Below are 143,398 nucleotides of genomic sequence, written 5' to 3'. Positions count from 1 at the left end.
AATAGGGTAAGGGGAGGTAGGATAGTAGGCTGGCCTCTAATGTCAGGTTAAGAACAACTTCCGTGGAAGACATCTGAATTATGAATTGCCCACCGTGAGACTCGATCCCTCGACCACAAGGATTATGAGCCTTGTGCTCTACCAACTGAGCTGGACAGGCAACTAAGTAACTGATCATTCATTTAAATAATTATTAGCTGACCCTTATTCCCATATGTAATGAGGTAAGGGGAGGTAGGATAGTAGGCTGCCCCCAACGCCAGGTTGAGTGTAGCTTCCGTGGGAGACCTTCGAATTATGAATTGCCACCGTAGGACTCGATCCCACGACCCCAAAGTTAAGAGTCTTGTGCTCTACCAACTGAGCTGGACATACAATTCAATAATAAAATTGAAAAATAAAATTAAAAGAAGAAAAATAAAGTTATACTTATATTCGATCACCTTTTCCTTTCCTTTTCTGTTATCAAGAACAATAAAAATCTGGGTATGACTCTCATGGTGATCTCAACCGACTTTGTAATCCAAGTTCATCGTGTTTCCTCGAAGGACCAGATGCTGGAATGGGGAAACGTCTAGGCAAGCATCCCAACAAGTGGCCTTTGTACCGAGATTTTGTTTTCACTTTGAAAACCTCGGTGGTTAATCTCGAACCATTGCAATGGCATACAATGGAAGAAGTATAACCAGTTGCCTTGTACATCGAACCATCATGCACAGGAGGAAAATGGGAAGGATGAGCTAAAGTAAGAAACAAACGGGCAAACTCAATGCAAGAGGTGTGGTTAGATTGAACCAGGCACTGGGTTTATGCTTTACAAGTTGAAGAAACAACAAAGTTGGAAAAGGTTGAAAAGATTTGAAGGAATAAAGACTTGCAGAGAATAGGATCATGTGAATATATAAAAAAACAAAAAAAACAAAAGTTTAGCTCTTTGACAAATGGTGAGGAAGAAAAGGTGAAATGTTTTGGTCCCACTTCATATTAATGGCCGACTGCAAGGGCAATTGCTACTGTTGTTTTAGACCCCATTTTTGCAGGCTTTTCATTTCAAGTTTAACACACATATATATGTATACTTACTAATACGTACAATAAAAATATACGATGAATTGCCCTAATTCAAGGGACAAGGACAACACAGCTCTATCCATGTGCAATAGCAGTAAATAAACAAATACTTCAGTGTACCCTATAGTACTCAGCGTAACATTGATATTTGACAGCTACCATTCCCCCTTTGAAAAACATTACTATATCTCACAAGAATCCACCAGGCATTCATCTTCTTGCTGCCCATTTGCTCATTAGAACCGGAAGTTACGCGGTATGGTTTAATGTTAAAAAACTACGAAAATAGATGCAATCGAAAATGTAACATTTGAAATTAGACGTAACTTAAAATATTACATTTTCTCAAACATTTTTAGTTGAATCCAGGGCCGGTCCAATGAGTTTTAATGCCTTTGGCGAGATAATAATTTTATGCTCCTATACTTGTGCCATATAATAGACAAAACATAAATAATTTTTTAAAACAAAAATGTAATAGAAATTATAGTCAAACAATATCAATACTAATAAAAACCAAAACATATATAATAAATATTTAAGGTAAAACATATTAAATAATAAATATAATTATATAACTATAATCAAAAAATAAAATTGGGGCTTAAAAAATTATAACAAATTATGTCATTTGGTTTAATTTTTTATAAAAACAATCTCACATGGCTAAGAAACATAGAAGAGCATCCCAAAAGTTTAAAGAGTAAAAATATGAGAACAAAACAATCACACATGGCTAAGAAACATAGAAGAGCATCCCAACTTACTTCAATAAATAATAGAGGTTGTAACATCCCAAACTATGGGTTAGTGACTTAATTGTAAAGTTTCAGAATTTGGTGATTAAAGTAGAAGAATGGATTAGTTCAATGATTTATCTAGAAGCAAATCCTAAAAGTTGTTAGTAATAATTAAAGGAATTAAAGGGCAAAATGGTCTTTTATCTAAAAGATAATTATCTTATCTCTTTATTAAGAGATAAGCATGTAGGGAGATATTTCTCCAGAACTTCTTCTCCTTCTTCTTCATCTCCTCCCGTATCTCCAAGCTCAAAGGTGAGTCTTCTACTTAGTTAATTATTTGTTAAGTTTAAGATTGGGTTTTGATCATTAGATGATAACTAAGCTTAAGGAAAGCTTAAGTTATCTTAAGATCAAAAGATAAAGGAGATAGAGAAGATTAAAGATTAGAGGTTCTTGAATGAAATATTGGAATAGAGCTCATAACAAGATATGAAAGTTGGATTTGACTTGTTATCAATCTAAGTAAGAGATATGAAGTAATAGAATTGGATTTGAAACATGTTGCAAAATTGATGTAATTATTAAATTACATATGGAAGATAGGATTTTGAGGTTTAAGATGAAATAAATGAATATAGATTGGTTTAAGTATGTGTACTAGAGTTAAGAATGAAAAAAGGGGATGAAACATGAAGGATTTAATCCAAAATGAATGATTTTCGGGTTCAAAAAGAGGATTATGGGCAGAGTGCATCGATGCATATTCATTGTGCATCGATGCATCAAGGTTAAAACCCATAAATCGTTTGAAGGTGTATCGATGCACAGGAAGTGCATCGATGCACTCTTTTAAAATAAAAACATCGAATGCAATTCATGCATCGATGCACTCTTTTAAAATAAAAACATCGAATGCAATTCATGCATCGATGCATAAGTAGTGCATCGATGCATCCCATTAATAATGAAACATCGAATGCAATTGGTGCATCGATGCATAAGGAATGCATCGATGCATCTCAGCAATAATACAACATCGAATACATTTTATGCACCGATGCATCAGTAGTGCATCGATGCATACCTTCATTAAAAGATGAAATTGACTTTTCTCTTGGTCTAAAGAGTGAACCATTAGAGTATATTAGTTATGATACTGATATAGATCCATGTATGATTATGTAGATATAGAACGTGATCCCGTTCCGAATCAACTGAAGGATTAGAATCGAATCAAAGCAAAGCTAAGGTGAGTGCAATTTAATTTGTACTTATATTATTGAATAAACATTTGGCTTGCAATGAGCCAGTGATGGAGTTACTATGGTAAGAAGTAACTCCTAAAATGTTGTTTGATTGGTGATCAATGTTATGATTTGTGTGATTATGAGATATATAAGTTATATGGAAAGTATATGTGAAATAAGATATGAGCTTATATGAATATGTGATATGAATAAAGCTATAAGAAATGATTTATGTGAATACATGCATTTGTGATGCGTGTTATATGATATTAGATATATGTTTACACATACATGCAATACTCGAATTTGACTTGGCTCGTTGAACAAACGACGTCGTTTGGTTTAATTTTTTTTTAAAGAAAAAAAGTGAACCGGCGGTTCAAACCGGTTTTGCCAATTTTTAGCTGGTTCATCCCGGTTTTATCGATTTTCAGCCGGTTCTACCAGTTTTCAGCCGGTTCATTGCCAGACCGATTTTGTGAGGTAACCGGACATACCACCAGTTCACGGTTCAACCGGTTGAACCGGCCGGTTCGGTCCGGTTTTGATAACCATGATATATACACACTATAAGCACTAGAAAACTGATGCCCCCTCAAACATGTTGTCCTGGACTAAGACACATCTGGCACATGTACTGGGCCAGGACTAGTTGAACCTAAAATGTTACAAAAAAAATAACATTTTCAGTTGTCAATAAAAAATGTTACGAAGAACGTAACATTTTAGATTAAACCAAAAATATAAGGAAAAATGTAACATTTTAAGTTGTTTCCAACCTAAAATGTTATATTTTTTATCACATTTTTAGTTGCGTCTATTTCCACCGTTTTTAACTTTAAATTAAGTTGTCGTTCCTTAGCCTTTCTCCATTAGAACCCTGTGTTTATGAATATATGAGTGAAGTCGTGTAATCAGATTGTCCCCCATTGATTTCAAAGAATGTTTGGACCCCATTTGTTTTGATTTATTTAGTTTTGACTTTTGAGGGTTTACGGAAGAAATTGAGTTTTTAAATTGAAAGGGATGAGTGAGAGGTTATTATGGATCTCGCAAGACTATATGAATGCTAGGGAAAAATATATTATTTAGAAATTAATGAAAATATATGTTAATTTAAAAAATATATTTAGGTTAAAATGTCTAAAATAGGCTTCCACAGATCAAAGGTCCACCGATTTCCTCACCTTTGAAATGATGCAATCAAGACCGACCGACCGAACCACTCCAAGTGGATCCCGCACCCCATTCTCATTATACTCATATATTCTCCTCAGTCTAATCGTAGCCGTTCATTTTTCATTGACGTCATTTATGACTTTTATCCTACGGTTCATACTTTAAACTTCAAATTGGAACCACACGCCCGTAAAGATGCCCTTTGACCAGCAACTAAGAGAGTGCGAGAAACCAAATAAATAAAAAGGAAGAAAATTTTATAAAAGGGGTTAATTCTACCAATGGGTCCTCAAACGTTAACCATATTTTATATTGACCTTAAATGTTTTAAAAAAAGTAACCAATTGATTTTCAATTTTAACCTTTTACATCTTTGTACCCTTTATATAGGATTATGAGAACATAAATAAATGACCTTAACAACTCAAATATAAATGAATACCCACAATAGTTGAGAAGACAAGATATTTGGATGTAACAAAACACAAGACCTTAACAACTCAGGAGAAAAAAATTAATATTTTGTAATATCTCTTAAGATTGATGAATGATCTCGATTATTAATTATTCAAATATGTGTTATTGTATTGTTATCTTTAAAAAAATATCATCGCTTATTATATGACATTTTTGGTGAAAACAATGAAACTTATATGATTTCATTTCTTTTCATTTTTTTTATAAATAATTAATAAAATTAAGTAATATTATAAGACGATTAATTCACTATGATACTTGTAATTAATGATCATATTATTATATTTTAAAATTTAAGAGACTAGAATGATAGATATAAAGCTTGGGGACTAATTGTGTATGTAATACTGAAAAGTAACTAATGACGTCAGTTTTCCTTTGACTATTTCTATCTCTTTCTTTAAATCAGCATCCCACTCTTTCTTCTGCTGTGAGACCAACTAATATGCGATTAAAAATGGTGTAAATAATTAAATAGGTGATCGATTAAAAACGTTATCGGTATAAGTTTTCATCGGTTAAATGAGGACCTAAATTAATATTTTGGATCATTATTTCATGCACAACATAAAAAAATATTCTACCAGCACTTATATTTGAATATAATTTAATATATTTAAATGTCTATAAATCTTTTTTTACAAAAATAAAAGCATCTAATTTTATTAAGAAAGACAAAATATTCAAAATTACAAAAGATGTTTACAATTAGAATAGTAAATTATACACATAATCAGGATATTCTCATATAACCTATGGCAAATCCACCCTTAACTTATGTGGGCACGTGTTCACCTTGAATTTCAAATTTTCTTCGATCAGGTACTTATTTTGTTTATTGTGCCCCTTGAAATTTTATTTGTGCTCATCTCATATAAAAATTTCATGTTATTAATGTATGTGTGTCCACCCTAAAAAAATTTCTAGATCCACCACTGCGTATAATCATTAACAAAAGAAAGATACCACTTAATATCATATAAGGGGCATATAAGGGAAATTTGAAAAAATCACCCAAAAAAGTTTGAAAAATAGATATATGAACAGATCTAATTGTTACGACGGACAAACCATAACAAGAGATTAATCTACTAAAAGATCACCAATAAACACAAATCAATGTCAAACATCGTGAGAAAACTATCTACAAACGTAAGTTGTGTACCTAAATATAATTCGATTAAGAAAAGATCAACGTGATAACAAATGAGCGTTATATTGATCAATTGTGTTAATGTTAAATCTAATCATGAAAAAATAAACGTCAAAAACAATAAAACGACTGAAAAAAAAATAAAAGAAATACTAAAAGATAAAAAAAAGCGTACCATAAAGATAAAAAAAATTACGTCATAAAGAAAGAGTTATTGAGAGAAATAAGATACAAGATATAAAAAAATACATAAAAAACATAAAAGTGGACACATAACAATCTATTTGAATCTTGAAACAAATTATCTTCAAATTTTAAACGTAAACAAACCGATTCCCCCCCCCCCTTTTGTTAACATGGAACTTACCTTTGTTATCAATGAATCTGTTTGCCGATCGGTTTTCGAGCACGAAACGCTGAGTATAACACCATATAAGTTGCTGGTTGTATGAGTGCATTAACCTCTTCGGCGATATACCCAGCGTTTCGGGCTCAAAATGCGATGGTAGTCTCGGCGAGATCGGTGCAGCCGGCATGCTTCGAGACTCGGAAGGGCGAGTAATGTTGGAGCTTTGAGGAGATCGGTTTCTTGATGGAAGCTACAAGTTACGACTCTAAACCATTACTCTCTACATATTCTTTTTATAAATACATTAGTTTGTGCCGGCCATCTTATATGGACGCCATACGTATTTAACTCAGTTTTGCACGGAGCTTCAGACATGGATTCTTTTTAAATTATAACATTATTATTCATATATAATAATAAATTTATTAACTTAGATAAATATTAGAGTAAACTACATTTTTAGTATTTTAACTATCAATTTTTTCTGTTTTAGTTATCGTTTTTGGTCATCCAACTATTATTTTTTTTCAAAATCATGTTTAACATTATACTTTGGTTTCATTTTGGTCATTCGTTTAAAAAAATAGTTGAAATATTGATGTGACATTTTTTTAATTTCTTTTAATTATGACATAATATTATATTATGATGACACGTCATCATCATTATTAAATTTTAATGGTGGAAGACAAAAATAAAATCAAAACTTAACATTAAGTATAATTTTGAGAAAAAAAAATAGTTTGGTGACCAGATTGAGATACAAAACGTATAGCTTACCCTAAATAATTAATATTTATCTAAATATTAATATTATTTAAGTCTAAGTTTAATTTATTGAAATTCAGTTAATCATATATATAATATTATTATTTAAATTTATTGACTATATTTTTATTTTTCTAGTTTTCATATTCAACTTTTTTTAAATTAAATTCATATTCAACTCTCAATATATGAGATAGAATCCTTGTATATAATATAAAACTCTTTTAGTTTTACATAGATTTAATACTATTGGACGAGTGAAAATAAATAAAATTTTAATTTAATTTTAATTTTTATATAAATATTAATTTAACCTCTAAACTTTAAATAAAAGATTTAGACACTTAAAATAAACAAAAACACATAATTTAAAATTAAGTTAAAATAATAATAAAAATAGACGGTTAACCAACTTTAAAGTGGGCACTGGTCCTTGAGAGTCACAATCTTTAGACAATGCTAACCCTCCCCACTCCTTCCATTACATTGCTTAACTTCAAATACAATATACACATACGTTTCACCCATGAATGACAATGCAACATTCAATTACGGACCATTCAAAGCACCGTCGTGTCCACAATTCAAAGATTAAAATTCAATAACACATTCCGTAGTTAAAGAGAATGTTATTCTCCTTTGTGATCTTGAGTTCGAGTAGTTATATCTATATGGTGTGTATATATTGTTAATGGTTAAAAAATATTATAAACAGATAGTACCTTGTAATCATCTCATATTATTAAAATAAAGTTCTAACATTCAAAGTATTTATTCTTGTGGGTGCAAGGCCTCCATCATATATACAAGGAACTCCCACCCATTTAATAAAGCTTTTGGCTTTTGTTAAATGACGAAATTAATCATAATTTTGAAAAGTTCGTTTGGTGAAATAGTTGTTGAAAGTAGCTTAAACCCTATATGTTTCCCCTTCTTTCTTGACTCTTAATCCAAATTCCCTCTTCAACATTAAGCAACCAAACTTGTCTTTTTTATAAACTAAATCAGTAAACTACTCTTGAAACATGATATATGTTTCTTTTTATAAATATTCTACTTTTGAATCCTATCATTGATCCATCAGAAAGCTTTTTATTGGGGTTTTAGTGATTCATATACATGATGGTTTTCTTTCTGGGTTACCAGATGTTTGCACTTTGCATGCATGAACTTTGCTGCTAACTAACAGAAAGATGAGAGGAATCATGTGGGGAAATTCGTCTGGTTCTGTCGACCCCAGACATCGGTTATCTGCTTCAATGTGAGTTACTTTCTTTCATTCTTCATCTTTCTATTGTTTTGATTGCTTAAAATTTCCAGTTTCAGGATTGTTTCATCACTGGAAAACCCTTTTTGTTACAGTCCTAGATATGATTTGAATGAATTGATTAAGCAAAGAGCCTTTTGAGTTCGATATAATACCAACAATCTTAATTAGCATTCTCCTCAGGTTTTCCTTGAATCTTTCTTTTGATCCCAAAAAATCAATCTTCCTATAATTATTTGTTCCGACTCTTTCGATAGAAGTCTATGAAGTGTCATATACCGGAATCCGAACACTGCTCAGCTCATGATTGATTAGTTCGATAAGCACCCCTAATCCGGAAAACGTTGCTTAATTGTTTGACAACAAACTGTTCGATCAACAAACGTCAAAATCACTGCTTGTTAAGATATTGACAAGTGAAGTTAGATCTTTGCTTCAGTTGAAAGGATTCTTTCCAGTTACGTACCAGCTATTGTTATTGTTATTATTATTATTATGATGACGATGATGGTTACAGGTTGCTTAATTGTTAGTATTCATTCATCTATCTTTTTTCAATTACAATTAATTGCAGTGAGGCCTTATACAAAAGAAGATTAAATAAGAACAGAGTAAAAGGTTATGGGAAGTCTTTTCAAGATCGAAACTTATGCTGCAAGTATCCTCTTCTCAAACTTGTTTTGATCGTCATTGTTTCCGGCACTTTTGTATCACTTTTGTGCTCTCCCGATGCCTACAAAACTGATCACCTATCGGCCGCGAAATCCCGGTACGTGTTCCGCAATGCTTTCCTGTACTTTATTTCTTGTTGACATTGATGTCTGAGACAGTTTGTACAATTGTTTGATTCAAAAGCCTGATATGATGATTTGATGAAAGGTATATAGAGAGGTGGATATGGGGAGGAGTAGATTCTCAATATGTATCGGATGTCGATACCAACTGGGATGATGTTATGAAAGTTATCGAGACGATGGACGAACAGAATGATTACCAGGGAATAGGACTTTTGAACTTCAATACTACTGAAGTCAGTCATTGGAAGCACCTAATACCTGATGCAAGCCACATTGTGCTGCATCTGGACTATGCTGACATGAATGTAACTTGGGATTTGTTATATCCGGAATGGATCGATGAGGAACAAGAAGAAAAGGTTCCCATTTGCCCGTCTTTACCGAAGATTGAGGTCCCTGGACGACGTCTTGATCTGATTGCTGTTAAGTTGCCTTGTATAAATGAGGGGAATTGGTCAAGGGATGTTGCTAGGCTGCATTTACAGCTAGCAGCAGCTAGTCTTGCAACCTCGGCCAAGGGCTTGTATCCGGTGCACATGCTTTTTGTTTCGAGGTGCTTTCCGATTCCGAACATGTTCACTCGCAAAGAACTCGTTGCACGCGAAAACGATGTCTGGTTATACAAGCCAGACTTGAATGTGTTGAGAGAAAAGCTTCAGTTTCCTGCAGGATCTTGTGAACTTGCACTTCCTTTTAATGTCAAAGGTCAGTTCCCATATCATTCTTCATACAAAATGCCTCATCCTGCTTAGAAGCTAATATGTTCTGTTAAATTACAGAGCCAATATATTCGGGGAATGCATCTCGACAAGCATATGCGACGATTCTCCATTCGGCTCACGTATATGTATGCGGAGCTATCGCCGTTTCTCAAAGCATCCGCTTGTCCGGCTCAACCCGAGACCTTGTGATACTTGTAGATGAGATAATCAGTGCTTACCACAGGAGTGGACTTGAGGCAGCAGGATGGAAAGTGAGAACAATTCAAAGGATCAGGAATCCGAAAGCCGAAAAAGACGCATACAACGAATGGAACTACAGCAAGTTCCGGTTATGGCAACTGACCGATTACGACAAGATCATATTCATCGATGCCGATATGCTTATCCTTCGAAACATCGATTTCTTATTCGCAATGCCAGAGATATCAGCCACGGGAAACAACGGCACCCTCTTTAACTCCGGTGTCATGGTCATCGAGCCTTCGAATTGCACATTCCAGCTTCTGATGGAACACATCGACGTGTTCGAGTCGTACAACGGCGGGGATCAAGGATACTTAAACGAGATTTTCACATGGTGGCACCGGATTCCACGGCACATGAACTTCCTCAAGCATTTCTGGATAGGCGATGAGGAAGAAGTGAAGCGAAAGAAAACTCGGCTTTTCGGATCCGAGCCGCCTATTCTTTACGTACTTCACTACCTAGGTACAAAGCCATGGATGTGCTTCAAGGACTACGACTGCAACTGGAATGTGGACATAATGCAGGAGTTCGCTAGTGATGTCGCGCACCGAAAGTGGTGGAACGTCCACGATTCGATGCCGGAGATACTGCGACAATTCTGCTTGTTACCGTCGATGCAAAAGGCGCAACTCATGTTCGATCGACAGCAAGCCGAGAAAGCGAACTTCAGTGATGGACATTGGAGGATCAAAGTAGAAGATGAGCGTCTAGACAAGTGCATTGACAACAGATGTAAATGGAAGGGTATGTTGAAAGTTTGGGGTAGACGCCGCAATAGATGAAGCTTTTGTTCCAACACCTCCTGCATTAATCAATACCAAACTCCCACGATTCTGAGTTTTTTGTTTTGTTAATTCTGTTCAATTATACTGATTGAATTTCATTGATATTGTTGTAACTCTACCATTTTGAAAATTATGACTTCATTGGAGAAAATGTTTGGCAGGGGATGATATAATTGGCTCTTAATCCCTTCAAAATTTATAAATTTTTAAATTAATATAATGGTAAAACTGCACTTGGGCCCAAAAGTTTATAGTCCAATTCCAATCCCTCCTAGAAAGTTTCTAGATTCGTCCTTGATGGTCAGGACTCTTAGTGAGGCCTAATGATGTTTATTTATAGGATAAATACGCATTTTGGTAGCTGGATTTAATTTCAATGTTCAATTTAATACTTTTTTTTGTTCAATTAGGCATTTGAGTTTGATTTTATAGTTCAAATAAGATATTTATTGTAAGTGCCGATTTAAACTAAAAAATAAATTTATATATTAATTTAACCTTAAATTTAAAAACTAAAATACATCTTTACCCTTATTTAATCAAATCTTGACAACACATTTTTTGGTCAAATTATTTTTTGGATCCTCTTGGTTTTGAAGCTAAACAAGTTAGACCCCAACTTACTTTTTTTAATTTAAATACTTTTTGGGTACCTATTAATTTTAAAATTAAACAAATTAAACTTCCATTCTTTGATGACTTTATTTTAATAAACCGCCCCACCAGAACGCAACGCCCAATATAATATGAAATATGAAAAATTAATAAATTTGAAAAATGGGATTGACAAAGGGACATGGCACAATGAGAATGACTTCAACAAGTCACTCTCTTATTTATGCTATTTATTTAGTTATTAGATCACATAGAATATAGAGCAAAGCTAACAAAACCAGAGAATCCTACAAAATCCAAACAAATTAAAGTATAATATTTTTATTGCAGGCAAAACAAGCTCTTAGATTTCACTGGTGGAGAAGCATGATGAGTCTAAATCTCACTCAACAAACATTGTCATTAAACAATAGCCTGCCTAATCTTATCCTATTGAATGCCACTTCTGGGTTCTACACCTTATTTATATCCAAGTAGCTAATGTTTTAGCATAGGGTTGTTGAGCACATGAAGACCATATTCGTGCAGGACTGTAGGAACGGAAACTGACCCTTTTTTCCATCATGTGACAGATAGGCCAGTTGATGTTTCCTGTTGTTTGGATCCATGGTGTCATGTACTTCATGTGAACTTGAGAATCATAATCATGCATATAATAATATTATTATTATCTTCCCCGTGAGCATTTTTTTTCTTCTATCTAATGCATCAGCTGAATCATCCTGTTTCTCTTATGTTCATACAGACCTCATAAGTTGATGACTGAATTTTCACTACATACCGAATGAGAAACACTTGAAAGGTAAGCCAAGGAACAAGATAAAAGCGTAAAGAAATGGCCAACCCCATATAATCATGCCATAAGGAATCAGAAAATGTGCAACTTGGTTTGCTTTTCGTGTCAGCATTACACCTTTGCCCTATAAGTCAAGAAAACCAGTTGGCCACAGGCCAATCCCAATATGTAAGTGAGTCTCAGTCATACTCCCATTCATGGAATTCGACATATTATCTTGTCTAATAGGAATACTAGCACAGCTAAAGCCTATGTTACTCAGTTTGAAGGCCAATGAGTAATGGATATAGATATTGAGCAAGATAAATACTTGATTTGTTTTTGAAGCTTTTCCATATATTTGGAAATTCATTTTGTTTTGCATATCCCAATATTCAAGAAGATGAAAGGGAAAAATAACATAGGCTAAAAAACTAACCCTTCGTCCTCCAATGAAGATTTTGTAACAAATGAACATGATCATGACTTGATAAACTATCCTTGGCTTTACTTACAATCTTGGAATTCTTGATGTGGGGGAAACAATCAAGATGATGTTGGAATCCATTGATCTCCTTGAATGAAATTTTGGACGGAATATGATTGTATATGTTGAGATGGAATTTGAGTACTCCACGGAACTCTATTCGACAGAATGGATCCTGGACCAGTATTCCCAAATTCTCCGTAGAAAAGTGTTTTCAATGCAAAGTCACCCTTCCATGGCATCCATCCATTCGGATTAATAAGTGCTTCCATAACACAATTTATAAAAACTGTCCTTGAAAATTCCTTCCATGGCCTTCCCAAAAAGTTCTTGTGCACTTTAGGCTTGCTATAGTAGTATTTCATGTACTCCTCAGTTCCATTGATCAAGCAGTTCTGGAAAACCAGACCAGTTGATTGGGCAGGATCTGTTCTACCATGAGCTGTGACAGCATTGTTCTCACCTTTTTCGGGTTTTAATTGACGCGGAGCGACCAAAATTTCACAATCTTGGAACACTGAGGCAGAATTACCAAAGATGAAGTCCACATTCCCCTGGATCCGACACTTCTTGTAGAACTGGCGGAGCGAGTGAACATAGAGAGTATCTTGGTTGCCTAGGAATTCACAGTTCTCAATGATAGAAAGATCACTATCTGATCTGAAGGCTACAGCTTGGTGGGCACCAGGGCCTGCTGTGTTCCTGAATGTGATGCCACTCGCCATAAATCCATCACCAAGAACTCCTGCAACATCGAAATCCCATTATTAAAAACTCTTCGGCTCACTGATTTCCGTTGCTCAATATACATGTGCAGTAATCATGTACGCACCCTAAACAAGAAAGGATAAGCTTAGGGAAACCATGAATGTCTAGAAGCACAATCTCATCAAAACTTTATAAAGCAAATGAAATTGAATGCATATGCAATTCTATACCAGTTGCTGCTTTTATATGTATAAAAACATTTTTTTCCATTTTGAGAAATAATCAAAACAAGTTCAATATATTCGAGAGTGATTCTTATTAAAGAAAGCAGAATTAGTGCATGGATTATATACAACTTGTCAATGGTATAGTTAATATTGCTTCGAGTTAAGCTCAAATAGTAAAAAGCTCGAACTTTAAAGCTCAGAACTCAAAAATCAAACTTGGACTCACTGGATTAAGCTTTCAAGCTTCAAATTCAATTAGATTCATGAACAAAGTTAAATGTTTGACAAAAAGAGAGTAGATGGTAGTATTACTCACCGACAGTAGCAGACTAGCAGTATCATAAGTGGTAATTCCAGGCATCCCAGCATTTAAAGCACCCGTAAGAATGGTTTTATCCATTCCGTCCCCCAAAAACACCACATTTTTCTTCTCCAACAGCACCCTCACCGTTTCTTCGTACACGCCTTCCTTTATTTTTATCACGAAACGGCGTGTATTCTCTTCATTGTCTGGTGAGGCGTTCACAGCCTCTTGCACAGTCTTGTAACACCCTCCGTTCCCATCTTTACACACCGTTACATCCGCCTTCAAGTTCGACGGTAAACCCACGTTAAACCCAAACTCCTTCCCACCAGACCCGTTCTCGTAAAAACCGTCCCGTTCCGTCTTGGGAGGGACCCACGCGGCTATGTCCTCCCCGTAATTAACGTAAGCGACCATCATGCTCAACGCGTTGCTGCTGTGTCGCATTAAAGAGTCCAAGAACGCCATCGTTTCGTCGACCAGTTTGGTGTCGTTAACGTACTTGAGCGCGCTCCAACAATCGTACTGGTAGCAGAGGGCGGCGCTCATCCACGAACGGGCGTCTTTGGTTTTTCCACGTGTCAGCGCGTCATCGGCTGATCTAATGCGGAAATCCGAGTTAGAAAGGATGTTCACACAGATGGTGGCGGCACCGGAGCGGTTGAGGTTGCCTCTGGAGGAATCTAGGATGGATTTCACCATGGATTGTCCGGTTTTAAGGTTATTGGAAGAGACGGTAAGGGCTGATCGGACGAAATCGAGGGAGGCCGGATTAGGAGGGAGAAGGGAGGATTGAGAAAGGTAGGCCTCGCAGGATTGTGGGAAACGAGTGGATTTGCATGCAAGGCGGATTTGGGAGGAGTCAGAGGTGTAAACAGGGGAATTATGAGGAAATGAAGGTGGGTTCCGATGGTAGTGACGAGTAGAAGAAGAGGAATAGAAGAAAAGGGTGAGGAAAAGAAGGGAAAGGAAGAGAAAAGCAGACATGGATAGTAAAACAAGGAAAGAAGGTGTTGTCCAGGGAGGTTTTCTATGGGAATGGTGCGAGGGAGGTGGTGAAGACGAAGGCATGGTGTTAAGGGTGTATATATAACGCAACAAGATAAGTGGGGAAGTGGGAAAATATATGGAATTTTGTTTGTTGGATTGGAAAGTGAATTCACGAGAAGAGAAGAGTGGAAATGGCAGTCAGCAGGATGTTCGATTTTGGAAGTTTGCCAAAGGAAGTGATGTTGAAGAAGTGGAAAGGGAAGGCGTGGCCATTTACTGTCAGTCACGAGCTCAGATCTGTATGTTGATACATAAATCCAAAACAAACGGAGTGAATATGCGGTGAAGGGTAAAGGAAACCGGACCAAATCTGTGGGCAGTGCCAGTGTGAGAGAAAATGGCGGCTACGACGGTTTTATATTCCATTCTTTTCACTGGGTGGGTTCTCCGATTCCAGTATAATTGGATCCATAAGTTATTCTATTAGCCCTGTTAGACCTGTTGAATTTAAGGACGAATAAAATTTCACTTCGCACAAAAATTGAATTTTCTTATTTGATTCTTCGTTTAATTTATAATTCTATAAATTTAATTTAAAAATTATATAAAATTTGAACTATAAAATAATTTAAAATTTTTAAAAATTAATATATTAATTTTTAAATTTGACATAAATATCTTAATTTTATATAAAAATTATTTAAAGTAAAATTAATTAATAACATAACATTATAAGTATTTATAATTAAATTTAATTATAAATTTAAATAAATCAACTCATATTTATTATTAAATTTAACTATAAATTCAACAACTCAACTCAAAGTTATTTAATAGTATCCCTAATTGAACTAAAATTTTAAAATAGAAATGGTTATCAAATTAAAATCGATATTTTGAATGACTATTCTAGTAATTATCCCACAATGTATGCTCCCAGGCCCAAACAAAAGTACAAACTTGTTTTGTATCTGGCTTTCATCTACAAATCCATCGTTGCCATAGGTATTTGATATTTTCTTGTTTTCGATCTGTTTTTACTTTTGTTCGAAACTTGATGTTAGCACAAGATAGTGATGATTTGCGAGACGATAAATGGAATTGTACTAGTTTCATGCAAACAAAAGCAATACAAGCATGGCAACATACAAGAGCATTAAGGGGTAAAAACAAAGCTATAATTTGCTGGTAAAACACAAACGCAGTGTTCTTCAAGCATCCATGCCAATGATGCACCCAATACCCTTCCCACCGACCATGTTCTCCAATGCCTTGTTTATCTCTCAGAAACTCACTTCGTGTCTTATAAATTTCTCCAGCTCGGTACATCTCCAAGTTTAGATCCTTTCAATGGCTGGTTTCATGCCAATTCCGTGTTAAAATTGCTTACTTTGTTCATGTACTTCTCCACAACCCAAGGAAGGTCCGACCGGGGATTGAAGTTGCCGAAGAAGGTGCCTTTCAGAGTCCTCTCGTTCAAAAAGTTCATGGGGTGTGTCTTAAAACGCATCGTCTTTGTTCGGAACGCTGACGAGTACTGTACGGCCACATCCCATCCCTCCACAAAACATGGAATAGCATCTCTGTTCTTTGCTTCATTCTACTTCCTAGTTGAATAGGCAAATGCATGAAGAACGAAGCGCATTGAAGGGAGTTTTACATCGTGAACACATTCGAATGCAGAGATCATCGCGTTGATGTTTCCCGTACACTCGACGCTTCGATCGACTCCCTCGTTCGTCATTTCGGCAATCACCTACAAATATGGAAGTAAGATTTGTGAATGAAGTGTTGTATATATTTAATTATACCTTGAAACCAAAAGGTATGGACTTGAACAGGCTTGCCATGGTCTTTCGGGTTCACGAATTCGTTCCAACAGAATTTCGGCAATTCTAGCCCCTTCAGCAGCCTAATTATAAAGGGCACAGCAAGTTATCAGCAGCGGGATTAATGGGGAAAATTATGTTAATCAAATTCTTCGCGAATGGAATCAGAATAACATGGTATGGAAGTAGGGATACTCACAGCAAGACCTACTGCTCCCAGCTGAACCCTTGGTGGACTTTGCAACATTCAATGTGGCACCAAGAACTGCAAAATCATTAAACCTCCATTAAACTAACGAACTGAACCAAACCAACCAAATTAGATACTCTTTTTCTTTAAACACCTGTAGAGATTCCACAGCTGAGAACACAAACTTGGTCACCGGATTGATCTTGGCAACACAACCAACATGCACAACAGTGTATTCACTGAAAGTAGATGTTCCAACAAAACGGTAGATGGGTTTCCCATTAATGGAGAACCTCGTTTTGCCATCGTTGAGCTCGGTGTTGATCCTTAGCAGATCACCCATGCTGCTTTCCTCAGACTTGCCGGTGAAAACAGGCAGGCACATGGCCGCGGGGTTTAAGGTCCCTCACCCACATGCAAACAAAACAGTCAACAGATGGAGATCATAAAATGAACCCACATCTATTAACATTGAAACAAAACCGTTTGTGTTTGCCTTGTACCAAGTTCTTCGTGGTCCCTCCCAACAGCTCACAACATCGGAGGTATGGTTTGGATCTTACCCAAATCGTGATTCATTTTCTTTTTGTATTTTCTCACAGTGTCGTTTACTTGTTACGATAAAACATTCTTTTTCTATGTAGTTTTCGCCAAAAAAAAATACGAGCATTTTCTTCTTTCATAAATTTCAAATAATTATGGACAAAAAGTGAGTTCCAATTGCAATCCATAATGTTATACGTACCTTGTTTACTCATGTTTGTTTTTATCGAACTAAGTTTCCCATGCGATGGATATGTCATATGAACCGTTTCATTTATCCAGTTTAATTAGTCGTCTTCAAACCAAGCGCTCAACATTGCACTTGCACTTTCGCTAAACATGATCAATGCGGCAATGTCCTCCACTTTGTCTCCACATAACAAACAATACGATAAATTATATGCATTGTAATTTAATTATTAATATCGAATGTTTGAGAGTACTTGAATATATAGTATTTTATACTCACCTCATATTAATAAAAAAAATTGATAATTTAAATATGGAGAGATTATAATTTGGTCATCGATCTTTTAATTTTATTAATCAGACCACTTAATTATTTAAATGATATTAATCAAATCATTTACCGTTAACGCTTGACGAAGAAATTACTAGCATGATAATTACTAAATTTAATATAATTACATATTTGATTCCCAATACTTATGTATTCTATTAGAATTATTGACTTAAAATATATTGAAAATAAAAAATATTTTGATTGATTTAAAATTTATCCTATTTTATTAACATAAAATATCTATTTTTCAAAAAATAAAATAAATTAGAATTAAAAAATATGACAAAGAGAAAGAGAGAAAATATCATATCATTTAATTACTTTAAATTAATGATATAAAGATTAAAAAATAATTCAAAAGATTTAATACTATAATTATTTTTTACAATTCAATGATACAAATAAAATGTAGGGTAAAGTATAGTAATAGTCATTGAACTTTTCTAAAGCTTTCATTTAGGTCCCCTAACTTTTAAAACTTGCAATACAATCCCCCAACATTTAGTCCATTTGCAATATGGTCTCCAACGTTTAGTCTGTTTGCAATATGGTCCCCGACCGTTTGACGCCGTTACACTGTCGTTAGTCCGTTTGCAATATGGTCACTGAACTTTTCAGGTGCTTGCATTTAGGTCCCCAACTTTTAAAACTTTCAACACAGTCTTAAATTTCATTATAAACCCTAAATTCCTTTTTGATCTCAAATTTCATTTTTCGCTTCTCTCTTCTCATTTCCATCGTAACTTTTCAGTCGGGGATGCATGGGAAATTCTAATCTAACTTTGAATTATGTGGAGGTGTTGACTTGAATAAGGGTCCATTGAGAGAAGACCCGATCAAGGGACTATCGGGACCATCAACGATTCAATGTATAATGTTAGATACATGTCATCTCAGGTAAAACATAAATGTTCAATGAAATGCTTGTGAGAAAAAACGAGGTTAGAAATAAAGAGTTGACAAATACTACTAAGATGAACTAAGTATCATTGTTGAAAGTCACCAACAAAGCTGGAATTATTTTGTATAAATGACATATAATAATTTCTTCGTTTAATCCTTGTGCTTAAAGATTTTCCAACAGATGATCAAATATAATGAAATCCCAAACAGCGCATTCACCTCTCAGTCTCTTTCGCAACTCGAAAGGGCATCATGACAGGGTCAAGTAGCTGCTCCAAATAAACTACCCTGTCAAGATGTCTTTCGAGTTGCGTGCATGCAGAATTGTCTTCTAAAGCTATAATTCAATACAATTCAACTGAAAAATTTCCAAAACATGCAAAAAAAATTAATTCGTTCACGATATATCAATCCCATAATCAACATGAACTTATTAAAAAGAATACAAGCTCATAGGACGCCGAAAGCCACAGGTCAGATCAAAACAAATCCCAGTAAACTAGTACCAGCAGTCTCTCGGATTGAGCCTGACGATTTCACTATGTCGATACTCATAACCAATTCCCTGATTTAAAGAAAAACCAAACAAGAAGATCAAAAAAATTTAGCATATGACCCTATTTCACTTCTATTCTGATGGACTGAATATCTTTCATAAGAAGTACTAAAAGTTTTGATTAAGAAGAAAGAAAGAAAATTAGATGGTTTTGGTTCAAAACTAACACTGAATATCATGATCATTGACATGCAATTCCATAAACATAGAAATTTCAACAAAAAAACACAAAATGCGAGCTAAAAATGGGAAAGTGCGAAAAAAGAAAAGCTTACTTCCGGATAGCCCAAAAGAGAAAATAAATACCTTCTTGCAAGTGAGGGGAAATGCTAAGAAATAAACACAATCAGTGTTGCGTTCCAGCAATTCTTCCTCCATTTTTTTGTTGTAAATAAAAAGCTGAAAGACAAAGCACTGCTTGTGTTTACAATTTTACATGGCGGAAAATTGAAGAACAAAAACCAAACGAGAGGTGAATGTGTTGTTTGGGATTTCATTATATTTGATCACATGTTGGAAAATCTTTAAGCACAAGGATTAAACGAAGAAATTATTATATGCTATTTATACAAAATAATTCTAGCTTTGTCGGAGACTTTCAACAATGATACTTAGTTCATCTTAGTAGTATTTGTCAACTCTGCATTTCTAATCCCATTTTTTTCTCACAAGCATTTCATCGAACATCTATGCTTCACCTGAGATGACATGTATCTAACATTACCCCTTGAATCGTTGATGGTTCCGATAGTCCCTTGGTCGGGTATTCTCTCAATGGACCCTTATTCAAGTCAACACCTCCACATAATTCAAAGTTAGATTATAATTTACCATGCATCCCCGACTGAAAAGTTACGCTAGAAATGAGAATATAGAAGCGAAAAATGAATTCGATATCGAAAAGGAATTTGGGGTTTATAATGAAAATTAGGACTGTGTTGCAAGTTTTAAAAGTTGGTGACCTAAATGCAAACGTCTGAAAAGTTCAGTGACCATATTGCAAATGTACTAACGACATTGTAACGGTGTCAAACGATCGGGGACCATATTGCAAACAGACTAAATGTTGGGGGACCATATTGCAAACGGACTAAATGTTGGGGGACCATATTACAAACGGACAAAATGTTAAGAGACTGTATTGCAAGTTTTAAAAGTTAGAAGACCTTAAGGAAATCTTTAGATAAGTTCAATGACCATTACTATACTTTACCCTAAAATGTAGTAGTAAAATAATTGCATTTATAAATTTATAAAAACGTAGCGCAAGGGCGAAGGTTAGCGTACTCTTTTACTTATCGCTTCTCTCAGCTCGTTGACGCGGTCTCCCTCGGTGCTCTCTCTCGCGGCTTCCTTCCCTACGGGTAAAATTCTAGGGTTTCACTTCTAAGTTTCGACTTTTAGTTTATTGTTTGCTTCAAATAATCATCGATTAAAGGTCTTTACTCTGATCTGTTGCTTCTTTTATTTCCATCTTCCTTGATTTTTAGGCTTAGGGTTTCCTTATTTTGAATGAACTGATTGATGAACTTGTGATGAGTTTTAATTAATGAACTTTTAATTGATATGGGGGTCTTGATATTGAAAGCAGGGTTCATATTTTACAGCAAATGTCTTTTGAGCTCAGTTGGGAACAGCCGATTCTTTATTCTGATTTTCGGTTTATGAACTGTGGGAGACTGAGGTATTTTTCTCAAAAGATTTCTTTTAGGCATTGGACCTGGCCTATATTCTACGCGTCAGGTTTTATTTGACCCCTTTTCTCGTTTGGATTCTTTAATTTGGCTCTGCTGATTTATTCTGAGTGGAGTCGCAGTTTCTGTAATTCACTTTCTGTTGAGTATTTTGGACTTTTCTGATGGGTAAAAACACATTGGCTCCGGGGTTTCGATTTCACCCCACTGATGTGGAATTGATTATGTATTATCTGAAGCGGAAAATATTGGGCAAGAAGCTTTCTGTTAATCCAATTGCTGAAGTTGATATTTACAAGTATGCACCATGGGATTTGCCTGATATGTCGTGTTTAAAGACTGGTGACCTTAAATGGCATTTCTATTGCCCGATCTCAAAGAAATACAATAGAGGGGATAGGGTGAGTCGAGCTACTGTATATGGCTACTGGAAAGCCACAGGAAAGGATAGGTCTGTGAAGCACAATGACGAAGTTGTTGGGATGATAAAAACCTTGGTTTTTCATCAAGGTAAAGCCCCACATGGTGAGCGAACGGATTGGGTGATGCACGAGTACAGGCTTGAAGAAAAAAAACTGGCTGACAAAGGGATTGTTCAAGATTCATACATGCTTTATGTTCTCTTCAAGAAAGATGGTGTGGGCCCAAGAAATGGTGCTCAATATGGAGCACCATTTAAGGAAGAGGACTGGAATGACGATGATGATGATGAGGCAAATTTGCCCGGCACTGGTTCCCTTTGCAGTACGTCCATAGTAGCTGTTGCTAGTGGCTCAAGTGTCCCAGAGAGCCTATGTGTTGTACCAACTGTTGATTCAAGTGCGGTTTATACACTGCCATTGGTTGGTCATACTAAAGACGATGTTAATTGTACCACTGATGCTGATGCTTATACTTCCCCTACATGTGTGGATACTCCTGAAGCTCCCATGGTTGTCGTCGCTGGCTCTGTTCCTGCACCGTTGGAGGCTCCTCAACTTGCTCTAGTTCCTCAAGATCAAGAACCCAACGATAACAACATTATATCTATGCTAGAGGTCTTCACTGAAGATGATGATCAAATGACTGGTAATTTTACCAATTCATTTGTCGAGGCTCCTAAAGTATCCGAGGAGGATGATATTCTATCAATGTTGGCAGCTTTCACTGAAGTTGACGATTCAAATAATTGGCGCCTTTGATTAAAGACGTTACAAAACTCCTTTTTGTTGAATTTTGTAAGACTTTGTACATTTTTAGGAATAAATGTTGACTTCTTGGTTTATCAGTTTTCTTGGCTTGGTTTGAAATAGAAGTTTGTAGACTTAAATTTGGGATACTTTGTTCCTGTTTGGTTTATATCATCTTATGTTTTTCCTGTAATGGAATTTTGAGTTTAAACATGCAGTGTTTGGTTGTCTGTAACTGATACATCATCGCTTGAATATTAGTTGTGAAATTGATAATTCCAGCACATGTATGTTCTTGGCTGTTGGTCCTTTTAGTTAGAGTTGGACTGAATCATTAGATGGCAAGTACAAGCAACACTAAAGTTGCTGTTGTCCTGGTAATCTCAGACCATATCTGTTGCTCTTTGTCCTCTTCATTCTATTGTCCTACTTAGGCTTGTAAAAGCCAAGTCGAACTCGAGTGTTATTGAGTTAGACTAGATTTATAAAGTTCAAAGCAGAACCTGACATAACTTAAAAGTTTGCGAGCTTAAAATCATTAAAACTTGACTCGAATTCAAAATAAAAAAAATTGAAGCTCGAATTGAGCTTGAAAAAACTTGAACATGTAACATTCATCGTCTTAGATCAGTCGAAGCTCGAACTCGAGTTCTTCGAGCTTTGTCCAAGCTTAAGCTCAAATTTGAACCTTAAATATATGAAAATTTTATATGTATTTTTAAAAACAACATATAAATATTACTATTATTAATAATTTATTTTTTTAAAAAAAGAAAATTTTAGTATAATATTTTTTTAAGTTGTTTGTAACTTGGATATTAAGTAGTTTATTTATACTCGTTAAGAATACGAGTTAAGTTTGAGTTCGAGTCGATTCTATTTAAATTGAGTATTAGTCAGATTTTGATTAAATTAAATTTAAATAATTTACAATTTGTTTCATCTCATTTACGGTATTAGTCCTATTTGAATTATTATATCCCACAAATCAAGGCATAGACACAGATTTGGTCCTCTATGGATAGAATCATCATTTTACAATTATCCATTGTACAAATTTTGAATTCTCCTGTACAAACATACGACTGACCATTCCGTGATAGAGAATGGAGGACATAATAAAAGAAGCTTGGTTTATTTAAATTTTTTTGAAACAATGAGATTAATATAGTAAAGGGTAAAGTATACAAATGGTCCCTCCACTATATGATATTACTTTGTTGAGTCTCTCGACTATTAAAAGTTATAAAATAATCTTTCAATTATAAAAAGTTATTTTGTTGATTATTTTGACTATTAAAAGTTCACTTGATTATTCATTATGATTCAAACTCGTCTTTTTTTATTAATAAAACAATATTCTATAGTCATGAGATCATTTATGTATTTTATCCTATAGTAAAATAATTAAAGATGAATTAAAAAAATTAATAAAACATTAAAGACTGGTCTTGTTATATTAGATAGTATTAAGCAGATGAAGATTTTTCCTAAAAAAATTTATCCCGTGTCATTTTCTACCTGTCATTGACCCACTAATTTAGGTCAATTTTTTTTATTGAAATCATATGTATAACGTTAAAAAATCGATATCATTCTCTATATAATAATCAGACAGGTAATCCAAGTCTTTTAACCTTTAAACGTGAAAATTTAAGCTTTCCTAAAATTGTAAACATACGTAATATATGGCATATACATTCGTTATCATTTTCTTTATTTTATGTTGCTCATTTCTTCCAAATTTACAATACAAAAGACAACGTCCTCAAAAGATTTGGTGAAATAATTTTTTAAGTGTTGTATTTTGCATTGCGAGCACAAAGAGCAATGGAATCTACGGAATGAACGTATAATTTTATATTTGGATATAAATTTTTAGGAAATTATTTTTTAAAGTTTAGGGCGTATAAAATTATAAAATTAGATTATTAGTAATAATATTTAAATTATATAAAAAAGTAAAACTTTTAAATAATGACATATCTTAATATTTTTTTCTGATCTCTGAGTTTTAGCCTTTACGCATCGTTTTGTCTATCGAGTATGATTGGGTAAAGTAAAGCTCCGGTGATATTTAAGCAGTGAGAAATTGTGATGTTGAAAAAGCAATGCAATGCGTGCATCTCTTGTGGTGAGCAGTGCTGTGAAAAAGGTATACATATAGAGTTAATGCTTAGCTTTTCGTTTTAATATCTGTATATAAAGTTTCTTTAAAATTAATAAAATATTAAGAATACACGTCCCGACAGTTGTTTTGGAATAAATAAATTATTTACATTTCAATTAAATACACATTGCAATGAATCAAAGTGGTTTGTGAATAAATAAATTTTCATCTTCAGCAATTTAAATAATATATATATATATAAATAAATATATGTTAAAAGATAATAATTATGTTATTATACTAAAAAATTATGTTATAAGATAATTATTTAATATACTGAGAGTCAAATTTTTGTTAATAACTTTAATTTATTATTATATATTTTTAATTAATCATTTAAATATTTAGTTAATAATATATATTAATGAATTATTAATTTAAGAAATATAGTATTAAAGTATCAACTAATTATGAGAGTAAAATCGTCATTGGTTTTAGTAGTAGGCAATGATAGATTGATGAGGTGTTGAGTGCATTCACACCCGTATAAAATTTATATCTTCATATAATTTAAGTAAAATAAAGTATATTTCTCCTTAAATGTTATAAATTTAAATATCTATATTTATAGAATATATACACATTATCAATAAATTAAGAGAATTTAAATAAATATCATTTATAATCACTCTATTATTTAAAAAAAATTACGTCCTTAAAATTTTATATTTTCGTGTTATTTAAAATTTTTAATAAAACTTTTTAAACTTCCACCGTACTATAAAATTATGTGTTGTGATGAAAATAGACGTAGGAGGAGCAGTGGGGTGGACGGTGGGCGGTGCGTTATGAGAAGGCGACGGCGACGGTGTTTATCTGGCAAAAGACATTAATGTCCACTAATTCTTTAGGAAAAGAATCGGGTAAGCGGTTCAACCACTTTGCAATTTATTATTTATCTACAAAACTTCACTTTCTGCTCTGCGCCTGTTGAAATTTTCATGGCTACCATCGCTTCCGTATGCCCTTTTTTTATTTAATAATAAATACACAATTCCACTCTTTATATTCAATAATCGACAAATTTTCACTTTCCATCACATGAAAAATCTTTCTTTAAAGTATCGAAAGTTTCAACAGTTAATTAATTATATTTCGTTCCGAATTAATAATCTGGGCGACTCAGCCGTGGCAAGACGTGGACTGCCAACGGTTCCAGCTCCGGTGGAATTTCCACGGCCCAGAATCTTGGTAAAGCTGCCACCACATCAATGACTATAATCTCCCCATCACCGCAAATAACGCATAATCTTCCGCAAGCGGCGGTCATTTGGCGTGCTCCTCTCAGATTTTCTGTCTCCATTATCACCTCCCAATTATCGCTTTCTTGGTTATACCTTGCGAGTACTCCTTTGCTTTCGTCTACGCCATATAGAACTTCCTCGTCCATGGCGGCGACGGGTCCTCTCCAACCGGCCACCATCCCTTCCGGCATCTCTTCCCATATGTCATTATCGACGTCGTACATAGTCCCTTGTTTAGCCACGTTCACTATACAAAGCTTCCGCCGCCAACCCACGGCGTCGATGGCGTCTCTGCTGAATCTCCCATCTTTCAGCTGTCTCATCTTCTTCCATTTGAAATCACCCATTTCGTCATCCTGCTCCAAGTCCCACTTCTCCAAAGACTTCGCCACGGCGCTGGAGAAGTTAGACCCAATCCCACTGGCAACGTAAATGGCTGGACCCGACGCTCCCGACACACACCAACGGCGGGGCGTCTCCATAGGAGGACCCAAACTCCACGAACGAGATAGCGGCGAGAATACGAGCGGCCGGGAAAGGGCTGGGATAAAATTAGGGGCGGTGGCGGCCAAAAGAACGAGATAACCGGCGACTGAAATGGATTGAACGGGGAGGTTCCGGGATATGAAAGAAGGGTGATGAACAAGGAAATTGAGAGGGTAAGTAGCCGGAGGGATTGACTCCCACTTGGACGAAATGGGATCGAAGCTCAATAACTGGATTTCCTCATTCGATGATGAGAAGATGAGAGTGTAGAGAGAACGGAAAGGAGGGAACAAAGGGGAGTAGATTAAGCGACGCCACGAACGGCAAACGGAGTAAAGCAAAGAAGGGTGAACACGAGAGAGGCAGAGCTCCGCCACGTGCTCCGACAGGCCTGGTATTAGAGACTGTTCTTGGGGGCCGTGGTCGTAGTGGGGTGCCGGTTTTTGACGTTTCCTGGGGTTAAGGGTGAGGGATTTGCTGCCCATTAACGAAGGTTAGGTTGGGAAAGGAGAAGAAGTAGGTTGAAGACAGATTTGGGAGCTTAAAAAGGATTTTGTTTCATTTCTAAGGGTAAATTTCATCAAAGGTCATTGAACTATGCTCTAATAGTCCGTTTTGGTCATTACATTTCAAAATTTATAAATAATTTTTAAATTTATCAAACTATTTTAAAATAGTCACCATGAAATTATAATAATTGTATCATTTAATGATAATTCTATAACTATTCGATAAATTTAATGATCATTTTATAACTTTATAAAATTTAATGATAAGAACAATCATCTAAGCACAGTTCAGTAAACTCTAATGTACTTTATTCATTTTCTAAAGGAAGAAACATTAAGATAACAATTGTTCGATTGGGATTGGTGGTGAAGAAGGAGATTTGTCAATTTAATAATTATTTTGTAATAATTTAATAAATTTGATAACTATTTTATAATAATTTGATAAAATTTAATGATCATTTTGTAGTCGTTTAATAAATCGATGTTCATCTTATAACTTTCAAAAGTTCAGTACCCAAAACACTCATTTGAGAATAGTTCAAGGAGTTCTAGTATACTTTACACATTTACTAAAGGGAGAAACATTAAGATAACAGTTGAGATTGGTGGTGTAGGAGATTTGCCAATTTGTCGTTTTATTAATGTTCATTCATGCACCTTTCATAAATTGCAAAAGTTGGAGTTTGGACCTTTTCAATTTTAATATTTTATAATAATGGGTAAGTTATGTGTTTTAATATCTAAATTGTTACTTTTAGTTTCATTTAAATACTTAAATTTTATTTTTTTAAATAATACCTCACGTTTATTTTAAATTTTATTTAAGAACCCACTGTTAAAAAATTAACGGAGATGTTGACGTGTCATCATAAGATAATGTCACATCATCATTGAAAAAAATAAAAATGTCACATCAACAGTTCTGTTAATTTTTTTAACAGTAATTTATCAAATTAAAACCTAAACTAAATATTAAATATGGTTTTAAAAAATAAAATAAAATTTAAGTACCAAAATAAAATAAAAAAATAGTTTATATACTAAATATATATAGTTTACCAGTAACTAATTAAAGGATTAATATTTTCATCTTTCATTAAACTACAAATGCAACTTATGATATCTTGAGTTTATTTTCACGACACTTTAACACTTACAACATGCGTAATATAATTAGTCTTTTTTTATATTATACTTTATAATAACATTATACATTATTTATATGTACCCACAATTACGGATATTAGTCCAATAATTCTTACCTGCATTAAAAGTTATTTAAAAAAGGTCAAGTGATAAAGATTTAATATGATCTATAATTTTTTATATTTAAGAGTTATTATTAGATACATTGATAGTAGAAAAAATATTCCATAAATATACTTATTTAAGAATCATCTAGAATGTTTGAAAGTATAAACTCTCTCTCAAAAAATATAAACTTTTAACTCTAAGTCACAAATACTGAATTATAAATCTTAATATAAAAATAAAGATAAAAAACAAATTAACAATTATTTTACAAACAATTTCACGTACGTCAACAAAAGATTATAAAAGAGGATCTAAATAATCAATGATATATATTATAGAAAATTGAGTAAGCAAGTCTTAGAAGGGGGTTTGGCCATCTATTTAAATGTCAACTTTTAAGCTTTGGAAACTTGACAACATCAATTACATCGACAGGACAAGGGAAAAAGAAAAGGTTTCAACTTTTCTTATTCACGAATCGAATTAAGTTCGCGTAACTAATCAAATTGATGTTAATTAATTATAAAATAATTAAGATAATTTTATTTTAAAAACATAATTAATAACTAAATGATATTAATTGAGAAATTTATAATCTTTTATCACTCCATCAATTAGTTTAGCACGATAAAGTATCAAATCTTTTAAAATAAAATTATATATTTAAAATTTTAATATTATGAATAAAATTAATTAAATTATAAAAATTGTATTTATAATTGTCAATAATCATTTTTTAAACAATTAATTAGTATTTTAAAAAAACAATTATGACTTTTATTTGAAAAAAATGGGATTTTGAATTAATTTGAATTAAATTGAATGAGAGTCGTCATCGACTTTTAAACTAGTTAGGTCGAATATCTAAAAACGTCTTTTAAAACAATTTTAAGGAAAAATCATTTTTTAAGACAAAAATTGATATTTGTTTACCAAAAATCCAATTTAATGAGTATGGGAGTCGATTACGTGTGATGAATAATTAACACCCCCACAACACCCAAAATTGGTACTTAGTCGCTTATATATTGTCGTAAATGGTGGAAATTATAAATCGAATATAAAGTTAAAATATGATCCATTTATTAAAGTTTAATTAATTTGTTTCAAATTAGATATTAGGAAAAATCCTTTATTTCGGAAAGAAATGTCGAGATTTGCTCATCCTCCGACAGGAAAACTATTTCTTATATTTCTTGCCTAAAAATAATATTCCCTTCTCGATTTATCAAAAAACGTAAATCAAATATAAATTGAATATCCACATTTTGCATAAAATAAATTACTATATAAAAACGCATTGCATCATTTGAATAAAATGATTTAATTAGTAAAATAAATTAGATTTATTTCAAGTTCTTATTTCGTTCGAATGCCGTATTGGATCGTACTACTTCGATCAAGCAGTGCATTCCACGCTCATTCTAAAAATTGATGTTCTTGAAAATATTCGAATAGCATATTAAAATATATTTTTAAATTAAATCAAACTGTAATATACATATAAGGTTGCGCATATATGTACAGACTTGCATATATGTGTAAAGGAAAGCCATATAATCATTGGAAACTAGGACATAACAAAAGGAATTAAGAACACTTGGGAATAAAAGGATCAAAATAACATAATCAATAACTATGGGTTAAACAGTTATACAAACAATAATAAGTCTAACAATAAAAAATGTTAAACAACAAAACCTTAGAAATGCAAATTCTATGAATATTACTCGGGATTAAAATAAAAAGTGCCAAAGTTAAGTACCGAAATTTGAACTATCCTAAAATACGAAACAAAGAAACATCATGACCAAAATGACTAAAATACGAATCAATAACCTAAAACAGATATTAAACCAAAATATATTAAGATAATAGATCAGGACTGAAATGCATTAAACTAGGAACTAACAAACACAACCAGAATTTACCCAAAAATAAATGACAAACGTATGGTGGCCAAAACATAAGCACAAAATGATTCAAAGCTCAAAATCAAATATATAAATTCTATTTAAGCACTAAAAAAGGATATTACAAAATACAAAGGGCCCGAATGAGATTACCCCAAACCCCAAAAGCGCGCGCTTACCCCTTTGGAACGGTGTTGTTTCACACGTGCCATATAAGCTTGAAACCATGCCAAAATCGACCCTCAGTCTTCATTTGTTCACCTCCCTTAGTTTGAAAAGAGAGAGAGACAGAGAGCTCTTGAGCTTCAACCGAAGCAAGGAAATCCCATAATCCGTTGGGATCTTCGCCAAGTCGGTCGTCGTTGATCGACGACGACCGTCGTCTGCCGGTGTCGGGGAAGAGAGAAAAAAACTCAATTCGACTTTACTCTTCGCTGTGGTTATGAATTCAGGCTTCTTTTAACATAAAGGGGTTCCTAGAATCGTAGATCTAGGGAAATTTATTCAGTTTCTTTGACTCCGGTGACCATCGAAATGATCGGCGAATGTCGAGATAGGTAAGCCCTCTTTCTTCCTCTCGGTTTTCCCCTTTTTCGTTATTTTCCGATGGAATTTTTTTGTTCGATTTTTATCTCCCCTTTTCTTTTTCTTTTTTCAATGTTTCTCTGTGATTTTTGTTCTCTCTGTTTCTCCTCTCTCTTTCCCCGAAAAACCCTCTCCTTTATTTCTGTCTGTTATCTCTCTTTTTAATCTGATAACATGTTGGATGTCTTTTTCCCCTCGAGAGAATAGGGCATGAGTGCCCTATATTTTCGGATCGACAGCCTTGGAATTGTTAAGATTTCATGGGAATTTTGTATTTATTTTTTAATTGATTTATCCCCCATTTTCACTGTTCATGGTGATATATTGTCACTGTTGATTGAAAACAGCAACATTGAAATGTGATAGCGAAGGCGGGGAACTCCGGTGGTGACTCACGCGGGGGGGGGGGAACGAAAGGCTAGTGCTTGCATCACACGTGTCGGGCGGACAATTCAGATTTCCTTGTCGACGGCGACTGTATGATACTTAGGATTAAAAACCCTAATCTTTATTTAGGTCTGCTAACTTTGGACCGGTTCGGGTCGGACCGGGTCGGATCGACTGTAACTGGGTCCTGAATATCTGTTGTTGTGCTGATAGCTAGATATTGTTGGGCTTCGGGTTGCATCTGAGTTGGGTTGTAATTTGGGTTTCATTTGGATCCTGTAAAATGTAATGTATTGTTAAAATAATAATAATATATTAATAAGCGTAATTAAAACATAAACAAAAACGGGTGTCTATAATAATAAATTTTTGTAATATCCAAACATAGTCGTGGGCCTGATATGGAGTGGATCCAGCCTCAAATGCTGCATCCAGCAGTCCAGGTAATACACAAAACATCGAAAAGAAGAGAGAAGTAAAGATTGAGAAAACATTCTAGTGTGCTCTTGCAATTTCAAACTACAGGGAAACCCTTTCACAGTAGGTAACTACATTTTTATCATTTATATATAAAATATGGCACGATCCCGTGACTTTAGTAGTAAATGATTTTTTTCCCTTGAGGTCCTGGGTTCGAATATTGACAATGCAAGGGGTACGAGCAGTCAATGCCAAATGGTTGAGAGTTATCATATATATATATATAATACGAGTTGATTGCACCATACATCTCAAACTATGACATTTATTTTAAATTAATCCCCAAACTTTTTAACATTCCTATAACATCACCTAAATCATTCATAACTTCAAAGTTGAAACTAGAATATGTAAAAAAAAACAAATCAGAAACTAGAATATATAAAAGTTTGGGGATCAATATAAAATGAGATTATAATTTGGGGATGAATTTGATATGTTCAAAAGTTTAGGACCCTATTTGAAGTGAGGATAATAGTTTCGGGATATATGGTTCAATTAACTCATAAAATATACATGATTAAAATACATACAAAATGCTTGTTTGTTCACTCGTTTTAGAGAGATCCCATTGTTTGTGAGCCACATTTTTTTTATTATGAGGGTTTTTATGCTTTTATTTTATTTTATTTGCTGAGGCAATGGTTTGGGACAGCCTCCATTCTCCGGACAAAGGGCTCTATGGGCTTCGCTGGATTGGATTCAATATTTATTTTTTAGGGTTTAAATTTGTCAACGCTTCTTCTATTATTTTTAAATTTAAATTTTAGTTTTATATTTTATTTCATAAAATTGAATTCCAATATTATTTTTCATTTGAAAATTTTAATTTTTAAATTTATGTTTAAGTTTACTGTTAATTGTTGATCTAACAAAAATCGTGAGTGTTTTTATGTGATCACCAAAATGATGGCAAATGTATGTAAAAATCATATCAAAAGTCATGAGAAACGTGGCACAGAAGCATAGAAAAACTTGCCATAAGGACAGAGAAAAATATATCATAATAACATATATTCTTATTCAATATTGAAAAAAAACTCAAGAAAAAAAGAAAACCAAAGGACATAGTATGAAAAAAAGAAAAAAAATCAAAGACAGTTGATAATCAACATTAGAATTGGTGCTGCCATCGGTTAAACATATTTTTAAAAAAGAGAGGAGAATGACACAAAATATTAGGAAAAAAACTTAAATTAGGGATAAAAGCTTCAGAATGAGAAGTTAAACCAATTAAATTTATATGAATTACATACACAATTTTTTTTATAGAAGTCGCTAATTTTATTAAAAATAAAAAATATCCAAATTACAATTAATGTTTACAACCACAACCGTAAATTAAACATATAATAAAAATATTTTCTGGAACATAAAAAAACTAGCCACTTAAGATCACACAAGATATTACAATGACAAACTTAAAAATCTAACCAGATAAACTCAAACAAAAAGTAGATACGAACAAATATAACTGCATCAACAAACAAACCACAAAAGGGGTGAAATTATTGAAAGACCACTAACAAATCGTAAAGCAACGTGAAAATACTATCCACAAACGAAAATCACATATTTAAATCCAATTCGATAGTCTAAAGCAAGGAAGATCACCATGAAAACAAATAAGCGCTATCTTAATCAGTCGTGACAATGTCAAATGCAACTCTTAAAAAAAGATAAACAAAAACAACGACCAAATGACAAAAAACTTACCATAAAAACAGAGAAAAACATTCTATAAAGGCAAAAGAAGACGTGTCATAAAGATATAATTATTAAAAATAAAAAATAAAGAAAAAATATATACTATATGAAGTGAATGAAAAACAACGAATATCGACAGTCGATGATTAGCACCAAGGTTGAAGCCATTGTCGATTATAAATTTATAAAGATAAAGAAAAAAAGATTAATGCCAGCTAAGGAAAAAGAGAAGAAAAAAAAGTAGGGTAAACCCTAATTAAGTTACAATCTTAGCCTAGACTACCTCGTGTTAATAACACTTACTAACATTATGAATAGAACTAACTTAGCATTTTAAATAAATGATGTGGAGTTTTTTTGTTTAGAAACTTATATCGAAGTTTAAATGGCGTAACATATATATTTTCCAAGGAGACACTATCGACTCATCCTCGCTGCTCAACCTTAGCATCTCCTGGGCTAAACACTACCTCGACGCTGCTGTTTCTCCCACCGATTTCCAGCCTTATAATGCTGAGTTAAGCCGGTGGTAACCCCCAAGGCATAGCTGGATCTGTCTCAACACCGACGGTGCCGTCTCTGTGTCATCCAATCTAGGCTCTGCTGGTGGCGTCTTCCGAGATAACAGGGGTACGTTTCTCCTGGGTTATAGTCGAGGCCTGGAACGTTCCTCGGTGATTCATAAAGAATTTTGGGGTGTTTACGAGGGCCTGAATCTGGCTTGGTCCAAGGGTTTTCGCCACATCCTGTTGCAAACCGACAACACAACCGTCCTTGATCTTCTCTCCCCCGTCCTCGGAGAGTCCTTTCGCTCTGGTGCGTAACATTGCTGGTCTGTGCTCAAGATCCTAGAGTGTCGAATTTGTTGCAATCCGAAGAGAAGCAAACTTTGCTGCCGATCACCTAACCAAGCTATCGAAACCTCAAGATCACCTTCTTACTCTGTATGATGCTCCTCCGACTACACTCTTAGATATCCTGCACCGGGATATCCATGCCCCCCACATGTTCGTATGAACACTTGACTCCTCGGCCTTGGCCTCATCTCCATTTAAAAAAATAAATTATATCATTATTTAATCGTCATTTTGTTAATGATAATTTGATCCAATTCGATCTTTTAAGGTATGTCAAAGTTTTTGACTCAAATTTATCAACGAGGGTTGATTCAATTGGTAAACAACTTAATATTGTTTAAGCATGTCTCGAGTTTGAAGTTTTATGTATGCAGAAAATTTCCATTGAAATACTTATCTACTAAAACAAGATATACGACGTATGTAGATCCGGATTAATCAAACTTGAAACCAAGAAAGAAACAAAAACAAAAATTTGTAACTTAAATGTAACACCCCAATTTAGGGGCTAAATTTAAGAAATTATAAAATGGTGAATTTAATTGGTATTTGGAAGAAATTTGGGGATTAAATTGTAATATTTCAAAGTTAGCAGACCGTTTTAAGAAATTCATGAAGTTCAGTGGCTAAAATCATGATTTGACCATTTTTATTTTTGGGAAAAAATAAACCCTCGTGCGCAGCGCAGGTTCAGCAGATTGTTTTCCAGATTTTCCTCACCAACAACCCTCCTTTCAACTCCGATCTACTCGTCGTCCGACCTCCAAACGACGAGCCGAAACCACCATCGTGTTCGTTGTCAATCGAGGAACAAAACCCCTCAAACCTTTCGTCGTGAATCATTGCCGTTCGTCGTGAATTTCAGTCGGAAGTATCGTCGGTAATAACTCGGTTTTAGTTGGTTTTTCATCGATTCACGATCGGGTCATCCGTTTACGACACCTCCTGCACCATCGCATTCGTTGCATCGTTCCGAGTTTGCCGGTGTCATCCTTGGTCTCCGTCGACGGAGGCGCGTGAGGAGGTGAAGCTGTCAAAGTTTCCGAATTGTTAAAATCGAGCTCTCAGCCGTTCAAAATCGTGAACCGAGCATTGAAAGTATCTCGAAATCGCTCAAAATAATTTTTAGAAATTTTTTTCGGGATTTTATCACTATTCACCCGCAACCACTGCGCGCGTGGGGAAGAAAAAAATGATCGGTTTGACCGGTTTTGGTGCACAGTTGACCGGTTTGACCGGTCACAACCCGACCCGACCCGTTGACCCGACCCGACATGTTGACCCGACCCGTTGACCCGTTGACCCGTTGACCGTTGAACGACGTTGACCACTGTTGACCAAAACTTTGACCGGCTTTGACCGGGCATTAAACGACCTTTGACTTCGACCGAGTATACCTATCCTGACATTTTTCGACGTTCCAAATCCGATTCCGCAGTCCGTTTCTCGAAATTCGGACCCGAAGGTCTTGAAATTACCGGTCAAACCCGTTGACTTTGATTTTGACCGAAAATTCCGAATTTTCGAAAAGTCATATTTTATGCTTTCGACGTCCTGAATCCGAATCCGAAGTCCGTTTTGCCAAATTCGAACCCGGTAAGCCGTCTTTCACTGATTTATCACCCAATTCGATCCGTTTATCGTAATTATGCTCCGTTTCTGATATAATTTATGTTGATATGTATCTGAGGAATTATTGGAAGTTGAATTGAAGATCAAAGGCGTTCGAATGGAATTTTTATGGTCGATCAGTATTGCACGGAAATCGAGGTAATACTTTACTACCTCTTTATGCTTTATGGAACATGTTGATATTGGTAAATGCATGAATAAGATAATGTTGGTCACTTTTGTGGAGTTGAATAATTTATTCACTCGATATGAATGTGGTAGAAATTCTGTAATTGAATACGGATCGAATGACTAATATAAGAGATTCAGGAATTGTTAGAATTAAATTACAAGTTTGTGATAAGTGATAAAGAAATCAGCCCTGGATTTGTAACGTATATTTTATATCATCAAAGGTTAAATGTTAAAGGTACTTATATGGGAAATTATGAGAATATTTCGATTAGGTAAAATTACAAAATTACACTTATGTTGGAAAATGACAAGAATTGTCTCTGGAAGTGGATTAGTGAATCTGAAAATACATATTGATCTGATAAATTTATTGATGTGCATAAGAAATGTTAGTTTTACTTGGAAATTATGGATAATCGGTTTTTAACCTCAATAGGGATTATGCAAGATACTAGAAGTTTGTTAAGGAATTATTTCAAGATCAGAGAATGTTCGAGGAAACAACTAACCATAGGATCTTTAAACTATATTATTTTCGTTAAGAGCTAATATCGAACTTATCTGGTTAAGAAATTACGAAAATGCCCTTAAGAGGTAGAATAGTCTGAGATGACTCTGAATGAGAAAATACTTAGAGGATTCGTACTTAACTTGATTAAGTACGAATTTAATTGTTAAGATCCCGACTTAGTGCAGGAAAATTCCTGATATTCTGTTTGTAAAGTCTGAGAAGACACTTGACCTGAAAATATTCGAATAATGAGTAAATACTTGAAGAGTAATTTATCGGGGGTATTCTGCTGTCAGAATTGTTCGAAAGGACTGAAGTAAATGATAAGATTGAATTAAATAATAAGATCGGATGGAAGGAAAAGATTGAAATACCGTAGATCTATAAAATGACCAAAATACCCCTGTAATGGAAATGACCCAAGAATATCACCAAGCTCAGAAATGATTGGATATCATCGAGCTCTGAAATAAATGGAATAAAACTGAATACCAAAATTTACAAAATAACCTTATGGTCTAAACTAAGTAAATGTCTTGGATTAATTAAGAAATCCAAGTAAGCATAGGTATTGGACTACCTTTAAAGGTAATGGAAAATAATTTAAGTGAGTAGATCAACCCTAAAACTATGTCAATACCTGAATGGCATAGATATTACTGGAACATGTGTTCGTCTTCTCAAGGTTGGCTCGATGATAAATTTTAGAAGTATTCAGCTCAGCTCAGCTCTAGATTGTATTCAGTACTAAGAATTGGACGTTTGATCGACAATCAACCACGAAGACCAAATTGAATGGAATGGAAGTACAACAAGTATCTGAAATTCAGGAACGTTTGAATTACTCTGGAAAATCCTGAAGTAACTGGAATGGAGATGACTACTAAATGAAATAGGTAACCTCAATGACTGAGGATTTAGTAAGTGATTTGGATAAGTTTGGAAACTCTGATGAGTTTACGTAGTGTACAATTACAATGGGTTATGAACAAATTAATCAAGTACGTCAGCATTTCATGATATTGTGGAAGTGTGGAAATGAAATAAAGACATTGGAAGATCTATTCAACGATGATTTCGAAAATGGTCTATGGACAAGAATTGTGGTATTAAAGAGTAAATACCCTGGAAGAACAATGAATTGACCAATCGACAGACATTAGTTCTGGAAACTATTCATCTAAGAGTTGTCCGATAATTCGATCAATCGACATATAATATAAATGTCCTGAACCTTCATTTCTTCCTTATCAGCTCAAGTCACATTCTGAATAACTGATGATTCTGTCAGTTATTGAACTCTTTCAATAGTGATTCTGAATTCCGATATTCTATTGGTATACTAAAGATTCGTGTTCCCCTACTTGTTAAGGTTATCCAATATCTTTGAATACTATCTGTAAATTCTGGTGTGTTCCCTACTCACATGAATATTTTACCTGATTTTCGATTTGATTTCTGATCTGATACTTGACATGGATTCTGATCTGATATCTGACATGGATTCTGATCTGATACTTGACTTGGATTCTGATATGTTACTTGACCTGATTTATGTTTTGATTTTTGATATATCCGTTTACGGACGGACATATTTTACTTGGGGGGTAATTGTTGGAGGAAGTATACCTAGAGGCTCCTCGGCTGTGTGCTCAGGACCTTATTTACCGGTTCCTCGGCTGTGTGCTCAGGGCCTACTGGACTTGATGGTGGGTGTATGGTTCTGGGGAACCTACACAACTTGGACATGTTGGATGGGGGTATATATATATGTGTTTTAAAAAAAAAGATCTGTAAAGTTACATGATTTTTGGGAACACACTAGAAAACCTATTCTGATCTCCTGAACCTAGACATCCGAAATATTTCCATCTGAAATGAATATTACTTGTTACTACCTGGAATATCCGTAGGATCTCTGCTCAGTATAAAGATCTGTAAATGTCTGAACCAATAAGGAAATATATGTTTATCTGTATCTGCACGTTCTTCAGCATCATCTGGTAGTTCTGTATTACTGAGCTTTCCAAAGCTCACTCTATTACTCACCTTTTCAGGTTAAAAGAATTGTACCAGTGCATCTATCGACTTCAGTAAGGGAGTTCTTCCGGCGTGGTTGCAGAGTATGGTACTTGTGATTAGGGGGCATGTAATTGTATTTTGATTTATATACGAGTTTGGAAATCTGTTTTATTTTTAAATAATGATAAATGATTTTATAAGTTTACATGTTCTGATAAAAAGATTTAAATTTTCCGCTATTTTTACAGTGGGTCGCTCTGGTGGCCCTAATGTGACACCCCGGATCAGATCGGGCTACCCGTATCGGTCTGGGGGTTACATTTAGTGGTATCAGAGCTATGGTTTGAGTCAAAATTTTCAAGTTACACCGGCCGGTCGAATGTCAAAATATGTCCGGTCAATACATGCCCCTAGACTACAATCGTACCTCTCTGAGCTGGAACTCCAGAGCTGAGTCCCTATCTGTAACGAACAAACCGAAGTTTCTATCTGTTAAGGCTATACTTGTACAAAAAGGAATACCAGTAATATCAGTTTAAACGCTGTGAAGTACCTCACGATCCATGTGAGAGTTATTTATCTGAAAAATTCTGACTCGACTCCGGAAATGAAACTGGATATGCATGAGCCTATTCTCGTAACTAAGGCTGAATTGATTCCACAAGGATAAAGTTGTTTTGATTATTTACTTGGAATGAGAGAGATTTCTGATAAGAATGTATACTCAACTGGTTAAGGATTAGTGAAGGATTTGTGTTTCTATAAAAGCTACATGAAAGATATGAAAGAACTGATGGAAGTTTAATTTCTGCAATTATGTGACATGAATGAATTTCGAGGACGAAATTCTTTTAAGGAGGGGAGAATTGTAACACTCCAATTTAGGGGCTAAATTTAAGAAATTATAAAATGGTGAATTTAATTGGTATTTGGAAGAAATTTGGGGATTAAATTGTAAGATTTCAAAGTTGGCAGACCGTTTTAAGAAATGCATGAAGTTCAGTGGCTAAAGTCATGATTTGACCATTTTTATTTTTGGGAAAATATAAACCCCCCAGCGCAGCGCAGGTTCAGCAGATTGTTTTCCAGATTTTCCTCTCCAACAACCCACCTTTCAACTCTGATCTACTCGTCGTCCGACCTCCAAACGACGAGCCGAAACCACCATCGTGTTCGTTGTCAATCGAGGAACAAAACCCCTCAAACCTTTCGTCGTGAATCATCGTCGTTCGTCGTGAATTTCAGTCGGAAGTATCGTCGGTAATAACTCGGTTTTAGTTGGTTTTTCATCGATTCACGACGATCGGGTCATCCGTTTACGACACCTCCCGCACCATCGCGTTCGTTGCATCGTTCCGAGTTTGCCGGTGTCATTCTTGGTCTCCGTCGACAGCGGCGCGTGAGGAGGTGAAGTGGTCAAAGTTTCCGATTTGTTGAAATCGAGCTCTCCGCCATTCAAAATTGTGAACCGAGCATTGTAAGTATCTCGAAATCGCTCAAAATAATTTTTAGAAATTTTTTCGGGATTTTAGCACTGTTCACGCGCCCCCACGCGCCGCCACTGCGAGTGGGGAAGAAAAAAATGGCCGGTTTGACCGGTTTTGGTGCACAATTGACCGGTTTGATCGGTCACAACCCGACCCGACCCGTTGACCCGACCCGACCTGTTGACCCGACCCGTTGACCGTTGACCCGTTGACCGTTGATCGACGTTGACAACTGTTGACCAAAACTTTGACCGGCTTTGACCGGGCATTAAACGACCTTTGACTTCGACCGAGTATACCTATCCTGACATTTTTCGACGTTCCAAATCCGATTCCGTAGTCCGTTTCTCGAAATTCAGACCCGAAGGTCTCGAAATTGCCGGTCAAACCCGTTGACTTTGATTTTGACCGAAAATTCTGAATTTCTGAAAAGTCATATTTTATGTTTTCGACGTCCTGAATCCGAATCCGAAGTCCGTTTTGCCAAATTCGAACCCGGTAAGCCGTCTTTCACTGATTTATCACCTGATTCGATCCGTTTATCGTAATTAAGCTCCGTTTCTGATATAATTTATGTTGATATGTATGTGAGGAATTATTGGAAGTTGAATTGAAGATCAAAGGCGTTCAAATGGAATTTTATGGTCGATCAGTATTGCACGAAAATCGAGGTAATACTTTACTACCTCTTTATGCTTTATGGAACATGTTGATATTGGTAAATGCATGAATAAGATAATGTTGGTCACTTTTGTGGAGTTGAATAATTTATTCACTCGATATGAATGTGGTAGAAATTCTGTAATTGAATACGGATCGAATGACTAATATAAGAGATTGAGAAATTGTTTGAATTAAATTACAAGTTTGTGATAAGTGATAAAGAAATCAGCCCTGGATTTGTAACGTATATTTTATATCATCAAAGGTTAAATGTTAAAGGTACTTATATGGGAAATTATGAGAATATTTCGATTAGGTAAAATTACGAAATTACCCTTATGTTGGAAAATGACAAGAATTGTCCCTGGAAGTGGATTAGTGAATCTGAAAATACATATTGATCTGATAAATTTATTGATGTGCATAAGAAATGTTAGTTTTACTTGGAAATTATGGATAATCGATTTTTAACCCCAATAGGGATTATGCAAGATACTAGAAGTTTGTTAAGGAATCATTTCAAGATCAGAGAATGTTCGAGGAAACAACTAACCATAGGATCTTTAAACTATATTATTTTCGTTAAGAGCTAATATCGAACTTATCTGGTTAAGAAATTATGAAAATGCCCTTAAGAGGTAGAATAGTCTGAGATGACTCTGAATGAGAAAATACTTAGAGGATTCGTACTTAACTTGATTAAGTACGAATTTAATTGTTAAGATCTCGACTTAGTGCAGGAAAATTCCTGATATTCTGTTTGTAAAGTCTGAGAAGACACTTGACCTGAAAATATTCGAATAATGAGTAAATACTTGAAGAGTAATTTATCGGGGGTATTCTGCTGTCAGAATTGTTCGAAAGGACTGAAGTAAATGATAAGATTGAATTAAATAATAAGATCGGATGGAAGGAAAAGATTGAAATACCGTAGATCTATAAAATGACCAAAATACCCCTGTAATGGAAATGACCCAAGAATATCACCAAGCTCAGAAATGATTGGATATCATCGAGCTCTGAAATGAATTGAATAAAACTGAATACCAAAATTTACAAAATAACCTTATGGTATAAACTAAGCAAATGTCTTGGATTAATTAAGGAATCCAAGTAAGCATAGGTATTGGACTACCTTTAAAGGTAATTGAAAATAATTTAAGTGAGTAGATCAACCCTAAAACTATGTCAATACCTGAATGGCAGATATTACTGGAACATGTGTTCGTCTTCTCAAGGTTGGCTCGATGATAAATTTTGGAAGTATTCAGCTCAGCTCTAGATTGTATTCAGTACTAAGAATTGGACGTTTGTTCGACAATCAACCACGAAGACCAAATTGAATGGAATGGAAGTACAACAAGTATCTGAAATTCAGGAACTTTTGAATTACTCTGGAAAATCCTGAAGTAACTGGAATGGAGATGACTACTAAATGAAATAGGTAACCTCAATGACTGAGGATTTAGTAAGTGATTTGGATAAGTCTGGAAACTCTGATGAGTTTACGTAGTGTACAATTACAATGGGTTATAAACAAATTAATCAAGTACGTCAGCATTTCATGATATTGTGGAAGTGTGGAAATGAAATAAAGACATTGGAAGATCTATTCAACGATGATTCCGAAAATGGTCTATGGACAAGAATTGTGGTATTAAAGAGTAAATACCCTGGAAGAACAATGAATTGACCAATCGACAGACATTAGTTCTGGAAACTATTCATCTAAGAGTTGTCCGATAATTCGATCAATCGACATATAATATAAATGTCATGAACCTTCATTTCTTCCTTATCAGCTCAAGTCACATTCTGAATAACTGATGATTCTGTCAGTTATTGAACTCTTTCAATAGTGATTCTGAATTCCGATATTCTATTGGTATACTAAAGATTCGTGTTCCCCTACTTGTTAAGGTTATCCAATATCTTTGAATACTATCTGTAAATTCTGGTGTGTTCCCTACTCACATGAATATTTTACCTGATTTTCGATTTGATTTCTAATCTGATACTTGACATGGATTCTGATATGATATCTGACATGGATTCTGATCTGATACTTGACTTGGATTCTGATCTGTTACTTGACCTGATTTATGTTTTGATTTTTGATATATCCGTTTACGGACGGACATATTTTACTTGGGGGGTAATTGTTGGAGGAAGTATACCTGGAAGCTCCTCGGCTGTGTGCTCAGGGCCTACTGGACTTGATGGTGGGTGTATGGTTCTGGGGAACCTACACAACTTGGACTTGTTGGATGGGGGTATATATATATGTGTTTTTAAAAAAAAGATCTGTAAAGTTACATGATATTTGGGAACACACTAGAAAACCTATTCTGATCTCCTGAACCTAGACATCCGAAATATTTCCATCTGAAATGAATATTACTTGTTACTACCTGGAATATCCGTAGGATCTCTGCTTAGTATAAAGATCTGTAAATGTCTGAACCAATAAGGAAATATATGTTTATCTGTATCTGCACGTTCTTCAGCATCATCTGGTAGTTCTGTATTACTGAGCTTTCCAAAGCTCAATCTATTACTCACCTTTTCAGGTTAAAAGAATTGTACCAGTGCATCTATCGACTTCAGTAAGGGAGTTCTTCCGGCGTGGTTGCAGAGTATGGTACTTGTGATTAGGGGGCATGTAATTGTATTTTGATTTATATACGAGTTTGGAAATCTGTTTTATTTTTAAATAATGATAAATGATTTTATAAGTTTACATGTTCTGATAAAAAGATTTAAATTTTCCGCTATTTTTACAGTGGGTCGCTCCGGTGGCCCTAATATGACACCCCGGATCGGATCGGGCTACCCGCATCGGTATGTGGGTTACATTAAATTTCGTATTTCAACTGAAAAATTCGAGTGTAACTGTTTTGGTGAAGACTACTTAAATTTACTTAAAGGATACTTGGTATAATCTAAAACCTATTTACAAAATTATATTTTCACTGACAGTCATGTATGGATGTAGAATTAAATATTAAGAGATAGTTTATGTAAAATAATGAAAGTTTAATTTAAATTTAAACAGAAATACGTAAAATATTGTTTTTGACAAAAAACCAAATGGTGTCTTTCACTTTCTGTATATATATACCTCCGTCTCTATAACATTATAGTGTAAAATATGTCGAAACTATTTTTTTAAAAATAAATTTAATTTTTAATTAAATGATTATGTATGTAATTTAAAAAATATCGTCTAGATTAATTTGGGTGTTTCTTTTTAAAAATCAAAATAAAACATGGTTCGAGGAGTCACCACAAATCTTTGATTAGAGTGTGATTGGGCACAAAAAATAGTTGTCATTTTAATAAAAATAATTTTAATTTTATTAAAACAATGTCTTAGGTCTACGTATCAAAAATTGAGTTCGGGAGTCGATTACGTGTGGGGAAATATTAGCACCCCCACAACGCCCTAAATTGGTACCTAGTCGATTAATTAGTTGTCTTTGCAATGAATCTTACAAGTTCGAATTTAATTTAATTTAAGATCCCTTTAAATAATATTATTTGAATTTTAGGACGAAACACAACAATATTTGATTATTTTCTATTGAGAAGAAACAATCTCTCATGCCTTAAAGCAGTCAATTCTTACTCCATCTGAAATATTACAATTCCATTCTAAACTTCATTATTAATTTAAATTTCAAAATGCATGAATAATGCTGAAATAAAACAAATTAAATTAAAAATTACCAATCATTTTAGAAAGAAGAAGGATATTCAATTATTTAAAGACGTCGAGATCAGACCTTTAATAAGTTCTAACGATCTTTTCTCGAAGAATTTAAATAGAAGAACATTTTTTTCTCTCGTTCCCAAATTTTAAGTATGGTTCTTTTTAAGGGTTTCACTTGACGGGATACACTTTTATTTTAAGATTATCATAAATGACTTTCTTATACGTTAAGACAGCCACCTCACGACGACCTTAAAATGAAAGGGTATTTACCCGTAATCCAATTATTTGAATTTAGTTGAGTGATGCTTGTGAGGGTATCATACATATTATGCAAAAATGATGTCACATGCTTATATTTATATGCACGAACAATTACAATCATATACGGTTTATGAACATATTAAAGGTTAACAATATTTAAGTTTAGCCAAGAAAAAGTATATCCTAGAGGTTTTGAAACAACAGATACTAAAAACCATTAATACTAAGTTATGGGGTCATTAAAAATATATATTTAATTTATCACATAAAAAAACTAAGATTGAGGCAAAAACATGCTTAAAATAAATATATACATGTGCGCACAAATTATGGTAATTTGGGCATAAAACAAAATCATGCTATATAAAACATTAATACATAATAAGATTTGGCAGTCAGATAGCCTTGAAATATGTATATCATGCATACATTTACATTCATACAACCAAAGGACTACACGCATAAACGAGCCAAAGAAAACAATGTAATGGCTAAAATGAACATAACAAAAGTTTGAGGTCACTAGCATAAAGTAAAGCAAAACATTATGGCCTAAAACAAATGATTGAAAAGTATTGGTACAACAACTACAATAAAACCATGAACATTTAGGACCAAAATGAACATATATAAAACATAGCAATAGAATATGAAACCACAGAATAGGACATGCATATGCTCAAGGGATTAAAATAAAAGAGAACAAAACTACATGTTAAATGCAAAAATCCATACAAATCAAAATAGCTTACTCCTAGACTAAAACGAAAATCAACAAAATTATAGGTTAAATGTAAAAACAACATAAAATTGAAAATAGCATAACACATGACTAAAAAGGAAAGCGCCAAAAACAAAGAGGTAAATTTGGAATTCAAAAATTACGAAAAAGAGCCTAAATGCAACAAATTGAAACCCGAAGGAGTTCTCAAGCGACTAATCCCCACCTGACCAGACGCTGGTTTCTTTAACCCCCGAAACGTTGCCCGTTTCGACAACAATATATGAATGACATTTTGGGTAAAAAAAATTACCCTAACTCATTTGACTTATCCCCATTTTTTCCTTCAACCGACGTTCTCTCTAATTTCCCCCCATCCCCATCCCCTTCTCTTTTCACTCTTACTTTTTTCACTCATATATGCGCCACTCCTCTCTATTTTGGCTAAACTCGACAACCACCATGGCTACCATCGAACAACTACCCCGACGAGGGGTTAAAGATCCATTGAATGGCCTCCACTCGGACCCCAAACCTCTAATCTAACCCAGCCCCGACAAGACACCTCTTGAAAATCAAATAAAACCCTCAAACCTCCAAGGACACCCTCAACCGAATGCTAAAGGAGTTACCTTTGATAACTTGACGTCGCGTTAACACCAGAAGACGTCGGCGATCCCCTCCTAACGAGAAAGGTGAGCCCTTTTCTTTTCGGGTTATTGATTTTTTTTATTCGATGGTTCTTCACTCATAAAAGGGAAGTTTTTTTTGGTTTGGTTATTCCTGTTATCATTTTTTTGCTCGACTTTTCTTTTTGGGTTGTTGCTTCTTCCCGCTCCCTCGTATTTGGTTTTTTTATGTTGCTATATATTGCTCCCTATGAGAATGAGCCATTTTTCTAATACCTTTTTGAATTGTTTTGTTTGTATGCACCGATGGAGGCTCTGCCTCTGTCGGGGGAGTGTGGCAGAGGACATACGACCGCTGCAAAAGCCCGGGTACAACAGAAGCGTCGAGGCGTGAGCGCATGTAAGCTTGAGAAGTAGCTGGAGCGATGCGCGTGCATCCCACACACAAGATCTGGTCAGTTGGGAAGCTGGGTAGCCCCTCGTGCACTGCATGCGCGACTTCGATCGTTCTTAACAAATATGGGTTGTTAGATCTTGAAACCAGATCCAATGGTCATTAGTTGGTTGTAGGGTGTAAACGAGTCGAGTTCGAGTATTGTTGAGTTCGACTCGACTCGAAAACTCTGAAATGAAATTCGACTCAACTCGCGAGCTTGAAATTTTTAAGCTCGAACTCGAAATCCTGAATTGAAGCTCGTGAGCAGCTTGAAAAGCTCGAAATGAAAAAAAAATTCTTAAACTTAACAAGATTGAATCTTCAAACTCGAACCTGAACCTTAAATACATGAAAGTCTTATTGTATTTAAAAAAAAATCAACACATAAATGTTAATATTATTAATAGTTTATTTTTTAAAAAATAAAATCTTAATATATTATATTTCAAGCTGCTCACGAGCTTTTCGAGTCAAGTATCAAGTAGCTCGTTTCGGCTCATTAAGAATTCGAGTCGAGCTCGAGTTCGAGTCGAATCCATTCGATCCAAGTATTTACCAAGCCTTGACCGAGTCGATCTCGAGTAGTTCACGATCTGTCTCGTCTCATTTACAATCCTAATTGGTTGTGTTGAAATATAAGGTTTAAAACCCTAATCGTCACCTGATTGGATTTAATCTGAACTGTCCGATTGGTAACAAATATAACAGTTTAGATCTCTTAGCGACGTTGGACAAAAGAGGGAGAGGCTAGGGTTTTCTCCAAGCCCTAATCCACTGGACATGCTTTAGTTCGTGTTTGGCTACTGTTTGGGCCACTTTCCCTTGTAATTGTGAAATTATGACATGTAAAATAAAATTCATAAAATTAGCCACCTTTTAAATCCCATTAATATTTATGTATATATATATTTAATTTAATTACTTATAATATATTTATAAGTGAATATATATATATATATATATATATATATATATATATATATTAATAATAATATAATATATAAACCCAAACGAAAATCGAATGAAACTCCGGACAAAATAAGCCTCTACAAAATAATAAATTAATCCATTTTATGTTAAACATTTGTGCAATCTCCCAATTAATATCACTGAATTAAACATGATCACATCTTTTAGTATAATAATTAACAGATAAACGGAACGACGTTAATATATATTATTTTATTTGTTCCCATTTTTTTTTAAATATACCATGGTCGTGCCAAGATTGCAACCACAATATTTGAAAGTCAATTTCAGCAACATCAAAGAAAAATACCAAAATCTGATTGATTAATGGAACTGGATATATATATATACACACACGAACGTGGGTTTAAGCAGTGAAGTTAATAGTTTGACAGCCTTTCTTGTAAACGCACCCACAGCAATACTTTGGTATATTAAATAAGCGAGTCTCTGCGTTTTCTCCTCATACCGATTCTTTATTGTTTTCTGAGGTGGGGGAAATGGAATTACAGCAACTCCTGGTTGTAGAAACAAACGAAGCAGCTGCCGCCAAATTGAACCCCGCTGCACATGATCACACCAACAATTCATCGTCATCATCAGCAACTTTGTCCCATGTTTCAAGCATGCTCTGCCATGGTTCTGAGTCATTCAGGAACCTAGAGATGGGTGTCCCCCAAGTTAACTCGGTAAACAAGAGGCTATCGTGGTTACGATCCCAAATCATCGGCGGCGATGTCGAGTTCGATTCTCCTTTCGGAACTCGAAAACTCACCTATGCCGATCATACTGCATCCGGCCGTTGTCTTCACTATATCGAAAATTTCATCATCACCAACGTTCTTCCATTTTATGGTAAGCACGGCATGCCCTAACATGGTTCTAGCAGCTGATCTAAATGTAGGAAGAAAGTTGAACTTATAAAATATAAAGAAAAATATCTAAATTATATGAGAATTTGATCCGCCAATCTCCATTCGGTCCATGTCTTCCCACCACAGGGAATAGCCATTCGTGTGATAGCTACGTGGGCCAAAGGACGACCAAAATGGTGCACGAAGCAAGGAGCTACATTAAGCAATGCATGGGGGGTGGCGAAGATGATGCGATCATGTTCTGCGGGTCAGGGACTACGGCGGCCATTAAGAGGCTGCAGGAAGTTATGGGGTTGACGGTGCCATCAATCATGAGAGACAAAGTAATAAATTGCATGGGTAACGAGAAGAGTAGGTGGGTGGTTTTCGTTGGGCCTTACGAGCACCACTCTAACTTGCTGTCGTGGCGTCAAAGCCTGGCTGAAGTTGTGGAGATTGGTCTGACCCAGGATGAGTTGATTGATATCCAAGAATTAAAGCGGCAGCTGGAGCTGTATCGATGTACCAACAGGCCTTTGCTCGGTTCCTTCTCGGCTTGCAGTAATGTCACCGGGATTCTATCTGATACACGAGGGATTGCTACCCTTCTCCATCAACATGGAGCTTTTGCTTGCTTTGATTTTGCTGCAAGGTATGACTTTTTCATTCTTTTAAATTTTGACATCATTGTACACTAAATTTTGGATTATGTTATTTATGGATAGTGGACCATATGTGGATATCGAGATGAGATCGGGGGAGATGGATGGGTACGATGGTATATTCATAAGCCCGCATAAGTTTATAGGTGGGCCTGGATCGCCCGGCATCCTTTTAATGAGCAAGGCTTTGTATCAGCTTGGATCTTCTCCACCCTCAACGTGTGGTGGAGGAACGGTCGATTATGTCAATGGTTTCAATGAACAGGTAATTAATTACTCTTTTATTGCTTTTATTTTTGTGTTTCTTTATTTTAATCATTGGAGAAATTTTGGCAGGCTAACCATTGGCCTTTTATTTTAGATCTAGTGACTGGTTTAATATACAAATTAGCCCCTGAAATTAATTACTTTTCTCAATTTTATTTTAGCGAATGGAAAATAGATTCTGAAATCGATATATGATGTTGACGTGGTATTTTAACAATCAAATTAATTATTGACATGACATTGACCGATCAAAATATAGATATCAGTTGGTGTCATAAGTCATAACTCTTCGGTTATATGCAAGTCTTATGTATTTGATAAATGCAGGACACATTATATGCAAGTGATATAGATGAAAGAGAGAACGCATGGGACACCTCAAATAATTCAGATGATACGAACAGCCTTGGCATTTTGGGTCAAAGACTATATCGGTTATCAAGTGATTGCAAAGCAGGAGAATTCATATATACAACGAGCTTTAAACAGGCTTCTCCCTAATCAAAACATAAGTGTTCTAGGGAATACAAGCTCCAACACTAAGAGACTATCCATTTTGTCGTTCCTCATTCACTCCACAACAAACTCTTCCCCCATTAACAACCGAGAAGATGGCCTTGTTGATGAGCCAGAAGGCAAGGGGAGTGGCCTTTCCATGTGGGGTGAGACCGGGAACAAGACGGATAAGCCTCTCCATGGACCCTTTGTTGCAATTGTCCTAAATGACCTTTTCGGCATCCAAGCTCGAGGCGGGTGTGCTTGTGCTGGGCCTTATGGTCACTGCTTGCTTGGTATCGACCAGACTCGGTCCCTTGCCATTAGAGAAGCTATCAAAAAGGTATTTGTATGAACTTAACGCCCGAAAAATGGTTTAGGGAGTTTCATATCGCCAATGTTTACCATGATTGACTATGAATTGCAGGGGTATGTTGGAGCAAAACCTGGATGGACAAGAGTTAGCTTTCCTTACTACATGTCGAATGAGGAGTTTGAATACATTGTAGCCGCATTGGAGTTTGTGGCCATATATGGGCAACGGTTCCTTCCCTTGTACCATTTTGACCTCAGAACAGGCAACTGGACATTCAAGAACAAGGCACTCGACAAGGAGAACCCTGATGATGGCATTCATGTCCCGGATTTGGCTAGTGCTTTTCAGGCGATAAACATGGATCGTGAGAGAGAGAAAATCGATGCAAAAAAGAACTGTGATTCTTCTTCTATTGTTCATAAGTATGCCTTGTATTTAGAAAGCGCTAAACGGATCGCCGCTCTCCTTCCAAAGTTTCCATCTCAACAGAAGTTGAAAGGAGATTTAGATGTTGAACTGCTCCCTTTTAGGGTCTAATCTAACCATACCATAAACAATTGATTCCAGTTTAAAATCATATATTGTTACACAAATAAGATGGCAGAAGTTTGCAGTTGCATACTTTGATAACTAAAAGGATACAAGAAAATGAGATTTTCCATTTGGATCATTCACAATATTCATTAGAATTTTACAGGCAAAAATTCTATTTAGAACGCCTTGGAAGGTCTGGTCTGCTTTACATGCAATGCTGTCATAACTCTCTTCTAATAAAAGTATACAAACAACTGAGCCTGGAAAATAAAAATCTGCCCGTCAGCATATATATGGCTCAATTGCTCCACAGCATGTAATCAGGGGAGTCTGCAGTGGTGCAAAAATTTCCATCATGAGCGTAGCTCATGCGGAAACATTTAACTCTAGTAGATCATGTAACCCGTGAAGGATAAAGCCCCATGCAATTGTTTAACAGAACTGTTCCGCACCTCCCCAAAACGAAAGATATACAGTTATATTCAACATATATGACTGCTTTATGACTAAGACTGCTGCGAAAGGAATTAGAGAGAGAAGAAAAGGAACACCTGAAATCGAAACATTGCTCATGACTAAGAAGAAAAATGTTACCGTGATTTCAAAGGAAATGCCCGGCCATCAAAAGTTGTGGCTTCTCCTTCTCTTCTTCAACCTCCATTGAAGCTTCAGCTTTTATTTCTTCAACCCTCTTATCCCAGATATTATCTATGAGCTTCCAAGTTTCATCGCTAACCGTTTGAGTCTACACAAATAAAATGGAAAAAAGTTTCGATAAGAATCAGCATTGTTGTCAGAAGTCAGAAATGAAAAATATGATAAAATAGAGTCTTGCCCAACTTGCCTCCATGGGACGTGGTGCACCAAAGGTTGAAAACCCAGAATTTCCAGGTGCAAACGTAACCCTTCCTGGAAGTGTGATCCCGTGGATGCCCCATCGACCAGCATATATTAGGGCTCCATATTCATCAACTGGATTGATAGTAGGCTGTACAATGGGCAAGAGCATCAACCATGCAATCACCAAAAGCAACGAGATAGATGCATTGTCAAAAATTAACATTCTACCATTTAAATTGCACCTATATCGCTCAAACATACAACTCTGCTAAGTAATGCTTGAATAGTAAATCACAACAATCATATAAAACCAATTTCAGTCCATGCATTTAGGTTTTCCCTAAGCATGTCATTCCTTGAATAAAAAACTACCTGAGATATTCGAGGTGCTCTATTGTATATATCCCAGATTTCCTCTGCCTTAATCTCTCCCTTTTCAAGTAAAAGGTCTGCATAACGTAAAATTCAAAATTCAAAATTTTCTTAGTACGTTTAAGAAAACTGAAATAATCATGTCAGACCAATTTTTTCTATCCAAAACATGAGTTAGCTTAAAAACTACATGAATATATTATATGATATAATTAACCTGTAATTGTCTCCACAGCCGAATGGAACTCTCTCAGCACAGATTCACATTTTTCCACAGAATATCGCATGTATTCACCACGAAGTGCTTCAAGTTTTGCAGCAAGCTAAACATGATGATGAAGTTAATTATGTAAACTCATAAAAGATCCTCACAAAATGCTATAAAGATTTTAACAGCTACATGCCACAAACATACATTAGGCAAAAGGTCATTTTGATTTCTGTAGTACGCTTTCCCAAAAGCAGTCATTCCTGTCTGCAAAATTAAAAACTCTGCAAGCCTTGAAGCTTCTAATGTAGCTTTTGCTGAGATCCAACACATGTTATCAACCCCAAACATCTCCTCCTCGATTACTCTTGCTGCAAATTTCAGCTACCAGTCAGCCAAACTAATTGTTAGATTGTAGACATAGGAACTACAGAAACCCAAAGCCATGCCAAGTATTCTTAGGGTAATTATCAAGATTATATATTTGATGACATACGAGACCCGAAAGGAGTAGAGGCCAACATACAGTTGCAAGGAATGTCAACTAAGCAGGTTTGAGGAGGGATTACAAAATGATAAAATTAAGTTTTATTGCTCGTTAAACCAAAAATGTTTGAAGAATAAATCTTTCGTTTTAATGAGTTCCATCTTTTTCTCAGGTATATAGAGCTCTACTTCTTGGTGTCAAACATACAATTATTGAAACCGCATGACAGAGTCCACATTATAATATTCACTTTGCAGGCCAGATTCCCCCCCCCCCCCTTTTTTACTTTACACAACAAGGTGGAAAGTGAATTTAAACTCCAAATATACCAAATTTCATGGAAACTAAAGACAAGAATAGATAAAATCACGTTTACACCCACTAGTAAAACTACTAAAAATCTCAATTATGGTGATAATGGTCAAAAGCTTTTATTACTTACGAGCACATGCACGCACTATAGAGCTTATGTAATCTGATTTTCTCATGAAAACCTTGCCCGGAAATTCAGTATAGCGCATATTTGGCTGGCTACGGATGGACTTTATGTCCGTCTGTGGGAGATAAACATGAAGATTTGATTGATAACTGTGAAAACAGAAGGATATCACAGAAGCAACTGATACTACAAATATATGAACAGGTGCTATTATATTAAAGCAGTAACCTCTGTAAATGGACGATAGGGATCTGGAAAGTAGCATGCAAGAACTGCAACAGCTGCTTCTCGATATGCTAATCTCAACTTCAACTCTTCTGGAATTTCAGTACTATCTTCTTGGCCTGTTTCAAATGTGCCCTTTTGCTGGAAAGTAAAATAATGAACAAAGTAAGAAAGTTACAATTGATGTGTTGAATCAATAACCATATATAAGGAACACAGACTAACCCTCTTCAAAGCCTCTAGAAGTTCTTCACGTCCAATGTAATCAAGGTCTTTTCTGGCAGTCAAAATTCCAGCCTCATTCCTATCATCACAGTTTAGGAAAACATTAGCCCTCTCCAATGTTAAGCAGTATAAAGAAAAGTAACTAGATATGTGGCGTTATGTACAATATATTTTGAAGCTCAGCCCCAGTAAAATCTTCTGTAAGCACTGCAACTTCCTCCAGGAGAGTCTCTTTCTCCTCTTCAGACCGAAAAAATTTATTTCTAGCATGGACCTGCGGGGTACAAAAATGAAACCATATAATAAAAGATACAAAGCATACAAGATTACATAAACGGCTTTTTATTACAACCACATTAAACAAATACCTTCAATATGGCCAATCTGCCATCTTTAGATGGCAAACCAACTCTTATTATCTTGTCAAACCGACCCTTTCTCAGGAGAGCAGGATCAAGAATATCCAGTCTATTTGTTGCACCGATAACCAACACCTGACAAACCAAAATTTTGGGGTTGAATCAGAAAACTCCTCTAAAAATCCAAGTGAACACAAAAATTAATACCTGTGATGTAGAAACTTTAAATCCATCCATCTCAGTCAGTATCTGAAGCAGACCCTGCTCCCTCTCCGCACCACCCTATACAGAAAAATTACATTTTCCAAAACAATGCAGAGCAAAGTCAGATAGAGATGAGAAACAATACGTGAGAATACAAGTTAGGAAATTAACCCGACAAAAGAGCTTTATAGCAACATCTATGTTGACAATATTTTATATTAATATGGCATAACAAAAAATCCCAGGTTCAAAAAGTAAATTGTGTAGCGTTCCATTTGAATTAAGAAGCCTAGCATGAACTTTTTTGGTTGGCTGGACACGATATAAAGGTAGAAAAGATCCCATTGCAAAGTTCTATGATAATGTTACCTGTTTTGTTTGATACCTAAATCAAGAAGCTACTTTCCAGGGAAGCACACAGTTATTGTGAGTGCATACCTATTATGTGTCTATGCTTATTATATACTCAAGCCACAACTTTCATTGAAAGCAGAAGCAAAGGAAACCTAAACGAGTGAATGATTAATCATGATAATGCTTGATGTTTGGACCAAATTAGGCAATGCAATGAAGAAAACTATTTTACAGAATCATATACTTTAAGATGATCAGATATGATGAAAGAATTTTTCACTTTATTTTACATATGATGTTTTAGAAATTTGTGCTTTACTTCACTCTAGCATTCTTATTCTTTCTTGGACCCTGACCCTCGACTGATGTAAGGGTCCTAGTAGCAGGAGTGAATCTAGCACCTTTGACAACACTCCAGTGACCCATCTTTAAACTTGCAAAACTTTTTATCCTTCACTCCTATTCTAAGCTGATTCCTGAAGAACATCTATTAGAGTTTTACAACAGAAAGTTTTAGCACAGCTTCGCAAGAAAAAAGGTTCCAGAAAGTACACCAAGTTAAAATCTAAGTCTGCAAAGAAAATTTGAAACTATCCAGGCGAGTGATGGATGCTTGTGCTAACTCTATGTTTATCAATATTTTTCCTCTTCTAACAGCATGAAGCTGAGAATGGTTAGGAATACCAAATTTTAAGAGCACAAACCAACATTGAAAAGGATGGTGATGCAACTTGCAAAGCCAGATTAAAAGGTAAAACTCTAATCTCCAAAAGCTTTTATAATTTCTATTGGAAGTTTAAGGACATAGTTCGACAGTCATCTCTAGATATTTTTGGAGAAGTTAATTATGTTTTCTTGATATAAAGTCAAGAAAAATCCAAATTCAATATACTTTTAGAAACTATTGTGATTATTGTGATTAAAAAGGACAAAAGATCTTAGTTTTGTTAACTATAACATTATATCTTCATCACATGTATGAAAAATTATCATCACTACAAGTAAAAGGAATAGCCTTTTAATGTTATTAGCACTTAAGGGTGCCAGTTACTCAAGTTGAAAATAGAACACCGCTTCCTGACCCTTAGATAAGAGAAAGGAGATAATAAAAGTGAGCTGTCCCCTGCCCCCAACACAAAAAAGGTAAATTGTCTTACACCGCCGATATCTGGTCCACCACGCTTGCTACCAATAGCATCGATCTCATCAATAAAAATTATGGAAGGTGCAAATGATCTGGCATTAGCAAACAAGTCCTTCACACGTGATGCAGCGACTCCAACAAACATCTGGCAAGTCATATCGCTATGTCAGCCAGGTTTCAAGTTCCAGCAATTTCATATAGGTGACAATAAAAAAAAGAAATTAATTACAATATGGATAAAGGAAAATAAAATCTAATAATATACACAGGGAAGAAAGATTAAGGGACTTTGAAAAATTCAGGGACATTAGAAAGGCAACATAAAAAAAATTAATAAATAATGCATGGATATTGATATTTAAATAAGTAGCAGAAATCAAGGCACATTGCATTAAACGGACTAGAGGAACCACACATTTAGACAAGGCTCAAACAAATGCACATTTATGTATGACTAAAAGTTAAAATAAAAGAAAAAAGAAGAGTTTTATCCAGTGTCAGTGCAAAATGTATTGGACTGAAAAAATTAAGGAATGGATTCAAGTATAGAGAACAGCTACAGACAAGCTAAATGATCAGACAGCATTCAAGATTTCTCTATCTATGACCCTTTAAAATAAATATAGCACTAGGATTTACCAGCAACCCAAGAATTAAGAAGTAAACAGGCTGAAAAAAAAAAGAGTAAGCAGTTTAAGGGAAAAGGCAATTGAAATTTCTCTTCCAATTTCACTTGATTTAAGGCCATTTTCTAAGCATCTGAAAAATCCAAAAGATAACTCAGATAAATCGAATGAAATGAAAGTTTTGTGAAGAAACCACCTCACCTCTACAAAATCAGTACCATTTGCTGCAAAGAATGGTAGTCCTGCTTCACCAGCAATAGCTTTGGCCAGTAGTGTTTTACCAGTCCCGGGAGGTCCATGGAGCAAAACACCTTTGGGGCAATAGATTCCTTTGTTTTGGAACTCTTCATCATTTTTTAAAATTCTCACAATCTCTTGTAATTCCCTCTTTATATATTCTTGGCCAGCGAAATCATCAAAAGTAACACCAGTTCTTTCTTCTGCCGATATAAATTTTGCACTGGTTAAAGGCAGTAAAGTTAGAGACTGGTAGAATGATTTATTATTATCAACCACCCAACACTATGTTCAACACATAATCACCTAAACTCCTTCTGAACCAATAATAAAACACTTACTAAAAGAATGGAAGTGTTACTAAACATTCATGAAACAATTGAATGTGAATTAGAAACTCTGCCTTCGGAGGAATAAAAATTAAAATCTTAACATTCAGAAGCCCACAACCATCATTTAAATTATAATTTAGAGTGATTACACTGCAAACATTTTTGGAGGTTATAACAATGCTTCATTACCAGGAACACTAAAGATGCAGACAAAGCAACTACAGAAAAGATGGTTCAATAATTATAATAATATGCAAAAGGTAAAGTTTATTACTATAGACAATAACAAAAAAATCAGTATTGTCAGGTTTCACTCAATCTACCAATGAGGCAATGACTTGAACAACATAAAGCAGTTAATCAACTCAATAAATGAAACCTCTATTAGACGGCAGTGAGAAAGAAAGCACCTAATTTTCTTCTGTCATTACTCATGAAATAACGGAAACAGTAATTAATCAACAATTAACCTACGGAAAAATCATTATTTACTTACCGACTCTCGCCTAAAGATCCAAGGGTGCGGCGCTTGAGTGGTTGACTAATTGTTTTGCTAGGAGCTCCCAGATCACAAGGTATAAGCTTTGCATAAATAGGCCTCATCATATTATCAATCCAGACATATAGCGCAATTGACAAGGCAAGTCGCATAGACCATATTACTGCAGTTGCAACAGAGGAGTAGACTTCTGCAGGTACTGTATCAACATTCAGGACATCAACATTCACAATTTGTTGGTGAAGCTTCTGCCAAACATCATTCCAACAATCAATAGGCATGCGGTCCACCACATGGCGCCGAAAAACTATTTCATTCTTTGAATTTCCCTCTGTTCCATTAACTTTCTTATCTTTGTAGTACGGCAAAATCACTGCAGGAAGCTCCACAGATTAAGGAAAAATAGAATTACTACTAGCTAGAAAGTTTGGCAATCTGCATATGATGCAACATAGGTTTTGTCAAGCCAACCCAAGTCGATCCAGTTAAAGCTTGAGGTAAACTCAATACTGGAATCAAACCCCAAAGATAAACTCGATGACAGGCTGTCTCTGTTTTTCATTGTCAGATTTAGGTTATCTAAATGGTTCCTAGCTAAGTTCCCTAAGTTCCCTATTCAGGAGGATGTATTGATTGGTGACCCATCTCTTGCAGATGGTATTTCAGTTCATAAATCTAAAGATTGTCATGTGATTCGTTGGCTTCCCCCCTGTAGACTTTTTAAAGATGAACGTTGATGGAGCTGTAAGGTTAGATGGCTCGGATGGAGGGATTGTACTCTTCTGACTTTTTCAGAGAATGTTGGTCAAGGACCTCCTCCGGTTGCTGAATTAAAGGCTATAAAAAGAGGCATTGAAATTTTTTTGTCTTCACGATGGGTTTCTGTTGGTAGGTTGATTGTTGAGAGTGACTGTAAGTCTGCAGTGGAATGGATTCATGCTCCGTATTCGGCTCCTGTTTTTTTCCTGCCTTTAGTGAAACAGACTTCGACACTCATCTCTGATAAGGTGCAATCAGTTAGGTTGATTGCAATGGCGTGTAATGGGGAGGCAGACAGTTTAGCAAAGAAAGGGGTTGGTTGATTGTCAGGTTACATGTGGTTTGTTATGTTCCAGTGAGTAGGTTTCTGTGGTTGGAGGAGTTTTTAATTTTTATGTAATGTAGTTGGGTGTAATTGTTAAATCTTATGTAATTTCTTATTATTAATAAAATTTTTAAGGCACTCTTTTCCTCCTTCCGCTGATTAAGGAGCTTTCATTCAAGCTCCATTAATCAAGAAGGGGGTTTTTAACGAGGCCTCAAATTCCTATAAAAAAAAGTAAGACCAATTTGTCTCCATCACAAACGAGTCAATCAAGAAGTTCAAGGTCAACCTCCAACCAAAATTTTATTTCAGTTATACAAGGTAAGATCACAACTATTTTTTTTTTTTTGATAGAAGTAGGAGGCCTCATTAAAAACCTCCCTCATAGTAGTCCTATTCCAAAAGGAAAGAACCCACTAGGGGAAGGAGGAAAAGAGTACCTCAGTATATTAATGAATAAAACATATTACATAAGACTTAAACAGACAGCTAAACAACTGTTCCTTACAAATACATAAAACAGAAAAATAAAACATAAGACTTAAGATAACAACTATGGAAATGGTTATTATATTTCACTTGGACAGGTATATTACATATTCATTTAAAATCTAGTAAAAACATTTATTGTACTTTTGAATGATATAAGTCTGACATGATTACTTTAAGAAACGGTGACATGGAACACTTAGGCTACAATGTCATTGAACAAATTAAGCAAAAGAAAATCCCTAGGATGCAAAAAATATGAAGAAAAAAAAAGCATAACATATAACCAATTGAAAGGTCAACATATTAGTCCAAGTACATATACCCAGAATTCATGGAGATACTTAAGGACACCAATTAAGGATCTTAGCATACAACTTCAATGAACTACTTAGAATCACATGCTAAGCTCAAGATACAAAATAATTCGAGTATTCAATATGTGGATCACTTCATCCCAACTATTCAGTAAGTATTCTAGACTTCTAGAATCTAATAGCAACCCCAGAATCAGTAAAATTGAAAAACTTTGTGAGGTTTGATAACAACGACAAAAGGCAGTATACCCAAGTCTACCCAAGACAAAATTGATCAACTTGTCTATAACAATCTAAAGGTTACTCTTAATTTAGATGCTATTTTCCAGTTTGGTTCCATTATTTGGTTCACAGCCAATAAAATGATATCCAAGTTCCTCGAAAAGCACTAGAGCTGATAACCATTACCCAGTTCATTCAGATTTATGACAATGAACTTCTTCAATCTTATTACTTACTACGATCTTAAAATTGAAGAAATGAACAGAAAAAGCAGTAGCTACAAAACAACATAAGATCATTTTGTAGCACCACCATTCTGTATTAATCCACCAATCTAGGTCACCAGTACAGTACTAAAAAGAACTGAGGAATTCAATCTACAAGCATCGTGGATGAATCTAAAATTCAACTCTATTCCAATAGTTTATTAACATTTATGATGTCACGGATACGCAGTCACACCAAATAGTCTCACGGAAACCCTTCGCGTCGTTCTTAGATGGGTTCCTAGGAGTTGCAATATGGAGGCCGACAGGTTAGCTAAGCAGGGGATCGGTTGAGTGTTGCAAGCTTTCTGTTGAGTCAAATGAACTAGCTGAGGATGGGTTAGGCTGATGGGTCATTGTTTCCCAACGCTATTTGTATTAATGTTCTGTTTTATTATCGAGGGTTAGTGTGTTATGTCTATCTTATGTTATTCAGGGTTAGAAGGTAATGTGTATCTTATGTAATTCTGGTCTATTAATAAATTGAGGTACTCTTTTCCTCCCTCAATTAGTTGCCACTTATCAAGAGTCAACTATGAGGGAGGTTTTTAATGAGACCTCCTATTCCTATCAAAAAAATAATAATAATCTTAGTAACTGGACAGCAATTAGCTCTTCATAAATGTTTGCATTTAAGACCACTTAAAAGTCAATAGTCATGCGATAAACAATGACACCACATATTACGTGAAAAACAAATAGCTAAAGGTTCAATGTAAACAAGTTTACAAAACTTTGTTACCTGAAACTGTCTGACCATAATTTGAATACTCCATAAATTGGACATTGTTGGAATTAAGAAGTCCCATAAAATCACTGAAGTCAATTCTGTGTGAATTCTCAGGATCCCACTCTGTTCCCTTCAACTTTCCACGCAAGGTCAACAGGGCTCTGCTCCAACAGGAAGCCATGACAAGCTGTCTCTCTAACTGCAAGTCAGCCTTCCTTTCAAGCTCTTCCAGTTTATTTATTCTTTGTCTCTCTGCATCCTTTAATTTCTGGAATATTATTGAAATCAACAAAAGTCAAAAGGCACGAATAACAGCAGGATATTCAAATCATTAAAAAACAGCGGTCATCTGAAGAGACTAAAAGGACAATGTAATTCTACAGTCCAGGGTCCTGATTCCTTAAAGTGCGAATTCCAGAAGGAAAATTGCCAACACTTTAAGCATTGATCCAAGCAAGTTTTCACTATATCTTTACAAGAACAAAATCCCTTGAGAAAAGAGTTATTATACTTGCAAAATTCGAATACCAGATGATAGCATTGTATTTATAGATAGCAAAAAGAAAGAACCCATATCAAATCTGATATACCAGTTTTACTTCCTTTTTTTCTTTCAATTTTTAACTATAGCTTTACAAGAACAAAATCCCATGAAAAAAGGGTTATTATACTTGCAAAGTTCAGATGCCAGATGATAGCATTGTATTTATAGATAGCAAAAAGAAAGCACCCGTATCAACTCTAATATACCACAGTTTTACCGTTTCAGTGAATCAATAAAGAACTTTTTTTTTCAATTTCCATTTGAAGAAAATGATTCCAATAATATTAGGAAATAACATTTTGCCCATTAATTCGAAAACATAGAGCTTGTAAGATGTAATACTGGCTATTCAAAGATCAAATATGAAGTACTATCACAACAAAGGATGAAACATCAAATATATCAACAGTAATAATTAAAAACCATACAAATAGATGAATTCTTCCACATATACAAAATCAATAAGCATTTCATAATCAGTGAAAACTACAAAACATTCAGATACTCTAATTTGCATCAAATACCATTAGAACTATGTGGCTACATTTAAGGTGCCATTTCTGTTTGCTTTTGCTCTTGCAATTTTCCTTTTACTTCAACAAAGCATTACAAAAATGCAATATCATTTTTTTGTTACTTTTGCTAATTGCTTTTTACTTCATTTAACACAGCTCAAAAATTTAGCAACTATTTCGTAGCATTATTACCTGCTTCCGCTTAATTGCTCCCTCAAAATATGAAAGCAAAATGAAGCCTATTATTATCCCAAAAATCAAACTTTTTAAATTCTAATCAATCAAAATTATAATGATTTTCCATTTGCATCCGAAAAACTAAAAGCAACAAACAACCAAACAGATTTCAAACTTTTTATTTTTCACTTTCCGCACCAAAGATTATTTTCTCATTGAAAAATTACTATATTGTTAGTAAAAAATGAAAATTGTAAACGAACCTCGAATAACTGAGTGGACTCTGCATCTTCTTCCTCGACAATGCTGGAAGCAACTGAGTCGGAACTCGAACAGGAAGTGGAATGATCGGAAACGGTAGTGGTCAGATTTTGGCGTTTAATAAAGCTTAACTTAGGTTTGAAAGTTGCTTTACACGGAGGTTTATTGCGAGAAAAACAAGAATAGGGGGATTTTTTATGAAGAATTTTAGATGAGTCGCAATAAGCTGTTGGAGGGTCGATGAAAGGAATTGGTTTAGAGAGATTAAAATTCATTTCTTTTTCAAAAAAGAGAATAAGAAAAGAAAAATATGCTTCACTTTCTCTCACTTTCTAGTGCGGGAAAATGCGGGAGAAAATGTTGGGACCTTTATCTTTGGCTCGTCAAAGGATGCTGCGAACTGGAGTTGATCTTTTGGGTTTAGGGGAGAGGAGCAAAACGCTGCGTTCTTCACATACAATCCAGTTGGAGTAAGAAATGGCTTAATAAACATTGTGGCCAGTAACTTAACAACCTTTTTGTTATATTGACCCTGTATTCCTTTTTTAATCAAATTGGTCCTAAGGTTTTAAAACGTCACCTAAGTTGATCTCATCCTTAAATTTTGATGTCTTAATACATAATTTGATTATAAATTTACAAAATTTTATTAGATTCATCTCAAAAATTTTGATTTAATTTTAAATTAATTATAATTAAATGAAACATTTATTTAATAAAACCAAACGATATGATTAATTTAATCTATTTTATTTGATAATTAAACTGTCTTTTAGGATTGTTTTTAATAAAAAAAATTAAATAATATTAAATGGATTAATCGATTTAATTTTTTTATTATCTAATTTTTGTTATATCTTTGTTGATAAAAGACTGTATTTATACAACTATATAGATAATTAAAATTTTAAAGTTTTACATATTTTCGTATAATTAGAACTGTGTTTATACAGTTAAATTTTAAAGTTTTACATATTTTCGTATAATTAGAACTGTGTTTATACAGTTAAATTTTAAAGTTTTACATATTCCGTAAATACTTACAAGTTATAACATATATACATGAAATTATTATTAGAAGCTTAGGTTATTTAGTTTACGTGTACATTAAAATTAGTATTTAATGAGTTCAAAATTTGAACCTCCTCATTTATAATAATTTTCTTATTATTGATAATGGTGTGATATCAAAAAATTCTTCTAGTGTTTGATTAAATAATCATTTTGATCATTATTTAGTTTAAAGCATTTTATCTTCTAAATGTTTCGTTATTGGACAAAAATATCTTTATATCGATAAAAATCGTTAGTCAACAAACACTTAATGCTCCAACATAGAGTTTTTTTTACCCTAAAATGAAAAGTTTGGGCTAAAACAAGCTAAAAAATAGAGTCGAAGTGATTATTTAATCAAACGTTAGAGACTCTTCTTTCCTAAAATAATACGTTATAATCAAAATGCTCCAAAAGAAAAAAAAAAGAACTAAAATGACTATTTGATCAAACTATAGGGATATTTTTTGACATTATACCATTATTATTAAAAATAACTTTCTATTCAGAAAAATCTTATGCTAGCACGTATAGCTAAACTTAACAGCTTATAAAGATAACCCAGAGAAAGAACTGAAACGATACCTTAAATTAAACTAACACAGTTGACATTGTTCTTTGTTTTTACTTTTAAAGTACTTGCAAAGAGTCAGAGACCGACATGAATTAAGACACACATACACACCAGCATAAAACAACAACAACAACAACCGACTAGACCATAACCCTAAATCCCAGCAAGAGAGACATTAAACTTAAGACACAACTCACAAACATAAAACAAGAAGAAGAAGAAGAAGAAGAAACAACTACATTATACCCTAAATCCCAGCAAGAGACTTATAGACGAAGCTCCAAGAAGCACCGTTTTCACTTGTTCTTTTTTTCTCCGACGACTTTCTTAATGTCATTGGCAATGATCACGGCATCCATCGACACACCTAACAGTCCCCTCCTTGATAAGCCGCAACAGTAGAGGTTATTTTCTCCTTTCCAGTGGTGTGGGAAATTATTCTTAGGCATCCCCTCTTCATTCAGAGCATAGTCATAGTCCTGCACACAAATATATTATTATCATTCATCATTCAGACAATTAGAATTTCGTTCCATAAATATCAACTGAATTTAACGAATATCGATCATATCCGTGCACGTGATTAGTAATTTTGTCATAGATAAGGCACGAGATCAAAAATTGATCATATATGAACACGTGATTGATATTAAATCGAAACCGACAAAAGAAATTCATAGATTCACTAAAAATTCAATGGTGTTCTGATTAATAGGAATCGACAAAAGAATTCATCATAGGTTCACAGAAAATTCAACGGTTTTATAATAAATAGAGATCGACAAAAAATTGACCATAGATTCATTAAAAACTCAACGACTTTTATAATAAATAGAAATCGACAAAAATTTGATCTTAGATTCATTAAAAACTTAACGACTTTTATAATAAATAGATGGACAAAAAAAATTGATCATAGCAGGAAATATTAGAAGCAAAGTGGAGTTTGGGAATGTTGTTACCTTGAGCCACTTATTAGTGGCGCTTCTATAGCCCGTTGCAAAAATTATCACATCAAATTTTCTTTCGACACCGTCCTCGAATATCACCTTCTTCCCATCGATTTTTGATATCGCTGGAACGACCTGCATGTATCATGCATAACAAAATTTCAAATTCTCGCACCATCTAATAGAAAATCCCGTGTCTTTGCTTTGGTCAGTACCAAAGTATTGTTAGTGTTAAATTTTATTGTATAGTTTGAACCCATTTATTTGATATTTTATATATACATTACGGGAATTTGATTTGATTGACCTTTATCTCTTTAGATTTAATCTTGCCGATGGTTCCAACATCAATCACCGGAGCTCTCCCGGCTGTTGCTTTGAGAAAGAAAGGACCTTCCTTTGGCTTATGGATCCCGTACTTGGACAGATCTCCGAACACTATCTTCGACATCCATACGGCCATGAAATCCACGATGCGAATCGGGATGTACTTGGAGAACACCATCCCTATCCGCACGATCTCTTTGGTCACCACATGAAACTGAAAAAAAAAGGAGCAAAAATATGTAAGAAATCGAGATTTTGCATGTTTCGATGTAACAGAAACCTGCATGCAAGAGAGAGAGGATGCCGATTCTTACGGGGCTTCGTATGACAATGGACGTCGGGACCCCGAAATTTGAGACATCGTAAGCTATCTCCATCCCCGAATTGCCACATCCGACAACTAAAACTTCGTTGTTTTTGTACTTGTCACCGGATTTGTACTCGTTGGAGTGGATGATTTCGCCTTTGAAAGTATCCAACCCGGGCAGGTCCGGGACGTACTTGGCACTGTTTTCACCAGAAGCTATAACCAAGAACTCCGCGACGTAAACCTCGACGGCGCCGGACTCCATGTTCTTGGCCTCGATCCGCCATTTCCCGGTGGCTTTGTCGTAGAAAGCCAGTTCGACGGATCGGCGGTACAGGGGTTGGATGTTGAAGTTTTTGACGTAGTCATCGAGGTAGTCGACGAACATGTCTTTTGGTATGTAAGTAGGGCTATCTGGTGAGTGTGGTTTGAACGGCAAAGCACAGAATTCTTTGGCCAAGTGAAGCTTCAACCGGTCATACGCTCGTTTCTTCCAAAGAGAAGCATAAACGTCTTCTCTTTCGAGGATCACATGAGGGATGGAGTGAACCGACAAGCATGCAGATGTTGCGAGACCAGACGGTCCGGCACCAACAATCACCACAACTTGCTCCATTGTTTTTTTTGGTATTTTGTAAGAAAAAACAACACTCTTCTCTTTGGAGTTTTATAAGGCAGTAAGCGAAGAGCAACGCTGTATGGTTTTTATACACTTAAAAATGAGGTATGGAACAAACTTGCAACAAATTTTATTAATATTAGCATTAATTGATTTTCCATTGTTGCAGATTCTGTGTACATGTTGAGGGTTTTAAAAGGAAGGCACGTAATTATGGTTGTGAATTTGGTAATTTAGGTTCACAGTCAATAATCTTTATACATCTAATTTTAAACCCTATTTACCACAATATTACACAATGTAGGGTATTCTTTCCTAAGAACCCTACTCCTAAGTTTAAAGCTTCAAACCGACTGAGTTGTTGGTATAATATCGAACATGTTTGAACATTTAATTTCATCTGATTTATAGAGGAAGGGGAGCATAAATGTATACATATTATATAGAAAAAAGTTTAAATTTTATAATATCATAAAATCTTTAATGTGTTTATATTTAACGAATCTATCAAATGGACTCAATAATAAAAAAAAAATTCTTAGAAGTACTCATGGATTTAAATAACTATATATATATATATATGCAGAATATGTGTTGTGAAATGAAAATAGAGTGTATAAATGAAAATTAAAAAAGAGAAAATGATTTTTTTAATCGTGGCGTGGCCCTAAAATCTGTTGCACTTGAGTGTGAAAACATTAAATTTTATTTTATAAAATTAAATTGATTTATAGCAATAAATCAGTAATAAATACCAAAAATTGGCGTAGTATTGATGAATATTCCATATATTGCCTTTTTTTCAACAAACTATAAATAATTACCAAATCAGAGTAGGTAGGCAAATTATTATTATTATTATTAATTATTTAATCATATTCATACTCAAATTATTCATCTTAACTAGATAAATTTGAGGGAAGTTAAATTTAGATAAGAAAACATGGTTTTGAATTAAGAATTATATTAGATGAATTTTTTGTTTTTAATAATTAGAAGTGATTTAAGGTAGTACATATTCATAATTTTCTTAATCAATCGACAACATACACACTCTATATATATAATTGTTCAAACTCGATATTTAGTGCATATTTAAATTAGTAAAAGTCGAGAATCCTGATAGGATTTTTTTTAGTTTAAATTGTGATTTATGAGTTATCTATAATAGATAAATCCAATTGTACAATAAATGCATGGTTTGAATAGGGACGTTTCATGGTGTAGTGTAACGCATGTTTTGAATTTGAATGCTCCATTGCCGAGTGCCGAAGAAACCAGGATTAAACCTATGAAGCACATGCTAACAAGTTCCAATACTTGTTTACACCATCTGCTTTGTTTATTCAACTCTCTTTCATAAACTGAAAATTCTATCCCTAGCTAGTTCTCTGTTCACTCAAGTTTGGGAAACTCATGTCTTTATGAAAAATCCATTATGGTCTGAATCTGAAAAGTTATCTAAGTAATGTCGGATTTAAATTGATTAAAAATGTTAAGTTTTGTGTTTGAATATGTTAGATGAGAGTGTTCTATCATATGATGGATTAAAAAATAACTAAGCTCTTTAAACTTTTTTTATAATTTTAGAAGTTATACACTGTAATAATTAATTTTTCAGAATAACCCAACTACGATTATTTCTAAGTTGGCTAAGAACAAATACATGTTTGATTTATTCTTTTTGATTAAAAAAATTATGAGATTTAATGAAAATTGAAATCGTCGCCATTCATTTAAATTGAGTATCTGGTCATTTAAGTATGACCGATCACTAACAAAATCATCTTTTTTTTAAAAAAATTAAAAATCCTTCTTTTGAAAAATAATTTTAAAGTCTACGCTCGAAAACTAGAAGAAAATGAATTAAGTTCAAGAGTCGATAGCACCCCGCAATGTCTTAGTATCTCTCGTTAAATTATGCATTATCTCGATATATGTAAGTTACGAATTTGAATCTAAATTACTCATCAAGCAAGATCACTACTAACAAACTAAAATATTGATATTCATTTATGTATTACAAATTTTTTTATCAGAGAACAATCATCTGAAGCTATACCTGAACAGCCTCCAGCCAAGTTCCATTCCGACACTGATCACACAGGAAACACACAAACGTGCATAAGAGAACCCTGCAAGTAACCTTGAGAATGAGCCAGTAACACCTCCAAACCATGCGGGCCTTCTAGTGTGCACTGCTTCGGCTTTCGGGTCTCACATAAGGGCCATGAAACAAGCACACTCTAGACAGCAGAGGGTCGGTTTTTTTTTTTTTTTGTGGGGGGGGGAGCTAAAGAAATTAAGTATTCAACTTCCAAAGCCGAGTTACATGTTAGCCTTCTCTCTATAATAGGTATCAAATTGGAAGAAATTCTCTTAACCATGCATCACCACTCCAACTCAAGGCAAAACCAGGATGCATGGCACAAGCACTCTGTATTAACACCACAAACCTCAGCAAAATCATAAAATACTAGTCTTCAAAGCTAATTCAGGGGGATTTCCAATCAAATTGAAGGCTATCAAACCCATTTACTGCTCCGAGCCCATTGAGCAATCTGTTAGCTAGTTCTTGTTGTTGATGGTTCACAGCATCCTGAGACATCATCAGTGGCATTCTAGCCCTTCCGGCTAAATTCATAGAATTGTTCCACATGGCAGGTCTCATAGCAGTAGGATTGGAAGAAAGACCCATGCCACCACTGGTATTCCCGAACCCTCCACTTCCAATGCCTGAATAGTTATTGACGAACCCATTTCCCATCATGCAGCCGCCACTCACCTGTGGAAGCCCATTATTGTTATTCAAGTTATTCTCCATAGAACCAGCACGGACCATGCTACCTCCTTCACTGAACTGTAATGAAATCATTTCTTGAATGATTTTTTCGACAGAGCTCTGAGATTCATTTGGGTCGACTTCACTTGTCTGAGATGATTGCTGAGGTGGAATATGTGCAGATGGATTTTCTGAATTGACACTCTTTGCTGTAGTGGAAGGACCCAAGGCACTATGAACATTTTGGGGAGGGAGACCAGATGAGGATGGTATTGTAGATGAGAAGCGCGAAGAAAGATTAGGTTGAAAGGGTGGAAAAGAAGTAGAGGACCCTGCTGATGGGATCTGAACTGGAGTTCCAGCATAGGGACTGTTAGGATAATTCATCTGATTTTCAATCCTAGAATTCATGGAATTCTGTCGGAGAAGCCCAACAATGGTGGTAGCAGATGTAGAAGTGGAACTTGCACCCTGGGAGTTGTTTACACTGGCAACAGCATTGCTTGTATAAGGCTGCAGAACAGTTGATTGTGTTGAATCATTATTTGCAGTTTCACCAGCAACTTGCTGCTGCTCCTCAGTTTGCGGTGCTGAACTATGCTGTGCAGACGATGGGGAACTGCTCCTCGGGAACTTGGCCAGACTTTCTGAAAATGAATAAAAAGTATTACCATTGCCTTGAGGTAAAAAAAAAAAAGAGACCAGATCAATAACAATGCTACTTGTGAAATTTCAACGTTTCCAAAATAATTTGGATTCATTGACATTAAAAGAGACCTCGAACACTATAAAGCTATATTACTGAGATCGGGTGTGTCGGAAACAAGTATACATCCGACATGGTATGTTTATATTTTTCCAAGTTTTTTTATGAATTTGGAGGGTCTTAGGAGGTCATATCGTCATATCCATGTGTGAAACCCAGGTGATCATTTGGCGACGCCATTTACCGCATCTTTTCAATTTTTACAAGGGGATGACAACCTGAGCCAATGTCTTCCCAGGTTTCTTGCTGCTCTACCTAATTATTAGGGCTTACATAGGCCAGGAAGATAGGCGGGATCAGCACAACACCAAATGAATAACACAAATGCTTCTTAATAGATCAGTTAGGAATAATAATGATCATAAATATTGGAAGATCAAAAGTTATGAACTATACCCATTGGCCCCATTCCTGTCTCACGGCTATAATCAATCAAATCCTTCATGCTATTAACAACCTCTGATATCTGCAATTGAAGAAAATCAGTTAGATAGCATACAAATAACTTAAAGTTCCTGTTAAGCTAAGCTGCGAATCAGCTATCTATCCATAAGCTTTGAATTTGTGCTTCATGTAAGACGATATGAAAACCAAGAAAAATCAGCCAGAGAAGGTAAATTTGCAGACAAAGATTGAAGTAGGATAATAAGAAAAATTATTAATATCATCTAAAACATTCCTACGGATGACCACCCATGGTAATGTTCATTAGTCATTCATTACCTGTCAGTAATAGTTATATATATATTTGTATTTTGGTGGTAATGTTCATTAGTCATTCATTACCTGTCAGTTATAGGAACATAATTGAAAAGCAAATTACTAGAAAGATGAGCCTTAACGTAATAGGGTTTAAGCTTGATGATATTTATAGGCATCTTAAAATTAGCTGAAAAAATGTTTATATGATTAATACTTATATACCATTTTTAAACACCTCCATATATATATATATTGGAGGTGTTTAAAAATTGTAAGTATTAATCATATATATACAGACCACTGCTTATATGTATAACAAAGGATACCGATTAGCAATACTAACACAAGCATTTCTATAGTGAAAATTATGATTATTTCATTTATTTGCCCTTTATTTTCCGAAGGGGAACCCTAGAATTCTGGTCAAATGACCACAAAGGGTCATTCTACTAGTGTTAACTGTTTAGATCAGTCCCCTCTAGTTTTATTATTGAAAATTCCATCTCATATTATAGAATTTCGTACAATCAAGTAAAATTGCCAATCCCGTGAATCTCAGACCACCAATTTACTCTATATGTTGACTCTAAAACAAAACAAATAGGTTTTTTTAATAATTTCTTTGTATACCGACCCTCGAACCTTGTCAAAGGAAGCTGAGAATTCACTTAACCACCGAAGACAGGGAAAGAGACGGTCAAAACAAATAGGTTTATTAAAGCTTCATTCAGTTGTAAATCACATCTACTCATTCAATAATTTGATCTTGTTTAACTACAAGATTTGTACAAAGAAAGAAGAAAAATATACAAGATAAAGATAGCAATAATGGAAAGAAAAGGATAAGATGAAATATCCCAATATTTCTAGAAATAAAAGATTTAATTAAAAATATATAAAGAAAAGAACACAAAATAATTATAATGTTTTGTGCATTTTAATCTTTCACGTTTTAATGCTGTACCATACCATGTGACTGACTTTAGCACACAAAATAGTTGTCATTATTATGATTTGAGAAATGAAACTAGCAAATAGATTTTATTGCAAAACGTGTCTTAAATTCGAACTACAATCTTTAGAGTGGCATGCTATAATTCATAATGATTGAAAATAGGTTGAAGTCTATAATACCTGAAGGCACCGTACATATCTCTTTGTATACCCTAAATCATTAACTAAAGGAACATCCAAGGCTTTTACCAATTGACGAGCAGATGCAACAAACCTGCAAAAATCACGTGTAACTGACAAAGCAAACTAAGGTGAAGCCCGAAAAGAATGCATCTATACATTGGCCATCATTGTTTTTCCCAACACGATTGATTCTGATATATGCCTTAATTCAAATAAAAGAGAGAGAGAGAGAGAGAGCAGGAGAGACGCTTGAGGGTGGCAACAGGTTTTGGAAGAGAAGTAGCGCAAATGGCCCCAGGGGCACAGAAATAGGTTATATATCCTAGGGCATATTAATTGTCCTAGGTCCAGGCAGTAAAAGATATTAGGCAGTAAAAGATATTTAAGCCTATCAGGCCATATATACACATTTAATTTCTCTTGCTTTGAAGTTATAAATTAAATGGTATACACCCAATTTACAACAATATTGGCAAGATGAAAGAAATTACTGTGATAACTTTTTATAACAGGATTTTTCTGCAATTATATAAAATACCTTCTGGTGTACATCAATTTCACATTTATGAATAAATAACTCACATGTTACATAGACTGCAGAGAGGATTTCATTAACTATGAGAGTGCTCTAATAAGAATAATAGAACTCACATGTTACAGTTACTTTGTAAGTCCGGTGCAGATAAGTTGGAGGACGCATTTTGTGCTGATGCTTGGTATTTATGTGCAGCAGCTCCAAGTTGACTTACCTGGAATCCATTTTAATCAATTATCATAGTATAGGAAAATGAAGCTTTTCCCCAATGTGTATCAGGTAAAAGGCTTCAATGAATCTATGACAACGCTCTTCAGTTCATCAAAATCCATACCACCCTTGACACCCCCAGCAGCGAACAATACATAAGTCAAAGAAAACACAAAAGACCAGAAGGCAAAAATCACATGACATCATCCAGTTCCCTCCAAACAAACACTCGATCCTAAAGAACGACAGGAACTTGTTCAAAAATAAATTATGGTTTTTAATGTGCCAGCATTACAGCAAGGCAAAATAAAGTCAACTTAGATTCCTAATCCATGAAAGGATGGTGTAAGACAACTACTTAAGCACATAAACCTACATCTGACATATAATACATCCTATTGTTTACCTGGGGTATAATAAATCTCCTAGGGATAAGCTCCTCATGACGTCGTGCGCAAAACTCCCAAGAGCAAATCTAGAGAGCATAACAAGATAAGAAAAATGTCAACCAATCAGAAGTTCCTGCACTTGTACCTCCTTTAGCACATAGAATTTAACACCTCCAAACCTTTAGATCTGCAGAGAAAACAAGACGAAGTTGACCATCCCTAACCACACGAAGATGCTCAAAAACACTCTCTTGCATTGCTTTTGCATAGTCAAGGACAATGTGTCCATTTGCATTAAGATATTCACGAGGCATATCAACATAAAGAAGCTCCTCCAAAGTGCCACTGTCATATTTGATTTTAAATAATCTGGGCAGAACCTCAACGGTTGCCTCTGAAATTGCAAAGACATCGTGTTAGGAAAGCAAGAATTCGACATTTACTCTCTTCATATGTACAGTTGTGCAACCTGAGATATGTTATATTAAAACCTTTTTCCCATATAATCACAAGTCATATTCTTTATCAAAGACAATAAATAAAATTCTACTTGGAACTTTTGATTCCTCCAGCATGGACCACTTATTTCGTTCGAAAGTCAAACTACTCATTAAAAAGTGATAAACTTTTGCACATGAACGAAATAACATGTGGTACAAACTATTATAAAATTCAATTTCCTTTAGGAACCATTTTCATGGAATCTAAGAAAATAGACTTACTACCTTACAATCACCAATGGAATCTAAGAAAATAGACTTACTACCTTACAATCACCAATCATCTAACTTGTCTTTATGTCTAAGCAGGAGATTTGTGCTCTGCCACTAATTGTTTTTTTTTATAGGAATATTAGGCCTCATTAAAAACCTCCCTCTTAGTTAACTCTAGAAAAGAGTAAATAGCAGAAGGAGGAAAAGAGTGTCTCAATTTATTGAATAGAGTAACTATTACAATAAAATACACCAATACATTTAGGGCAGCATAATAAAACTAAAATCCTTAAAGCACCCTAGAAAAATACCCTTACAATCAACCGATCCCCCCTAGCTAATTTATCGGCCTCAAAATTATACCTAGGAATCAATCTAATAATAATCGCCCTCTCTAAAACTAAGGACACAATATCCAAAACAAGGGAACTGAAGAAAATAGGAGCAAACTTAGGCAACAAAATCCAATCTACTGCAGATTTGCAGTTACTTTCTAAGATCAGTCTTCCCTTCACAGCCCAATCTGATGATAGAAAAATGTCTATGCCTTTCTTAATAGCTCTCAACTCAGCCAAAGGAGGAGGGCCTGGACCAACACTAATAGAGAAAGTCGATAAAATGAGACTGTTACAATCTCTCAAAATACCTCCAATTCCACCAGCCAACCCATCAGACTTAACAGCCCCATCAACATTAAATTTGTAAAAATCTGCTGGGGGAGGATGCCAACTTTGTAACAAACTTCTATGAACATGCTGATAACAAAAACTGTCTGCAAAAGAGGGGTCCCCTACCAACAAATCAACTTGTATTTGGACTTGGGGAAACTTAGCTAAAAACCATTTAGCCAACCTAAATCTTATTAGGAAAAAGAGAGAGGTTATATCAAGGCTCAAATTATCAAACACAATTGAATTCCTTGCTTTCCAAATAAACCAAAGAACTACTTCTGGGATGAATTTCCATATGTGCGAATTTTTCTTTAATTCAGACCATGAACTTAACAAAACTTGTGGATCATGAGGCAAAGCTGTATAAATGTCCCACATCCTGAAAAATCTGTTCCAAAGATCCCCTATAACTGAACATGAGACAAAAATATGTTGGACTGTTTCTTCATTCTTTTGACAAAGTGGACATAGGACGTCTTCCAAAGGAACCCCCCTTTCTTCAGCTCCATTTTAACTGCCAATTTTTGGTGAGTGATTTGTCAAAGGAAGGTTTCTACTCTAGGAGAAGCCAAACCTGACCAAACCCACTTTTTCCAAGAAAAACAAACTCCAAAATTATTTGATAATGCCAACCTGCAGGATTTCACCGAGACCAGACCATCCTCTTTCCCAGACCAAGAAAGAAAGTCCTCCATTGAATCAGATAAATCAAAACAATTAAGTGTTGCCATTAATTCAACCCATTGGTTCAGTTCTCAATCACATAAGTTCCTTCTAGTTTGAACATTCCACACCCATCCATTTACATCAAAGCTACTAAAACCATCCACCTTACCCCTTTTATTATTTGATAATGCAAAGATCCTGGGAAATTAAGTCTTCAAGGGCGAGTCATTGACCCAAACATCATTCCAGAACAAAATAGACTTGTCATTTCCCAATTGAGTCCTAGTATGGGACCTCAAACATCCTCCAATGTCATCATTTTTCAAATAATTGTTCACAATTCCTTTCCAAATCCAAGAATCTTGAGGTGAAACAACGTTGGTAATTGACAGGGATAATGTACTAACGTTGTTTTTGCTGCATATCATCTTTTTCCAAAGGGATTCTTTTTCATTTGCAAATTTTCACACCCATTTACCTAACAAAGCTCTATTTGTGATGTTCAAATCCAAAATTCCCAATCCACCATCTTCCAAAGGTTTACAAACTGACTGCCAATTAACCTAATGAATACGACTTTTATTTGATCCTTCCCCCCAAAGAAAGTTAGCCATCAATGTATTAACTTTCTGCCTAACTTTGAGCGGCATTTTTTTTTATAGAAGATTAGGCCTCATTAAAAAACCCCTTCTTACCCTCCATGTTACGAAAATAACATGAAGGGCATTGGAAGGGGGAAAAGAGTGCCTGTAATTTTATTAATCTGAAGAATAATACACTGCCACCCCTAACAACAAACTTAATACCTTCCCACAAAAACATAAGACTTAAAAACTACCTTCTGCTGAAAAACCTCAACACTAATTACATAAGACTGGAAACAAAATCCCTTCTGAAACGAAGGGAATCCACCCTCTAACATCCCACAAACAAAGCCAAAAAATCAACCTATACCATCTTTAGCTAATCTATCCGCTTCCCAGTTGGCAGCCCTCAAGATAAGCCTTAACAAAATATCCTTCCCTTCCTTTAAAGAGACGATCTCCTTCACCAAGGATTGGAACATAGGGTTGCTTAATTCCGGATTTTTGATCCACTTCACCACGACACTTGAATTCGATTCTAAAATAATCCTCTGATTAAGATCCAATCCAGAATCATTAAGCATACTCAGCCCCCCTCTTTATCGCCAAAAGTTATGCCAAAATCGGAGGACCACCCCTAACCTTTTTAGAAAACCAGTGAATCAGCACACTGCTACTATCCCTAATCAGACCTCCTATACCACCTTTATTCCAGCCCTTCAACATTGCTCCATCAACATTGATCTTTAAAAACCCATCTGGAGGAGGAACCCAGCAAGTGGGTTGGGATCTTCCTTTCTTCTGTCTATCAACCGAATCAGCAAGAGAAAGGTCACCCACTAATGAGTCAAAAGGGATCTGCATGTCAAAACTAGCAGCAAACCAAGACACAATTCTAAAGCGAGCAATAAAGAACAACCTCACCACATCTAAATTTTCCTTCTTAAAAATAATCTCATTCCTGCTTTTTCCATATCGTCCACAACACAACCCTTGGAATAAATTTCCAAATACAAGAATTCGGAAGTAGATCATCCCACTGAAAATACAATCTAATATGTTATTTGGAATAATCCAAGAAACGTTCCACAAATTTGAGAATCTAGCCCACAGTCCCCAAGTTACCTCACAATCAGGAAAAGATGTGAAACTGTTTCCCCAAAACTGCCACACAACGGACATAAGGGATCTTCAATCTCGACCACTCCACGCTTCAACAATTCCTCCTTAACCGCCACTCTCTTATGAACAACTTGCCATAAGAAGGTTTCAACACGAGGAGGTGCTATCCCCACCCAAATATTTCTATCCCAAAAATCTTGATTCCCCTCAATACTGACCGAGTCAAGAAAATTCTTAATACAAGAATTAGTAGAGAAGCAGCCCTCTCCATTCCCTAACCAAATCTAGTAATCTTCCTCATCATGAGACAATGAGATGTTATTCAACATAGAAATCAGGTGTAACCATTGCTCAATCTCCCAGTCCACCAGATTCCTTCTCATTTGAATATCCCACACCCAGCCTACAGCATTATTCGCCCTAAACTCCACCACTTTTCCCATTTTATTAATCGAAAGAGCATACAGTCTAGGGAACAAATCTTTAAGGGGGACTTCTCCCAACCAAACATCATTCCAAAAAACCACAGAGTGACCGTTACCAGCTTTCAACCGCAAATTACTCCTAATACAACCAGCTTTGAGCGACATTTTAAAAATGGATAAGAAAAAAATCGATAGCGAAGATAGCACCGATTTTATAAGCACCAATCTGCCCGCCATTGACAGTGAAGAAGCCTTCCAACCATCTAATTTATTATTAAAATTCTATAAAACCGGCTCCCAAAGTACTTCAAAATTTTTCTTTGCACCTATAGGTAGGCCAAGATACTCCATAGGAAAACAAGCCACTGAGCAACCAATATTTTTTTTATAGAAGTTGGAGGTCTCATTAAAAACTCCCTTCGTATTCGTCCACATACTAAAAAGTATGTTAACGAACATTGGAAGGAAGAAAAGAATACCTCATATTTTATTGAATAAAATACCCATTACATATGAAAACACGAAATACCCTCAAACGGGGATAAACATCATTACAAAAAGCATAATCACCTAAAACTCTCGCCTTCTCGACCACAAAAATCAAGAGGCAGTCACCCTATACCTAAAATTAACCTCCATCAAAAGGAAAACAAACCAACAGTAATTGACATGACATACATAAAAACAACACCTGAACCCATTAAACCAAAAACATCCACCTCTGAAGGGAACTCCACAAAATACCAACATGATTCAAAATCACCAAAAAAGTCAGCTCGATAAGTTATCTTCAATGAAACAAAACCACATTGCCTTCCCTTCAATCAAGTATCCTTTCCACTTAATTCAGAACTTTTTTCTTTGTCTTACATTTCTTCACGGCACGATTTGTTCTTGATTTCCCAGGGATAGGTGGCACTACTGAGGCATCTGTCTTTAATTGTATTGCATCACTAGATGAACCATGAAAAGTAATGACCCATCATAAGAACATCTTCCGAGGCCCTGAGGCTAACTCCATCAGAATGATCAACTGATTTATTAGGTAGATGCTCCACGATAAGATCATCTTCACCAAATTTATTACTCGGATTCTCATCACTTTTGACACTCATTAAGAGTGAAACCTTTTCTAAGTGAGGACCTTCAATTCCAACATCTTCGACGGGGCAATTACAACCTGAGGATGGCATTGACGTTCCTGGCAGAGAATTTTCCGACGTTGTCCTGAGAGAACTAATCAGATCTGGAGAATCATCGACTTCCTCAGGGATCCAAGAGTTTGGTTTGAAAGAAGGCTCAACTTCATGCACCATGATTTTAAAAAAATTAGAATCGGCCTCCAAACTCAACGACTCATCAATTCTCACTCTAGTCTCTGTGAGGATTTGAAGTTTTGTAAGATCAAAAGATGAAGAAAATTGAGAGCTTTTATCAATTGATATTAATTTGCCCCACCTAGCCACAATGTTCTTGAAAGTACCCCAATTCCACGCATGAAAAGGAATCCCTTCGCAAACTACCTATACTCGACGGCACTCTACAACTAGACTCTCCGACCAAGCTTCAACTCTGGAAAACTACTCTGCAAGAGTCTCTGATTGTTCATTCTTCACCCTTCTCAACATAGCAGAGTCCTCGAATATCATGAGAACTACATTCCCAGCAGCTCTCATTAACGAGAAACCATTGAGTCCTTTATCTTGCATTTGACTAGCAAGATTGCCGATTTTGGTATAATTCTTACGCCACCCTATTAGGCAGTTATCCAAAACTTTAAGTTTAGCTTCGTCAACAACACCGTCTACTGTATAGAGATTACTTCTTGTAACATCTTCCCTCTCAGGCTTTTGGTGAACAACTGATGAAGACTTTCTCCAAAAAGAATGCCTTGCGTTGAATTTAGCAAAAGAGACTCCAATTTTACTACCATCAATGCGAGCTCCATTCATCTTTGAGATCGCTTTCCTGACTTCTCTAATTGTTGCAAAGCGAATGAACCCGAAACGTACCTCCTTTGAATTTATTTTGGTTGGAAAAAAGGCATCCATAACCTGACCGAATGGGTAAAATAAAGATTCAAACCTCTTCCAATGGATCTTCTCTGGTAAGTTCTCAATGTATAACGTAAAGCAGACAGTTCCATATCCATTACTGATTTTTGGATAGTCTTTCTTCCACCAGTAATTAAAACCGTGTTGATTCAGTGGTTTGTTTTCCGCCTCAGAACTCTACGCAAATGTCTCTTCCACGTTCCTTGTTTTAACCAAGGAATCATCCCTATTCTTTTTTGTCACCAACAACATCCTCTCATACTCTTCCTCCGCCGCAATCCTACTCTGCTTCTCCTTCGCCTTCTCCACTTTCTTCAATGTCGGTGCCTGCTGCTCCTCTCTCTGTTTATATAGCTCCGCTTCCGTCATCTTCGGCACCAAAATCTCCACACGATTCACCTTCTTATCTGGTTTTTTCGATCTCGTTTTCCCTAATATTGGACTGACGGCCAGTCTTAGCCCTGTGAGCTGCGGCTTCAACCCATTTCTCAACTTCTTCCTAGCGTTTCTTGGCCACTTTTTTTGTAACCAGAAGTTGTTGATGAGCAAGACTTTTGGATAGATTTTTCTCCAACTCATAGACATCATAACTGGAAGGAAGAACTACTTTGGGAACAGAAGTTATATCTGTTGTCTCCCTCCCAGCTGCAAGCCTTTGAACCTTATGAGAATCTTTAAGAGTTGCTTGAAAATCTTCCGCAAGCTTGTCATCGACAGATTTCTTTAAGGGTTTTGCATCTTGATCAGCTTCTCTTGATTCTCTTAGTTTAGTTGAAGACTCTTTGACCAACTGCTCAATATCAAGCATTGTCTTATGCAATTTGTCGCCTAATTCAACGGTATCTTTAAGTGTACCGAGGGAATTAACAAGGCTATCAAATGCCAAAATAATAATTTGAATATTGAAAATCCCCGCCTCCACAGACTGCGAAGCCGAAGCATGTTCTGCATCTTGCCTTGGCTTTTGCCAAGAGGAATTGTATTGGTGTGGGGTAGCAAGACCCACCTCGGAACTCATTTCTTTTGCTTTTCTTTAACTCAGGAGGAAGACGGGTTAGGTTGAAGAAAAGCAAAGGAAGAAAGGGTGATGGATAGAGATAAAACTGAAGCTAAAGATCGACAGCGAACGTGGCTAACATGGTTGCTTTGTAGAGAGACGACAGCCACATGGAGAGGGAGATAGTAAAGATTATGGCTTTACTGCTGTGATAGTTCGCGCCGTCATCAGAGAAGAAGCGTCGCCGACAAGCTGATAGTCGAAGGGCCTCGTTCAAGATCCACCGAGTGGTAGGCTCTCCCTGATGAAACGATGCCTAGATCCTTGATGCTGGCGTCGAGACGATAAAACCTTGAAGATTTGGTGGTCAACATCCACTGGATGTGGCGGCCGACGCAGCTTCTGACGTCGGTGATGACGGTGGTGCGACCACTGAAACTCTCAGCCTAAAGAGAAGGAATAGGGAATCTTGGTAGAAAGAGAATACCCACCCCTCTTAGGTCGCCTGGATTGTAGAGAGAAGCAGGAGCTTCTCTCACTAGCTTTTGAAATTCTAAACCTTTTATTACTGAGCATCCAATATCAGTAGCCCATTCATTTAAGGTAGCAGCTTCAACATTAATACCGAACAGTTTACTCTTTGAAAGGTTTAAGTGCAACCCTGTCATTAAACTAAAAATCCTCAGCACTCTCTTGATATTATGGATTTGTGTAAGAGAGTCATGGCAGAACAAAATAAGGTCATTAGCGAACTGTGAGTCAATTAGAAATGATTAACTGATCTACCGATATCAAACCCATGAAAAAATCCAAAATCAGAAGCTTTAATCAACATTAGATGTAGAAGTTCACCAATTAAATTAAACAATAGAGGGGAAAGGCTACAACCTTGTCTTAACCCTTTTGCCATTGGGAGATAGGCAGTAAGCAATCCACGAAACCCATTTCTCCCCAAAACCCATAGCTTTCATTAATTTAAGGAGAATCGGTCATTCCACCGTATCATATGCTCTACGAAAATCAACTTTGAAGACTACACCCTTCCTACTTTGCTTCCTCCAATAATCTATACCTTCATTAGCTAGGAATGCACAATCTAGCAGTTGCCTACTAGGAACAAATACGAACTATGAAGTGCTAACTATGTCTTTTATACAAGAAACCAATCTTTTGGATAGAACTTTTGAAATGATCTTGTATAAACTACCAACAAGGCTAATTAGCCTGTAGTCTTCTAAACTTTCTGGATTAAGTTTCTTAGGGATCAGGGAGATGAATGCATGATTAACCCCGTGGTCCCATTTTCTTCCACTATAAAAGTCAAAAACAAACTTCATGATCTGCTCCTTTAGCATAGGCAAAATTTCTTGAAAAATCCCATAGTAAAACCATCTAGACCAAGGGCTTTATCACTAGCTGATGAAGAAATTGCTTCCCAAACTTCCTGTTCAGAAAATATGTCCTCAAGACGATCTCTTTGCTCAGCAGATAGCTTAGCAAAAACAAGTTCAATTTCTCCCACTTCCAGCGTAGAAATCGTATTATAAGCTTTTTTGAAATAATCCAAGACATGTGACTTAATCTGAGCTGTATCTGTCAATTCCACACCATCCACCTTTAAAGCATTAATGGCATTGATTTTGTTTCTGTTCAAGGAACATAAATGGAAAAACCTCGTGTTCCTGTCTCCCTCTTTGACCCACCTCGCTCTAGACTTTTGACACCAAATGCTTTTCTCTATTCTGTGCAATCTCCATAACTCATTTCTGAAAAACAACAACTGGTCCCTATCTTGAGGAGAAAACCATCACCTTGTGACTTCAATTCCAATTCATTTATTTTGCAATCAATTTCTGAAATAGACTCTGAGATCCCCATATGTTTACTACTAGACCAACTCCTTATCTTCTTTTTAGTACCTTGTAATATGGTGAAAATTCCCCTATATCCCTTCTTCTTCTTCTTCAAATCAGCCAAGGAAGTTTCAACCAAATTATCGAAACCTTCTTCCTTTAATAGATAATTAAAAAATCAAAAAGGTTTGGGGTCCCAGTTCTTTCCATCTTCTTCCAGCACAATAGGATTATGGTCAGAGAGAGATTTGGGAAGAATTCGTTGAATCAATTTAGGGAAACCATGTAAAAAAGTGCTACTAACCAGAAAACAATCCAATCTTACCCACGTAGGAGACTCTCTATTGTTGCACCAAGTGTACCTACCTCCTGATAAAGGGAGGTCAATTAGATTTGTTTGTTGAACAAAAGATCTGAGCAAATCTATGGCATGTCAATTCTACGCAACTCCATATTTCTCAATAAAAAAAAATGAGAAACAATAATTTCCAAGATTTTCCTACTATTCACCTATGCAGAACCATCAAGAACTATTTACATAAAACAAAGAACACTTTCTTCACTTAATGGCAGGATGTAGTCAGCTCTCAACTCCATACTTAATATGACAAATGATAGTCAGCTTCTATGTAGGGAATGTTTAAATTACCATAAAATATCAAGTTCAAGAGGTAAAAGAAATAACATACCGAAACCACGACCGGGTTTGCATTTGCATATTTCACAGTGCCATATATCCTGCAAAAGCTGCAATTAAATTTCTAATATTTTCGCACAATGGAAACACATCAAAATCTTAAACTTTGTATAGCATTCAATGACGCAGAACCTATAAAGTATCATTTTAATTGGCCAAAAATTATTTGATAAAAATATAAACAAACAAGATCCTAGCCTACTCCCCTGTCAACCCACAAGATAGTACTAAATTTTCTAACAATAAAATTATCATCACATCCCAAAACCAACTTTCTAAAACTGTCCACTTGAGATTATATAAAGTTGCTCAAAATTATGACTTTTTTGATATACCTACGTATCTCACAAGAGGAACTAAATTCTCAGTACTTATCCTTGAATTAGGTCACAGATATAATGGAAGCCATACCACCTTATCCGACAGTTTTCTTCTTTTATCTGAGGGACTGTTTTCCAGATTTGCATAACTGAACAGTAATAATCATCAATTATAACTCACTCCTGACACTTTGCACCATCAAACATTAAAATAAAGTGTTCCTCGTAGACATCTTTCTTTGGCTGTCCCTTTTTCCCATATGTATGGGGTAAGAGGGAAGAAAGATAGTAGGCTACCCCAACACTAAGTTGAGAGCAACTTCCGTAAGAGACCTCCGAATTATTTTTTTTGATAGGAATAGGAGGTCTCATTAAAAACCTCCCTCATAGTTGCCTCTTGAGAAGAGGCAACTAGCGAAAGGAGGAAAAGAGTACCTCAATATATTAATAAACCCGAATTACATACAACTATAACTTACAACATCACCCGAAGTAAAATACCAAACATAACCGCTAACAGTAAGGACATTCAACCTATCCCCTCCTTAGCTAACTTGTCCGCCTCCCAATTACAAGCCCTAGGAATCAGCCTAACCATAATATCCCTACCCGAAATTACATCCCCAATTTCCCGAACCAATGAACTGAAGAACGAAGGAGCCTCAGTAGGCCTGAAAATCCAATCCACTGCAGTCTTACAATCACTTTCGAGAATAAGTCTTCCCTTCAACGCCCAATCCGAATGTAGAAATAGATCAATTCCTTCTTTAATGTCCTCCGTGGGACTCGATCCCACGACCTCAAGGTTAAGAACCTTGTGCTCTACCAACTGAGCTGGATGGTCATTTAGTAAATTTAGAATTGCCGGAAGGCAGTGTAACAAGGATATTCCATGCCGACCATTGTCCTCTCTCTAAAACACCAGCTTTTCCTCTCACGAGGGACAATAAAGTGTAAGTTGCTTAGTTTCTTTAAATAACATACCTGAGGAAAAACACCATTAGTTTGCCGACTATTTCCATACATCGAAACACACCACCTTTTCTTTGAATTAGGAGCAAAATATTCAGCAACAAATGTCCGCCAGAATTCAATATTGTTATCCTGAATCAACATGTGTTAATAACAAAGAAAACAACAATCACCAGAAGAACAATTAACTCAACATGTGAAAATATCTTACATTAGGCCTACACTGTTTCTGATATATGTATTGGGTCAAACGCCGAGCACAAGTGCCAGGTTCGTAAGCTGGTCTAACAGCAGATTTAATAGGTAAATTCTGCTGCAGAAACTGTGACTGTAGTTGAGGCCTTTGCTGAGGAAGTGATTTCAACAGTTGTTGCTGTATTGCATCTGCAAAATACGCTGTTGTTTCAAAAGATTCATCTGTGCAAGAGCAGCTTGAGAAGACTGCCTGGACAATTGGAGGAACTGCTGCTGTTGCTGCTGCTGCTGCAAAAGCATTGCTTGATCAGAGTGTTGACGTTCCAATTTTACAGGCCCTATGCCTCTTCCAACTTGGTTCTGTTGAGGTTCTAGCTTCATTGGTGCAAGATTTTGGAATGACTGCAACTGTTGCTGGGGAGCAACCTGATCATTCATTGTCAGAGGCTCCAACTTGACTGCACCTTTTCCCCCTAATTCTCCTCGGTTGGATTGAAATTGGTGCAGTGACTGACTGAAAAAGAGGGAACTCCTGCATTGATTGCTGACCATGCTGAAACTTTTGTGGCTCAAATTGTTGAACTTGAGATTGCTGTTGATCTAACATTTCAGGATTTCCAGCATAGTTTGCCATTTGCTGGTTCTGAATTTGGCCTGATGACCCAAAATTAGCAATATTTGATGGTGTGAATGAAGAAGGAGGTACATTAAAACCAATCTCATTTGCTACAGCAGTGGCATCAAAACCTTTCTGTTGGAAAACACTAGCACCAGAGAGGTCAGAATTGGGACCCCCATTGCTGAAAGTCTGGTTGAGAAATGATGAAATGTTAGCTGTGCCACCTAGCAAATTCATGTTATATTGTTCTCTTGGTGAGACAAGTGAGGAAAATGTAGCCTGTGGAGGCATTGAACCACCTTAAGATCCCAAAATAGCAGAACTTGATCGCATAAGTGCCGGAGAACCAGATTGAGGGCCACCAAAAGAAGGTATTGAACCACCCTGAGATCCCAGAATAGCAGAATTTGATCGCATAAGTGCTGGAGAAACAGATTGAGGGGCACCGATTGAATTTGCTTGCCTAGATTGCACCATTTTTCACAAATTTAGACAGCAACTGCTCAAAAAGTTAACCAAACAAAACTAGTACATCTCAAGTTCACCATACAAAGATATCCTGTTGAGCCTCCCCGGGCACCTTGACAAAGAAGGCATAATTATATTCAAACAAGAAGCAAAATCCAGGCCACAATTAGAACTTAATACTCCAGATTATCAACTTTTCAAAAGTGGAGTCACAACAGTTTCCATTTGTGACCGCTATAACCTGAAACATAGACAACAGCAGAGAAGAGTAAAGCATTAATTGCGGACAAGAAACTAGACTCAAAAAATTTCTGCACTGGTTCACAAATAAGAACTTCACTGAGAAGCTGAAATCATTTAGTGAACTTCTAATTAGATTAGAACAATTAATCCCTGGCATACAAAATCATAAAACACAGCCAAACCCACAATCAATCAAGTGTTTAAGCTAAAATAATTATATAAAAGGAGATAACCGTGACATACTAAATTTAAAACAAAAATGTCTCTTCTTAAATTTGAAAACTTCCCCGTTCTAAAAGCTAAAACAAGATACCAACACCCACAAAAATTCAAAACTGAAAAAGAAATAGAAATAGAAATATATAGAAAGAAGCTGGATATTAATAAAACCGCACATATTAAACACACAAAAAGGACATAATTCACAAAGAAATTGAAAACCCAGAGACCAAAAAGGAGAAAAGGATAGATGAAAAGAGTGGGAAAGATGTACTCATTGTTCTTCACTCACCCAAACAAAGAAAATCCACTGGACAAAAGAGAAAAGGATAGAGAACTTACAATGTGAAGTGGCAGAGTAGATGATTCTTGAAACGGAAAATAAATCGGTCGTTTCGTATGAGAAGAAAAAAGCAGAAAATGAAACCAAACACAACTCCAAACAAAACCGAATATAATTCTCTCTCTAAAGTGATGATAATAAAAAATAAAAATTGATTTTGTCTTTAGAGCTCTTTCCCTATTAAAAAGATTATCGTCGTTGATAATCAATTATACATTTTTTTTATTTCCAAAAATCCTTTTTTTCCCTTTTGGGCGTTTTGTAGCAGTCTCTGCTCTTTCTTTGCCTTCTCGTTTCACTCTGTTTAGTTTCATTTATAAAAGAGAGTAGTGAGTTTATATGTGTTCTTCCGGACGTCAAAAATTCCTTCGGATTGGATTTAATTTTTGCTTTTACGATTTTTTTCTATTATTTATTATAATGTAAAATCAAATATATATATATATATATATATATATCAAATGAATAAGTATTCATTTGTAAATAAATATTTAGATGAGACAAAACAGTCCAAAGACATATCAAGTTCTACATAACCTAAAACATACAAATAAACAAAGGGAACCATTAGTAACATCTTAGTAAGGATGATAATAGGTTTGGACTAGTTTTGATTCACTCAAATTCGATTAAAAAGATTAGATTTTTATATTCAAATTTAATATGATCTGAAGTCAACTTTAAAATAACATGATTTGATTTGAACTCGAATCTAAAATTTTAAAATAAAAATTTAATTTGATCATATCAAGTCGGGTTAAAATTCACCGAGTCTGGATGAAGTGTCAATGCTTATGTCTATATAATAATTGACTGTCAATTTATGTACAAGATTAATATTGATTAAAATAAACAAATCATCGTCGAGTAAACTCCAGAAAATAAGGCTTCTTCATCCCGAGAGTATAATGTCTTAATCTTCAACAAATCAATCTTTTAAGAAAAAAACACAACACTAACATTGATATAAGGCCACAATAACGAAATTACAGTGGTCAAGTAAAAGGACCATCCTTCAACACAAGCCAAAAGACAGGCATGTTGTAATTTTTCACAACAAAAGCTAAAGATGATGGCAAAACCAACTTCAACGCAAAAGAAAATAATGAGAACACTGAAGAGACTAAGTTGGAGAAGCCTAGGAAGGATAATGAGCAATCCAATACTTCGTCTGAGAAATCTAAGAAGGATAATGAGCAATCCAATCCTGAAGGTGGAGTAAAAAACAATGACAGCGGTGAGAATCTGGGTGGACAAAGGTCAGAAAACAGCAATGAGAAACCTTTTTCAAATGAGAATGACAAGAAACAGATTCTGAAGATGCTGAAAAGAAACGCAATGAAAGCTCCCCTTGGACTAAAGGGGATAAGGTAGATAAATATGCTGACTAAAAGCTCTGATGGTCAGGTGAAAAAGAAGAGCTCAGATGAAGTTTTTCCATCTGATGCTCAGTCTGAAAGCTCTGATGGTCAAGTGAAAAAGCCGAGCTCAAATGAAGTTTTCCCATCTGGAGTTCAGTCAGAAAGCTCTGATGGTCAAGTGCAAAACACTCGAATGAAGTTTTCCCATCTGGTGCTCAGCCTGAGCTTATGAAGGAACCCAAGATTCTGAATGGATTGTTCTCTACTCAGGCGGTAGAATCAAAAAATGAAAAAAAAATGCCCAGTCATCATACTCGTCACCAAAGGAATATACTTGGATGCTTTGCAATTCGACTGCCGGGACTGATTTTATCCCATGCCTCGACAATTGTGAGTCCATCAGGAATCTCCATAGTACCAAACATTATGAACATCAAGAGAGGCACTGTCCTGAAGTATCATCAACCTGCATTGTTCCTCTTCCTAAAGGATACCGAAAAGTAGGGACAAGGTACTTGAACCTAACATGTGCTGGTTTAACTATTCAAATTGATTTTGTTCTTGATAAGATAAATTAACAAAAGCTTCCATCCTGCCGCAGATTTGGTATAGAAATGTTCCCCATTCCCAACTAGTAAAATTTAAAGGGGGTCAGAATTGGTTGGAAATTTCCGGGAATTACTCATTTCCTAGTGGTGGAACCAAGTTTAGGAGAGGTGCACTTCATTAATTGACTTCATACAAAAGGTGGTTGGAAATGTTTGAGCGTGTGGCTGTGTGCACATATGATATATCTGTTTCATTTCTTTCCAGACAGTCTATATCTGCTACAAATATTTGATTTGTTTTAATATGAATGCTTGTTCACCACTCATGGAATTACCTGTTGCATTCCAATCTTTTCCTCTCCTGCATTTTCTATCAACTTACCCTTGATGTTTGGTTACTTCTGCAGTCTGTTCCTGATATAGCGTGGGGAAAACGCTCTCATGTAATATTGGATGTTGGATGTGGGGTTGCCAGCTTTGGGGGTTATCTTTTTGAAAGAAATGTACTCACTATGTCCTTAGCACCAAAAGATAAACACGAAGCTCAAGTACAATTCGCACTTTAAAGGGGAATTCCTGCTGTGTCTACTGTGATGGGTACTAAGAGACTTCCCTACCCTAGCAGTGCATTTGATGTTGTTCACTGTGCACGATGTAGAGTGTCATGACACATAGAAGGTATATTACAAGCTCCTCCATAAAATTTTAATTACGAGTTGTCTTCAAGTCGTTAATCAACCAGTGCAATGCATTTTATGAATCTGGCTGTGCTTGAATATTTGCTTGTCTTAGCAATATGCAGTTGGTAAACTCCTCTTGGAGCTCAACCGTTTGCTGCGACCTGGTGGTTTCTTTGTGTGGTCTGCTACTCGTGTTTATCGGAGAAAAGGTGAAAATGTTGAAATCTGGAAAGGTACGTAATTCCATTGTACTTTTTCTGGTCTTGTATGAGAACTCTATTGTGTCTTACTCCTGCTGAATTTATTTGTGGATTTTGAGCAGCTATGATTGAACAAACGAAATCTATGTGCTGGGAGTTTTTAAACAAAACTAAAATGGAACCAGTAAATAAGATGGCTATAGAAACATTTAGAAAGCCTAAATCTAATGACTGTTACGAGCAAAGGTCACAACAAGAGCCTCCACTATGTCCCGAGTCTGATGATCCAAACGCGGCTTGGTAATACATCCCCTCCTCCCCCCCCCCTTTTTTAACTCGGATGTAAAAACTATATTCTGACTAAAACCATTTCTAGTACCTCATTCTAAGATAACACCAGAAATATCCACTAAGCAGTAAACAATATGCTAACTTGCATTCTTTGAGTAAGGTATTCAAAATTTCAAATGCTCTTTTTGTAAATTAGGCAGAAGAACTATCTGGTTGACTTGTAGATCTTTTCGTTATTACTTTAGCATAAATATGTTTCTCTTGCAATATAGCTACCCAAACAACCATTTAATTTGATTCTATCTATAGGAATGTGTCACTGCAAACATGCATGCACAAAGTGCCTGTAGATACATCAGAACGTGGGTCTAAGTGGCCTGACCAATGGCCAGAAAGGTTGGAAAAACCACCTTATTGGTTGTCGAGTTCCCAAGTCGGAGTTTACGGTAAAGCAGCACCGGAGGATTTTACTGCTGACAGTGAGTACTGGAAAAGTCGAGTCACCAAGTCATACATAAACAGTATGGGAATAGACTGATCATATGCCCGAAATGTCATGGACAAGAGCGCTATTTATGGAGGGTAAGCAACGGTTACAACGATTCGACCTCGTTTCACCTTTTGTTATGTTGTTGTTTCATCACCTTTTCCTGGATTCCGACTACGGTTTCCTCTCAGATTTGCTGCAGCACTCAAAGATAAGAATTTATGGGTCATGAATGTCGTCCCGATCGACTCTCCAGACATACTTCCGATAATATATGAAAGAGGTCTGTTTGGTCTATATCATGATTGGTGTGAATTATTTAGTACCTATCCGCGATCTTTGGAGCTTCTTCATGGTTAAAAAGAGGTTGGTATCAGTATTTTCCTTGATGTGCAGCAACCTATGTCCCCGTTTCCAGTATGAGCCATAATGTGCTATTGGTCATCTGCTTAGCCCTTTGACTGTGCTATGGTTTACGAGCACGTAGGTGTAATTTCAAGGCTCTGGTTGTCGAGGTCGATCAAATACATATGTAAAAAACTAAATTATATTAAAAATTTAAAATTTTAGAGAGTGCAACGACCTCCAATGATTCTCTTTGGTACATCCTTGAATAACTATTGTTCAAGCTCCAATTTTTGTTTATCAATTGATTTAATTAATAGATTTTACTCAAATTAGTCGAGTAAAGTCGATAATAATGACCAGTTTAGTTTTATAGATGATTAAAGAAGATTAATTTGGTCAGTTATTAGTTATGAACTTTCATAACCGAATTAATTTTATATACTTTTAAAAAATTTAATATACTTATAATATATAATAATATATAAAATTTTAACAATGGGGTTGGTTCAAGTTGAGCAAAAAAAAAGTAATTTGGTATCGTTTAAGTAGATCCCAAATTTAAAACTTGTATACACATAAAATCTTTATTAGAAGACTCATCCACCAAAGTCAAATGTACAATACAAATTTATCTAGATTAGTCAGGACAAAAACCTGAAAAATAATTTTAACCAAATTTGACTTTAAATCAATGTGAAGTCGATCTAAATAGATAAATTATGATTTAAATCGATTTTTCAATCTTCTAACTTTTTTTTATAACTTGGAGTGATTATAAGGTAATATATGTTCAAAATTTTCTTAACTAATTGATAACACACAATATAAACGTAATTATTCGAACTCGAATCTTTTAAAGAAAATAACATTCTCCTTTACCATAGAAACCTCAATAAATTCATTGATTTTGAACCGATCCATTTATAACTCTCCCGAAAAGTATTAATTTAACCATAATAAACGTGTGAAATTTCAATTACACTTCCCCAACGAGAAGGCAATGATTTGTCAATGAGATCTAGTCATAGTCATAGCAATTTCACATACACGACGAGCGAGTCCCGAGGACTCACTTGGTTGAAATAAGGCATTGTTTTAGTTTCACCTTCACCGCCCTACTTTCTTGCAAATGTTTCCATCTATTTCACCCCTAAATTAAACCAATAATAATTCTCTCTTAAAAGCATTGTGGGAGATTTTTTATCCTAAAAAAAATGGATGACGAGCTTAATCACGCAAACGTGACACATAGACTAACAAACCCGAAAGCCCACGTGTAACACGTAATGATAGCACCGTCAATACCAATAATAATCATATCAACAACAAAAAATAAAGAACAAGACCGTTTCCTACCTATAGCAAATGTTAGTAGGATTTTGAAGAAATTGACACCGAGCAACGGGAAGATCTCCAAAGAAGCAAAGGAAACGATTCAAGAATGTGTGTCGGCGTTAATCAGCTTCTTCACCGGAGAAGCCTCGGACAAATGCCAAAGGGAGAAAAGGAAGACGATAAACGGAGATGACATCATATGGGCGATCTCCACGTTAGGGTTCGAAGAATACGTCGGACCCTTGAAACTGTCCCTAAGCAAATATAGAGACATCGAAGGGGAGAAGGTTGTGTTCCCAAAGCAACAAAAACCAGAGCTGCAAAAACAACAGAATCTCCGGCAACAACCATCGGGATATGAACAGAATTTAGGTTTCAACAACAACAATGTATATTCTACGTTAAATGTTTTGTCTCATCATCATCACCCTTCTTTTGTTCCCTCGGACCAACCATTTCCTTTGCCTTTCTCTTCCAATTCCTTTCAAAAGCAATTACAGTAGCATGAATTTGATTCTGTCGGACATTGGTAAGAACAACTGGATTTCCTGTCCAGTCTTCTTCAACTACATTCATATGCAATGTTAATTAAGTTCATATATATACATTAAAATATTGTTATTACTAATTTTCATATATACATGTTTTTTCTATGTAGTTTTACATAAATTACAAGTGTAAGCAAATTTTAATTTCACCTTAATTTCACCATGCATGTAATATTATATGGTGAGTAGGAGCTTTACCATATTAGGGCAAAGCTCCTACTAGTCCCTTAACTTTCCAGTGATGGTGATATTTATAAACTATAAAGCATATCTCATGTTTAATAAAATCAATAAATAAACTATAAACCAAATTGCTTTTGCATGTATTAATAAATCAATAAATTATTATTCAATACACTGTTAGTGAAAAGTTCTCTTTCATGGGTTTTTAGTAGTTAAGAGATTTATTGTTATCTATTTAGGTATTGAGTTCGAATACTGTACATACAAGTATACAAATCTAATAATTAGAGTTTTTCTTATCTACGGAAATAAATAAATAAATAAATTAAGCCTTCAATTTTAAGTTTAAAAGAATGAACATGCTTAATTAAGGGGTTTTTTTTATAGAAGTTAGCAAAAAATAATATTAAATGTCAAATTGAATAATTAAAAAATTAATATATTTGAAATAAAAATTAAGTATATCTTTAGAACCACTTTAGATTTAATTAGAACTTGTATATAGCTACTCACAAAATAGGAGAATAGATAGGGGCATGAAGTGATCTATGGCCCTCCTTAAGTTAAATAATAACAGCAACTTTAATCCCTCTCAATTATCAATAATTCAATTTTAGTCCTTTGAAAATATATTTTTAGCTTTGATTTTTCAAAATTTTATAAATTTACCTCAATCCAATATTAATTTCCTAGCTTCGACCCTGACAATTTCGACCTTTAAAGCTTAAGTATAATTATCTACAATAACGATTCCATTGATGAAGTCAAACCCATTTCAATAAGCATTAGATATCTTTAGTTTCACCATCATTCTTATTAGATTTCACATCAACAACTTCAGCATTGCCGTCGTCGGGAACTTTGGCAGAGTTACGAGCGTACAAGCTACCTAATACCATCCTGAACCAGAACGCCCACAACAATAAACGATACATCGTGCAGTTACGATCCAGAACGTCCAAGGCATGCAAACGAAGAGATACCAAGAACGGGAAGCAAGTCCGAGGATTGATATTCGGGAACGGTAACATAAGCCAAGAGGCAGCCACCTCCGGCGACGGTGAAGACAAACAAAATGCAAGCTATGGTCCATATGCACGTCCGGCTAACAGCTTGATAAAGTTGTCATTTGGGGAAATCTACAAAAGAATCGGTATTATTCAGACAAATATGTTCAAAGGCTCGTTCACGCGTAAATTATGGTTAACGTTTGTTAATATTTCAAGGAACAATAGAGAGAAAGACAACAATGTTCGGTTTACGTTGATGTTCACGTCTCATGAAAAGAACACATATTCTTTGTGGAACCAAAATATTCTTCGTTTCCGTTAATTTTTAGGGTAAATAATATAAATAAACAATAATATATGTTAAAATGATGATTTTGATTATTGAATTTTTAAAAGTTATAAAATATTAATCAAAATGATTGAATTGTTATAAAAATAGTTATTAAATTTTATTAAATTAGTATAAAATAATTATTAAACTTATTAAAAAATTATAAATGATATTTAAACTCGTTAAAATTTATCACTTTTTTTTTTTAATATTTATGATTTTCTTACAAATCTACCAAATAGAAGCATATTAATAATTTATGTACACCACTAATTAGACGTCTAATCAAATTATCAATAAATTTATTTATGATTAAATGTTTAATTTTGGTTTTATTGTCAATTTTATATTGATTTTTTATATTTGATTTAATTAGTTAATTGATTAGATGTCAACAATTAAAGTAAAAATAAACATAATAAAGTATACAAATGATCACCCAACTATATGATATTGTTTTGTTTGAGATTATGAGATCATATTTTATCATGTCTTAGTCAGCGCGTTAATATTCAACTTAGACTGTCATCAATTTCTTAACGAAAAAGGATAAATTTAGAACATAATGAATAGTCGGATGACCATTTACAACTTTTAATAGCCGATGGACTCAACAAAACAACTTCTTATAGTAGGATGACCATTTTATAACTTTTAATAATTGAGTAACTCAATAAAATAACATATTATAATCGAGAGACCATTTGTGTACTTTATCTAAATAAATATTCAAAATAAATTTACAACGAATATGGAAACATCTTTCATAATTTTTGGGAGATAAATTTAAAATCAAACTAGAAATAAATAATTTTGGTGGTTCACGTCTTGAACATGAATGGAATCCGTATTCTATATTGGTATACAAAATCTCAATATAATAATAATAATAATATATTGGTATACAATTCTTTAATATAATCTGCATATATTTTTATTTTGGCCATGATAGTTTATGATTCTTTAACATCTCCATTGTATCAAAAAGAAATTCATCATTCTCATCTAACTCCGTCAAACGCCAGATCCGGGAAGATGGCAGGATTGTTCGACAAGCAAGCAGACCTTTACTCCGATGCAAGGCCAACGTATCCCTCCGACTGGTACTCGATGCTCGCCGCTTGCACTCCCCGCCACTCTCTAGCTTGGGATGTCGGCACCGGCAGTGGTCAAGCTGCTATTGGTGTAAGTTTTTTTGTTACTGTTTTTCTTCTCTGAAAATCGTGTGATCGGATTAAGAATCAGTGATGTTTCCGATTCTTTCAGGTCGCCGACCACTATGATCGAGTGATCGGGATCGATGTGAGTGAATCCCAATTACAGTACGCGATCCCACACCCGAAGGTCAAATACGTGTATACCCCGTCGTCAATATCCGACGAGGAATTACTATCTTTAATAGGCGGCGAAAACTCGGTCGATTTAATCACCGTGGCCCAACCGCCCAAGCAATCCACTGGTTCGATCTTCCCAAATTCTACTCTCTGGTGACCAGACTTTTACGCAGGCCTGGCGGCGTCCTCGCCGTCTGGTGCTACAACGACGTCGTCGTCAGCCCGACGTTCGATCCCGTGATGAAGCGATTTCACGACACCACGCTTCCTTATTGGAACCCTAGAATCCAGTACCTCTTCGACGGGTACAAGACGCTGCCTTTTCCGTTCGAAAGCGTTGGTTTGGGATCAGAGGGGGAGCCGTTGGCGTTGGACATTCCTAAGAAACTGTCGTTCGAGGGGTTTTTGAGGATGTTGAGATCTTGGTCGGCGGTGGTGACGGCGAAAGATAAAGGTGTGGATTTGTTGTCGGAAAATGTTGTGAAAGACTTTGAGAGTGCCTGGGGTGGGTCTCATTTGGTAAGATCAATCGCTTATAAGGCTTTTATGCTTGCTGGCAAAGTTAAGCTGTAATTTTCATGGGAGTATTTTCATTCAGAAATAAATAATTAGTTCAATATTTAGATAAGGGTCTACTATTTTCAAAAACACTCATCTAAAAGTCATAATCTTTTATAATATCAAATAAGGACCTAACACTCTTGAATATACTCAAATAATAATCTAGCATTTAAAATAAATTCAAATAAGAGCCTAATATTTTTTAGTCTGTTGAGACAATGATCTAATGTTTTCTAATCCTTCAAATGAGGGCCCTTATTTTAAAAATATTTTCAAAAGATCGACCCTTTATTTGAACAAATTTAAAAACATTACTTTTAAACAGATACAAAAATATAAATATTTATTTGATTATTTTGAAAAGATTCTGCTTTTATCAGAATAACTTCTAAAGCTTACATATTTATTTAAACATTTATCATAAATAATGTATGTAATATTAGTGAGAGAATTATATAAAATGGTATTTATACAAAAAATATACTGGTTTTAGTCATTAAATTTGGTTTGGTCACTCAATCTTAAAAATATTCAATTTCATTATTTAACTTTTTGAAATTAACTTTTTAGTCAATCTATAGTGCATTATTTAACATTATTGTAACATAACATCTTTCGTATAAATTTATGAAAAAACATCGTGAATTTTCTTCTAATTTTGTGGGGGATCTTAATTTATTAGTTTAGCTCCTAAATCACTAACCTCAGAGAACTAACAAAACTTGATAGACAATACCTTTATATAAATTAACAATTTAAATATTATGTAAACTATGTGAATAGTCCTTTTTGTTTAGGGTCTGTCCGATTTTGGTACCAATTTAAAAATTAAGGGTAAATAATCCTTAACATTATTGATTCGTCTGGTTTAAGTATCTCTATCGTTAACCCTTAACGAATATATGACATAGCTGAGGGACTAAAATCGAATAGGAGTTAACGACTGAGGGACTAAAATTGAACGAGGGTTAACAGATGAGGGACTAAAATCGAACGAATCGATAATGTTAGAGACTAAAATCGAACAGATCAATTATGTTAGAGACCATGTACATTTAATTTTTAAATTAATAACCAAATTCGGTCTCATAAAAAACAAAGGAGACTATTTGCATCGCTTACCCTTTAATATTTGAAGATGAAATTCTTTGTAACTAAAGTAAAATGTCAGTTTTCAATATAAAGGGATAAAATATTATTTTGAATCAAATAAGGAGTAAATGTGCAAATTGAAAAGTTTTGACCGGAAACATTTTGGAAGGGGCTTTTAAATATATATATTTTCCTGATTATCTATCCGCCTTCTTGTTCAAAATCAGATTCAGCAGCACTCGCTTCCGACTCACTGCTTTAAAAAAATGAATGAAACGATATCCGGAGTGGGCGATCCGGTGGTAACGGATGCAACGAAGGGCGGAGGATCCGAAGCTGCTCGAATTGCGGAAGTGAAGGCGTGGCTGGCGGCTCAATTCGATGCCGTCGGGAAAGAGGTCCCCGATTTCGAATACACTTCGCGAAGCATTGCCCATCTGTATAATCTGACTACCGTCTCGCAGGCCAAGACTCAAGCTGCCAACATTGTCGCCAATGATTTTCGCCAGAAAGCCGCCGAATACCGTTCTCAAGGTCCCCAATTTGTTTAATTGAGTTCTGTCCATCTAATTTAAACAATTTTATCTTGTTATTCCTAAAACTATATTTTCTTTATAGCTGCACGAATTAGAGAGATATTGGAGAGCGTCGGATTAGCGCAGGAGAGTTTGCCGTCTAATGTGGTTGCGTCGGCGCAAGTTCTGGCAAATGTTGCTAATTTATTGAATATTCGGGACACCGAACTTAGTAGGTGGGTTGGTTTCGATTTACCATGTTGATTTTCATGTATTATATTTGGAAATTTAATGAGATTGGGAAAAAAATGGAATCTAGTTTTCTTGTAGCAATGGGTGATATTTCTTTGAGAAAAACTGGGGTAGATGAGAAGAGAGCTAAAGTGCACAAAGAGTCCAAAACTCTTCTGGAGTATACTCGAAAAGCAATTGCAAGGCTAACCTATTTGAAAAGGTAAAACTTGTGCTTTCGGCCCCTAATTGAGCTCTTTGTTTGAATCTATATGGTTTTTTTAATTGAGAAGTTGCATTTTTTATGTAGGACATTAGCTCAACTAGAAGATGATGTGGCTCCATGTGATGCTCAAATGGAAAATTGGAAAACGAACTTGGGAGTTATGGCATCAAAGGAGCGACAGTACATGCAACAGTATAACAATTATAAGGTGTGATCCATTTGTGTTATTATTATTATTTTCCAGGAAGCATTAAGATGCAGAACTAGTTCCTGAAATTTAAGCTGTTAGGCCATGATATGATCTATTTACCGACTAAAAAAGTAAACTAATGGATGGAAGAGAAGCTGGCATTGCCATAAGTTGATGAAACTTGGATATTCATGATTTGTATTGTAGATGACTGGTGGCTGGTTTAAAGTTTATGAATGCCATATAGAAATGTAGATATGACAATTCAATGTAATAAAAGAACCTTTTATTACAATTCAAATTTGCAGATGAATAAAATGGGTTGAAAAGGTAACTTCAAATTTTATATATAGGTAGAGCTGGAATTTAGTGTATTATATTCTGTTTTAAACCCAGAAACAGCATGCCTGGTTGAGGTACCTTAGCAGTAGACAGAGGTTAAAGAGAAGAAGATTACAAGGTTGATATTTCTAAGCATCCTGTAAATTATTCATTATCCAGGAAGATATTTGTTCTTAACACACCAGTTATTTTGAAAAGATAATCTACATTACATCAATATATTTGGTTGATTTAAGAATTATGAAGCAAGGATGTAGCTGTTTTTGTTTTTTTTTTCCTTATTGTTAATTTATTGAAGATTTCGGTGATCAAATTATCACCTATATGTTGCATGAATTCTTTCTGCATTTCATTTATGCTTAATCTTGTTTGACAGGCATTACTAAATCGCGTGGGCTACTCACCTGAAATTAATCATGGGGTGTTGGTGGAAATGGCTGAGCACAGGAAAGATTTAGAGAAGAAGACCAAGCCCATCTTAGATACTTTGAGGAGTTACCAGGACCTGCCTCCGGTAATATGTTATTACGGTTGCCATTGGAGCATTATCATGCTTTGATGTTCATGTTTTTTCCTACACATATAAAAAATTTCTACTCCATTATACTTGGTGTTTGTTTCCTATATCAAACTCTTTGGTACCGATTCGAGAGTCCTCTAGTCCAACTGGGTTCATTAGCCGTCATGTCTTGTGTAAAGCTACAATGGTTAAAATGTATTGTTGATGTATGAGGTTGCCATGCATATTTATAGTGAAGCTTCACATAATCTTTTCTGTATATTTCATTCTCAATATCATTCATGGCATTGATATAACAAATGAACAGAATCTATGTTTAATTTTCTTGTTAAAAACACAAGTACACACACTTTTTCCACGTGTAACACATGTCAATGAGTCGTAATACAGATGATGTTTATTCATCTGGTCTATGTTCAATTTTGTTGTCGTCCTTGTCTGGGATGTTTTAGATTAGGCTGCTTGTTTCTATATATGTGCCTTTGACGTAGTATGTTTCTCTTTGGTACTTATTTTGGAGCTGCAACTCCTTTTACGGTGCTCTAATTATGTCCTCACCGATAGTGAGGGAAGCTACTCTAACAAGCTCATTATTGCCATTTTCTTGTTATGCAGGATAAAGCTTTAGCTGCCTTAGCAATTGAGGACAAGAAAAGGCAGTATGCTGCTGCTGAAAAATATCTCGAAGATGTGTTGCAATCAGCCCTTGCTACGTCAGATTGATTGGCTTCGAATGTGTTGATTTTTTTATTATTAGAGAACTTCTGAAAAGGTGACTTTTGTTCTGGTGGTTGAAACCAAAAGACGAAAATGCCGACTTCTCATTCGGATTTAAGGTCCCTCTATTTTGTGTATTGTGATGTTCTATAAGTGCAGACAATTTGTATGATACAAGTTATAATGTTGTTATATTGTATTAATTATGTACGCATTGACTAAGCTCCTGCCCTTAACCTTTGTCATCAACTTTTGTTACCCGGGAACTTGATTTCTGTATTATCGTTCCATTTGAAGACTACTTGTATCATATTCAGGCCAAAATAACTTGGAGCTGCCAGTGGTTCAAAACCATGAAAAAATAAGCCGAAAGGTTCAACGGGAAACGATAAGAGGGGTCATCCAACATGAAAAATACATCACATATTTTAGCCTAATAGTTAAAAGCTACACAACTAATTACACAAAACGGATGTCCGTCCGACTGTCCGTCGGCCACCTACTGAAAACCGTCAGAGTTCGGCAACATCAAAAATAAGCCAAGATAGACAAAACTATGCTGTGACACCTTTGATTCCCATTATCTTTTGTACAGGGTATACCATGTCTACTTCCTATGAGTTATCAGCAAATGCCTTGTCGATTGCTTCGGCATGATCATGCAGAACGTTCCACTGAACCAGAAGAAAAACGATGAGTGAAATGTCCCCCCAAATCATTATTATAACAGAAAGCATAACTTTGTGATTCATACCTGATCCAGACTTTGACAAAAAAATCATAAATAAAATGTTCTCTCACCCAGAGATTCCAAACTTTGAGAAGTCTATTGCATGAAAAAACAGTGGGAAATCGAACCCATAAACCAAATTAATATGAAAAAAAAAGTCAGTAATCTCAAGGTAGAATATCATGTATAGTTTGGGGCAGGCAACATTGGCAAGGGCGGGCTTTGATGCTAAGTCCCTCTTACCTTTTTTTGCCAGGCATCTGTTTGCCATCCTTAACATAAAATTCACGAATATCAACCCATATTTTGCCATTCCAGCTCCTCACTGAAACTCTTCTATTCTTGGACTGCAGCCATGAACAAAAATGATTTCCACATTTCATTAACTTTGTTCAATATAAAATTCAAAAAGAAAATTCCTAAGTCAAAAATTCCCTAGAATTGCGTATTTTCGAGAGAAAAAAGAGCCATGAAATAGAATATATAAATAGGGGAAACAGCAAGAGCAAGTGTAGGGCCGGCTCTGGGCAGGGGTAAGAGGGGCTCCCACCCAGGGCCCATAATTTTAATTTGTATTAATTTATTATATTTTAATATACTAAATTAAAAGTAAGACTCATAAATATTAATATATCATTTTCTTATATTAATACAAGAGGGCTCATAAACTTATTTCTTATTGACTTATTGTTCTCATCATAATGTTAAAAACTATATTAATATATTAAATTAAAAGCGGGGCTCATAAATATTAATAAATTAAATTAAAAGCAGAGCCCATAAACTTATTTCTTATTGACTTATTAAAAAAATGTTGTAATAATTTTAAGATTATTTTTTCTCATAATAATTTGTCGGATGTTGATGTAGATGATTTTTTTTTTCTGAAAATAAAGTGATGCAATTGACTTTGCCAAATGTATTCATGTCAGCGCTTGAAGTTATTGAGTTTGTTAAAGCTAGAGATTGTTATCCTAATGTTTCAATTGCTTATCGAATCTTATTAACAATGCTGGTAACGGTAGCATCCGCGGAAAGAAGTTTTTCAAAGCTGAAATTATTGAAGAATTACTTAAGGTCAACAATGTCACAAGAAAGATTGAATGGGCTAGCTATGTTATATATTGAGAAAAATATATTGGAAAACATTGATGTTGACACTATCATCAATGATTTTGCATCAAGAAATGCTCGAAGACAATTTTTTTTATAAGTATTTATATGCTTAAATTTGTTTTTGACATTTTTGATATTGTAATGAATTAATATTTATTTAATTTAATAAAAAATTAATTAAAATTTTATATTGCATATTTTTAATATTCTTTTAAATTAGGGTCCAATTTTTTTAATTTTACCCCGGGCCAAGAAAAAGTCAGAACCGTAGAGTGACCTCGCACACGAAAATGTTTTCAGAATTCATTTATGGCCAATATGTGCATAGCGACAATAACTTTTTAGATAAATTTATATTTTGATAACAAAAATAACAATTTAGTCATTTAAGTTTTAATTGTAAATGAATTTTTATGAATACTTTTTAAATTTCTTACAAGTATAAAACCAGCTTCTTATTAGCTAAAAATGAGAATAATATTCTCTGCAAATTGATCTCACATCAACCTATGTAAATTTAGAAAAAAAATATAAAAGAAATTGACTCAAAAACAAAATTTAATGACAAAAATATAAATTTACTCATGGTTGAGTAACCAAAAATATAAATAGAAAATAAAAGTATGTTATACACTTAATAGTAAAGTGACATGATTATATCAATAAATAAATAAAATAATTTGATTTTAACTTTTTAACATAAAGTAATTCAATTGTAAACATACTCTTAACATAATAAGATGTGAAGCAATTTACTAAATTTTTTACTTAATTATTCATAAATCTTCAATGCCACTAAATAATAAGCAAATGCATTTTATAACATTCAAACTCACAATTCCTTTAAACTAAAACTTAGTAAATAAAGCTTTGAGATTGTTTTTATATCACAGAGATGTGATAAATAACTATAATTATACACACATGCGCGCGTGCGCATCATTAGAGGAAGTAGCTCTATTAATCATTGAATGAGATTAATATCTACAGGTATCGCTAATTATAGTAATTTAACTGTAGGTGGAATCAGTATGTAAAAAGAGGCACGTCAAACATGAAAATCACCTCAAAATTGAATTACTTGCGACAGAGTGTCAGAATTGACAAAATGAGATCAAGTCCTCATATGTTCTTGTTGAAATTTGGAGATACAATTGCTTACCACGGGTTGCGAAGGACAAACGGGAAGATTAAGATCCGGAAGTTCACCACATGTTGCCTCATTCTCCCTCGGCTCTACTTTGGTGGAAATTGCTTCCTTGATGTCACCAGTCATCGGTTCTCTCACTGGAGACTCAAGTTGTTTACAATATTCTTTTCCCAGATAATTCTGGTGTGTTGCTACAGAGTTTATATGATTTCCAAAATTGCTAGAGTGGATGGTTACACTCCTATAGTGACCGGTATCCTTTGAATTTAGTAGAGACATAGAGGCATCATCATTCGAGATTCCCGCGTGTGACGAGTGTTCGGACTTGGTTCCGATGTTAGCAGGTTTCTTAATTGAAGATCTTACAGGATAAGTCAACAGTTTATGGTATTTCCTGTCATGTTGACTCATATCTGTTAAGTTCTGCAAATGAACAAAAGATTCTTCTTGAAGCAATGTGCTGGTTGCCTCAAAATCGGTCCTCCCCTGTTCCACTTTCGACTGTTTACTTGGTAGATGACCATGAACTTTCTCTCCTTGAGCTTTGGCTGTATTTTTACTCCGTTTTCTTGATTGTTGAGCCACCGACAATACAAGCTCATTTCTGGACCAGAACAACATATCAACAAAGAGGAGTAAAATTGACAATCAACTTAAATTATCTTCTCCAAAGTAAGGCATGAATAACTTTAAAATCAGCAACCAAACACAAGCATGCTTCACCCATCAGTGATTACATGCTCAGTATAATAGCTCATATTGAAAAAGTTAAAGGTTGTAACTTATATTCCTAGCTAGATTAGGACAAAATGTCATTTTGTTGACACTATCCTCGCAAGATTCTGATATACAAGAACTTATGCCTAGAGCAGACTTTTATGGAGTATATTCTTGTTAAGTTGTTAAATGCTATATATATATATATATATATATATATATATATATATATATATATAAGGAAGAAAGCAACTACTACAAAGCCAAATGTATCTTTCAATGACTACGCATTTACTAAAATTGAGTCATTTTGTCTGATACATTACATAAAATTTGAATGGTAGAAATCAAGATCATGGCTAAGGAAAGCAATAAATATTAATCATTAATATATTATCTTTTAAATAATTTGAATTAATTAATAAAAGGAAACTTTCACAACTAGTATACACTTCAGATTAGAGGGGGCAAAACCAACAACTATTGTTTCCTGGATCATCTCAACAGCCAAGAAGCCAAACATATAAAAAGAAGAATGCTTGAACAAAGGCGGGGAGGAGGAACTCACACGCATTCCAATTTCTTAGAATTTACCAGTAATCCATTCTGTATAACTGTAGGCTTGCTGTCTTGAAAACATTCATCCTGCATGAAAATAAACAAACCAACATTTTTAGTGATAATTAACAACTTCAGATATCTTGGGAATAGATGAAAACCACCTGTAATGCAATAAAAAAATACCATTGCAAGATATAATTGAAGTACTAGCAAAAGAAACGAACAAGAGAAACCAAATTGAAACATGATAAACTGGTTGACCTTCAATTTGCTGGATGAGCTGTTAATCCTTGGTACAAAACTACAAATACAAAGGCCAAAACCCAACTTGCAAAATGATTAACAGAAATCAAGGTTCATGCATTTCAAAGAACCACAAATATACCTAAAACATGTTGCTCCAAACAGAGATTTAAATTGTGGTTGTGGTCGCATTTTCGATTGCATTGCATCATGATTATGAAAAAAGGGTTTCGGAGGACAGCTTTACCACTATATAAAGGCAGCTATTCCGACAACGGACTGCTATTCAAATCCATCCAAGCATACCCAAATAGTATATCCATACAATTAAAAAAAAGTTCCAAACTCCAATCGTAGAATATATTTCCAAATATATAGATAAATTGAAGCAATAAATTAAGTTGAAATAGGGTTCCAACAAATGCTCTCACCAGAGAATCCTCGGTCTTTCGGGCAATCAAAGGAGGAGACGTGCACTGAGAACCTTTGACTAGCCTCTTCCAAGAAACTATCGTGGTCTCATCAGGCCTGAGCTCAATTGAGAACCTTTTCCTGCTAGCTAACAACCGTGATGGCGAACCGGCCGAATCCCTCGAAGAGCTTTCCCCACCATAACTGATCCTTCTATCACCTTCCTCCATGCGGGGGGGGGGGCGGCTCTTGAAACTTTTCGTTTCTCTATACAGTTGGAGCTGAAGAAGTTAAAACCGTCGAGAAATCGAAAGGATAATAGCGATCTTTTGCGAGTGGGATAGGGTTTCAAGCTGTTGAAGTGATGTGGTCAAAGAAATCTGTTGAACTTTGATTCGAATATGCATTTCTCTAGTTGGAAAAAAAAAATCTACATTGAGTTTTAAAGCTTGTGACGTTGAAAAAAATTGGATGGCTAGCGGTGGCAGAGACAGTGACCGGGCGACAACACCACCTAAATTAGGGTTCGTCAAGAACAGGGGTTAACTGTCACGTTAGGGTAAAAATAAAATAAAATCTGCATCCTAATATTAAATGGCTTAATTTTATATTTAGCCCCTGAATCTCTCCACTTCTCTCGATTTGATACTTGAAGATTTTTTGTCCTAATCTGATTCCTATACTTTTATCCTTAATTAATTGAAAAATATGTGTCTATATTGTACATTTTGTTTATTTTAAGTATTTAGATTTTTTTTTGTTATATCCTTAGTTAATTGAAAAATATGCGTTTAAATTATATATTTTGTTTATTTTAAGTATTTAAATTTTTTGGTTAAAACAAGTGTCTACCTCTAATTGACGCTAATTTTTTTTATTTAAATTCATAGGACTCAAGGATTTTACTTTAGATACCTAACTAATATTTAAACTTAGAAAATGTTACATACATTAATAAAAAGCCTAATCCAAATCATTTTTTAAATATATCATATCCAGTCAATCGTTGAAGGTTATATATATATTTAAAATAGATTCCTGACTGACTTTGTTATTAAGTATCTAATTGGTACGTAATTTTTTTCGAGACCTATTTAATACTTGAATATTTTTAGCAAAATTAATACCTAAGATTGAAAATTCTGATACAGATTAATCCAAAAAAAATAGTTTTATTCAAAATTTGATAACATGCCTTTTTTTAGCTAATCCAATCAATTAATGCTACATGTTAAAATTAATTAATTATATATGACATGGTAACAGAATCTAAAGTGTTATACTTATGTATATATGACCTTTTATTCGAGTTGAAGCAACTTACAGATCAATTTTAAGAGCAATATCTCTTGATAAGTGTTATCCTTATGTTAAAAATTCTTTACGATCTCATTCCAATCTTGCTACAACACTGCAAATTCCTCGAGTTCTTTCGTATTTTGAACAAATTCAATAAAAAAAAGTTAAGTAGGTTAGGAAAAAGTACAATAAAAGATTAGTTAAATATTCAAAGTTAATTTTCAAATACATATAGTGCCTTTAATTGAGCAAAGATGATATGTCTAAAATTTTAATTTATTTATGCTACTATTTTAAAATCCAGGTATAATTAGATACTTAAGTTTATACACGAAATATGTACTAACCACAACGGTCTAGTTTTCTTTGCATTTGAGTACTTGACACCATCGTCACTCCGGCTCAGCCGCTTCTTCTAGAATTTTACCTCCGAATTCTCACTACGCGGGAAAGACCTCCTTTAAAAGCCCTTTTTTATGGGGTTGGGGGGGGGGGGTGATTCAAAACCCTCAGTTCTCAATGTCGGCCACGATCAAGGTTCTGAACGTGGCGGAGAAGCCGTCGGTGGCGAAGTCAGTGTCGGGCATCCTCTCAAGGAACCAAGGCCTGCACGTGCGCGATGGCGCGATGGCCGTTCCCGGTATAACAAGATATTCGAGTTTAATTACTCGATTCGTGGCCAACCCTGCCACATGCTCTTCACCTCTGTCACTGGCACTCTTGTGATCCGGTGGACCTCTACCATGCCCCCGTTCGCAAAATCGTTCCTGAGGTTTCCCTCTTTTTCGCCCATTTTAAGCTTTTTTCTCGGTAATGTACCGTTTGTCTTTTTGAAATGATGCTCAAAGAAGAACAAAGTAAATTGTAAATAGCCAAATCGCATGTCAACAAAATTGATAAATTATTTAAAATGTACTGCGTGTTTTGAATTCGTTGCACTAGCAGCTAGTACTGTTATGCCATCTATTAAGTTACAAATTTGATTATTCGTATTTTCTTTGACTTATTTTTAACGAGCAAAAAAATTATTTCAAAATGACTGAAGTATGGGAGAAATAAAATCATGGTGGTGTTATTAACAAAATTTAACGTTTTACTTTTAACTACCATGTCATGAAAAATATTGAAGTGCGAATCTGATTTCATCTTAAAAAAGGGGCAACGAAAGAGGTCAACAATAAAAAACTGACTCTCTCCTTTCTTTGGATCTGAGAATCTCCATAATTTGTTTTGTGTAGTGTGCTAAATGTTTACATCTGGATTTTACTTTCATTGGATTTTTGCTGATTTAGGATAAATTGGATATTAAAAGGACGTTAGAGGAAGAAGCTAGGAGGTGCCAATGGTTGGTTCTCTGGCTTGATTGTGACAGAGAAGGTGAAAACATTGCATTTGAGGTTATCGAAGTCTGCAGAGCAGTGAACCGTCATCTTACAATACGAAGGGCTCGATTCTCTGCATTGATTGAGAGGTTCTAAATTCTAATGCTTTTGTTATTTTTCTTTAGTTGTCTTCTTCAACTTAGATTTAAAGTGTTATGATGTTGGAAAAACCAGGGAAATCCATCACGCTACACAGAATCTTATTGATCCAAACCAATGGTTTTCTGATGTTGTAGATACTAGACAGGCCAGTAACTTCCCTTATTGTGGCTGATATGTATGAATTCTTAATTGATTAATTCAAAATTTATTTTACAAGTTTCCACATAATTTTGCTTATTACGAAGAAAACTATTTTTCATGACCGATTCATGCACTTAATTTTATTTAGCTGTATTATCTCATATTGAGGCTATTTAGAATAATCAGTAAGATGAGAGAGAGTGTCAGGGAGAAAGTGGGAGAGAGAGAGAGGTTTTCAGTTGGTCAGTTTTCCGGTGAGGAGTGGACGGTTTTCGTTGACAATCTGAGTAAAAGGGTAACTAGGAAAACTCTTAAGGAAATTTTTCATCAACAGGGGAGTGTTGTTCGTGTCTACATTCCGAATAATTCCAACAAGCCGAATTATAGAAATTATACGTTTGCTTTCGTCCAGTTTGCTAATGAGGATGGGTTGTTGAGGGCGATAGCAAAAATTAATGGTATCTGGATTGATGGTAAGAAAATATCAGTAGGAGTTGCTAAGTACCAGAAGAAGAGACTAAAGCAGGCTGTTAGAAGTAACGACAGTAAGGAAGTTGATAAGTGGGAAAAGGATACGCATCGGAGTAGAAGAGCTGGACCAGAATCTTATAGCCGACTGAGAGATGAGAGATCTTACAAGGAGGCGTTAGCGTCTTTGGATGGAAGGAGAGAAGGTCCGGCGTCTAAAGTGATTTGGGAAGGCCATAAAGACAAGGAAGTAGGGGTGAGGAATTTGTGGGAAATGCATATTCCCCCAGACGAATATGATTGGGTGAAAAGATCAATAACTGGGATCATTAAATCCCATTTTGATCTGGGGACAGTAGTGAAGGGGTTGGCTAGTAAAGGGATCAAGGTCAAGGGAACTAAATGGGGTTATACCTGGAACTCTTGCATTATAACCTTTGGGTCGAAGGAAGAGTTCGAGGAGGCGTGGAAAAACAGAAGGGATGAAGTGTCACTTTGGTTCGACTGGCTTGATCCACTTATGAGTGTAGATGGAGTCCCGATGGCTTTCTGTTCAGTGGAGTTGCATGGAATCCCTTTACTATGTTGTAATGGATCTTTTTTGGAAAAGCTGGTCTCAAGGTGGGGGAAATTGGTGTGTATTCATGAGTCCACGATCAGAAGAGAGGATTTGGCGGTGGCAAGAGCTTTGTTGAGGGTGGCGAGTCCTTATGATATACAGGATTCTGTTACCTTGGGTGCATATGGGAGATCGTATAAGGTTAAGATTAGTGTGGGATCGGTCAGTTATAAACAGGAGAGTTTTTTTGCAGAAATTCTTCAGGTGGCCGGAGATGGTGTGTCTAGAGTTGATTCTTCATCGGAAGAGAAAGAAGTCCGGAGTTCAGGTGGAGTAGGTAGCCCACAATTGCCAGCTGAGAATTCTAGGGACACAGTAGACAGATGGTTGGTAGGTGATGTCTGCACAACAGTGGCAGGAGGCAGTGGAAGTAAACATTTAATACTGCAGGAAGGAGAAAGTCAACCTAGTGGTGCTAAGGTGTCAGGTTTTTCTGCAGAAGATTTGAATTTTAAAGAGGACTATAGGGGCCTTGGTCTAAGGAATGTCTCTATTAATGAATTTGAAGAAGCCCATTTAGAGGGCTCAAGTGAGTCCAATACAAATATCTACAGAATAGTACCTTCTGGGCCAGCTGTTAATTTATTAAAACTGGGATATGGTAACCGTTTGGAGTCTCGGGTGGAATTTGCAGGTTCTCAGCAGCAATCTGATTCAGATAAAATAAAGGTGCAGAATTGGGCTAATGTCTCGGCAGACTTAAATCCAAATTTGTTGCCTGCTGGGTCTTCACAATCTAACAGGGAGTATGATTCACCAGCTAATAATCTAATTCCAGGGGGGCATGATGTTAAATTAAGTAGGATGGAGGTTCAAGGAGAGTTTCAGCATTCTGTTTTGGTAGACTCAAAAATGCAGAATTCGAATACTGATTTGTCAGGTTACAAACATATTTCGATTGAGGGTGGGTTCAATAGAGTACAGTCTCAATCTGAAGGGATCTCAAATAAGCCAAATAAGGATCTGTTAGAGGAAGTAGTAGTCTTGGAAAAGGACGATTGTAGGGGGTTGGAACTGAACTGATTAGGGATAGAGACAGATCGTTGTTCCAGCATAGAAGAACATTTTGGCCCAAAAGTTTGCCCATAGAGAGGAGGAGAATGGCCAGCTATAAAAGACATTATACCAGGTCGAGGGTGAGAATTAACTGGTTTGAGAATAAACACAAAGGTATTCCGGTGAGAAAGGATTTGCAGCCTCCTTCAATAAATATGGAAGGTGGAAGGGAAGTGATTTTAAATGGTGCAGCTGATGATCAGAACCCTTATGTGGCACCAACTAATTGTAATAGTTCTTCGGAGGTCTTGGCAGTAGTTCCTTTCTCTGCTGTAGGGTCAGAAAGGTCTAAAAGAAGGGAGAGAAGAGTTTTAACAAGGGAAGCAGTTGATATGGTTAATTCTCCTTTAGTTTTTACTCCTCAGTTCTCGAAGGCGGTTGAGGAAGCGATGGTTACATGGGAAGTATGTAAAGTTCTAGGAATTTCTTTCAAAGATGGGAAGAAGGCTTTTTTGGACAAAATTATCAACCTTGAAGAGGGTTCGGCTGAGAGTAGGGAACAGGGGAAGTCAGGGGTTTAGTCTCTATTTCTCTGGAGACTAGCTATAAGGATTTGGTGTAGATCTTCTTGATATGATAAATGTCAACATTATTTCTTGGAATGTAAGGGGTCTTGGAAAAAAGGAAAAGTCAAGAGTGGTAGCTAATTTGGTGAAGAAGAATAAGCCGAACTTGATTCTAATTCAAGAAACAAAACTAGAATCTGTTTCTTTGGCTCTTAGAAGAAGGATAGGGGGAGATTCCTTAGAGGAGGGATTGTTGCGCCAGCAGTGGGATCTGCTGGTGGATTGATGATTATGTGGAATGAAAATGATTTTGAAGTTTCGAACACCCATCTTAATGGCAGATTCATAGCAGTCTTTGGGAAGTTCAGAAATTCAAGTGAAGAGTGTCTGATTATCAATGTATACGGTCCATCAATTGAAGCAGAAAAGGAAGATTTTTTCAGGGAATTGTTGGAGTTTGTTTCGGCTCAAATATGTTAGTGTGTATTGGGGGAGATTTTAATGTGTATCTTGATCCGGACGAGAAGATGGGAAAATCACAAAACTGGCATTCTATTGATTTATTTAGAAACTTCTTACAGCAATCACATTTAATTGATCTACCGTTGGTGGGAGGAAGGTATACTTGGTGCAATAATAGAGAAGACTCGACTTGGGAAAGACTAGACAGGTTCTTAATCTCTGGGACGTTTCTGTCATGTTTTCCAAATGTAGTGCAAAGTCTCTTGCCTAAATCCCTATCTGATCATAATCCTGTCTCATTAGAGGACAAAGCTGTTAATTGGGGACCGAAACCATTCAGGTTTTTTAATTATTTACTAGAGGAGGAAGGATTTGAGGAATTGGTTAAATCTTCAATGCTTGCTATGAGGGGGAGAAATAATAAAAGGGGTATTTTCAGTATCTTAAAAGGTACTAAAAATTCAATCAGAAATTGGTCCAGCAGTAAATTTACTGGGATCCCTGAGTCGATTTCTGATTTAGAGAGGAAAATTAATGAATTGGATCTTAAAGCTCAAGGTGGAATTCTTTCGAAGCAGGAGTGGGATCAGTTGAGGCTGTGTAGGACAAATCTATGGAGGTTGTATAGGACAGAAGAAAGCATCTGGTTTCAGAAGTCAAGGGCAAGATGGATCAAGGAGGGGGATAGGAACACAAGGTTTTTTCATCTGTCTGCTCTGAACAGAAGCAAAAGAAATGAAATCTTAAGCTTGAAGATAAATGGGAGTGTGGTTTCAGATCCTCAACAATTAAAGGTACATATTTCAGAATTTTTCAAGGCAGCCTATAATTCCAATTCAACATTGGAAACGGAGGATTTACTACTGGATTTTGCTAAGCTATCAGGGGATCAGTCTAAGAAGCTTGAAGAGCACTTCTTAGAACAGGAAATTTGGCAAGCTATAGTCTCATCAGACAGCTCTAAAGCTCCAGGACCAGATGGTTTCACCATGGGTTTCTTTAAAAACTGCTGGCCGATTTTAAAGGAGCACGTGTTGAAATTTTTTGAAGATTTCTATTTTGGAAGGAAATGGGAGCACGGTATAAACCATGCTTTTATCACACTTATTCCGAAGAAGCTTAATCCGGACAGTGTAGAGGAATTTAGACCAATCAGCCTTGTAGGCAGCTTATACAAGATACTTTCTAAAGTTCTTTCGAAGAGACTGAGTTGTTGTGTTGGTGATATTATTAGTCACTCTCAGTTTGCGTTTATACCAGGGAGACAGTTGCTGGATTGTGCTTTTATAGCAAACGAAGGGATTGATTACTGGAGGAAAAAAGGGTTAAAAGGGGTTGCCTTCAAAGTAGATTTTCGTAGGGCTTATGATTCCGTGGAATGGCCAATTTTAATTAGAATAATGTCAGAGATGGGTTTTGGTAAGAGATGGTTGTCGTGGATATCTCAGTGTATTTCAACAGCTTCAATCTCAGTTCTCGTAAACGGGTCTCCATCGGAAGAGTTCCACATGGCCAAAGGACTTAGGCAAGGGTGCAGTTTATCACCGCTACTGTTTAACATTGTAGGTGAGCTGCTTAATTTGATGATATCTAAAGCAGTGGACAGGGGTCTGTTTCAAGGCTTTGTTATTGGGGAATCTGAAAATTCTGTTCGATTGACACATCTACAATTTGCAGATGACTTGATCATCTTCTGTCAAGCATCTCTCTCCCAGATTAAAAATGTCAAGAGAGTATTGAGGATTTTTAGTGTTATGACAGGGTTGCATCTTAATCTAGCTAAGAGTAAGCTATTTGGTATTAATGTGGAAGAGGAAGTTTTATCAGAATGGGCATCTTCGGTGGGCTGCTCTATTGATTCTCTTCCAACAGATTACTTGGGACTTCCTCTAGGTGCTAAGAAAAACTCAGAAGCCTTATGGGATCCAGTTTTCAAGAATTTTAGTTCCAAACTAGCCGGCTGGAAAGCTAATTGTCTCTCATTGGCGGGCAGGACAGTTTTATTAAAGTCGGTGTTAACATCCCTACCAATATTCTTCTTATCTCTTTTTAGAATGCCTTGTAAAATTGGTAAGAAGCTTAATTCTTTAATGGCCAGTTTCCTATGGGGGGATAATGAGGACAAAAGGAAGATACACTGGGTTAATTGGAAATCAGTCTGCACGCCTCTAAATTGTGGTGGCCTTGGTGTTCTTGATGTGAACATATCTAATCGGGCTCTTTTGGGAAAATGGGTGTGGAAGTTCGCCAATGAAAAAAATACTTTGTGGAAAAGTGTGTTATGTTGCAGGCACAAGGTAAGTAGTAATTCCATGTCTATTTGTAAGGTTTTTTCGCCCAAATCTTCTTGGATTTGGAGAGGGATTGCCAACAATTTCTTGAAGAACGACTCGGAGGGTGAACGTATCAGATCTAACTCCAAGTTGAAACTGGGAAATGGAAAGTCTATTGCATTTTGGACGGATTCATGGGCTGATGAGTCTCCTTTAAAATATCTTTTCCCTAGAATGTATGCGTTGTCAACAAATAAATGGGGTATGGTCGCTGAGTTTGGAAGTTCAGATTCGAACGGTTGGGTGTGGAACATCGATACCAGAAGGAATTTGTGTGACTGGGAGTTGGATCAGTGGCTGGATTTAATGACAAAACTGAAGGACTTTAAACTGACTGATTCAGTTGAAGACTTTCTTTCTTGGTCTGCAAGTGGGGATGGACTGTTTTCAGTGAAATCTTGTAGAAAGGAACTCGGCAAGGTGTCTGGGGAGTCCGATTTATGGGTAAAAGGGGTGTGGCAGGGTTTATCTCCTCCTCGTGTTGAAGTCTTCCTGTGGCAGCTAGCTCATCAGAAAGTGGCAGTGAGAGAGGAGTTGGTGAAAAGAGGTTTGCAGCTAGGGGATGAAATTTTATGTCCGTTTTGTAAAAAACAGGTGGAATCAGTTCAGCATTTATTTATTTCATGTGATGTTGTTTGGGAACTTTGGAACAAGATAGCAAGCTATTGGGAAATAGCCTTAGTCCTTCCAAAGGATCCACCTTCTTTGCTATGTTCTTGGGGTGAGCTGAGGGGGAAATCGTTGATTTGGAAATTTATCCCGGGAGTAGTATTTTGGTCGATATGGAAAGCTAGGAATGCAATGGTGTTCGATGGTTCCCCCTTGGATAGGATGTCTCTGTTTTTTATTGCTAGATTCAGGTTATCTAAATGGTTTCTAGCCAAGTATCCTAAGTGTCCTATTCAGGAGGATGTGCTGATTGGTGATCCATCTCTTGCAGATGGTATTAAAGCTCTCAACATTTACAATTTTCAGGTTTCTCGCTGGATTCCACCCCCTATGGATTTTTGAAGATGAATGTCGATGGAGCTGTTAGACTTGATGGCTCAAATGGAGGTATAGGAGGTATTTTGAGAGATTGGAATAGCAACTCCCTTCTGACTTTTTCAGAAAATGTAGGTCAGGGTCCCCCGCCGGTTGCTGAGTTAAAGGCTATTAAGAGAGGCATTGAAATCTATATGTCTTCTTGTTGGGTTAAGGTTGGAAGGTTGATTGTGGAAAGTGACTGTAAGTCGGCTGTGGAATGGGTCCATACACCAGCTATGGCCCCAGTTTTTATCCTCCCATTAGTTAAAGAGATTTCATCTTTTATCACGGACAGGGTGCACTCTATTAGACTGATTCCAAGGGTGTGTAATGGGGAGGCTGATAGTTTAGCAAAGATGGGAATTGGTTGATGTTTAGTCGTTTCCAGTGCGTTTTATCGTTTGAGTTTAGGTTTTCGGTTATGTTGAGTAGCTTAGTCTGTTGTGTTTTTTCAGTATGGTGTCTACGTTAAATCTTATGTAATTTCGGAGGAGTAATAAAGTTTCTAAGGCACTCTTTTCCTCCTTCTTTGATCAAGAAGGAGGTTTTTAAGGAGGCCTGTCATTCTTATCAAAAAAAAAAAATCTCATATTGAGGCTTGTTCTCATCGTCCTTTTAAGTTAAGCCACTGCCAATTATCAATAGGTTTAATTTTGGAAGTTTAACATGAAATAATTATTTGTTTCCTATGTGATTATGCTATGTTTTTTACATTGCCTTGTATTAGTTGTTTGAATGGTAGGTCTGTTTGTTGCTGTTTTTCCATTGGGGCTAAATTGAGGGGGAGTGCTGAGCTATGTTTTCCCAATACTTTTTTTTTTGAAGTACTTGTGTTTGACATCTGTATACGACTTCTATCTGGACATAGAAATGAGGATTGATCCTCCAAGAACTCTCCAAATACATGAAATTTTGAAAATATTGAACACGCCCATGCTTGGCCCTTACAACCGTGTCTCTGTAACATAGGTGCTGAGTAGTGTTGTTTAATGTCAGTTAAGTTTGGGGAGAATACAAGTTAGGTCTCCATATGTTGCCAATTGGTTTTGCAATGAATGTTTAAGTATATTCTATGTCGTCTTACTTCTGTCATTTTTAGTATTTGTCAAGCTAATATCTACCAAGAAAATAGTTAATGTTGACAAATTTATCAGGAAATAGATCTTCGAATTGGAGCTTCCTTCACCAGATTTCAGACTATGCTGTTGAGAGATAAATTCGTTATTGCTTCTGCTACAAATGACAGAAATCTTGTTCTAAGTTATGGTCCTTGTCAGGTACGGTGAGAATTGGCAACATCAGGGGTGTATATTTTATTTACAGTCGTGTCTTATATCTTTTAACAATGCAGTTCCCTACACTTGGCTTTGTTGTGGAAAGTTATTGGGAAGTACAGTCACATGAGCCCGAAGAATTTTGGACAATCAACTGTTCTCACAAATCGGATGAAGGTGTTGCTACCTTCAATTGGATGTAAGCTGGAAAGCTCTGTGGTTGTTTGGCTTGTCATATGTTTATTTTTTCTATAATTTTAAGTTTCTTTCCCTTCGTTCAAGCAGTCATAAGGGTAAAGTTAATAGCATTCTGAATTTGCAGGCATGGTCATCTCTTTGATTACTCTTGTGCAGTTATAGTTTATGAAATGTGTGTTCAAGATCCAAATGCTACTGTGAGTTGTACCAAACCAAGTATTGGAGAACAATTCCAACTCCTGATCATAGAAGCAACTCTTACTGAATGATAATAATTTTTGTTCACTTGTCTTATAGGTCACAAAAGTTCAACACCAAGAAAAGCTTAAGCATCCTCCATATCCTTTGAGTACCATTGAGCTTGAAAAGCGTGCTTCACGATACGTATGAGTTCTGAACACACTATGAAGGTGAGTTGGAAATATACATGTTTCAAACTTAGTTGATCCGTGCCTTTGCGCACCAACTGGAATTGAGATGTTAATTAGAAAGGCTTACTAGAACAATTCTTTCAAATCTGCATGTTTTATATATTTTTATGTTGAAAAATAAGGAAAAGAAAAAAGAATGAAAATTGAAACCGTTAACATTTACTCGGACCTTTAGTTGCTTTGAAGTAGAGAGTGGAAACCAATACATGGAAATTTTAGCCCATAATTTTAAAGAAATCCATCAAAGAATGTGAGCCTATGTCCTGCTACATGTATTACTTGGCAAGCCAACCCCTGCCAAATCTGTCCCTACTCTTGGAATTTATTGTTCACCGAGTTAGTCTCTCGTTCCCTATGTTTTTAACTTAATATCCAGTTTTCCTTTTTTATACCCTTTTTCTTTACCTCTTTTAAATGCAAAGTGTCCTCTTTATTGGGCCATGTCATTTAAATTAGAACAATGAGTTACCTGAGGTGACTTTATTGTTGTTTTTTTTGGCCGGAGAGGTGGTGTTGTTTGTTTACCTATTTTTAAGGTTTCAAAATATGTCCTTGGAGATGAGATAATAATGCAAAATGAATGATTAGAATTCAGGCTTCTTTGCCTGCGTATGTTTCTCTTCTAAAAGGTAGTGTATGTCTATGTTGCAACTCATATTTTTTTCACCCTTTTTTCCGCAAAATAAAATGTTGATGAAATGGACTGCATAGCTTACGTTTCTTGATAGATGACTTATTGTTGCTTATATAGATGATATGTAGCAGTTTGCTCAATGTTATGTACTCCTTCCCCTCCTAATATACATTTTTTTGAGTTTTACGATGTAATTCCCAATTAGAGAGGGTGAAAAGTGGGCAAAGTGGGGGAGAAAATTGGAGGAAGTATATTATAGTAACTCATTGCAAGCAAAATTTCTTTATTTTTCTTTTCTATTGGCTGTTTTAATTGATTGATGCCTATGATTTGCTTTTCTTTTATCTAACATTAAATGTTATAATTTTGCAATACCATTCATAAAAAATACTACCCCTTGAAAACTGTCCTTGAATTTCTTTAACTGATGGTGGAGATAATCATATATTGGTCACTTAACAGGGCTCAATTCACTGTGTTACTTTCATTTTTTTGTTCATAGGTGGCAGAAGAGCTATACCAAGCTGGTTTTATCGGTTATCCTCGTACAGAGACTGATTGCTTTTCAAGGAGGACTGATTTGCATGTTGGTAACTGTTTCTTCTTGAAAATATTATTGTCTCAGCTTGTGTTAGTAATTTACACTAACATAAAATACAATCTTTTGTTAGGTCTCATGGTCAACTTTAATACTTAAGCTTTCTTGATAAAGTTGGGTCTTTTTTCAACTTGGATTACTAGTATTTTTCCTCCCCTTCAAATGGATTCTACACTTTAAAAATTAGAACCTGCCCCCTTTCTTCTATGTAATAGATTGTGCATAATCTTATGCTGATTCACAGAGCTTATGTGTAGGAGTCATAGAACTGATTTACACGGATTTGATTTCTGATTCCTTTCCTTCTAGCCTTTGTAACATGTATAAATCCTTCACGTTTCAGATGAATAGAACACAACTGTATTCGTCTCTCTACTTCAGTTTCTGTTATCTTACATTCTAAAATAGCACTATAATCTTTCTGAAGTTTATTTCTCAGACTTGTGCATCTGTACCTAATTTTCTACTATCATTTGAGAAAATTCTCGAACGAGAATATTTGTTGAGTGAGATGGATATATAGGAATAGAAATGTATATATTATAATTTCTTATCTAATATAAGGAAAATTCTTAAAGCTTGTGCTGGTTCTCTTTAATGTTTCTAGAGCAGAATCTCAGATTGAGGTTAATGGTTGTGAAGTTTAAGCCTGTCTCTTCTAGGTTTGATGAGTGTTAGCTTTACATTTATAAGATTTGAAGCATCATTAGGTTCAGTTAGAATAGAACTTGTATGCTATTTTCCTGATGATTGAATCTTCGCTATTTACATGAGCAATGGCTGGAATTTTATAACATTTGAATGTCATTAGGTTCAATGAGAATGGACCTTGAGTGCTATTTTCCTAGATTTTATCTTCGCTATATACAAGAGTTTCTCAACCATTTTTCTCCTTTCGACTAAAATATTGGAAATTTGGAATATTTGGGAAATCTCTGTTATTTTCTATAGATTTGTTTATTTGTTCTGATTGAAAAATCCATTCGTTGTACATTCAAGTCAGTTTCTTATTTGTTTCTTGCTAGTTTAATACTCATTTTTTGAACTTAAATCTCATAGTTAACATTCAACCTTTGTAAAAAAGGCAGTGGATTTATGATTGGGATCACCTTAATAAATAAAAATGTGTGAGAATGCTTGCTCGTACATAGAAATGTAGTTTCATTTTTTATATTACATTTCATATTAAACACTGTTTTTATGTTATTTGCCTTTTTGCTTTCCTAGAAAAAGGCGTGCATTCAATGAAATTATCACTCACGCAGGGTTCTACTTTATGTAGGCAATTGTGCAAGAGCAGCAGGAGCATCCTGAATGGGGTTCTTATGCACAGAGATTATTAGACCCGGAGACAGGACTTTGGAGAAACCCTGGCAGTGGTGGACATGACGACAAGGCTCATCCACCCATTCACCCTACAAAATTTTCTGCTGGGGAACATGGTTGGAGTCAAGACCATCGTGTAAGCAAGTCTATTATGGTTAATAATAGTTATTGTTTCATCTGTTTTTCCTTTTTTGAAAATTTAATTCCTTTCCCTCCATTGCATCACAGAAATTATATGAACTGGTTGTTCGCCATTTCTTAGCTTGTGTTTCTCAACCAGCTGTTGGGGCTGAAACCATAGTTGAAATTGATATTGCTGGTGAATTATTTTCTGCATCAGGAAGAATGATATTAGAGGCAAGTATTATATAGCATTCCCAATTTTCATTTTTATTTGAACTGAGCTTTTCTTGTGAATTAAAAAGCATTGGAGTGCTTGACATTTGTTTATTTATTTATCCTTTGATTTGGTAGCTAGGCTTGGTATCACTTGTACAACATTTGTGATATTTTGAATGATTACAAATATAGGATTTTAACCAAATAGCTTATGTTGAAATAAGATAAGACATGCATAACTTTTATGAACCTCAAATCAACGAATGCCAATTATGTTTAAACTGCAAGTGGCTGAAGGGAACTTGTAATTGGAAAGTCGTTTTTCATTTCTGTATGAAGTCAAGTTGCCATTTCAAACTTGAAGGTTGGACAAGATTTTAGTAAAATCTTACTTCCCCTCGGTCCATTAAAATAAAATTTCAGAAGCCATATCAGTAGCAAATGGAGATCAGCTTCTCTTGGAATAGGATAAAACATTAAAACATTTTATTATGCTCTGACCAGTCAATCAACAATGTACCACCCTCATTTGCCTGCACTAATTTTCTTTGAGATGTAATACAATATTGAAGCTGCTTCATTCAACTGCATGAATGTTTTGTGGTTTCTGATTGATCTTTTGGTTTTAGATGGTTTTGTAGCTCTTCTAAAGCTTCATGACGTCTTTAGATTTGTTAACCATCTTGAGATTTGACTAAGTTGCTTTTCTATTTTGACCAGGGGAATTACTTAGATGTTTACCAATATGAATCATGGGGAGCTTCAATGATTCCAACCTACACTGTTGGACAGCAGGTTTTCATTGTTTCCGTTCAAGCTTTTTAATTGGAAGTTGATTGTTGTTTATTGTGTTCCTGTATATTCATACATTCTTCCATGTTGGGTTGTCTCTCAAATTGCCATTTTTGCCAACTATTTGATGGCATGTCAGCCTAATTAGGGACTATTTCTAGCAAAAGGATTAAATTGTCAGCTTAGAAGTTTGCGATGCAGTAGAACTACTAAATCATGCCTTTGGCACACACATATTTCTTTTTGTTGGTGAGCAACGCTGAATCAAAATGACAATCTTAATAGAATATAGTTTCTTAAATATTAGGAGTTAGAAAAAGGGAATGAAATGAAATAAAGGGCCTTTTTTAGTCCGATCGTGTAGATGGAATGACTTTCGGTGGAAGAGGGTCAGGGCATGCATGTTATTTCTTTCTATTTCTGAACAGGATGCTCATGTTAGGTTTGTAATGTTTCAACATCTGACTAATTCTTTATTTATTCATTTATTTTCATCAATCTCTTATTGATGACTAACATAATTGCAACTCTTAGATCTTATGACTTTCATGATTTATGATACAAGTTTGATGTTGAAATAGACATAAGCATCTACATCACCCTATTGAATTTTTGAGGCTAGAATTGTTTTATTTCTTCAATTCCTTGTGATGTTTCAGTTCACCCCAACATCACTGACTCTAGACACAGGAATTACTAGACCACCACCCCTTCTGAGTGAAGCTGATTTACTAAGTTGTATGGACAAGGTGAGGAGTCTGACATGCTTTGGTCTGACTCATTTGATTATGGTTGCAATGGTTCCTCAAAGAGCATTTGTTTTGAATTTTAATTTTTTGCACTCTTCTGTATTGCAAGGCGGGAATTGGTACAGATGCAACAATGCATGATCACATTAAAAAGCTTCTAGATCGATTTTATGCAACAAAGGACTCAAATACTCGTTTCTCGCCCACCAATCTTGTAATATATTTCCCTTTTCTTTTCTCACTCTAGCTTTTTATTATATATTATTTACTTTTGGATATTTTGTTACTATATTTGCTTATGAACCAGGGGAGCAGTTGGATACTTAAAGGTACAATCAAGGGTTTTAGATTTGTGAGAATAGGAATTTTAGAATAGTTCTTTACTCTTAAATACAGTGGACACAAGGCCGTCTAGAATGAAAACATAGTAGACCTTTTTTCTAGATAACTTTCTATTCAGCATTGCAGGCTGCAAATTTATGCAGATTCCCAGATAGTATTCAGTTCCGAAACCATGGAAAATCTAGCTATAAACATAACTCTTAAGAGTCTAAAGAACTACCTTACTTACCTATGAATGACAGTGGGTTGGATATCTGCAATTTTTTAATTATCCGAATCCACAAATCTACCTAAAAATCCGAATCCGTTTTATCCGCAAATTATCCGAGTATTACTATTCAAATCGGAATTAAATATTATTATCCACTAGATATCTGAATCTGCAAAAAGAACTGAATTGAAAATTTTAATTATATGTCAAATATCTAGATCTGCATAAATATCAATCCAAATTCGCTAAAAGTTTGATGACGAAGGTTCGAATCCCCGTAGAAGGAAATATATTCTCCATTTTGTAATCTGGAGTTGAATTTGGATAATGGATAGCCAAAGGTGTCTATCTGTTTACTCCGAATTCGCAACAAATAGTAATTTTAACATCCGAATCCACAAAAATGGATTGAATATCTGCAAATATCCAATTTGTCATCCCTATTACCTAGAGTTCTGTTATTTCCTTTATGTTTCCTATACAAAATAGAATGTGTTTCTTACTAAGTTGTAATATTAGTTTTGTGACGGAAGTTATTGTATTGGAACTGACTATGAGACTATGTAATCTCAGGGCGAAGCACTAGTGATGGGATATGATGAAATGGGGTAAGTATGGTGGTTTCCCATTCTGTTGATGTCCACGTTATCTTTATTCATGTATGCGGTTGAATTGTAAACAATATCTTGCTTCTTAGTTTGTTCGGTTACCCATTTTTGTTTGTCACTCGTATTGGATATCAGGTATGAACTTTGGATACCAAATCTCAGATCAATGATGGAGTTTGACATGAAAGAAGTTGGTGTAGGCAATAAGAGTAAAGATGAAGTTTTAGCAATTTGCTTGCAGCAGATGAAAGCTTGTTTCTTAGATGTAAGTTGCTTGCAATTTGTGGGATTATCTTGTCGGATACTACCCTCCTGACATGCCATTTATTGTTTATCAAGTTTATTACACCTGAATAACAGATGGATGAAACTGATACATGGAACAAAATATTATTTGATCCATGAACATGCTTTAGAATTAAAAATAATAATAATAATAATAAAAACTGGCATATATTGAACTCAAATTTGGTTTGATGCATGTTTTGGGTTCTGTAATGCAAATATCAGTTAACATGTGTATAGTAAGGTGGGACTCATGCGATAAATGTGCTTGATTTGCCAGGGAGAAGATAAAGTGTCTGGAATTAGTGCAGCCATCAAATTTTCGTTGTTTAAGTTTTCAACAGATTTGCTTAATTACTGCTGTGTTTGGTTGATGTGTCCATGTATACTTTGATCGCTGTTATGATTTTGACAAGCTGAGTATGATATGCAGGCTAGGTTGAACAAAGTGAAACTATTAGAAGCTATGGCTGTTTTGAGCGGTATTCATCATTAAAACCTTGTATTGTAGTAGAAAATATAGGATTGTCATGATGCAATGCTAACTACTTATGCTGATCTAATCGAGCTGTTGGGGGTGACAACTATGCAGCTGGAGAGGTGGCTAGGCAGTGTAATCTTTGCCAAGAATCTTCTATGGTGCTGAAGAAAAACCGTGTATGGATTAAACTGATTATTTTCTCTTTTAAGCTTTAAATTTTGATTTTATAGTATCTTGGCGCTTGCTCTTTATCAGATTTCTGATCTGTGCAGTATTTTTGTTCTTGCTTCTAGTTATCTCAATTCAAGTTATCCATTCCCTCTTATGTATTCTAGATGTAACATTTCTTGTGCATAATATGGAGATTTGGTTGTTGATTAGATCCCGACTTGAGCTTTTTGGTAAATGAGAGTGTCAATATAAACTTCATGCAGGATGAAGTTCTCAAGGATCAATGTCTTTTTTCATGAAAATGGAATTCTATGTTTTGATTATTTATTGCCTCTGGTTTGCACTTTGCAGTGCACAGATGTATGTCTACCGTCAGGCAAATTTTGATTTGTTCCCATATCAGCAAATTTTTGTTTAACAATGTAGTGGTTGTGCAACAAGTAGCAAAGGCGTCCTAAAGGCTAGATTTGGAATAGGTTCAGGCTTTCAATTCAGTGTTATTGAAATGAAGGAAATAGTAATTATCTTTAGAATAGTAGTTGTCCTTGTACATTGTTGGGATGTGTTGTTATTACGAAGAGTAGTGGTCAGAAAAATTGATAATTTGTAACATGACAGATGTTTCGTGAATTTCACTGGAGAGGAAAGATTCATATTTTATAGTCAAATACATGGCATAGGCATTCTTAAAGTTTGACTTTTCTAATTTCGTACATAATTTTCTGATTAATTTTATACTTAACTACGCTGGTGTATTATATTATTATTCTGGCCATTATTTTCTTTCATGATTTTTCCTTGTGTGCAATATTTTCTCTACGCATATCATTTGACGGGATTTTTGGCAGATGAGGTATTCATTTTCTTATGAACCCTTGTACTTCTTTTCAACAGGAGGGCAATTTCATGGTTGGATGCTCGGGTTTTCCACAGGTCAGTTCCTGGATTTATTGTGTGTCAAAATTACAAGTCAATAAAAGCTGCAAATATCGGTTGGTGTAATTTGAAACATTAACCGAAACTCAATCCTGATAGATGTGGATTTACAAGGCTAACGTGAAAATTTGCTATTTTTCTGGGTTATATGCAACTTTGTAATAACTTCGGTATGCTCTCATCAGTGTAGGAATGCTATTTGGCTCCCTGGATCTATACTAGAAGCTGCAGTAACCAGTAATATTTGCAGCTCCTGCAATCCTGGTATGTGATCTTATTTTTTTCAAGTTTAGCTGGCAGTGATTGTATATGCAAACTTTGTTTAGATTGTTCAGGATCAGTGAAGATTTAGGACACATATTCATTGCAATGCATAATTATAGGTTGAGAGCTATAAGCTAGATGTGACAATTCCAAGTTGTCTTCATAGTTCTATGACAAAGTTCAGCTTCATTGCCATACGAATAGTTTTAAAAGCATAGCATAATGCAGAGCAATTCTAAACAGATTGCGCTTGTTCTATATAAAACGTGCCACCTTTTTAAAGTATGCATTGACATGCATTGTATTCTCCATGCTTTTTAGCAGTGTGTTCATCCAAATTTGTGTTCGAGATATACATTTTAATCATGAACTTTTGCCTTTTTTGTTAGGTCCTGTTTATTTGATTCAGTTTAAGTTTCGTCAGATTGAAATACCACCTGGCTTCAATGCGAATCATCTTGGTAAGAATGTAGATCCCAATCATGAGAAAAGCAGTGTGCACAGACAGTATTTTGATAATCGTCACTCAACGTGTCAACATTTTATCTACAGCTTGTGCATAAACATGTATTCTTACTTGGATCCAACCAATATTCATATCTAAAGCTGTTTCTTTGTAGTGAGTAATTGCTGAAGTCTTCTTATCTATGCTCAGGTTGCATTGGTGGCTGTGATGATACTCTTAGACAACTGATTGAGATATGTGGAACTGGTTCTCGCATGTCAGGTTTGTATAGTTGTTTATCTGTAGTAGTTGTGAAGTTGATCAAAACGGAAGAGTAACACTTGATTTATGGATCTAGTGGTGTTTATGAAAATAATGAAATCATTATACTTATTACTGGCATTATCTCTTCATGTAATTCACAGGAACTGTATATCCATTTGTTCTTAGGCAGTTTAAGGTTTTCTTAATTGACATTTAATTAATATTCTGCTAAGGTGTTATCAGATTTGTGCTGAAACTTTTACTAGCATTATTATTAAATATTTAAATAAAAAATATATATTTTTAAATATTTATACTTAAAAAAGAAAACCTATAAGCAATACCTTTCACTCATTTATAAACTATAAAACCTTTAAAATAAGAAAGAATCATAAACTGAGTGCAGACATGAAAGGAAACCCAGGATTTTGGCACTTAGAAATACGGACCATTTTCTGATTCTAAAGGAAGTTTCTAAGCAATTACCTTTTTCAAAAAAATAAATAAATAATTGAATAATAACATGCTTTCTTTATCAACACTTTACGGTTATGCCTTTTAAATTAGTTTTCATTTATTTATTCTCTTAAATTTTCATTTTATCTTAAGAAGCATATGAGATCTGAGTCTCATGGGTTCTTACTTCAAGATTATATTTAAAAAAAATTAAGATCGAATTAATTAAGTCAAGATATTTTATTTTAAAAGATAAAATTAGATCAAGTCAAGTTTAAATTTAGAATTAAATTTTTTTAACTTGAGATATTAATATAATTATTTTTTTATATATTTAGAGATAATTATTACAATTCTACAGAAATTTTTTCAACTATATTTTTATTTTACTGATCATGAATAAGAATTATATATATAATCGGTAAATTTATATTTCCTCTGGAATATAAGGAATTCCCACTTTGCAATTCTCCCATCGTAGAGGAAAGCGAAGGACAGGCGATGAGTCAAAGAACCTTATGGCAACACAACAACAGAAACACCATAAACGAGAAATTTGAAGAACCAAGCAATTCCCATGAATTGTTCATCTCCAAGCAAAACACCCTTTACTGTATTCTCCACATTATATAACCAATATTTCCACCAATCAATCAACGCCTACATATATATAATGAACACACAAAACCAAAGTTTTCACCTTGTTTGTTTCTTCCAGACAATCTCTTTATAACAGTAAATAGTCAACTGAAAGTTCCTCCTCCTGGGTAGCTAGAGAGAGAGAGAGATAATAAAATGAGAAAAGGGCAAGTGAATGTTTTTATCTTGTTACTGTTCTTCACTCTCTCTTCGGCTTCTGATCAGAGATGGAGGAAAGCAATGATTTCAACTTACAATGGCTCTTCTTCTTCTTCTATGATGATGAATAGAGTTGGGTCCTCCATCTTGTTTCCTATTCATGGAAATGTGTATCCAGCAGGGTAAGCCCAGCAAATCAATGGCTTCCTTTATATTTTTCGTTTTTTGGGTCAAAATTGACTCCTCGAGCAAAAGTTCATCTGGAACCTGTTCTATGCATATAGGGGATTTTATGTCTATGTGCTCACAAATGATCCTGTACATATTGATGAAATCATGGAGTTTTGTTCTCTGGTGCAGGTACTATAATGTTACCATCAATATAGGCCATCCTCCCAAGCCCTACTTTCTTGATCTTGATACTGGAAGTGACCTCACATGGCTCCAATGCAATGCTCCATGCGTCCATTGTATCGAGGTGAAATTATTAATGCAAAGTATATTTGTATATGCACATGTATATGTATTTAGATAACCAGCAGCTTGTTTGTGAAACTGACTAATCAATCTAATTATTTGCAGCAGATGCTACATACTTCTAAATTTTAGCCTGATTGATTATTGTAATCCTATGGCTTCTTGCTTCAATGTTGTGTTATCCGAACTCTTTCAGTTGTCCCTTTTCCTTGTTGAATCTGCTGGTTTTCGTGATTGTTGTAGACGCTCGGATTTGTCTGTACCGGTAGAAATTATTGTTGAATGTTTTCGTCATTGTCTTTACAGGCACCTCATCCGCTTTACCAACCCACCAATGACCTAGTGGCATGTAAAGATCAGCTTTGTTCAGCGTTGCATCCACCTGGTGACTACAAATGTGAAAGCCCTGATCAATGTGACTATGAGGTTGAGTATGCAGATGGTGGTTCATCCCTCGGAGTCCTTGTCCGAGACACGTTTTCTTTAAACTATACAAATGGAATCCGACTCAGTCCTCGTCTGGCCCTTGGGTTAGTACTTTTGGCCAAAATCATCTTCAATATATTATATATCAGTAACAATCTTGTTCTGATCTTTTAGTTGCACAATGAACTTGGAGAGAGTGGGAGTATGTGCAGGTCAGGGACGAGATGGAACGAAACGACTGAAACTTTAACTAGAAACACTTTTCGTTCCTTTTGTGAAAAAATTCCTTTGATGCATATCATGAAATCAAAATAGAATCTGTGTGAATTTGGTTTACATAACATCTACCATATAAAGTAGTTCTTTTGCTCCAAAGGTGCTTATAAACAATCCCTGCTGTTTGTTTTTCATTGCTTTTAGTAGAAGTTTACTAGCAGATCTAATCCTTTGATGAGTTCTCAACACACCCTTAAACGTTATGCCTTTCGGTTCCTTGTGTGCAGTTGCGGATACGATCAAATTCCGGGCACATCTAATCATCCCTTGGATGGAATACTTGGCCTCGGAAGGGGAAAATCCAGCATTGTGTCACAGCTTCAGAGACAGGGTTTGGTGCGGAATGTCGTTGGCCACTGTCTTAGTGGAATAGGCGGCGGATTTCTTTTCTTCGGGGATGGTCTCTATGATTCCTCACATGTGACTTGGACACCAATGTCACAGGAGTTTACGTAATTAAGTCCATTTTGGTTCCTGATGGTTAAACTTGATTATAATTGATTGCTTTCAAGTCCTGATAGCAAGTCTTCTGCTTGTTACTTGTGGCAGAAAATACTACTCCCCAGGAAGCGCAGAGCTACATTTCGGTGGGAAAGCTACCGGCATTAAAAATCTCATCGTAATATTCGACAGCGGGAGCTCTTACACTTACCTTAATTCTCAGGCTTACCAAGCATTAACAGAGTTGGTAAGTTCCGGGACAACTTCTGAAGTTACTTAGAAACCAAGTATGTGGTTCTTTTTCATGAAGCTTTTCTAAAGTTCAATCTTATATGTATTAGTTGAAGAAAGAACTAAGCGGAAGGTCGCTAAAGGAAGCTCCAGAGGACCAGACACTCCCGTTATGTTGGAAAGGTCGGAAGCCTTTCCGGAGTGTGCACGATGCCAAGAAATACTTCAAGACCGTACTGTCTCTGGCCTTTACAAATAGTGGCAGAAGAAAAGCCCCGTTTGAATTGCACCCTGAAGCTTATCTTATAATATCAGTGAGCACTAAACAGATATATATATATATCTTTCTTTGTCTCTCTTTCTGTTACATACTGAAACACAAATAATGTTATGACAGAACAAGGGAAATGCTTGCTTGGGAATCCTTAATGGAACACAAGTAGGGCTGCAAAACCTGAATGTCGTTGGAGGTAAGAGTTAATATTTGATTTCTCGATCCGATTGATTCGAGCTCGAGTGTGATTTTAATTCATCCTTTGTGATTTAAACAGACATATCGATGCAAGACAGAATGGTGATATATGACAATGAGAAACAAGTGATAGGATGGAGCCCTGCAAATTGTGATCATCTTCCTATGTTCAGATCTTATATTTAAACTACAAAATAAATCTCTTTATCCTTATATTTTCAATCTTAGGTATTATGTAGAACCCACAAACCAGGAAGGGGATTACTCTGTAAATTTTTATTTTTACCACATGTAATTTATTGTCTTTATATATAAATAATGTGTACTATTCTGAGACCAATGAAAATGTCTATTACATCCTTACTCCGAACCATGTGAAGGACTGTATAATTGTAAAATTTATCAAAGTATGGGCGCCAAAAAAATCAGTCTTCCCATTATGAAATTATCAAGTAAATTGCACGTAGGAAATGTCGCTTCTCAGTTTTCTTTACCGTAGGCTAAAAACTCAAGAATAACACCTACAAGGAGAGCTTAACATTACATATTCATCAAACTAAATGAATATCTTACAAAAATTTTATCTTCCAATCTTCTGCAACCCTCACACCAGGCTTCCGGATGGTTACAGCAGCAGCACCATGTTGTTCCCCGAAACGAAGTGGACCAAGTTCAATTTCGGCCTTCTGGTTTTCTGGTTCAACAAGAGCAGTTTTGGCCCCAGGGGTATATCCAAGAAGAATAATCCGCTCGACGAAGCAGTCGGAAGAAAATTTGGAGTTGCCAGGGGGAGAGGGTGCCATATTCGAGGATGTTAGATGCCCATTTGAGAATACAAAGCGGCGATGGATGTATGCCCCATGTTTGAAGTCAAAGCTTTTTCCATCATCAAGGTAGAGTTCACCTTCAGCTTCCTGGGAACTGTTCAGAGCGATCACCTAAACAGACAAAGTGATGTCAGAGGCTCACGCCTAATCAAATGCAGATCTCAAGAAGGGGCCTTTATGTGCTTTAATAGATATATTTATAAGAATATATCTGCCAGTAGTTTACACTAGTGAATATATATGAGAAGACTAAAAGGGCGAATCAGTGTCAATCACGTACCAGTGTAAAGGGATCAAGCATCATCTGTGTGGAGCTTCTACGGAGCCGGTCTTTTCTTGGTACAATAGTGCCGGCTCTTTGAAAAGCAGGAATGCTATCTTCTGAAACTTCAAGCTTATGGGTCTTTCCTCCCTTGTATGAAGTTCCTGTTCTAAGGTCATACCACGATTCCTTCCCAGGCAAATATATCGACGCATGTTTAGCCCTCTATATAAAAGAAAATACATGAGATTTCAATTATTCACAGGCTATGAAGATAATAAAAGCAACAGAGAAAATAAGAAACAGAAAAGATAGATGATCCGGTTAAGAGTAGTACTGTCTCATAGATCCCTTGTACCAAAAGACTGTTGCCAACCATGAAAGCTTCATCATTGCTGAAAGCTGCTTCGTCAGATGGGAACTCCATCCATAATGGACGTACAACAGGAACACCACTAACATTTGCTTCTCTGAATAACGTGTAAAAGTATGGAAGCAAGGTGTAACGAATACGTATGGCATCTCTCATAAGTGCAGTATTTCGTTCACTGAAATAAGATAGACCTCATTACTATGAAGATCAGAAAAATACATACCAAATTTAGTGATAGTGTATAAAAACAATATCAAGCTTTTATTTTTTTAAACCTTCCCATGAAAACATTACACCGAAGTACATTTTAATTCATACAACCACAACTTCATAGGAGGAAGAGGAATTAAAATACTGATTAGAAACAGTAAACCAAAAATTTTGTTGCTGACACAGCAATTAAATCTAAAATACTAACACATTCTAAAGTACTAATATATTTTAATTCATACTAACACATTCATACCTAAAGCTTATTAATGTGGAGCTAAAATGAACCCACCTACACAAAAAGTACATGCCATGTGATTCATACCTAAAGCTTATTAATGTGGAGCTAAAATGAACCCACCTACACAAAAAGTACATGCCATGTGATGGTTTATAAGTCCTAGATGTGCGGCGGGAAATGATGGGAGAACAAATACCATATCAGTTATAATGATTTATCACAGGTTCTAAGATAAAGGGGCCTCTCCACCTATATGAAGGTTTTTTTGGGTTGGAAGCCTCGTAATAAAATTTACAGGGATCAACCAAAACACTTCTCCCAAGAATATCTTTAAAAACAATGAAGGCAATTGCATATTTCTCAGAGGTTCAAAAGGATCATGAGCCCCAAATACAATGTATATCTGCCGATCAGAATTCAATTCACATGCTCTCTCTGGAGACAAATGACAGATATACAAACAATAAAGTAGAGCTTACTTTTCAATGCAATACAATATGGAGAGAAAAAAAATTAGGAGCACTTAGCTGTATGGAATGAGATACAGCTGAAAATGAGAACACCAGAATGTTCCTAAGTGAGATTAATACAAATTCGGTGAAGAAAAGAGCTTCTCATGAACTTGTTTTACGTGTTAATGATCTTATATACAATGAATGTGCTCAAATTGAATACTAATCCATCAAGATGCAGAAAGTAGAATTACATATGTTAAAGATATCATACCCGAACAACCATGGCTCTCGTCTTTTTGTATCATGATGGGCATGACCTCTAAAGAAAGGATAGTAAGCACCAAGTTGATACCAACGCACTAATAACTCGGGATCAGGATTGCCAAAAAATCCACCAACATCGGCACCTGTAAAAGTTTGTCAAAAATCAAAAAGGGAAAAGAGCACTACTTTTAACTTCTTTTTCTTTTAACAGCATGCATACCAGAGAATGACATCCCAGTAAGACCAAGACTCAAAATCATCGGGACTGAAACCCTGAGGTGATCCCAATCTGCAGAATTATCACCAGTCCAGACTGCTCCATACCTTTGACTTCCAGCAAAGAATGCTCTGGACAAAACAAAAGGTCTGTCCTTACCATCTCCTCGCTTTACAAGGCCATCAGCTGTTGCCATGTGGAAGTAATATCCATAGGCATTATGTAACTCCCGATGTTCCACTCCACCAAGATGTAAAGCATCTCTGGGCATTGTCACCTACCACAGAAAAAGTTTAGTCAAATTTGTCTGTCCTATGCAAATTTTTATGAGAGTGCACACACACATCTATATATAAGAATAAGGCATGATCAAAAGTTTCAACAGATTTTCCATGGTTTTTGAAGTATAGGCACCATAAACAAAAAATACTCAAAAATAATTTCACCTTCATCTCCATAGAAATGCAGTTTTCAAGTTATTAATAAGAAATGTGGCATGATCGGAAACATGCTTTTTTTTCTGAACATTGGATGAACAGAGGAAATATTTCGCTGTACTTAGTTCAGAAAATCTGAAACTTTTATGATCGCTGGCCAACTATGACTTTACTATCTAAACAACAAAATTATACAGAAAGAGATGTTAACTAAAGAACAAAATCATTAGAGAATTGTTTTCACATGACATCTATGCATGAACATCCTCAAACATAAACATCCAACTTAAAGAACTACAGCTAAATCAGATAAAAAATAGTTAGAAATCATGGTACAATTTTAAGAACTCTTATCTACAGAGAACATGCCCACTTATTACCATCTCTAATCTAGTTTAAAGTATATGTAAAAGTGCGTATCATGCATAAACAGGAAAACTTTCCCAATAACGAGAGAAGGACAAAAGAATCTGAGAATGTGCATTCTTATAATTTACAAGTTTTCTCCAATAATAGGTTCCAGCTATGATCATTGCCACTTACAATAGCGGGTAAAGTCTTTTCCTTTTTTGTCTAATGCACCAAATAAAAGCAAGATGGCATCTCAGCTAATGATGCTACATACAACCAATTCATTACTAATCTCAGCCAAGGAATAATCATAGGGGACTCTCTGATGATATTACAGAATTAGAAGCCAAAATTAATGTCCTGGAACTCAAGATACAGGGAGGGGGGATTTCTTCTCAAGAAAGGGAACTGCTTGTTTTTTCGAGGAAGGAGCTGTGGAATTTGCATAGGAAGGAGGAGAGTATTTGGTTACAGAGGTCTAGAGTGAAATGGAGTATTGAGGGGGATAGAAACACAAAGTTTTTTCACCTGTGTGCACTAAATAGGAATAGAATTAACACCATTTCATCATTGAAGGTAGCAGAGGATGTTATTTCAGACCCGGAACAGTTGAGAGGCTTCGTTTTTTATTATTTCAAGGACAACTATAATTCGAAATCAACTCTAGAGGTGGATGAAATTGATTTGAATTTTGCTAAACTGACAGACGATCAAAAGAAGGTTCTTGAAGTTAAATTCTCAGAATAGAAAGTGTGGGAGGCGGTTTTTCCAAAGTCCTATCTAGAAGGCTTGTGTCTGTTATTAAAGATTTAGTTAGTCCAACACAGTTTGCCTTCATTCCTGGAAGGCAGCTGCTGGATTGTGCCTTTTTGGCTAATGAAGTTATAGATTATTGGAGAAAAAAAGGGAGAAAAGGTGTTGTTTTCAAGGTTGATTTTCGAAGAGCTTATAATTCGGTGGAATGGCCTATCTTGTTGAGACTTCTCAGAATTATGGGTTTTGGAGATAGGTGGATTTCATGGATAGATTTGTGCATTTCCTCTGCCTTTATCTCCGTTCTAGTCAATGGTTCTCCGACTAATGAATTCAAGATGGGGAAAGGGTTGAGACAAGGTTGCAGTCTGTCTCTTCTGTTGTTTAATATTGTTGGGGAACTACTGAATTTAATGTTGATTAAGGCTGTTGATTGTGCTCTGTTTGAAGGGTTCAGTGTTGGTAGGGAGGATAACTTGTTTCATTTGACGCACTTACAGTTCGCAGATAACTTAATACTATTTTGCAGAGATTCTCCTACTCAGATTCTGAATATTAGGAGAGTATTGAGGGTTTTCAGTTTAATGTCAGGCCTCCATCTTAATTTATCCAAAAGGAAGTTGTTTGGTGTTAATTTGGATGTGGATGTCCTAAAGGAATGGGCTTATAGTGCAGGCTGTTGTGTGGGGGCTTTTCCTATGACATACCTTGGTTTACCGATTGGTACTAACGGAAATACATAACTGTTGTGGGAACCAACACTGCAGAAGTTCAACAGCAAATTAGCAGGCTGGAAAGCTACATCATTATTGATGGCAGGGAGATTAGTGTTGGTGAAGTCTATTTTGTCGTCCTTGCCTATTTTTTACCTTTCGATTTTTAAAATCCCTTCAAAGATAAATCATAAGTTAAATTCTTTGATGGCTAAATTCCTTTGGGGGATGGTCCTATGAAGAAACGGATTCATTGGGTAAATTGGAAAATGGTGTGTCAACCTTACGAGGAGGATGGCTTGGGAGTTCTGGACTTGTCTATGACCAATAGAATGCTACTTGGGAAGTGGGTTTGGAAGTTTGCAAATGAGAAAGATTCACAATGGAAGAAGATGATATGTTGCAAGCACAACATCAGTAACTTATCTCTATCAATCAATAAGGTTGCTAATCCTCGTGATTCATGGATATGGAGAGGAATTTTGAACAATTATGAGAAAAAGGATGATATTGGGAATTGTTTGAGGTTAAATTCAAAGATTCAAATGGGGAATGGTAGATCAACTGAATTCTGGAATGATGTTTGGGTTAATAATATTACTTTAAAAGAACAATTTCCTAGGATTTATGCCTTATCGATTAATAAAAGGGGAATTGTTGCGGACTTTGGTTGCTATGAAAACAATTGATGGGTTTGGAATATTCGATTAAGGAGGAATTTATGCGACTGAGAATTGGAACAATGAATTTCTCTAATGACATTTTTTTTATAGGAATTGAAGGCATCGTTAAAAACCTCCTTCATGATTAAAGGAGCTTATAGGGAAGCTCCTTAATCAGCGGAAGGAGGAAAAGAGTTCCTTAGGATTTTATTAACCATAGAAAGAACACGATACAACCAGGAAGCCACCCCCAATATAAACAAAACACCAAAAGCAGCCACAAACAATCCTACCAGAACCAGCCTAATCCAACAAACCAACAACAACAGCCTAAAAAACACCTAAACGTGGCCCGATAGACTCTCAATCAAACAAAACAACCATACTAAAAGCCAAGGGTGACAGCTAACTAAAACCATATAAGCCAACTTCTAACTCAAAAGCCACGGAGCTATCACATGATAAGAATACAAAAAAAACACGCACATAGCCGCCTTTCCACCACGTCAACTCGTCTGGTCGGCTAAGACCATCCGAACTTCCAGCTCCAAACAAAAAGCATGGTGCAGATCACCTGAAACTTCTACTCCTTCCCCCGCCAAAGTCTTCCGACAACAGATACACTACTGAGCCATTAGACTCACAACCCAAATTTTTTCCAAAAGGCAAGGAATTGATCGAATCCTTCTGTAGAGACTGCCCCAATGCTGGAAAATCAGATTCATATATGAATCTGTCATCAATAACAGCCACCTCTTCCTCCCAATGCACCTTACTCTGATGGCTCTTGCTTCGGTAACCCCTATACTTTCTTTTGGGAGCTGTAAAATTCCCTTGAAAAAATTGTTTAGATCTATATTTGTTGCCAGAACCCACCTTAGGTCTCATGTACTGCCTTGCGTTACCCTTTGGATTTATGAATGCGCAGTTGTAAGAAAAGCCCTCGTGTATCCCATCCTTCACCTCCCTTGACTCAACCCGACCATCTAACATGGGGAAATCATTAAAATAATCCTTTGAGCCAACAAAAGCACATGCAGGCTCACTACTTTTCCTAAAGGCAACTTCTTTCTCCCTCTCCACGTGAACCAACAGATCCACTTTATCCTTTAGGCTCACATTTCCCAATTCTCTTGACACTAAGAGACCATCCAGGATGGGAGAATTAATTAAAAAATCCTTACTCCCCTCATAACCACGTGCAGGCAAGCAAGTGTCCTTAGAGACATCCACTGCTCTCTCCTCATGCACCAGCAAAGTCTCGTGTTCCCCCACTCCCTCAATTTGCGAAAGAACCATCCTCTGACCCACAACGGCACTCCTCGGGCCCATCATCAATGCCTCGCCTAAGTTCCTGTCCTCCACACCCTCACCCGACAAGAGGCTGCCTCTAGCACTAGTCCCCAAACAGTAGAGAAAATTGTCTTCATTCTCATAACACCTCTCGGCCGACTGCACCTCTGGAGAGTGCATGGATCTTCCTGCTTCTTCAGAACCCCCTTTCAGCTCTGGAAATTTAACTGGAGAGACACCAACGAGCTCCCTCACCTTGGATAACGAGGATGCAACTTCCTCATCAAAAGAAGACGACTCTACCCACTTAATAAAAATTCTGCACCATCCTACCAAGTTGTTTTTGAGAGTTGAGAGCTTACTGTCGTCAACAGAACCACCAATGGGAGCTTCCGAATTACTAACATCCTTCATTACACTGTTTCCCTCGACTGAAAAAGGACCAGAGAACTTCTTCCTCCAGAAAACATCACGAGGATGATATCTCGCCATGAAGACTCTAATTTTGTTACCTTGAATCCAAGATCTATCAACACAGTTGATAACCTTCCTCGCATCCTCCATTCTGGTGAAACGAACAAAACCAAACCTACTTCCTCCCTTGCTTCTTTTATTAGGGATGAAAGAATCCACCACCTCGCCATATTTATCGAAAAATATCCAAAGACCTTGGTAATGAAAACTCTCTGGAATGTTGAAAATGATCACTGTGACACAATTTTTCCCAACCTGAACTCTCACCTTGCCATCAAGAGAAATGAAAAGGAATGAAAACATAAAAACTTAACTAAAACACCTGATTTTTAGAGAGAAGGAGGAGCTTCTCTCACTAAACACCTAACAATGACATGTTAAATACAATTTCTCTAATGACATTGATTGATAATATTGTTTTGATTGATTCAGTTGATGATTTTCTAACTTGGTCAGGGAATGGAGATGGTTTGTTCTCAGTTAAGGCCTGCAGATCAACACTTACACGTAGTTCTGGAGGGAATTTTCAGTGGAACAAATGGGTATGGGCTGGATTGGCTCCTCCGAAAGTTGAAACATTTCTATGGCAACTATCTCATCAAAAATTAGCTGTTAGAGTGGAGTTGCAGAAAAGAGGTGTTCCCATGGAAGATTTATTATGTCCTTCATGCAAAAAGGAGGAAGAAACAATTCAACATCTTTTCATTTTATGTCATGTTGCTTGGGAGTTGTGGAATAGGTTCATCATGTTATGGGATGTTTCTACTGTTTTGCCCAAAGATCCTATGTCTTTACTTTGTTCTTGGTTTGTTTTAAAGGATCCTTCTTCTATTTGGAATTTTATCCCGGGTGTTGTTCTGTGGTCGCTATGGAAGGCTAGGAATTTAGTGGTTTTCGAAAACTGGATTTTTGAGAGCTCTACACTGTTCTTCATTTGCAGATTCAGGCTGGCCAAATGGTTCTTAGCTAAATTTCCTAAGGCTAATATCCAGGTTGATTTGTTAATAGGGGATTCTCGGCTTGCAGACAGATTAGTAGTTAAATCTCACAAGAAGAAGAAGGAACAGTGTTGGTTTCCACCTCCACCTGATTTTTATAAATTCAATGTGGATGGGGCGGTTAGAGGTGATGGTTTGCAGGGTGGTATTGGAGGTTTGTTGAAAGATTCGAACGGCTCTATCTTGATCTCTTTTTCTAAGGCTGTGGGACCAGGTCCTCCTTTGTTTGCTGAGTTGAAAGCTATTAAAGAAGGCATTGATTGGTTTCTTAATTCGGATTGGGTGTTGAAGGGAAGTCTGATTCTAGAGAGTGATTGTAAAACAGCAGTGGATTGGATTTTGAGGCCTTTTGTTACCCCTTCATTTTTCTGTTCTTTGGTTGGGGAAATTGGGGATTTAATTTCGGCTAAGGACATTATGGTTAAGCTGGTCCCTAGGGCTTGTAATTGGGAGACAGACAAGTTAGCTAAGGAGGGGATAGGTTGAATGATCTTAGTGTTTTTGTGGTTATGTTTGGTCTCTTATTTCGGGTGATGTTGTAATTATAGTCTTATGTAATTTTGGGTTATTAATATATTGAGGTATTCTTTTCCTCCTTCCGCTAATTGCCTCTTCTTAAGAGGCAACTATGAGGGAGGTTTTTAATGAGACCTCATATTCCTATTTAAAAAAATAAAGGTATATTAAACTCAATCCAGCTGTAGTAGCACATAATTTATTAGCAAACCAAATGATCACCCGATTTAGGCTACTTAATGTATGAAATATCGGGGAGGGGGAAGCATTTGCTTTCAAATTGTTTGCTGAAGTTTCATAACTAATTAAGTGAATAACGTGGGCAGAATTTTGTCATAAATGTGTACATAACAGTTGTAGAGTACAGACCATCAAATACAAAAATCTAATAAAAATACTAACCTATAAGGGTCATTGTAGTAATTTTATTCATTAGTTTAATTAAAACAACCTTCTGATTAAGTGCTGAAATTCTCTCTTCCTCTTCCTTTTCTCCGTTACTTTTTCCCCACTTTCTACACTTTTCCCTTGAATAATAATTACATTAATTCTCCTCTTCTCCCTCTTAATTTAACAGTGTTTGATCCATGTAGGTGGATAGCAATTAGGAAAGTTAAGTATAAGGATATTTTATAACCCGTAATGCAAAATAGGATAAGAAAGTAACAAAAAAGACAAACATCATGAATAGATAGAAGTTAAGACAGAATTAACAAAAGAGGCATACCTCTGGTCCATTAAACACAGAAGGCTCGTTCATGTCATTCCAAATGTACAATGAAGGAGTTGAACCAATATAATTCTTATAAGAAAATTTCTCGGCCCACCATGACCTAATCTCTGGATTTAACACGTCTGGGTAGGAGGAGGAACCAGGCCAACACCACCCATCAAAATCCTTACCAGTTGCATCCTTAACATAATATCCCCTCTGGGAAGCATCCTTGTGCAAATCAAATGAGTCATCCCTCTTAATATGTGGATCCACGATTGTAACCATATGCCTACCTTTGGCAACCAATTTTTTTTGCATCTCTTCTGGATGTGGGAATAGCAATTTATCCCATGTGAAATACCTCTTTCCATCAGTATGCTCAATATCAAGCCACAAAACATCATATGGAATATCATGCTCATCAAACTTTGAATCCACATTCTCTACATCCTCTTCATCACGGTAATTCCACCTACATTGATGATATGCCGTGGAAAACAGCTGTGGCATTGCTGGGAGACCTGTCACACTCATGTACTGCTTGACAACATCCTTCGGTCCTGGTCCAACAAAAAAGAACGTATCCACAATCCCAGCCTCGGTCATCCAAAACGTATCAATCCGACTCTGCTCCGTGGGCATCAGAATCCCATTGTCAGCATCCCAACCCTTTGCCAATACATCAATCTGCATCTCCGCAGCATTCAACCAGAAAAACCCAGAACTTTTTCCAGATTTTCCATGTGATACCATGAACGGAATAGAACCATAAATCCCAAAAGGTGAATCGTGCACATACTCAAAAACATCCAAGTTAAACAATCGATATGGTTCAGATTCCTCAACTCCAGGTCCCCTAGTGGGTTTAAGAGCAAAACTAGTAGCATGTTCCGGTATTCCATACACAAAATCAGACTCATGAAAAGAAACATCGAAACTAATGGACTGTGGACCATATGGCCTAGAATCAGTATGGCCTCTAAACCTTTCCTCCCAGTCCTCATCCTCCTTTTTCACTCTCAATTGTTCAAAATCAAATAGCCCATGTGAATTCAATGAAACTACGCGTCTTTTACCTGCTTTCTCCCTCACGTAAACCTCAAAAGGATCGTGTCTGAGAACCGCCTCGTAGCCGTCGGATAAGTAGACCACGGAAGATAAACCCCCAATATCTCCGTCGAGTTTCTCCGTGGTGGCACTCTGTAACCAGAGTTTTTTACCCTCGAATTCGGGGACAATCACATCGGGGACTTGGAACCGTTTCTTGGGTGGGTTCGACGAGGGATCTTCGTCGATCTTGAGCCGCAGGATCCCATATTGGTAGACTGAAACAGAGAGAGTCAACGGCTTGATCGGATCTTGATCATGATATTGTTTAGCTTTAGGAATGAGCTTGGCAGTGAGGTCACCGTCGGAAATGGAGACATCGGTGGCGATTAGAGTGCAGGAGCCGAGTTTGCGAAATCGAGCTCGCTTGCAGAAAGGGGTCTGGTCGCAGGCTCGGAACTCGTCTTTTTTCCAGGAATGGACCGTTTGGGAAGCGAGAAAAAGGAGGAAAAAGAAGGCAAACTGTTTCATTTTCATGGGAAAAAGGTCATGGGATGGAAATGAAGTTAGTATGACATTGCGTGTATGCAAATGAGCAGGGTCGGACCCGAACGTCGGAAAATAAGACCTAAATATTATGTTAAGCTTCACTCGGGATTACTTTAGTAAATATATATTCGTAAAATGATAAAAATAAATTATCTCTAAAAATAATTAATAGATTTGATAGATTTATTTTGATAGATATAAAAAAATAGATATGCAAGGGTGAAAAAAGAAATATAAGTATTGTTATTTATTTAATTTTTTAATAAGACATTTTGAATGAGATATTTTAAAAATTAAAATAAATAAGTGTCAAAATTATACACTTTAAATATTTAAAGATTTTTTAAAAAAAAATATGTGTCTAATGTTTATAACGTTACACTTTAGGTGTCCGTCTTAAAATTAGTCGTTAAGTGACATATGTCATGCTTATAAAATTTTTATTTTAAAAAAATAAATTTTAAAATTTTATATGTTTGACATGTGTCACTTAATGGTATTAATGGTCCGAGCACTTAAAAGTGTAATTTTAGAAACATTAGACACATAAAGTTAACTTTAGGTACCAACAAGTTGATTTAGTGAGATGAGATACTAGATTCTTTAAACAGTGTCATAAGTTCGAACCCTGATATTTGCGAATAGAGCAAACTGGACTGGGAGGGTCATCATCGTCTTTGCAGTACCCGATCTGGATTAACAATCAATAGATCGAATAACAATGATTAATCCCAAAAGAAACTATTATTTAAACGCCTTCATATAAACATCAAAATTTAATGATGATAATATGAATTTTTTCCATTTTTTAGAAAATTATCAAATTTTTCAACAATAATCATCAGTCAATTGTTGTTCATTACTGGTTACCATTCGAGATAAGATCATAATTAAAATGTTCGTATTTTACTTATATTTCTCTTCTTCTGATTGTTTTTCTATGAAACTCACTGTAAATCGATGAAAATTAATCTTAAAGTTTAATGTTCTAATGTTATGATCTCCTCCAACAATCATCTGATGAGATTAATTACGAGGTGTGTTATTATTTTTCTATAAATTGTACTTCTTATCGTTCGAATTTTTGAATAAATACCTCAAAATTTTAAAATTTGAGAAAACCATCAAACTCCCAAAAATTGATAGATTATTTATGTTTAATTTCTTTAAAATTTAAAGAGGCTATAAAGAAATATTTAGTTCTACTGGTGCAATCACAGTCTAGCATTTATGGTCCATGATTTTGGAGTTGTCATTGATTGAGCTTCAGAAGGAAATTGGAAATTGTGATGCTGTTGATCATTCCAGTTGTTTACGAGGAGTTAAATATTTTCTGTATAGGAACTATCTGGTTGCTATAGTTATGTTAGGCCATATTTTTCAATCCTTTTAGTTTTCAATAGCGTTTTTATTTCTATTAAGGAGAGGTGAATGGCAAGTGTGAATAATGTCTGTGTACTGAGTGGAAGATTGGAGTACGTGTTTATAGTTTGTGGGTAATGCAGATTTCTGGTGTCCAAGTTTCCGTTTCGAGCCTCAAGAGTCTTTTTGCATGAAGATTGATGTCCTTGGTTCTAATCGATGCTTCGTTGTGTAGTGGATGGTTAAATTGGATGGATCCCTATCTCTATTTCTCCATGTCTGGAGTTAAGGATGGTGTTTGTTATGTGTGATCAACTTTATTAAAGATGTTCTTAATTTCTAACTACCTTAAGAAATATTCTTTTTCCTCCATTTAGAATTAGGAAGGTTTTTTAATAAGGTTCTTGAGGTAGTGTACTTTGTAAACGTTTCAATATAAAGTACCTTCTTTCAAAAAAAAAAAGATGATAGAGATAAATTTATTGATATTTACTTAGTTTAGGGTAACTACAAAAGATATAAAAGAATGTTGCGATTGAACTTGGATGAAAAAATGTAAAATTTTGTTAAAGATATTGAACTGTACGTCAATTGGTATCTTCGAATGTTGATATGTAAGTGCTTGGATTCCACTGCTCCATATACATTGTCATGTTAGTGTTCATTGCATTCGTCGTTCCGTTAGTGCGCACTACAGCAAAACTGTATATTTACGGTGTTTTTTTACCTATAGTGGAGTTTTTAAGCGTCACAAAAAACACCTGCGCCGCTCACGGCGTTTGGTTATCCGTACTCTCTCTCTCTCGGATGTATTCAGTTTTGGTACGTATATACTTGGTAAAGAATAGTCATCCCCAGCTTTTGGTGAGTTGATTTCTCTATTTTGTACTTTTTGTGGTCCTGTCAAATTTTATTGTTTATACTCATTTTTATATATGTATATACTATGAACATGATGACGGTGATAAGGTTGTACTCACCACTGACCGTGATTTTATGACTGTCAATTTTTCTTAAAACATGTTATTCGAATTTCGGTGTGTCGGTTACGGCTTACGGGTATATGTCCGACTCAAGTACGATCATCCAAATTTTGGTTCCTCCTGGTAACAGTGAGCATCTTGTTTACCACCAGTCCCTAATTTGATGGCTGATAAGAAAATTAAGAAGCACTACTAATAAATTCAAGCGAGAAGCATTGATTTTATTTAAAATGACGGGATCTGTCATCTCCAAATGAAGTTCAAAATTGAATTTTTTTCAAATAGGCCAGGAATTAATTCATAACTTGTGGCATTGTGTTTGGGCGAACGATACAGTATTCTGCTTGAGATCATGAAGAACCATCGTATTCTGCTGTTGAATGTTGCCAAAGATCGATATGTCGTTGGATCTTCCCATCGCCAAGCAAATCAATGCTGACTCCGTGTCAGAGATCATATAATTTTCTGCCGGTAGATCTAAATCCGCACCCTCGAAATGGAATACCAATTTCGGAACTTTTACTTCCGTAACACCTGATGGCAAGGTTAAGCAAAGGTCGAGCCCTGTCCCACCCAAATTGTCGAGGGGAAGCTTCATTTTCTTGATGAATCTTTTCTTGACCGCATGAAAAGCATTTCCTTCTAGATACGTAATGGTCGTACCGGAATTGATGATTAAGCCGCCGGTACCGTCAGCTCGGAGTGCGAAACTTGATTTCTCGATAGGCGGGTGAGTTTTTCCGACTGAAATTCCATTAAGTTGAAGGTAGTAAAATGATGGCTGCAATGGATTATGTATCATTGGGGTGGTCTTTACTGCACCAAATGTGCGATTCACTCGTGCAATAGACCCCATCAAAAGTGTACTTTTATGGGTGTCATCGAAGGGTACAAGGCAATAAGAAAACTTGGGTTCTTTTAATTGCGAGACTAGAGACAGTGCACCACGTCCGAGTCCCACTAGACCCGCACCTTTCGAGAACCCTTCGGCCTCGTTTTCTTCTCCGCAGCCAAATCCGATTTTTGGAACCAACACCTTGCCGAACGTTAATATTTCGGTTGACATCACACCTTGCGTCGAGGAATAATCACCGTATGAATACGCATACTTGCACCCATTACACCGTTGTTTGCGCTAGTGCTTTGCAAAGGTGGCTCTTGCACGACAGCTTAGCGTATGTCGAAGATCGGGGCAGACTGTTGATAACATTGAGAGCAAGGCTTGCATTGAATCCAAATCAGATCGCTAGCCGTATCCATGATTGCAGAGTAACTCTTCGGTGGCGTCCCAATCGATAAGTACATCAGATATTCACCATTCCCCGCAACAACAGGAGCTTTAACACCAACCGAACCGTCCGCTGCTGTCAAAACCATATCATTCAACTTTTGGAGCCTATGTTGCCCGCGGATTATCCCACGTTGGATTCACTCCCATTTGGTTAAATTCTTACCCGAGTCGATGTGCTTGAGCATGACCCTGAATCCTAGTTCAGGCTCATGCCAACCCACGAATACTCTCCTCGACGTCGAAACAGCCGGTGAAACATGTAACGCAACTATTGCCAGTGCTAGAAATAAGACACAACACGTAGAATACAGTGAAGACATGGAAATCTAAACGGGGAAATGGGTGTTTAGTGAATTACAAAAGGTGCTTGGCGAGATTAAACTTATATAGGAGTTTTAGAGTGGAATTGGTCTTACAAAAGCACAGAAACAATGGAGTAGATGTAGGGAGATAGAAAGACTAGGGGACAGGTTACAAGAGAGACATCCCAACAAGTCTGGTTCGGGTCAAATATTCGAATTTATTCGGTCTAGTCCAAATTAAAATTTTAACAACGAACCTAAATTTTTATTTGTTTGTTTTATTACATAGGGTTCTTCTTATAATACATATGTGTAATATCTAATTCGAATTAGTCAATCAATAGATGAAATATTAGTGATTAAATCAAAAATTTTAAACTTTGATACAATTTTTTTATTAATTCTAAAATATTAAAATAAATTATCCAGATTAACTCGACTCCAATTTAAGCATTTAAATAAAATTTTAATTCTTATTAATATTATTGATTAATAAAATGAACAATTAGAATATACGACTCCAACTCAATCGAGTTGAATAAGAATTTTGAAAATTTCAAATCATGGTAGAACTCAATATACATTTGAGATAAAGTAACACTTAGTCACTGAATTTGATAATTTTTTCTAATTTAGTCCTTAAAACTTTTATTTATACCGACCTCAAAATTTGATAATTCTTTTATTCCTCTATCTTTAAATTTGAATTTTTAACTTTTTGAGGATAGTAGAAAAGTGTTTTTCAATTAACTTTGGTTTAAATTATTAGTTTTTATTCTATATTAGACTTTACGTTTAAAAAATACAATTTAACACAAATCAAGTTACTTCAGCGGTTAAAAGAATAGTTGTTATTCTCATAGGTCTTAGGTTCGAGCACTAGAGACTATAAAATATTTGAGCGTTCATTGTCAAAAGATTGAGAGTATTTAGAACAGATAATATCACTTGTAAGCACCCTAGATTACTAAATAAAAATAACAATCCAAAGAAATAGCTTAGAACCAATCTAAAATAGGATCATAATTTAGAAACATATGATATAATTATTTGATTATTTCATATTTTAATAAATAAATATTAAAAAGGATAACCATAATAGCCCCTCCTCAAATAAATAAACAAATACATAAATAATAATATTAACAATCTCAATACTTAGCTGCACAGTGAGTTAACTGTGTGTCTTGTGAAAGAACAAACCTCTCTTTGTAGGCATTGTACATTAGAATAGAAGTTGAATCACAGGCCATTCATATCAATATTTCCTCATCCTTACTTCAGCGGATTGCCATAATAAGTTCATAATGGAAATGACCTTAGGCATCTTATCAATGAAATCACAGTCTCTTTACCACCAACCATCCATGGTGCATTCCATGCACGTGTAATAATATTTAAAAACAACCTTAATTATACTTAAATTTAATTACTATGTGATTATTAAAACACATCATAAACGTCAATAATCTCTAGAGCATGTGGTTAAAAGCTTTTAGTTGATATTTTGTCTCTTCTCTAAGTTATGGGTTCAATACTCATTAGGAGTAAAATTTCCCTGTCGCTCCCCCTAGATAAGAATTGTTCAAAAAAATTACACCATAAATTTTTTGGGTAAAGTACAAAAACCGAAAAAAATAATTTTTGAATATATAAATAGTCAGATGATCATTTTATAACTTTTAATAGTCGATAAATTTAACAAAATAACGTTCTATAGTTGAATGATCATTTTTTAATTTTTAATAATTTATAAATTATATTTGATGGATCATTTATTTACTTTTAACCAAATTTTGTACGCTTTCAAGAAAAATATCTCAACTGAAAAAGTTAAAAAGAGAAGGTGTTACAGAAACCATAGATATGTCGACATTA

At 35.5% G+C, this 143,398-nt stretch overlaps 11 protein-coding genes and 7 pseudogenes across 14 annotated transcripts; 9 read left to right on the top strand and 9 right to left on the bottom strand.

Moving 5' to 3' along the window:
* Positions 1-8,089: 8,089 nt before the first annotated feature.
* Positions 8,090-10,865, top strand: LOC120140865 (UDP-glucuronate:xylan alpha-glucuronosyltransferase 1-like). The gene is made up of 4 exons (XM_039155864.1): positions 8,090-8,248; positions 8,829-9,023; positions 9,134-9,756; positions 9,831-10,865. Exons 1-4 carry the CDS (start codon positions 8,181-8,183, stop codon positions 10,799-10,801), a joined length of 1,857 nt encoding a protein of 618 aa, XP_039011795.1. The 5' UTR covers positions 8,090-8,180; the 3' UTR covers positions 10,802-10,865.
* A 1,670-nt stretch (positions 10,866-12,535) lies between these two features.
* Positions 12,536-15,121, bottom strand: LOC120140870 (probable pectinesterase/pectinesterase inhibitor 51). The gene is made up of 2 exons (XM_039155869.1): positions 13,929-15,121; positions 12,536-13,426 (listed from the first exon to the last, which is right to left on the bottom strand). The coding sequence occupies exons 1-2, from the start codon at positions 14,989-14,991 to the stop codon at positions 12,741-12,743; spliced, it is 1,749 nt and encodes a 582-aa protein (XP_039011800.1). The 5' UTR covers positions 14,992-15,121; the 3' UTR covers positions 12,536-12,740.
* A 1,000-nt stretch (positions 15,122-16,121) lies between these two features.
* LOC120140869 lies at positions 16,122-18,554 on the bottom strand (annotated as a pseudogene).
* Positions 18,555-20,736: 2,182 nt separating this feature from the next.
* Positions 20,737-22,347, top strand: LOC120140868 (NAC domain-containing protein 82-like). 3 transcript variants are annotated; one of them, XM_039155868.1, is made up of 3 exons: positions 20,737-20,818; positions 21,046-21,907; positions 21,965-22,347. In XM_039155868.1, the coding sequence occupies exons 2-3, from the start codon at positions 21,313-21,315 to the stop codon at positions 22,327-22,329; spliced, it is 960 nt and encodes a 319-aa protein (XP_039011799.1). In that variant the 5' UTR covers positions 20,737-20,818; positions 21,046-21,312; the 3' UTR covers positions 22,330-22,347. The 3 variants fall into 3 exon arrangements, with proteins under 3 accessions (XP_039011799.1, XP_039011797.1, XP_039011798.1); XM_039155866.1 differs by having other exon boundaries at positions 21,046-22,347; XM_039155867.1 differs by having other exon boundaries at positions 20,758-20,818; positions 21,062-22,347.
* Positions 22,348-25,574: 3,227 nt separating this feature from the next.
* LOC120140866 (F-box/kelch-repeat protein SKIP25-like) lies at positions 25,575-26,719 on the bottom strand. The gene has a single exon (XM_039155865.1). It carries the CDS (start codon positions 26,700-26,702, stop codon positions 25,593-25,595), a length of 1,110 nt encoding a protein of 369 aa, XP_039011796.1. The 5' UTR covers positions 26,703-26,719; the 3' UTR covers positions 25,575-25,592.
* Positions 26,720-47,606: 20,887 nt separating this feature from the next.
* Positions 47,607-50,362, top strand: LOC120140761 (annotated as a pseudogene).
* A 78-nt stretch (positions 50,363-50,440) lies between these two features.
* LOC120140760 (probable inactive ATP-dependent zinc metalloprotease FTSHI 4, chloroplastic) lies at positions 50,441-61,834 on the bottom strand. Of its 2 annotated transcripts, none has more exons than XM_039155740.1 (17): positions 61,419-61,834; positions 59,932-60,187; positions 56,809-57,184; positions 55,945-56,203; positions 55,131-55,262; positions 53,623-53,697; positions 53,425-53,550; positions 53,221-53,330; positions 53,057-53,135; positions 52,835-52,972; positions 52,610-52,721; positions 51,888-52,051; positions 51,690-51,795; positions 51,473-51,549; positions 51,105-51,248; positions 50,855-51,005; positions 50,441-50,590 (listed from the first exon to the last, which is right to left on the bottom strand). In XM_039155740.1, exons 1-16 carry the CDS (start codon positions 61,689-61,691, stop codon positions 50,862-50,864), a joined length of 2,571 nt encoding a protein of 856 aa, XP_039011671.1. In that variant the 5' UTR covers positions 61,692-61,834; the 3' UTR covers positions 50,441-50,590; positions 50,855-50,861. The 2 variants fall into 2 exon arrangements, with proteins under 2 accessions (XP_039011671.1, XP_039011672.1); XM_039155741.1 differs by lacking the exon at positions 50,441-50,590 and adding an exon at positions 50,606-50,701.
* A 1,453-nt stretch (positions 61,835-63,287) lies between these two features.
* LOC120140724 (probable indole-3-pyruvate monooxygenase YUCCA10) lies at positions 63,288-65,243 on the bottom strand. Its single transcript, XM_039155709.1, has 4 exons — positions 64,635-65,243; positions 64,301-64,534; positions 64,006-64,128; positions 63,288-63,522 (listed from the first exon to the last, which is right to left on the bottom strand). The coding sequence occupies exons 1-4, from the start codon at positions 65,241-65,243 to the stop codon at positions 63,340-63,342; spliced, it is 1,149 nt and encodes a 382-aa protein (XP_039011640.1). The 3' UTR covers positions 63,288-63,339.
* Positions 65,244-67,295: 2,052 nt separating this feature from the next.
* LOC120140844 lies at positions 67,296-85,026 on the bottom strand (annotated as a pseudogene).
* Positions 85,027-85,515: 489 nt separating this feature from the next.
* LOC120140970 lies at positions 85,516-88,855 on the top strand (annotated as a pseudogene).
* A 108-nt stretch (positions 88,856-88,963) lies between these two features.
* Positions 88,964-90,711, top strand: LOC120140969 (annotated as a pseudogene).
* A 2,529-nt stretch (positions 90,712-93,240) lies between these two features.
* Positions 93,241-94,168, top strand: LOC120140716 (annotated as a pseudogene).
* A 1,288-nt stretch (positions 94,169-95,456) lies between these two features.
* LOC120140697 (AUGMIN subunit 1) lies at positions 95,457-98,197 on the top strand. Its single transcript, XM_039155674.1, has 6 exons — positions 95,457-95,771; positions 95,856-95,988; positions 96,072-96,206; positions 96,294-96,417; positions 97,118-97,255; positions 97,877-98,197. The coding sequence occupies exons 1-6, from the start codon at positions 95,504-95,506 to the stop codon at positions 97,982-97,984; spliced, it is 906 nt and encodes a 301-aa protein (XP_039011605.1). The 5' UTR covers positions 95,457-95,503; the 3' UTR covers positions 97,985-98,197.
* A 2,675-nt stretch (positions 98,198-100,872) lies between these two features.
* LOC120140715 lies at positions 100,873-103,419 on the bottom strand. The gene is made up of 3 exons (XM_039155704.1): positions 102,927-103,419; positions 102,260-102,336; positions 100,873-101,578 (listed from the first exon to the last, which is right to left on the bottom strand). The coding sequence occupies exons 1-3, from the start codon at positions 103,134-103,136 to the stop codon at positions 100,939-100,941; spliced, it is 927 nt and encodes a 308-aa protein (XP_039011635.1). The 5' UTR covers positions 103,137-103,419; the 3' UTR covers positions 100,873-100,938.
* A 1,291-nt stretch (positions 103,420-104,710) lies between these two features.
* Positions 104,711-122,722, top strand: LOC120140968 (DNA topoisomerase 3-alpha). The gene is given in 24 exon segments (XM_039155942.1): positions 104,711-104,814; positions 104,817-104,913; positions 104,916-104,977; positions 105,498-105,676; positions 105,762-105,834; positions 113,455-113,577; positions 113,652-113,773; positions 113,897-113,969; positions 114,070-114,154; positions 114,157-114,182; positions 115,340-115,423; positions 116,718-116,897; positions 116,990-117,118; positions 117,821-117,895; positions 118,552-118,641; positions 118,751-118,855; positions 119,768-119,802; positions 119,938-120,067; positions 120,521-120,569; positions 120,680-120,744; positions 121,634-121,672; positions 121,861-121,939; positions 122,329-122,400; positions 122,595-122,722. Coding segments are annotated over 24 exon segments (2,190 nt in total). The 5' UTR covers positions 104,711-104,724.
* A 1,072-nt stretch (positions 122,723-123,794) lies between these two features.
* Positions 123,795-126,503, top strand: LOC120140898 (aspartic proteinase Asp1-like). Its single transcript, XM_039155899.1, has 8 exons — positions 123,795-124,084; positions 124,263-124,380; positions 124,686-124,909; positions 125,309-125,533; positions 125,631-125,769; positions 125,864-126,067; positions 126,151-126,223; positions 126,305-126,503. Exons 1-8 carry the CDS (start codon positions 123,900-123,902, stop codon positions 126,409-126,411), a joined length of 1,275 nt encoding a protein of 424 aa, XP_039011830.1. The 5' UTR covers positions 123,795-123,899; the 3' UTR covers positions 126,412-126,503.
* A 197-nt stretch (positions 126,504-126,700) lies between these two features.
* LOC120140897 (probable glucan 1,3-alpha-glucosidase) lies at positions 126,701-137,638 on the bottom strand. The gene is made up of 6 exons (XM_039155898.1): positions 135,999-137,638; positions 129,078-129,351; positions 128,865-129,000; positions 127,652-127,862; positions 127,333-127,539; positions 126,701-127,163 (listed from the first exon to the last, which is right to left on the bottom strand). Exons 1-6 carry the CDS (start codon positions 137,568-137,570, stop codon positions 126,795-126,797), a joined length of 2,769 nt encoding a protein of 922 aa, XP_039011829.1. The 5' UTR covers positions 137,571-137,638; the 3' UTR covers positions 126,701-126,794.
* Positions 137,639-140,130: 2,492 nt separating this feature from the next.
* On the bottom strand, positions 140,131-141,721 carry LOC120140752 (annotated as a pseudogene).
* Positions 141,722-143,398: the final 1,677 nt, after the last annotated feature.

Source organism: Hibiscus syriacus, unplaced genomic scaffold (assembly GCF_006381635.1).
Source record: "Hibiscus syriacus cultivar Baekdansim isolate YM2019G1 unplaced genomic scaffold, ASM638163v2 tig00110788_pilon, whole genome shotgun sequence".
NCBI lineage: Eukaryota > Viridiplantae > Streptophyta > Magnoliopsida > Malvales > Malvaceae > Hibiscus > Hibiscus syriacus.
The sequence above is the reverse complement of the archived record's forward strand: the minus strand, read 5'-3'. Positions and strand labels throughout refer to the sequence as shown.

What these genes read in the sequence shown, in the direction of transcription:
- LOC120140865 (XM_039155864.1), top strand. Translation starts at nt 8,181, where the DNA reads ATGAGAGGAATCATGTGGGGAAATTCGTCTGGTTCTGTCGACCCCAGA. An exon ending in CATCGGTTATCTGCTTCAAT is followed by an intron (nt 8,249 to 8,828) that starts GTGAGTTACTTT and finishes AATTAATTGCAG; the next exon opens with TGAGGCCTTATACAAAAGAA. An exon ending in CTATCGGCCGCGAAATCCCG is followed by an intron (nt 9,024 to 9,133) that starts GTACGTGTTCCG and finishes ATTTGATGAAAG; the next exon opens with GTATATAGAGAGGTGGATAT.
- LOC120140870 (XM_039155869.1), bottom strand. Translation starts at nt 14,991, where the DNA reads ATGCCTTCGTCTTCACCACCTCCCTCGCACCATTCCCATAGAAAACCT. An exon ending in TAGTCTGCTACTGTCGGTGA is followed by an intron (nt 13,427 to 13,928) that starts GTAATACTACCA and finishes TCGATGTTGCAG; the next exon opens with GAGTTCTTGGTGATGGATTT.
- LOC120140868 (XM_039155866.1), top strand. Translation starts at nt 21,313, where the DNA reads ATGGGTAAAAACACATTGGCTCCGGGGTTTCGATTTCACCCCACTGAT.
- LOC120140866 (XM_039155865.1), bottom strand. Translation starts at nt 26,702, where the DNA reads ATGGGCAGCAAATCCCTCACCCTTAACCCCAGGAAACGTCAAAAACCG.
- LOC120140760 (XM_039155740.1), bottom strand. Translation starts at nt 61,691, where the DNA reads ATGAATTTTAATCTCTCTAAACCAATTCCTTTCATCGACCCTCCAACA. An exon ending in TTAAAGTTTCTACATCACAG is followed by an intron (nt 53,551 to 53,622) that starts GTATTAATTTTT and finishes TTGGTTTGTCAG; the next exon opens with GTGTTGGTTATCGGTGCAAC. An exon ending in GGCTGTGGAGACAATTACAG is followed by an intron (nt 51,550 to 51,689) that starts GTTAATTATATC and finishes TACGTTATGCAG; the next exon opens with ACCTTTTACTTGAAAAGGGA.
- LOC120140724 (XM_039155709.1), bottom strand. Translation starts at nt 65,243, where the DNA reads ATGGAGCAAGTTGTGGTGATTGTTGGTGCCGGACCGTCTGGTCTCGCA. An exon ending in TTAAATCTAAAGAGATAAAG is followed by an intron (nt 64,129 to 64,300) that starts GTCAATCAAATC and finishes TGATACATGCAG; the next exon opens with GTCGTTCCAGCGATATCAAA. An exon ending in CCACTAATAAGTGGCTCAAG is followed by an intron (nt 63,523 to 64,005) that starts GTAACAACATTC and finishes ATTTGTGTGCAG; the next exon opens with GACTATGACTATGCTCTGAA.
- LOC120140697 (XM_039155674.1), top strand. Translation starts at nt 95,504, where the DNA reads ATGAATGAAACGATATCCGGAGTGGGCGATCCGGTGGTAACGGATGCA. An exon ending in AGGCTAACCTATTTGAAAAG is followed by an intron (nt 96,207 to 96,293) that starts GTAAAACTTGTG and finishes TTTTTTATGTAG; the next exon opens with GACATTAGCTCAACTAGAAG. An exon ending in GTTACCAGGACCTGCCTCCG is followed by an intron (nt 97,256 to 97,876) that starts GTAATATGTTAT and finishes CTTGTTATGCAG; the next exon opens with GATAAAGCTTTAGCTGCCTT.
- LOC120140715 (XM_039155704.1), bottom strand. Translation starts at nt 103,136, where the DNA reads ATGGAGGAAGGTGATAGAAGGATCAGTTATGGTGGGGAAAGCTCTTCG. An exon ending in GAAAGACCGAGGATTCTCTG is followed by an intron (nt 102,337 to 102,926) that starts GTGAGAGCATTT and finishes ATTTTCATGCAG; the next exon opens with GATGAATGTTTTCAAGACAG. An exon ending in TCTAAGAAATTGGAATGCGT is followed by an intron (nt 101,579 to 102,259) that starts GTGAGTTCCTCC and finishes GTTCTGGTCCAG; the next exon opens with AAATGAGCTTGTATTGTCGG.
- LOC120140898 (XM_039155899.1), top strand. Translation starts at nt 123,900, where the DNA reads ATGAGAAAAGGGCAAGTGAATGTTTTTATCTTGTTACTGTTCTTCACT. An exon ending in CCAATGTCACAGGAGTTTAC is followed by an intron (nt 125,534 to 125,630) that starts GTAATTAAGTCC and finishes TACTTGTGGCAG; the next exon opens with AAAATACTACTCCCCAGGAA. An exon ending in AAGCTTATCTTATAATATCA is followed by an intron (nt 126,068 to 126,150) that starts GTGAGCACTAAA and finishes ATGTTATGACAG; the next exon opens with AACAAGGGAAATGCTTGCTT.
- LOC120140897 (XM_039155898.1), bottom strand. Translation starts at nt 137,570, where the DNA reads ATGAAAATGAAACAGTTTGCCTTCTTTTTCCTCCTTTTTCTCGCTTCC. An exon ending in CGAGAGCCATGGTTGTTCGG is followed by an intron (nt 127,863 to 128,864) that starts GTATGATATCTT and finishes ATCTTATTTCAG; the next exon opens with TGAACGAAATACTGCACTTA. An exon ending in TGCTTGATCCCTTTACACTG is followed by an intron (nt 127,164 to 127,332) that starts GTACGTGATTGA and finishes TTGTCTGTTTAG; the next exon opens with GTGATCGCTCTGAACAGTTC.